The 121,896-nt window shown below is 35.5% G+C and overlaps 1 long non-coding RNA gene across 1 annotated transcript; it reads right to left on the reverse strand.

Moving 5' to 3' along the window:
* Positions 1-17,770: 17,770 nt before the first annotated feature.
* LOC128931510 (uncharacterized) lies at positions 17,771-121,075 on the reverse strand. Its single transcript, XR_008479905.2, has 3 exons — positions 120,957-121,075; positions 120,625-120,674; positions 17,771-17,894 (listed from the first exon to the last, which is right to left on the reverse strand). It is a non-coding gene; the product is annotated as an uncharacterized LOC128931510 (long non-coding RNA).
* Positions 121,076-121,896: the final 821 nt, after the last annotated feature.

The following is a 121,896-nucleotide window of genomic DNA, read 5'->3' on the forward strand; positions in this document are numbered from 1 at the left end:
GAGATTAAGAGTGTTGCCTTACCATGTGAATGTATGGTTCCAGATGCCTGAAGGGAGTCCCCATTACAGGACATAAAGGGATAATGAACTAAGCTCAGAAGCCATCCAATATAAGAAGAGATTGAACAAGTTTAGGGAAAAGAGCTCTTTGGGATTGTTTATTTCACATACAACTAGCTGGAAGCAGGTAGACCAGAGAGTATGGAATTTTGGAAGGAATAGTATTGGTCAATAAATTAGAAACCTAATGAGAGAAGCCTATGATCCAACTCCAAGCCGGCTCTGGATTGTCAAACATTCATATTCTTGAATTTCTCCATTATTCACTGAAAGAGTGACCATTAGTATAATGGTCAAGGAAGAACTTGTGAAGGCTCAAACAGGAGCCATGAAGGACTGTGAAAATGGAAGTTGCGTCTTGAGAGAATGATCAGGGTTGTTGGCATCACAGGTTTAACCAGCGAAGTTACTCTCTCTGGGGTAAGGAGTCTTCTGCCTAGTAAGATTTGATACCTGTGATGGACAACTTAGTGTTTTCAAACCTTCCTTTTCCAAACAAGAGTTTGCTTATTTATTTAAACTTTTAAATTCTTAATCTTCCCTGAATAGCATCGTGTTTTTCTCTGATAGTATCATTTGCCCAATCCCTAAAACTCATTCTTGGAATTAATGCAAAGAAAGGAGCTTTACCTACAGAGCAAAAGGTGAGTGGAACTTTGGATTAACTTTCTAAAAAGAGAGAGAGAGAGAGAAAGTCAGTGTGTGTGTATGTGTATGTGTGTGTGTGATTTTTTTTTAAATGAGGATCAGGATATATGTTTACAGACTTAGAAAGTCAGAGGTGCCTGGACAGAGACTGATAGGCATTTCTCAACTTGTATTCTCTCATTCTTCCTTTTAGTAAGCATGGCAATTTTCAAATACGACCCTAATTTTTTTGTATACTCTTCCATTAAAAGGTGCATTCTGTGCCTTCTCTTGAATCTGGTGGGCTTTTTCTGCATTGATGGGTAGAATATAATGGAAATGACACTAGGTGACTTCCATAAGCCTCCTTGTAGTACTATCTTAAGGCAATGAAGTTTATGTCTCATTCCTTGTAATGAACACAGCTCCATTCCTAAGATGTCAGTCAGTCCTCAGGAGTCTGAACTTGCTTTATAAGCAGTCCAGTTGCCCAGGAACTGCCCTGCAGAAAGAAAACACCAACTGGTCCATGTAAAGTTTAAGGATAACAAGAGAAATGGCCAGCCAGCCACCAGCTGCCCCACTACCCAACAGCTCTATGCCACCTCCAGAGACCTTCTAACCAAAACTGGAGAGAGGCTGAGCCAAAATTGCCCAGCAAGAATCCTTCCTATATCCCTGATTCTCTGAAAGAATGGAAATTAATAATATGATTGCTGATGTTTTCAGTCACTACGTTTTGAATTGATTTAATTTTAAACATGTTACCCTGTTTTTGAACAGCTACAGATTTCATTTCCTGGCTTCTTTGGCAGCCAGATGCGTCAATGTGACTAAGTTCCTGCCAATGAGATGTGTGCAAATTCTAATCCATCTCATTAAACATTTCTTGCCCTGGCCTCTTTATTTCCTTATTCTGGCTTACTAGGAAATTATAAAAACTATAGCAAATTTGGAAGATACGTGCTACAGTTAACAGAATCACTTTAACATCTCTGAGTCTCTCATCTCCCAACTGATAGACTAAGGAGAAATAAACTTTCTTACTCAAGTCACTAGATGTTGATATTTGTTAGATCACCTTAGTGTATACTGAAATAAATGTGATAATATTGCAATAAATGTGGAGATGTATGTTCAATATTAAAAAAAGTAATTAATACATATTTTCCCAGAAATGTATGAATCAACCTCTGTTTATTTAATGTAAATTTTCTTCTTCCATTAATATTTTATACTTTGCTTGTTCTTGTAGTTTTTATATATATCTTGGTCCATTTATTCTAGACTATTTTATATTTTGTGAGTGATTGAGTGAAACCTTTTTGTTTTTATAGTTACCTTGTTTTTATATAGTTTTTATGTATATCTTGGTATGTTTATCTTATTTTATGTTTTTGTGCTGTTGAGTAAAATTTTTTTTTTTTAATTTTCTAAGTTGTCATGGTATGTTATAAGAACACAACTGATTTTTAGATCTTGATGTTTAATTAATCGGTCCTATTATTCTATCTCATTTTTAAATTATTTCTTTTTATTTTTCATGCTTTTATCAATATAATGACATTGGTCACGCTTGCTCTCTGATGACAGTAACATTCAAATGCTAGCTCTCCCTTTGTTGTTTCACTTAGAATTTTCATGTATGCTTAGGTTTTCACTAAGATGTTACTGTGAAATTCTGCAATTTCATTCACAAATAGAGATATTTGTCTCTAGCAATTTCTTATATTTCTAATCTCATTTTGTTAGATTTTGTTCAAAGCCAGAGTGATTAGGCAAAGGGGATTTCTTTTTTTCTTTTTGAATGCCAGAACACTTCAATGACAAAACAAATGTCAGGTTTGCGGTGTTGAATGAGCACATCTATGAAATATTGTTATTTTTCTGTACCAGGTATAATTCCTAACAATTTGGATACTTTCTTCATGTCTTTAGTTATAGAGAGTTGTTATGGTTTTCTATATCCTCCTGAGTTATTTAAAGTTATGTATTTTTTTCAAAAATCCTCATCACTATAAAATTTTTCTCAAGAAAATTTGTTAAAAGAGAAAGTTATGGTCAATTATTAAAAAGCATTTATTCAGGAAACACCATAACAAATCATTTAGAAAATGACTTATCAAAATTTAGCAGGATAGAATGGACAAAGGTATAGTTAGAGTGGAATGCATAATTTTAAATGATTTTAATTGTTAAGCATTAAAGAATGAGGATAAATGCATTTAATTTAAAACAAAATCCAAATGTAAGTAAAATAAACTAGGCTGATAAAAATGAAAATATATTCCAAAACATAAAAATTAAAATAAAATATTTAATGCTAATATTTTTAGAAGGAATAGCAAAATAAAAAGCACCTTGCAATAGTAACAATAAGATTGAACACATGTATACCTTCAGAAATGAGAAAAATTATTTGAGAGAGAGAGAGAGAGAGAGTGCCTTTTTATAATTGTACATGGAATACTTTGATTTTAAGGAAATTTGGAGTTTACTTATTTTCTGCCTGCTACAGCCTCTGAATTCCTCAGTACCTGTGTGTCTTCAACTGGGTGTTAACTTTTTATACTATATAAATTTATCATAGTGTTTTATCAATATATTATATGTAAGCTAATCTACTGTGCTGCCTTCTGCAACGTTTCCGACGGATGGATGGCTAATGCTTTATACTTTGGTCACATAGTTTCTGAAGTAAATCAGACCATGAAATCATTCCAGATCAGAGAGTACACAGTGGCTACGAAGTTCATATGTGTAACTGCTTAAAGTTATCTGAGTGATACTTTTTATTCTAACCTCAAATTTAAATTCTCCATGTTTCTCTGTATATCTTCCTGCTAATGGTTATAAGTCATTAATGTTGCGCTTGTAACTATTTTACATTTTCAACCATTATTCGGGCCGGGCGCGGTGGCTCACACCTGTAATCCCAGCACTTTGGGAAGCCGAGGCAAGTGGATCACGAGGTCAAGTGATTGAGACCATCCTGGTGAACATGGTGAAACCCCGTCTCCACTAAAAATACAAAAATTAGCTGGGCATGGTGGTGCACGCCTGTAATTCCAGCTACTCAGAAGGCTGAGGCAGGAGAATTGCCTGAACCCAGGAGGCGGAAGTTGCGGTGAGCTGAGATCGTGCCATTGCACTACAGCCTGGGTAACGAGTGAAACTCTGTCTCAAAAAAAAAAAAAAAAAAAAAAAAAAAAAAGGATACAATAATGTAGGGGAACTTTTAATGCAGTTCTCGACATTATCCCTAACAATGTCAAACTATAAAAGATATTTCTGACTGGGCATGGTGGGTCACACTTATAATCCCAGCACTTTGGGAGGCAGAGGCCGGTGGATCGCTTGAGGTCAGCAGTTGGTGAAACAATCTTTTTGAGAGCTGATTTGTAGAATTTTTTAAAAGGAGAAGAAAGTAAGGGTCAAAGCAAAACTGGAGTTTGTTTTTAAATCTTATTGCACAGTTGAAATCAAGAACTGTGAGAACTTTTTGGTTGTGAGAGGTGAGGGTATGTTTCTCATTTAACTTGGTAATTACCCACTTAAAATAGTTTCCTCATTTTAGAGCCCAGTTATTTGAGCTGAAAGTTTTCTTTTTTTTTTTTAATTTTTTATTGGATTTTAGGTTTTGGGGTACATGAGCAGAGCATGCAAGACAGTTGCATAGGTACACACATGGCAGTGTGCTGAAAGTTTTCTATAGCAGAGGAGGGGGGCCCTGAAAAAATGCACTGTTTGCTTTTGTTATTTTTTTTTTTTACTTTAGATATACTGAAGGAAAGTTTACCTTAGTCTTCTAGAGTTGTTTTCAAGGGAACATTGCTTTACATAAGCAAAAGCATCATCTCCCTATAGCATTAATATGGCCTATTAATCTTCAAAGAAGCCATACTTTTTTATGAACTATAACAGATGAGTCTAAAAATGAAGGCTTTCAAGTTTGTTGACTCTAGAACTGTTTTTTCTCCCCACACTGCAATAAACACCCTTTTACTGATGTGACACTGAGATTTAAAAAAGCAAATTCTGTCAGCATAAGTCACCCAAGGAACAATATCTGTGCTTGTCTTGCTCATGGTTTTTCAGCACTGTAGATAATCAGAATAACTGAACTTCCTGTACCCCCACCAGGTTATCTATATCTGACGGCTGCTGTGCTGTAAATTCGTACTGAAAACTATTATATTCTCCTGAAATGCTGCAGCTCCTCAGATAAAAATGGTAACTTTTCTGCAGATCTTCCTGTCAACTGCAACCTGGAGGTAGGATTTAGGAAAGTCACATGCCTTTGTCCACTGACAGAGAGTGATTTCCTCACTGTCTTCAGAGCACCCTTCTTGAAGCCCAGCATGAAAAATAGCACACAAATATTCTAGTAATAAGGCTTTGCTATAACAGGTCCAGAAAGGTTGTCTTTAGGCACTTTCATTTTTAAAAGTCCTGATAAGTCAGCTCAGCAAGGAATCACAGTAGTTTCTTGTTAAGTAGCCTTCTAGCATGCTGTTGAGCAATTTGGCAGTTATCTTCTTGCAGATTCATTAGTTTGTGCTCGAAGTCACTCATTTGCAGATTGAAGTTTGAGTTTCTTAGGGTGAAAAATAGTTTCTACATTAAGCAGAGAAAGGCCAACAACTCTTTGAACTGATACTTCAAAGGGTCTTGGCAAATGGGGTATCACAGTGTACTCTGAACCCATGTTCAATGCAGAGGATCAAAAACAAAATTCAACTCAGTCACTTACTTATTGATTGATTAAAATAGATTGTGCTTTGGTTAGACTGTTATAAACTATGTAGAAGAAGGTAAAAATAGGGAAGAGAAAGGAAAGAAGGAATAAGTATCCCCATTTGTTTAGGACTGGGGTGGGACGGGGGTTCCATAAATGTGGGACTTTTAGTGATAAAACTAGTCAAGTACTAGAAAACCAAAATGAGCTTGTTACCCTAATTCTTAAGTGCCCTCCTAGTTATCTCTTTCCTTATAATGTAGCATCCACTTATAGAAAAAAATTATCATTTGACTCTAGCAAATAAACGCCCAAAATGAAATAAAATATTTATTTTGTCATTTCTGCTAATTGACACAGTTATACACTGCTTGTCCCTTTTTAACATTCAAGTAGTCTCAAAACAACCATTGCAAATAAAATAAGTATGTGAATATTCTAGTTGATATTGATTAAATTCTAACTCTTCCACCTGCCCTGGTATACCCATGTATCACAGCCCAGGCTGACCATCTCTGTCCACTCTATGAAGGTTCTAGCTTCATGGTGGAGAAGATATGGATTGAATGTCACTTCAAGAAACAAAAAAACTGGGTATTATATAGGCTATCAGTTTTGACAGTGAAAAGTAAAGATTTAACCCTCCCTGTTGCTGTTGCCTCAAGGTACACTTGCAGAAAATAAATAAAAAAAGTTTCCGCAGGTAAAGCTTAGGCAATAAAAAAGAAAGCAACATCTGTGTTAAGGGAGACTCTTAGAAAGTTAAGTCTGCATTGTTTGACCTAAAAACTACCACAGCTTGTTTGAATTACATGGCCACCTGGCACAACTGTGCTTAAGCTTCTTCTAAAACGGTAGGTGTTTGTCACATAAATGGAATGTGTAGGATTTAAATTATTGGAGACCCATGAAGCTACCCCAATAAATGTGAAAGTTTTAAAACAGAAATGACAGGGCTCAGGATCTCCTAAGGTCATGCCAAACTTCCTGTTGATAGCTGCCCAGAACTCCTGCAGTGATGCTGCACATTAAAAGAAAAATATCATTGAACTTCTAACAAAGTTAGCTTATCCTAGTTATTATGATTAAACTATTAAATATCCACTTTGTAGATACGTAGATCTATGAGTCATAGATGTTACATAAAAAGTAGTCAGTTTTGAAGGTAATTATAGGTGATTGAATAGATGATCCAGTTTAGCCATAACCACCAATGGAAACTAAAATTTCACAATATATGAAACTATCCCTTTGTTAAAGACTTCCCTTATCCTATGTTCCCCTTTCAAAACACATAGAAAAGTGTCAAAGTCACCCACATGCAAGAGTGAATTGGTTAAGGAACGTGTTTATTTTTTGGCTCCCCATTCTCTGTTTTGCCTTCCCAAATATCTCACGGTTTCTTCAGATGAAGAAACTAACAGCTAGGAGGTAGGGCATAAGCAAGAAGGAAAAACATTTTCAGCAGAAAACTCTGTCTGAAAATCTTTGTGAAACTTCTGGTCACATTCTCTATCCATAATGCAACTGCTTTTCAAAGACACACCGTAACTTTCTTATCAAGTGTCATCTGTGGCCCTTCCCACACTGGGCCTCTCACTTCTAAGTGTGTTTACACATTGAACTTCTTGACTTACCTTAAATGATACACATTTCACTCTTTATCCTGACCTAAGATTTTATTTCATAAAATGCTTCTTTATTTCTTTACCTCCAGTTTTTTTTCCAAGACCATGCTCAGTGTCACCTGTGGTAGTTACTCCCTTTCCAGGGTTCTCTTACCTCTTTCATTATACCTGTTGACTCCTGTTTTATTGTTAAAAGTAATTAATTTTCCATTCAGAATATTGAGAAACCCAACACGTCACATGTAATTTTTTATATACATCATCTGCATATGGAAACACAATTGGAAGTCACCTATAAATTCACCACACAGGGAGAGTCACTATTTAACTTTGAGTTATACCCTCACAACATATATATGATTCTGCCTTTACATTCGTTGACAGGCAGTGTTCAAGCTATTGTCAACACCCATTTAATCCATCTATGCTTTGAGATACTTCGTAGCTTACACAAGTTAGAGCTGTAAGGAGCCTGGGGAGTCAGATAATCCACTTACCTTCTTTTACAGAGGAATAAAGTGAGGACAAGAGATACTTACTGCCTAAGTCTAGACCATATAGCCTGTCTCAGAGTTGAAATTTGATTTAGATAAGGCCAATGTGTTCAGTTGCACAGATTGTACAATATGCAGGAGAGCCTGTATATGTATGAAGCTGTGCACCAAGGCTCAGTTATGCATCGTCTGGAGAAAAGGACAAGAGAGCACCATCCACTTACTGTGCATGTGCAGGGCTTCAAGTGCCAGTGGTGGTGTGGGGATTAAAAAGGGAAAAGTGTGAATATTGTTTCCAATTCAGTTGATAAAATGGAGTCCCTTGAACCTAGAAATGGGCCTGAATCCAGGTGAACTATTAACCAAGATGATGTTTTTTTCAAGGCTCTATATTGATTTGCCAATGCCCCTGTCTAACACAATATACTTTTAAAATTACTCCTTATTGGATATTCCAGTGTAATTTTGAGATATTTGATTCTTATACACATAAAAAAGAAATCATCTCAACAATTCCATGATCATTAATAATAATTAAATTCTCTAATGCCAGTCTGAAAACATGCTGGAAGCAATATGCAATGAATTAAACTGACTGAGTAGTGGAGTACATACTTGGAAATCAGGCCTGACAGCAAGTCAATAATGAGGTCTTAAATATTTGGCCATGACTTTAGTCTATATATTGCCTCTTGAATATTCAGCAAATTACCTCACATATAATAAGTGCTCTTGAAATATTTAAATTAATTCCCATATCACATAATGGGAAATACCTGTATTTAAGGTAAAAATATTATAATTAGTTATACCTCATAATAAGAATTTTGATTAGCCAAATTAGAATCTAAGTTAGAGAAAATGATGGTCTATGGTTCAAGATCATAGACCTGCTATTGACAATTCTCTGTCTATTTCCATATTCTGCTATTCATATTTACTAATTGTGTGATCCTGAGAAAATTTCTCATCTGTAAGATGGCAATGATAATAGTAACTCAGGCTGGGCACAGTGGCTCACACCTGTAATCCCAGCCCTTTGGGAGGCTGAGGGGGGTGGATCACCTGAGATCAGGAATTCAAGACCAGCTGGCCTACATGGTAAAACCCCATCTCTACTAAAAAACAAAAATTAGCTAGACTTAGTGGCGCATGCCTGGAATCCCAGCTACTCAGGAGTCTGAGGCAGGAGAATTGCTTGAATCCAGGAGGCTGAAGTTGCAGTGAGCCAAGATCATGCCATTGTACTCCAGCCTGGGTAACAGAGCAAGACATTGTCTCAAAATAATAATAATAATAATAATAGTAACTCATAGGGCTACTTTAAAGGTCACAAAAATCTATGCACAGTCTGGCATATCTCAAACATTCAATAAATGTTAGCTATGATTATTGAAGTTCTTTACATATTGATTTGCATTTTTCTTATAAAATGTAACTATTTAAATAATATCTAGGAGAATAGTTTAAGGAGATACTTATAAGTAACCAAAAAGCAATGGTTTCTCCCAAAGTCAAGTTATTTTTTAATCTTTCCATTTGCATAGGCAATTGATTTCATCTTTTATTTTTGGCAATTGTGAACTAGAGTATATCAGAAAATAGGAGAAATACATGTGTGTCTTCCAAATTAAAACTGGAATGCCTAATTTGAGATAGTTTTAAAATATAAATACCATCATGAAAATATCTCAATAACTTTTTGTATCTCAAAATGGAATCAGTTACTCATTTTTCAGAAAGGCTCTTTCGCCAGTTGAAACTGCATTTACTGTTCTGTAGGAAGAAAAAATTTTAATAATTCATGTGAGTAGGTTTCATTTGCATTTGGGGGAGCCTCAACAAACCATCTTAATGAGCTTAATTACTTTGTGAATAGGCAGAAAAAGTAATGTGTAATATGAGGAAAAATGTGCTATTCCTGAAGCAGTGAGTTTAGAGGAGGAAGCTTGGCATCCTCTCTCCTCCTCTAACCTAGCCTGGGGGAGTAGATGACCCCAGTTTGAGCATGGAACTGGGTTTCTAGGGCTGATCAGCAAATTTGTTTCACATCTGATTTTTTGAGGAGATGTGAGTTGAAAGACTAGAGTGAAAAATCAGAACTATTTCATTCATTTGACAAACAAAAATTATTGTACATTTATGAAGGGCATATGCTTCAGATTTCAAAGAGGAAACACTTCATGTAATATTGTGGAGTGATTTTTGCCCAGTGAAGAAAGCAAGGAGCAGAAGAGTATTATGAAATGCTACTATTTGTCTAAAATAGGGGGAATAAAAATTATGGGAGCATATTCGCTTATGTAAACAAAAATATTTCTAGACTAGCGCATAAGAAATTGGTAACCTTGGTTGCTTTCGCAGATGGGACTTGAGTGGTTTTGGGTCAAGTGTGGCTCAAAAGTTTTTCAATGCAATCTTTTGAATTTTGAGCCATGTGACAGCTCTGCTTATTTAAAACTAAATAAAATTAAAGTAAAACTGAAATATATTTTTATACTTTTTTTTCAATCATTATCTTTTTTGTTGCTGTTGTGGCTGCTGCCTCTTTTCTCAGTTTTCTTCCAAATACCTTAGTAAATGGCAATGTCTTACAGGATTTCTATACCAACTGTTGTATATAATAATTGCTCTTCCTAGTGAAAATGTCACATTTCATACTAAAGCCTCTGAAAGCTATATATAACTCAAGTATTAGACTTGCATCAACATTTTATATCAGATTTCTAATATTTACTTATACTTTCTGGTCTGATGTTTTATGAACAGTTTCCTTTTCTGAAGAAACAGAGCCAGGGTCTTCATAGACCTTGAACTGTTATTTATTTTCTTTATCCTAGTTTGACCCACTTCTGCATCTTGGAGACTGCTAACTCTATGTCCTTGAGAATGAGAAAAAAAATAAGTTCCTGTTGGCTCTCGGAATATAAATTATAAGAAAGTGAACAAGATAAGTGTGGTGTAGGAAATTGACTTCCCTTTTATGGATGCAAGCTTTCTGAAGTCTTCTCTTTGTTTATTCTAATTCAAGAATAAAAGAATTGAAAAATTATGGCAACTTCTTTACTGTATTAACAATTCATTTTATATATTTTAGATAATTATTTTAAGCTTTTATCACCAAAGTTATGTTTAGAACCAAAGAGAACAAATTCATATCTGAGAACATTTGGGAATATAAAAAAATTCCAGTTTTACACAAAAACACACACACATATATGAGATATATATTAAACATATAAAAATATATATTACAGGTATCTTTAAAGATAAACATATACAAATGAATATAAATATTATATATATGTATATTTGAAGTTTCATGCTTTAACTTAAACTCTTATGACAGTTTTGATATCTATATCACAAGAATGTGTACTGGGGTTTTCTGATGCTCTCCTTGGCCTGTGGCCTAATATATTAGTCACTTTAGTCACAAGAATTCATATATATTGGTTTTGAAATTGTGAATTTATATTAGAAAAACATATCTACTGGCATAATACTTAATTTGCAAAGTCCTTAGATGTAATTTTCTCATCAGATGTAACCACACTTGAGGTAAATAAAACTAACAGACATTAGTCATGGACTATTTACTTATTACCTAGTCTGTGTTAGTTATTTTCCATTTTCTAACTAATTTCTAAAGTGAATCTGATAAATCATTATTTGTGCTCTCATTTTATAAAGGAAGAAATTAAAGCCACAATAAGTAAGTCAGAATTACAATTTTCAGGACAGAAAACTTTATTGGTTTATTTGACCATCGTGGATAAGTAATCTACCCCTAGTCCAATTAAATGTAGGGATTTAGAGGCAAGCCCCTGTAATATGCAATTGCTGGTTGCCATGGATCAATTTGATAGGTAGTTTTCAGAAAAGGCAGGTGAGTGTGTGGGCTCAGGTAAGTACCACAAAATATGCCGTTATATCATATAGAGTTGCACAGCTGTGCCCTGAAATGTAAGTTCTATCATGGGCTTATGAAGGCCCTCTTCCTGGAGGCAGAAAAGAGTATGGAGAACATTGTTGAGGAACATTAAATTTACCCTGCCCCCATGGTTCCCTTGTGCAAGATACTTTTAGTTTGTAATTAGTGGTAGGCAGGTAACAGTTGCCTACTTGATATATTCTTGAGTTATGTGTATATGTAGAACACGTGTATTAATGAGACTCACCTGTCAAAGCGCAGATAAATATGTGGATGAAAATCTGCTTAGGGCCTTCAGTCTGGAGAGCTGTCAGCCCCAGAGACTCTCAGGATGTTGGTCCCTGGGATAAATCCACTCTGTTGTGCTATCTGGGTGTCTGCCTCTCAATGTCTTCAACCTCCCTGGGTGGGGGTCTCCCAACCGAACTGGTGTCTTGGTAGAACATATCAGTCAGACAAAAGGAACAGGACATGCCTCAGAACCAAGAGCATGTCAAATATATGGAGCTACTAGAGAATATGTTTAATAAGTGTTTGTTGAGTGAATGAATGCACTAAATAGAATGATAATATGGAAATACAAGTGTGATTCAAGGAAGGCCAGTGTGGAAAGTATATGGAAAATATAGAAAGGAGTTATTTGATTCAGAATTTTATATGGGTATACCACAGTGTTTGGGTGGAAGTTGACGGTGATGGGAGCCATCCTTGGACTCTCAGCATGGAGAATAAAAGTTCAGATATTTCTTTGGAAAGATTATTCTGAAATCAGTGTGGAAACTGGATTTCAGAGGGGGTAAGATCAATGCAGAAAGATTAGTTAAGAAGTTACTAGATTAATTCAGACAAGAAGAGTTGAAGATGAGCTAAGACAATCACAGCTGTAAAAAAGGAGAGTGGCATGGATATAAAAGCAGAGTTGGGAGGGCTTGACAATCATATCTTCAAGAATAGAAAGAGATTGGTTGACAACATAATAGATTATTTCCATCCCTCTTTGAACAGGGTAAAGATACACAATTATCCCTTTAACAGAATGTAAATTCCTGGTCCTACAAATGAATTGTCATTTGAGAAAGCTGTTTGCATTTTTCATATTCATAATGTATTTTTTATTAGAATTATGGGTTTATCAATTCTGATCAATTTTAAACATTATAGATCATTTTTTATTTGAGATGGTGTTTCCCTCTTATTACCCAGGTTGGAGTGCAATGGCGCGATCTTGGCTCACTGCAACCTCTGTCTCCCAGGTTCAAGCAATTCTCCTGCCGCAGCCTCCCAAGTAGCTGGGACTATAGGCATACGCCATCGTGCCCAGCTAATTTTTATATTTTTAGTAGAGACGGGGTTTCACCATGTTGACCAGGATGGTGTCGATCTCTTGACCTCGTGATCCACCTGCCTCGGCCTCCCAAAGTGCTGGGATCATAGGCGTGAGCCACCGCGCCTGGCCCTCTATAGAACATTTTTAATTTGTTCTTTCTAAAGGTTGAATTTATAGCTGTATCCATCTCCATTTATGTCAAGAGTAAATTTTTCTAAGTTTAATGTGGAAAAACACAGAATCAGCTCCTTTTGTTCCACAAGATAGATTTCAAAAGTGAGTTTCTTTCCTAAGGTTGTCTAAGAGAAAAACAACTTCACAAATTAAACCATGCCTTCATTTAGATCTAAGAGGAAAGTTATGATAATTTGTCTCCATGGAGGCAGAGCACATCTCTGGGACTTAGCTTTGTTAGCTTGTTTGCTGGACTTTTTTTTCCATCTGCTCATTTGCTTTCCTGATTTTATTTATCTGTGAATGGATAATTATCCCCCACTCTTTTTGTCTCCTTACTGTTGATGTTCTGTTTTTATCAGACTTGTTTTCCCTTGATTGTTTTCTTATAGCAATCATCATGCAAGAGGGTGATATATTTTTTCATTTAATTATATTCTTTATTATGCAAATTTTAAGATTAATAATGGCACAAGCAGATAAGAAAAAGTCTCTTCAAAGTTTCTGTAGTTTTACCACATAATGACAAATTATTTAGACCAAGTCACTCAATTCTCTTACAGACACATTTGAAATCATTAGAAAGAGTTGAATTATCATTTTGGCTAAAAAAAAATGAGTAGGAGCAAGCATTAATACCCAAGAGCCAAGTAGAAATAAAATTACTATTAAAATATTTACAATGGTTCAGTGAGATATATTTCTCTAGACAATTAAGACGAAAAAAGTTCATGTTTTTGTCTGAGAAAACACCTCTGTTGTCAAGTAATCAATTATCATTAAATCAATTAATACCTCTAAATCCTACATTTTCCTTTTAAATAGTTCAGATATTAAAATTGTGGCTTCCTGGAATTAATAGATCTTTAAACTTTTTTTCCCAAAAAACCTACTTTTGAGTGTCAATAATTTAAATAGAATAATTTAAATCTGGTGACAGAATGATCAATAAACATTTTTATTATATTTTACAGAAGACTATTTGGAAATCATTTGAAAGAACTAGTTTTAAACTATCAACGATAAGGACGTTGATTTTAAAAGCTGTTAATTTAGCTATGAAATGAAGCTGTCAATACAGCTTATCTATATGCCATACTGTTCATGTAGAGAATGTATGCTATCAGCCATGGAGATCTTCATGATGTAGACAAATATAAACACTGCAGACACAACCATAATGCTAGATTATATTGAATTAATTTTCTAATGCTAAAATAACAAATTGTCACAAATTGAGTAGCTTAAAACAAAATATATTATTTTACATTTCCATGGGATAGAAGTCCAAAAGGGACCTCAATGAACTAAAATCAAGGTGTCAGAAGGACTACATTTCTTTCTGGAGGCAATAAAAAAAGCATGTATTTTCTTCTTTTTCAAGTTGCTGGGGACTGTCCACTTTCCTTGGTTCCTGGCCTCCTCCTTTGTGTTCAAAGTCAGCAATAGCAGGTTGAGCTTTTCTTCTAGTGCCTCATTTTGACTCTGCCACCCTCTGCAGCTTTTACTGAACCTTGGGATTATGCTGGGCCTACCTGGATAATACAGGATATTCTTCCTACTTAATGTCAACTGATTCACAAACTTCCCCCTTTACCACATCACTAAACACATTACCAGGTTCCAGAGATTAGGCCATGGGCATCTTTGCGGAGCCATTATTCTGCTTGACACACATACATTGTATGTATTTGCCAATTTGTAATTACCTGTAAATTACATAAAAAGTCATTAAATTTCTTACCAAGTTACAAAGCATTTCCAATTTATATACATTTAGTTTTCTTTGAATAAGTAAATGTCATAGGATTAAATGCAAATTGCCTCTATTCATAAAATAGAAATAATAAATAGGTATAATATAGGGAGCAGAGACTTAAGGCAGCACAGAGCAGTGAATACTGAGGTCCATTAGATGCCCAAGGCCCCTCTTTTGAATCTGTCCTTCCCTCAAGACTCTAACACTGTGGGCCTGTGATAGCGAGCCTGCAAGATCATCAAATGCCTTCATGGTCAATCTCCCATTGTCTTGATCTAGCTTCTTTCTATCCATACTAACTTCCCTAACAAACGACCACTTGGCTAGGCCCTTGGTTTTCTCTCCTAAGTATGCCCTTTCTTCTCTCTGTTTCTTTCTTTTCTTTTTCTTTCTTTCTTTTTCTCTCCTTCCTTCCTTCCTTCCTTCCTTCCTTCCTTCCTTCCTTCCTTCCTTCCTTCCTTCCTTCTTTCCTTCCTCCTTCCTTCTTTCCTCTCTCTCTCTCTCTCTCTCTCTCTGTCTTTTCTTTTCTTTCTTTTCCTGAGACAGGGTCTCACTCTGTCACCCAGGCTATAGTGCAGTGGTATAACTGTACCTCACTGCAATCTTGACCTTCCAAATTCAAGTAATCCTCCCTTCTCAGCCTCCAGAGTAGCAGGGACTAGAAGTGCATTCCACCACACCTGGCTAATTTATTTATTATTATTATTTTATTTTTAGAAGACAGGTTGTCTGTGTTGCCCAGGCTGGTCTTAAACTCCTGGGCCCAAGCAAACCTTCTGCCTCATCCTCCCAAAGTTCTGGGATTACAAGTGTGAACAACCACACCCAGCCCTGAGCATGCTTTTTTATTCTTTTCATAATGAAGCTGAAAAATTTTAAAACCTTTATGTTTTGTTTCCCTTTTGATTATAAATTCTGTCTTGAAATCATTTATCTCATAGGTATTTACTGTTAAAAAGAAATCATGCAGAACCCTGAACCCTTTGCTAAGAGATTTCTGCCAAATATCCTAATTTATTGCTAAGGGTACTGTGGAATTCTCCCTTCCACAAAATAATAGGGTATAGATACAATTCAGCCACACTCCTTGCCACTTGATAACAAGGATGGCTTTCCCTCCAGTTTCCAATACCTTGTTTCTCATTTCTGTCTAAGACTACATCAGAAGTGCTTTTATTGTCCATATTTCTACCAGCATTCTTTCTGATCATGACCACTCGGATAGTCACTAAGACGACTGAGGCTTTCTCTACAGCTCTTCTGTTTTTCTGAGCCCTTCACAGAATAGCCTTTAATACTCTGTTCATGGCTATTTCAAACTCTTCTAGCCTCTACTCATTACCAAGTTACACAGCCACTTCCACATTTTCAGATATTTGTACAGCAACAATCCCACCTCTCTGGACAAAATTTTGTCTTTGTTCCTTTGTACTGCTGTATAACAAAACACTACAGACTGGATCATTTTTAAAAAATAGAAATGTATTTTTCATGATTCTGGAGAGTAGGAAGTCTAAGATCAAGGTATTAGTAGGATTGATTGGTGTCTGATCAGGACTGACTTCTTTTTCCACAGTGGTGCCTTCTTGCTAAATCCTTCAGGCAGGAGGAAATCTGTGTCCTCACATGATGAAGAAGACCCAGGGAAAGAGAGTTCTCTCTTTAGCCTAATATCATTTATAAGGGCAGAGCCCTCATATTTTAGTCATGTCCCAAAGGTCATACTACTTAATGCTGTTGCATTGATGATTATATTTAAACATGAATTTCAAAGGGGATATCATCATTCAAACCATAGCAGATGGAAAAAAAAAAAAAGATGCTGGGCTGGGCGCGGTGGCTCAAGCCTGTAATCCCAGCACTTTGGGAGGCCGAGGCGGGTGGATCATGAGGTCAAGAGATCGAGACCATCCTGGTCAACATGGTGAAACCCTGTCTCTACTAAAAATACAAAAAATTAGCTGGGCACGGTGGCGCATGCCTGTAATCCCAGCTACTCAGGAGGCTGAGGCGGGAGAATTGCCTGAACCCAGGAGGTGGAGGTTGCGGTGAGCCGAGATTGCGCCATTGCACTCCAACCTGGGTAACTAGCAAAACTCCGTCTCAAAAAAAATAAAAAGAAGATGCTTAGGAAAAAATAATCATTTGGGTTTCAAACTGTTTTTATCATTTTGCAGTTTTCTTCTAGTTTCCCAGTCATTTAGCAATTTAGTTTGCATCTGTGTCCACACCAAATCTCATGTCAAATAATAATGACAGGTGTTGGAGATGGGGCCTGGTGGGAGGTGACTGGATGAAGGCAGAGTTCTCGTGAAGGAGTTAGCACTATCCCCTTAGTGCTGTTCTCATGATAGTGAGTGAATTATGAGATCTGGTTGTTTAAAAGTATGTAGCACCTTCCTCTCTTTCTCTCTTCATCCTGGTCTGGCCATTTGAGTGGCTCACTCCCCCTTTGCCTTCTGCCATGATTGTAAGCTTCCTGAGCCCTCCCCAGAAACAGAAACCACAATGATTCCTGTACAGTCTGCAGAACCATGAGCCAATTAAACATATTTTCTTTATGTTACCCAGTCTCACATATTCTTTATAGCAGTGCAAGAATGGACTACTACATTAAATTTATGCAAGCTACATCACTGGAGAAGATTATATCATGAAGATTAATACCTTGTTAATAATCTCTTAATTTTAATCATTCTGGTTTTAATATAAATAATTTATTTGGATAAGTAGTTATACAAAAAAATAGATGATTTCTTCAAAAAAAATGGTTGAAATGACACTATCAATAAGTTATTTGCAAATATTGAGGGGCATTACTATACAACAGGATTATTATAAGCTGTATCTGCATGGCCAGTACAAGAAAACCAAGAAAAAATTGAGACATGCTATAATAGATTTGTAGTTTTATGGTTCTATTGATTTATAGAAATTTTGATGAGTATATTTTTGAGGCTATTCCCCAGAATAATCTTTATGAAAAGCCCTAGGCTTCATTCCTTTAATTCATAGTGCCAAATAAAGGTTTACCTCTCATGAGTCCCTGGCATATTTTTCTTTTACTGGCATAGAATCTTGTGGCTATTCAAGTTTTCTTCTTCCTTAGCTGCCAGGGATCAGAGAATCAAATTCGATGTTGACCTCTAGCAACTGAATAAAACATTGTGTTATGAATCTTTCTGTCCTATCTTATTCTAGTTTAGTTAACTCTCATTTTCTTCTTTTTTTATTTTTATGTCAGACCAAATTATACATATGTCTATATAAGTCACATCAAATTATTTGAAGAATAAATATATTAAGACAGTGTATAGAATTAAATATAGTGACAACTATAAGTTAATGCATTTAAAGTAAAAGTGAATTAAGTGTACAAATGTTAAAATGTCAAGGTTTTTGCCTCAATTAGCTGTGAAAATTTTCTAAACAATAAACTTAGGGGCAATTTTACATATCTGCAAGCAAAGTAAGAATGAGAAAGTATATAAATTCTCATTTTAGATTCACTACAGAATCTAAAAATGTGATGGTAATGATATTTTGACTTAATATAGTACATGTATAAAATTGATTACATTAAATAAATGCATTGGATAAAGGGATCTAATCATTTGTTTAATTGCTTTTATTTATTGTGATCATATAATTGTATTAATGGAATTGTTTACTACTTTTGTGAGCATGCATTTTATATTCTATTCCTAATTATATATTGGTATACTAGAAAATCATCCATCTTTTCAAATAACAAATAAGAAATTATAACAGAATTGGGTGGAAATGAAAGAAATAGGCAATCTAATGCATATATGTGGATTATCGCATTATTTGTCTTTATCACGTGAATATTCATCCTGGAGGATAAAATTTCAAAATACTGGTTAGTTGAGGATAATGATTAACCAAACAACAACAACAAAACACTTAGGGATACTCTGAGGTTTAGTTGTTAAAGCTTTTCCTATTGGTAGACCTATGTATTACTAATAACCACATTATTGGCTGGTGGATCCAGCATTAACAAAAAATCCTGAACAACAGCCTCACCAGACCTTTGTTGGGTACCCACAGAGAAATCATCTCCCTCACTGTGTCTTGGCTTTCCAAATCCCTAAATATGCATTAGCCATATACAAGGTTTTTAAAGAACTATGTTCAGCAGAGCAAAACAAGATGTAAAATATATGACCAGACATCAAAAAAATCTACTGATGCTAACATAAGGTGAAAATATATAATAGTTCTCAAACTCTCAAAGGAGGAGTTTGAATGCGTCATCAAGGTCAAAGAAAGCCAATACATTATCCCTTCAAAAACTAACAGGTGATCAGCTTTCTCCATCATTGAACAGGCATAAGACCAAAGTATATGCCTATTTTTCCTCTACTTTTTCACTTTAATTATATTGTATCAGAATTGGTTAAAAAGCTAAATTATTCCACATTTGTTTAGTAATATTCAAGGAGCTGTCTTATAGAACTTTACCGATTATTAACTCCTCCAAAAATTTCAATGCCTCAACACAATAAAACGTACAACAGAAAACCTTGCTTAGCATATTTTTCTCTTTTAATGTAAATTGAATGGGCCAAATTTTATGGCCTAATTTGATTTTTTCATGCTCTTATAGGCACAGTCACAGTCTCAAAAGAGTTTCATCACATTGAATTAGTGCAAACCAAAGTGCATTAAAAGACAGGCATAGCCGAAGTCTTACTTCAGATAAAAACATAGCATTTTCAATAAAAGGATATCTACTTTTCTGCCTAGTACGTTCACAGAGAGACAAATAGTAGGCTTTTGGCATTACACCTTAAGGTCTTAAAGTCAAAAGCTCTATTCTTGTTCAGTGATAGGTTTTCAAATGAAAGAAGAGGATTTTTGTTTTCAATGACAATTGTCAAGGGATATTAAAGGGCCTTGAAAATCCAGAGATAGGTACCCTTACCTGTCTTGTAACATAACACAACTAGCATTAGATCTAATAACTCAGGCTTTAGCTCAAGGCTTTGTGACTACTGTCACAAGGATCCCTATTGAAAATCTTTTAAGCGAGAACACCTACGTCCTGGTTAGCACCTGGTAAAATATTAAAATAGAAAATGTTAAAATAATAAAGCTGTGTTTGCAAGGGAAAGCCAGATACCAGGGTAACAGAAAGCTAAGTGGAGGGATAGCAGGGATGGATCTGGTGGACCCAGGTTAGATAACCACATACTTTTCACCATTTTTACTTTTCTATTTTTATATGGAACTTTTATCATGGTATGAGATCAAACATTAATTTTATTTTTTTCATACTGATAATTATGATTTAATCAGCATCTCTATTTTTCCAAATGTAAGAATCTTGACAGATTTTTATTACTTAAAACTATCCCTTTACACTCTTATTTTCTACTGATAATAATGTTATGAAATCAATATTTATATTCATGTATGTATAGCATAAATTTGCAAGTATGATCTATTGATTCTTGCATGAACTAATTTCTTCTAAGTTTTTTTTAAAGAAGTGTAGATTTTAGTGTTTTTTTCATCTAAATTCTATGGTTGGTAAAGCTTATAAGTCATTTTATGCCTGAGGGAATATTTATTCCACATTTACTTTTGAATAGTATTTGCGGCTCAAGAACTTCCAGCTAATTTTTTTTCCTTGATACTTTGGAGATATTATTTCATATGTCTTTTTGCATCTATTGTTTCTGATATCAATTTGTTTCTCGATTCTTTCTGGTAATTTACCTCCTTCTGATGCTTTTAAGCATGTTGTCTTTATCCTTGATGCATTAAAGTTTCATCAAGCTGTGGTTAGTGTGTGGGTTTTCTTTTATTGATCCTGCTTTTGAACGCAGGTTTTCCTTATATTCCTACAATTCTTTATACTTATTTTGTTACATATATTATTTTATCCTTTCTCTTTATTTCTTTGAATGTCTAGAAGATTTGGAACATTGGAAAGTATTCTCTATACTCTGTAGTTTTATATTTCGATCTTAGCTCCCGGACTGGAGAGTGAACTGAACAAATAGGAAAATCTTCTCTTCCACCACATGTGAGATGAAATATTTTAAGATATGGAAGAGGAAAAGAACTTCTCCCATTCCGGAAGCAAAGAGTAAACATTTAGATAACATTGTGGGCAGGAGTTATAGCCACACATCTCACAGGATTGACAAGGCTGCTATTATATATCCTACTTCTAAGATTTTAATGCCTATATAGAGTTGCAATTGCAAGAATAGTAGACAATTGAAAGTGGCTCCCTAAATAAACAAGCAGTCAGTAAAATACTATGTTAACCAAAAGTAGGTATTGAAAATTTTATTCCCAATAGTTTAAATTTAACATATATGTTAAAATCGGGAATATTTTAAATGTAAAACTGCACAGATTATTCATGGAATTTTAAAATATGTCATCTTCATGTTGCAAAACTTACAAACTGAGAAACAAATATAAAAACTGACATATAATCACTGAATAAACATTAAACCATTGACTCTATAAGGCTCTATAAGCTGAGACCTAAGACTCCCTGTAGAAAATGCCCACAGAGAGCTAAGAGACAAATGATAAATCATTTCAGAAAGTAAAATGCTAAGAAAGTATATAGATTTAACATATAGAATTTGAAACCGAGTGTATTTGTGAAGGTAAAGCCTGTTTCTATCCCAAAGAGAATTAAAAATTCAGTGTTTTGAGTTCCAAGGTGAGTCATCCACACTAGCAAAGCAATTCTTCCATATGCCTACTTTGAATTCCAGGTTCTGTACATTTTTTTACTCAGAGGCTGACACTGAATCACTCTTACTTGGGACTCTGTAGTTTTGAGAAGTTCTTTCTTACTAGAGCACACTTGAAGAACTAAGCATTTGGGGGGAAATAAGATAATCATAGGCTTTGATCACCCAGGCTTGATACTTCATTAACTGCACAATTCCATCTAGGGAATCGTACTGTTAAATTACTGTTGTATTTGCTCGGCTTACTCCTTCTTTCATCATTGCAGTGGTGGCTGTTTTCTGGCTCTGTAAAATAATAAGCTTATTTGGAACAATACCCTGAATCTGATATTTGCATGAGGGAGATCTTTTTATTTGGCTGAAAAAGTCTTAAAAGAAAGCCTTTGAGAAAAGTGCTGAATGTGACTTATTTGGGGAACAGAAGCAGTTGTATCTTTCAGCCTTGAAAGAGCCCAAAGATGTGGGTGGTTTTTCTAATTTCTGCATATAACCCCTTCAAGTTTTGACTGAGCTTATCTCTATTGTATAAATATCTGGCAGGAAAAGAAAGGTGCAACCAACCCATGCCAAAAATTCTGTTTCTGTTTGTTTGTTTCTAATCACTTTGCTTTAGAGCTACATAAAGGCTTTCTCCTTGGCATGCATTCTGCTTTCCACATTATGGGTGGCAACATTGTAATTGATTATTTCTATGGCATAACAAGAATTGGCAGCTTTCCAAACTGCTGATTTTTTTCTTACCATCCATTACTTGCCCTCTATGTCAACGTCATGTATTTTAGATCTTTACCATGGACCTTATTCAGGTTAAAAAAGTCCCATTTTAGTATAGTAAAAGTTACCAAAGCAAAAATGATACAAAATGCAAGAGCTTAAATGATATGAAAGTGTTTTTCTATGTCATATAACAGGAGAGTGCTACCATTTGTGGGGGTCCCTTTGTTTCATATGGTCATTCCCAGATTCAGGTTCCTTTAATCTTGTTTTCCACCATTTACTAAGATGTTTGCATGTAGCTGATTTTCCAAAACTGGGTTACCACTATATCAACATTCCAGACTATTTTAAAGGCAGCACCTATAAGTGTATACATATATAAAAATACATACATACAAATATCAGATAAGTATCAGATTCATGTTATGGGGCATGTGGGGTAGTTTAGATTTGGTGTGTATTTTTCTTACACTATAGACTGAAACTCAGCTACATGGCTGTACCTAACTGAAAAGAAAGCTAAAGTGTATAATCTCTAACTGGACATCATGTTCCTGCTTAAATTTGTGGCTCTGTGAATACAAGGAAAAAGCAGGGAATGGATATGACAGGATTGTTAGCTGTCTCCACCTAGGATCTAAAACCGTGGAACACTCTTAAATTGTATTTGGTATAAGCATATTTAAAATGTTGACATAAGTATATCACAAATAAACAAAACTAATATTGGGCTCCAAGTGACAAAGAACTTTAGCTCTACCTAAATGTGTTCAATTAGAAAAAAAAAGCCTGAAAGTTTAATGTCTTAAGACTAATTACCCAGTTAAAAATGTTAACCTGCAAAATGTCTACTGCCACTTACAAAAGTGGGATTAAAACTCAGGAATTGGCAGATTTAATTGTGGACATACCAGGAAACTGTATTTTATGAAGGTAATAAACACCTCATTGATAAAAAATTTTGGTACTAATTATATTTCTTCCCTCTCCATTCTATTTTTCTGACTCCTTTTCAAACTCCTGTGCCCTCTAAGGGAGTATTTACCAAGCATGATGCTCATTCTCTTTATTCTCTCCCTTGCCGATTTCAACTGCTTTTAATCTGTCAACTGTCATTCTAATGTAAATGATTGCCAAATATACATTCCTAGTCACAATTTCATTTGTGAGTTCCTGGTGTGTATTTCAAACTTTAAGAATTTTTTTGCATATTTACTATAAATAACATAAAATGCATTATGCTGTAAAACATACTAACCCTTTCTTTAAAAAATACATTCAGGCCGGGCGCGGTGGCTCACGCCTGTAATCCCAGCACTCTGGGAGGCCGAGGCGGGTGGATCACGAAGTCAAGGTATCGAGACCATCCTGGTCAACATGGTGAAACCCCGTCTCTACTAAAGACACAAAAAATTAGCTGGACATGGTGGCACGTGCCTGTAATCCCAGCTACTCAGGAGGCTGAGGCAGGAGAATTGCCTGAACCCAGGAGGCAGAGGTTGTGGTGAGCCGAGATCGTGCCATTGCACTCCAGCCTGGGTAACAAGAGTGAAACGCCGTCTCAAAAAAAAAAATACGTTCGATTGCTCAGTGTTTCATTTTTCCACTAAGGGCTGCACCATTTTTCTGTTGGTCAATCATAACATCATTCATTCATTCATTCATTCATTCATCAGATATATATTTAATAGCTACTCTATGATTGGCATTGACAATTAAATGTAAAATGAGGCCAGTAATATTTATGTATAGGAAACTTAATATTTATATTTGTTAGAACAATATATTACATAATTCCAGATTTTGTGTGTGGGGGACTCCTTGTGTGTGTACATGCTCTGTAGAAATAATGTGCTATGATGGGAATCTCCAGGGAGAACTGAAGGCTTTGTCAGTTGAAGTCTACTCTACAGAGACCATTTAAGCTAGTATTTAAAGATAGCCATAAAAGACCCCAACAAATGTGTTTGTGACAGAAGATAAACTAAGCATAACAATTCTGACATGAGAAAGTGCTTTTTATTCTGTTCTGGGAAGAGATAAAGGGTCAAAATAACTGGAATGAAATGAAGTAGAAAGCATGGCATGGCCTAGGAGATAAAAACCTTGAGGGTGGAATTTGGATTCAATTCTAAGTATGAAAAGCAGTCTTGCCTGGAGATGTAAATCTATGAATCACAATCACCTAAGTCCTGATAATAAGTGAAATTGTTTAGAGAGAGATTACAGATAGAGAAGAGCTTCTAGGGCAAAATTCTAGTTTTCTTCACTATTTAGTGGTCGATGTGTAAGATCTCCCATTAAAAAAAAAAAGGTTAAAAAATAATTTTAAGTAGGACAGGAAGATAATGGAGAGAATAAAGGTAAGAGCAATTCAAGGAGAAAGAGTCAGCTGAATTTTATGTTACTAAATGAGAAAGTTGGAATAAGCTAATGTCCACTGGATTGCCAAAATGGAAAGTCGCTGATGACTTTGTAAAACTAACTATACTTGGCAGAAACGGAAGATTATTTATTTAAGGTATACAAATTATTTTTTAGTAATTATTTGGAAATATTTCAAAATAATTTTTTATTGTTGTCTTAAATTTAGCCATCAGAATGATTTAATCTTTCCATAAAAGCACAGTCATCATTATGCACATTAACTCTTATATTATTTCATATTGCTGCAATTTGATGTTACGGGAGAAGGTGGGGTAGTTTAGCACCATCTATCTCTAGTTAGTGATGGGTGTGTGTGCATGTGTCTGTGTGATGTTTATTTGCTTGAAATGTATTTGCTTTTAAGCTTTTTCATTCCCTTCTCTTAATGTTAAGCTACATAGCATGACTTCTTGCTGTCTTTGTTGGCATAGTTAAATATATATGTGATTAAAAACATAAAAGAACTGGGCTCAAGTTTCAATTCATATATTTTGTTGAAGTAAGTTGTCTCACTAGTAAAACTCTCATGACATATTTTAACAAAATGGTTGTGAGAAGAAAATAAGGTCTGTAAAAGCATCAGTAAAACCATAAAGAAGTATATACTTCTAGACATTGGTATTCAGCTGAATATTACTTATTCTGTTAGGTTGGTACTGCAAAAGTAATTGCGGTTTTTGCCATTGAAACCAATGGCAAAACCACAATTTGTTTTTCAACAACCTAATAGAAACCCCATCTCATCTTAAATAATTTACTCTTTGTATTCTTGGAGCTAGAAATTTCAGTGATATTTATTACGATCAGTCTAAAACAGAGGCCAAAGGAATTCTTGCTTAGGGTTAGCTACAAAGATTATTTTGACGCACGAGTCTCCTTCCCTATCTTAACAGCGTTGTAGATTGTTATGATTGTCTCTTAGTGACCTCTGGAAGTGAAAGGTTGCTGTGCTCAGGCTTTGCCAAATATTATGTAACAGATTTCACAAAATATGAATGGCCTTTGTGCCTTTTATTGCACTGTTATGTCTTCTAATTTAATTCCCAAGATGATAGTGCAATAAAGAAGAAACAAGCTATACCAGTGGCAGCTATTGCTGAAATACTGGTTTTCTAATTCAAAATATCTGCCTCATGGACCCAGGAGCTTTGTAGTACAGTTTCTATTCCAGAAAATAATTGTTCAATATGCTAAAAAAGCAAAATCAAATTACCTAAACAATTGTCAGAGTGGTACATATAATGGTAGATTTTTTTCTCCTGTGTGTTTATTTCCATAAAACTTTATGTCAGGGCTCCTGTGAAATAGATACTTAAGGTGCAGAAATCTTATTATGAGTTAGCATTTAAATATAATTTTCAATTTTAATTAACTGGGGAGAATAAACACCTATTAAATGACCTCCTAAATCTGGAAATAATAAAGCAGACCAGAGTTAATTCAAGTTCAGAGTGTCACCAAGTCCATGTGCCTTCTTCCTCAGTTTGTATCATTTCTTATGTTTCCAGTGAAAAACTACCTTGAAGATTTAAAATCCAGATGAAAACAATCTAATGCTTTATGCAATCTAATGCTTTTTGAAGCCATTTGTTTACCTACAACAGTATTAGGGCTGCAGACAGACAGTAAACTCCAACTTATAGTCATAGTTTTGAAGTTATCATTATAAGTAGTATTTGGGGGAAAGAAATAGATATATGACATTTAGAACTTTTTCTTCATCTAGGCAAGTATGTCAACATGTTGGCATCACAAGGTACAAATGTAATGTTACCCACTATTGTTAAAGGCCAGATATGCCTAAAAGTGAGATTTTGCTTTTTGCCTGTTTTAGTTTTCCTTACATTATCAGAGAATTCAGTGAAAATTAAGTTTTGTAAATTTTTATGACAACTGAATGAACCTTTAGAAATAAGCTATAACCATATGGCAATCTATACAAGTTCACAAAATTTAAAGTTTGCGAAGAAAACCTGAATGGTGACCAGTCTAGCCCTAATGCCTTTCTAAAAGCATCACTGAGAAATGACTGTCATGTGTATAAAAATTTTTATTAAAGTTACTGCCTAGAAGGAACTGAACCCCTTATTCATCTGACTTTTGTTTGTTTGCTTCTGTTAAGCAAAAGCAAAATAATAATAATAATGGCTGAGGACCGGGTAGGGTTTTGAGAACATCTAGGTACCCCTGAGATCAGAAGTTAAGAATATGATACTTCAGAAACAAGGGGAGAAATATTATGAAGCAATGATAATAAATGTTAATTTTATCTTTCTAGTGTTAAGTACTGTGTTTATAATGTATTACGAATTCACATGACTTTCTGATACTCCTGCTCAGGTTTTGGCATGTTTTTCATCTTTAAAAAGTACGACATTGAAGCCACCAGCTTTCAGAAGATCTGGGAAAAGCACCCACAACAACTAATCCTTTTTACCTTTAATTCACTGAGAAAGCAGTCTACAGTATGTTAAAAAGTTTTATAAAATATCTGTCAAAGTTTTCTTGTCTTCCTTTCAAATCAAATATATTTAATTTGTAGATTGAATTAAATTACAAATTTAATTCAATCTACAAATTAAATATATTTGTAGATGTGGTTGTTAGGTTTCTATTTTTTAATAATCATCAGCTTTATATATTAATATATAGTCCATAGTGGTGTTTTCATAGAAATCAGAATATATATTTGTGTTCCCTTACAGTAAATAGAGTTTAATGACTCTTGTTGGTTTTGTCACTAATGTTCCTGTAAATTTTAAAAATTACCAAAATGAACACAGTCATTAATCTCATTGTTTAGAAGAAGAATTAAGTCACAAATAACAAAATGGTTATTTTTAGGAAATCAGAGTAGCAAGTAGAAAATATTTGAAGAAAATTTCCAACATTTTATATTATCCATAACTCTTTAGTTGCTATTGCACTTGAGTGAAAGTTTCCCTTAAGCTATATTTTTCCTCCAGGGGTGACATAAAGTATATTACTATAGCGAGGCATATTTGTATTTATTTCCCAGATGGAGAGTGAGGCCAATGTCTAATAAGGCAATTTAGGCTGAAAAAGGAGGGCAAATAGCAAATAATTCATAATACTTAGAATAATAAAAGAAAGAAACCTAATAGTAAATATATTTATTGTCTCAAAACTCTAAAATTCTACCAAATGCAGTCAGTGGTGGAATTAAAATTTAGTGAATAACCTCCAGGTAAACAGTATAAAATGCGTAGATATAAATTAATTTCCAGCCTTTAATTACTGAAAATATATTAAAACCAATATGTTCAAATTTGTAAGCTGCTTTGTAGATTGTAAATGCATTTGAAACTTCAGATAATTGCATTCTCTAATTCATACTTAATTTTTCAACTAACATCTTAGGTATCTATAATATTATTTACACAAGAAAACAGAGCCCTTAAATAGATTGCAATTTACTTGAGACTACAAATGTATGAATAACATAATGAGGGTAAGAATGGTCCAAGTTTTAACCCATTGGTCTTTCTAGTATGTCAGATTAATACTTCGTCCCATAATTTTTCTATTCAAATTTTTAATTCAAGATTGAAAGCAACTAAAGTGTGACTTTTGGATTTGATGGAATGGAAAGACTACTAAATTCTATCACCCCAAAATTAGTCTGAAACTGAACCAATTCTCAAAAACAGATATTTTGGGACCCTGGAAGTTGAAAAAATGTGCAAATGATAAATTGAGTAGGTGAGGTGAATCTGCAAAACTTCTCAGCACAAAATGACTCTGTTCAAGCCTCTAAACTAGGATCCTTGCATGGCTTCTTGAAACAGTGAGCTTGTCCCTAAGATAACTCCATCCCCCTTAAAATGCCTGCCTGAGAAAGCTTGCAATTATAACTCCTTTCTCTTCGCCTTGGAAAATTTGAACACATTGATTTTAATCTATTTTTCCCCTTGGAAGAGAAAGGAATTATACCACTCAAATATATCTCCTCAAGGACCTTGGAACCCACCCTTTGCAATAGAAACATCCAGGACGATGATGACACTTTCTCTCTTACCTCCCCATCCCTATGGACAGGTAAAGGCCCTACTGTATTGCGTGCTTTGCTACAACTTGCACAACTTCCTCTAGTTATAACTGTAGGAGAAGTTTTCCTCTTTTCTAGATAAAGCACCAATTATCAAACCCAAATGGCCTCATCACATGGATCAACCCCTTTGTCTTCTTCACACCCTTCCCTCTCTTTTCCTTAGCATATTTCAGTATTTAAAATTTCTCAGAGATCGAGACCATCCTGGACAACATGGTAAAACTCCGTCTCTACTTAAAAAAAAATTAGCTGGGCATGGTGGCGCGTGCCTGTAATCCCAGCTACTCGGGAGGCTGAGGCAGGAGAATTGCCTGAACCCAGGAGGCGGAGGTTGCGGTGAGCCGAGATCGCGCCATTGCACTCCAGCCTGGGTAACAAGAGCGAAATTCCATCTCAAAAAAAAAAAAATGCACCCACTGATTATTGAATGCAAGTTATTTACAAGCACACATGAAATATTCTGAAGGGTAACCTATACAATTTTTAAAATTTAATGAAAATTCAATGTCTCATAGGAGACAGCTAAAACACAACTTAAAATGGAAACTTAAAGCATTGAACAACTATATAAAAATGAAGAAAGTCCTCAAATCAATAACTAAGTTTTCATCTTAAGAAACTAGAAAGATAAGAGCAACTGAAACCCAAAGCAAGCAGAAGAAAACACTAAAATCAGTGAAGATCAATAACAGAAAATGTTTAAGAAGACAGAGAGAAAGAAATTGATAAAATCAGATGTTTTGTTTTTTTTGAGGAAAAAAATAGATAAAAATAAAAAGGACAAATATTTCCAAAACTAGTAAATAAAAAGAGGATATCACTGCCAATCTTAAATAAATGAAGAAGGTGCTATTATAAACAGCATTTTGGCAATAAATTAGACAACTTAGATAAAATTTTGGAAAAAGACATAAACTTTCAAAACTAATTTTAGGAAATTTTAATAGGCCTATAACAAGTAAAGACATAAAAGTGGCAATTTATTATATCTCATTTAACTGACTTTTAATTATTACGGGCACATAATTTTACATACTCGGGGAGTACATGTGATATGGTGAAACAGGCATAAAGTGTGTAATGATCAAATCAAGGTCATTGTGGTGTCCATGACCTCAAGCATTTATCACTGTTTATGTTAGAAATATTCCAATTTCACTCTTTTAGTTATTTTGAAATATATAATAAATTATTAACTCTAGTCGCTCTGTGGTGCTACTGAAAACTCAATCTTATTTATTTTAACCGTATTTTGCTCCATTAACAACCCCCTCTTAATCCTCTGTCCTCACAACCCTTTCCAACCTCTGAATACCATCATTCTGCTTTGTATATCTTAGTTATATATATATATATATATATATATATATATATATATATATATAATTTATATATAATAATAGAATATGTTATTCATATATAATAATAGAATATATTATTACTCATATATATGTATATATATATATTTTTAGCTTTCACATATTAGTAGGAATGTGTAAAGTTTGCCTTTCTGTGCCTGGCTTAGTTCATCTGATGTCTTCCAGTCCATCCATGTTGCTATAAATGACAGGATTTTGTTCTTTTTCATAGCTGAATACTATTTCATGCTGTATAGGTATTACTATTTTTTTATTGCATTCAGCCATTGATGGGAACTTAAGTTGATTTCATATCTTGGCTATTGCGGATATTGCTACAATAAACATGAGAGTGCATATATCTCTTTGATATACTGATTTTCTTTCTTTTGGATATGTACCCAGTAGTGGAATATCTGGATTATCAAGTAGTTCTATTTTTAGTTTTTAAAGAACCTTTCACATTGTTCTCCATAAGGGCTGTATTAATTTACATTCCCAAAAACAATATATGAGAGTTCCCCCATCGTTACATACTAACCAGCATGTTATTGCCTGTCTTTTGGCTAAAAGCCACTTTAACTGTTGTGAGATGATACCTTATTGTAGATTTTATTTTCATTTCTTCTGTTGATTAATGATGAGCATTTTTTCCTACACCTGTTGGCCATTTGTATAATTTTTTTGAGAAATGTATATTCAGATATTTTGTCCATTTCTTAAATCAGATTTTTTTCTCTATTTAGTTGTTCCAACTCCTTTTTAATTCTGGCTTTTAATATCTCGACAAATGGTAGCTAGCAGATATTTTCTGCCACTCCATGGGTTACCTGTTCATTCTGTTGATGCTTCTTTTTCTGTGGAGAAGCTTTTTGGCTTGGTATAATCTCATTTGTCCATTTTAGCTTTGGTTATCTTTGTTTTTGATGACTTATTCAAGAAATGCTCAGAGCAATGTCCTGAAGTGTTTCCCAAATGTTTTCTTCTAGTAGTCTCATAGTTCCCGATTTATGATTAAAGCCCTTAATCCATTTTGAGTTGATTTTGCTATATAGTAAGGGGAGTCTAGTTGCATTCTTCTTATATCTGGATATCCAGTTTTCCCAGCACTATTTATTGAAGAGACTTTTCTTTCCCCAGTGTATGTTCTTGGCACCTGTGTTAAAAATGATTTCACTGGAAATGCATGGATTTATTTCTGGGTTCCTTTTTTTTCTCTTCAGCTGGTCTATCTGTCTGTTTGTAATTATCAGTTTTTAAATTTCAATAGTTTGGGGGTACAGGTAGTTTTTGGTCATATGGGTGAGTTCTCTAATGGTGAATTCTGAGATGTTCAGGTGTCTATCACCTGAGCAGTGTACACTGTACCCAATATGTATAGTATTTTATCCTTTACCCCCTCCCAACCTTCCCCATCAAGTCCACAAAGTGCATTACATCACTCCATATGTCTTTGTATTCTCATTTCTTAACTGGAACTTGTGAGAACAAGTTGTTACATTACTGAGTTACTTCACTTAGAATAATTGCCTCTAGCTCCATTCAAGTTGTTGCAAAAGACATTATTCCTTTTTTTTAATGACTGACTAATATTCCATGGTGTATGTATACTGCAATTTCTTCATTCACTCGTCGGTCAATGGGCACTTAGGTTGGTTTCATATCTTTGCAATTACAAATTGTGCTGCTATAAACATGCTATACATGTGTCTTTTTCATATATTAACTTCTTTTCCTTTAGGTAGATACCCAGTAGTGGGATTGCTGCATCAAATGGTAGATATACTTTCAGTTCTTTGAGGAATCCGCATACTATTTTCTATTATCTAGAAATCTATAGTGATTGTGCTAACTTACATTTACACTAGCAGTGTAAAACTGTTCCCTTTTCACCACATCCACACCAACATCTATCGTTTTTTAACTTTTAAATTATGGCCACTCTTGCAAGAGTAGTTTTAATTTGCATTTCTTTGAGGGTAAGTGATACCGAGCATCATTTCATATGTTTGTTGGCTGTTTATATATCTTCTTTTGAAAAATGTCTATTCATGTCCTTTGTTCTCTTTTTGATGGGATCATTTGTTTTTCTCATGCTAATTTGTTTGAGTTTCTTGTAGATTCTGGATACTAAATCTTTTGTCAGATGCATGGTTTGCAGACATTTTCTCCTGCACTTTAGGTTGTCTGTTTACTCTGCTGATTATCTCTATTGCTGTACAGAAGCTTTTTAGTTTAATTGGGTCCTATTTATATATTTATTTACTTAGTTTTTTGCATTTGATTTTGGGGTCTTAGTCATGAATTCTTTGCCTAGACCAATGTATAGAAGAGTTTTTCCAATGTTATCTTCAAGCATTTTTATGGTTTCAGGTCTGAGATTTAAGTCTCGTACCCAACTTGAGTGAGACCACATCTAGTTTCATTCTTCTACGTATCTTGCCTCCTTCACAGACATCTTTTACCTCCTTAGTGAAGTATGTTCCTAGCTCTTTTATGATTTTTGCAGCTGTTGTAAAACAGATTGCATTCTTGATTTGATTTTCAGTTTGTTGTTGGTGTATAGCATTGTAATAATTTGTGTACCCTGATTTTGTAACCTGGGACTTTACCAAATTTGTTATCAGATCTAGGGACTTGTTGGATGAGTTTTTAGGGTTTTCTAGATGTACAAACATATCACTGGCTAACAACAACAGTTTGACTTCCTCCTTTCTAATGTGGATACCCTTCATTTCCTTCTATTGCCTAATTGCTCTGCCTAGGACTTTCAGAACTATGTTGAATAGCAGTGGTGAAAGTGGACATTTTTATCTTGCTCCAGTTCTCAGGGGGAATTCTTTCAACTTTTCCCAATTTTAAGTGATGTTGACTGTGGGTTTGACATACATGGCTTTTATTACTTTGAGATAAATCCCTTCTATGCCTCATTTGTTGAGGGTTTTTATATTAAAGGGCTGCTGAATTTTTTTAATGCTTTTTCAGCATTTATTGAGATGATCATATGGTTTTTGTTTTTAATTCTGCTTATGTGATCTATCACATTTATTGACTCACATATGTTAAACCACCCCCACATCACGGGATGAAACCCATTTGATCATTATATATTATCTTTTTGATGTACCATTGGATGCAGTTAGCTAGTATTTTGTTGAGGATTTTTCTATCTATGTTTATCAGGGATATTGGTCTGTAGTTTTCTTTTCTGTTTTTCTTTTTTTTTTTTTTATATTATGTCCTTGCCTGGTTTTGGTATTAAGGTGATATTGGCTTCACAGAATGATTTAAGGAGAAATTCCTCTTTATCTTTTGGAATAGTGGTGCCAATTCTTTTTTGGATGTCTGGTAGAATTAACCTATGAATCCATCTGGTACTGAACTTTTTTATTGGCAATTTTTAAACTTTCTGATTCAGTCTTACTGCTTGTTATTGGTCTGCTTAGGGATTTATGCTCCTTCTTGATCTAATCAAGGAGAGTTATGTGCTTCCAGGAATTTTTTATTTTATCTGTTTTCTCTAGATTTTCTAGTTTGTGCATGTAAAGATGTTCATAGAAGTTTTGAATGATCATTTATATTTTTGTGGTATTAGTTATAATTTCTCCAGTTTCATTTTTGAATCTTCTCTCTCTCTGTCTCTTTTTTTTTTTTCCTTAATCTTGTTAGTGGTCTATCAATTTTGTTTATCTTTTCAAAGAACCAGCTTTTTATTTCATTCATCTTTTGTATTTTTTGGTTTCAATTTCATTTAGCTCTGCTCTGATTTTTATTGTTTCCTTTTTCTGCTGGCTGTGCATTTAGTTTGATCCTGTTTCTCTAGTCCTTGAGGTGTGACATTAGGTTGTCTTTTCTGCTCTTTCAGATTTTTTCAATGTAGGCATTTAACACTATGACCCTTCCTCTTAACACTGCTTTTGCTATGTCCCAGAGGTTTTAATAAGGTGTGTCACTAGTATCATTCACTTTAAAGAATTTTTAAACTCCCATCTTGATTTCATTGTTAACCCCAAATCATTCAAGAGTAGATTATTTAATTTCCTTGTAATTGTATAGTTTGGAGCGTTCCTTTTGGAGTTGATTTCCACTTTTATTTCACTGTTGCCTAAGAAGATACTTGGTATAATTTTAATTTTCTTAAATTTATTGAGACTTGTTTTATGACCTATTTTATGGTCTATCTTGGAGAATGTTTTATGTGCCGATGAAAAGAATGCATAGTCTGCAGTTGTTGGAGAGAATGCTCTGTTAATATCTGTTAAATCCGTTTTTTCTAAAGTACAGCTTAAGTCCATTGTTTCTCTGTTGAATGTCTATCTTAATGATCTGTTTATTGCTGTCAGTGGAGTATTGAAGTTATCCCACTATTATTGTGTTGCTGTCTATCTCAATTCTTAGGCCTAGTAGTAATTGTTCTATAAATCTGAAAGCTACAGTATTAGGTGCATATAAATTTGGGATTACAATATCTTCTTGTTGGACTTACCTTTTATCATTATATAATATCATTCTGTCTTTTTTAAAGTATTGTTACGTTAAAGTCTTTTTTTTTTTTTTTGGTGATAGGAGAATAGCTACTCATTCTTGCTTTTGATTTCTGTTTGCATGGAATATATTTTTCATCCATGATATGGTTAGGTTTTGTGTCCCCACTCAAATCTCATCTTGAATTCTAATCCCCATTGTCCCCAGTCTCAAGGGAGAGACAAGGTGGAGGTATTGAAATCATGGGGTTGGTTTCCCCTATGCTGTTATCCTAATAGTGATTGAGTTCTCAAGAGATCTTACAGTGTTACAAGGAGTGCTTTTCCCTTCACTCAGCACTTCTCCTTCCTGCTGCCTTGGGAAGAAGAAGCCTGGCTTTCTTTTTGCTTTCTACCATAATTGTAAGTTTCCTGAGCCCATCCCAGCCCACCTGAACTGTGAGTCAGTTAAACCTATTTCCTTTATAAATTACCCCATCTTGGGTGGTTCTTTATAGCAGTATGAAAATGAACTAATACAACCCCTTTACTTTCAGTTTACATGAAATCTTTTGTGTCAGGTGAGTCTCTTCAAGACAGCAGATATTTATTTGTCTTATGGTTATTTATCCATTTTGCCATTCTGTATTTTTTAAGTGGGGCATTTAGACTATCAGCATTCAATATTAATATTGGGATGTGAGGTACTTTTATAGTCACCAAGTTAGTTGTTACCTACATTAGCTGTTTTATTTTTTAGTGTAGTTTTTTTTATAGGCCATGTGAGTTTTATGCTTCCAGAAAGTTTTATTTTGGAGCATACCAAGCCTTTATTTCAAGATATAGAACTCTTTTTTTTTTTTTTTTTTGCATTTCTTGTAGTGCTCGTTTGGTAGTGACAAATTCCATCAGCATTTGTTTGTATGAAAAATCTTAATTTTGCTGAATACAAAATTATTGGCTGACAAGTATTCTGTTTAAGGAGGCTAAAGATATTTTCCCAATTCCTTCTAGCTTATAAGATTTCTGCTGAGAAGTCTCCTGTTATTGTGATAGATTTTTCTTTATATGTTACCTGATGCTTTTGTCTCACATCTTATAGAATTCTTTCTTTTGTGTCAACTTTGGCTAGCCTGATAACTATGTGCTTTGGTGGTGATTTTTTATAATGAATTTTTTAGCCATTCTTTGAGCTTCTTGTATTTGGATATCTAAATCTCTAACAACATATAAGTTTTCCTCAATTATTTGCTTAACTTTTTCAAACATTTAGCATTCTCTTCTCTCTCAGAAACACCGATTATTGTTAGATTTGGCCATTTTATAATTCCATGTTTCTTGTGCACTTTATTCATTTCTTTTGATTTTTTACCTTATCTTTGTTCAATTAGGTTAATTCAGAAGCCTTGTCTTTGAGTTCCAGAATTCATTCTTCTACTTGTTTCAGTCTACTGTTGAAATTTTCTACTGCATTTTGTATTTTCCTACACATGTCTTTCACTTCCAGAAGTTCTGGTTGGTTTTTCTTTATGCTGTTAATCTCTGTGAACATTGTTTTATTTGTATCCTGAATTGGTTTTTAAATTTCTTTATGTTGGTTTTTACCTTTCTCTAGTATCTCCTTCAGTAGCTTAATAATCAACTTTCTAAATTCTTTTTCTGGTATTTCAAATATTACATCTTGGTTTGGACCAGTTGCTTAGAAGATAGTGTAACCTTCAATGTTATTATAGAACCTTATTTTGTCATGTTACAATAATTTCTTTCCTTCTTTCTTCTCATTTGGGTAGACTTTGTTCAAATTCTTCTTGAATTGAAGAATTCATTTGACTATGGTTTTTAAAATTTTTTCTCTCTTAAAGATATGATTTTAATGTTTATAGTTTATTATAGACTAATTTGGTTCTTGGTGCATTTACAGGTGAAGACTCTGTATAAGCTCCTTTGTTATAAAGAGTCTTTGTGTACTGGCTTTCTCAAATGCTGCTTGTAGTAGTTATGTACTTGGTATGTGGGCAAGATCACTGTCTCATGGGGTGGGGATGGCAAGAATCTCTTGATGCTACTTAATGAAATAAAATGAGAAGACAAGAATAGAGAAAAAAGGATAAAAAGGAATAAGCAAAGTCTCAAAGAAATATGGGACTATGTGAGAAGACCTAATTTATGTTTGATAGGTGTACCTAAATATGATGAAGAGAATGAATCCAAGCTGGAAAATACTCTTCAGGATATTATTCAGGAAAACTTTCCCAATCTAGCAAAGCAGGACAATATTCAACCCCTGGTAATACAGAGAACACCACAAAGATATTCCTCAAGAAGAGCAACCCCAAGGCACATAATTGTTAGATTCACCAGGGTTGAAATGAAGGAGAAAATACTAAGGGCAGCCAGAGAGAAAGGTCAGGTTACCCACAAAGGCAAGCCTATCAGACTTACAGCAGATCTCTCAGCAGAAACTCTACAAGCCAGAAGAGAGTGGGGGCCAATAGTCAACATCCTTAAAGAACAGAACTTTCAGCCCAGAATTTCATGTCCTGCCAAACTAAGCTTCACAATTGAAGGAAAAATAAAATCTTTTATGAACAAGCAAGTACTCAGATATTTTATTACCACCAGGCCTGCTTTACAAGAGCTTCTGAAAGAAGCATTATACATAGAAAGGAACAACCAGTATTAGCCTTTCTAAAAATATACCAAAAAGTGAAGAGCACCAACATAAAGAAGAATTTACATCAATGAATGGATAAAATAGCCAGTTAACATCAAATGGCAGTAACCCTAAATTTAAGTTGACTAAATCCCCCAATCAAAGATACAGCCAAAACCTAATGGTATGCTACATACAGACCCGTTTCACATCCAAAGATACACAAAGACTCAAAACAAAGGGATGGAGAAAGATTTACCAACCAAATAGAGAGCAAAAATAAATAAATAAATAAAAAGCAGGAGTTGCAATTCTCACCTCTGATAAAATAGATTTCAAAGCAACAAAGATATAGTGGTAAAAGGATCAATGCAACAATAAGAGCTAATGATCCTAACACCCAGATACATAAGACCCATAAAGAGATTTAGGCTCAACGAGACAGAAAATTAATAAGGATATCCAGGACTTGAACTCAGATCCAGTACAAGTAAGCTCAATAAATATTTATAGAGCACTACATTTTAAATACACAAAAGATATATTTTCCACTTTAAATACACAAAACATTGATCAGCCATTATTAATACCCATTTTTAGAATAAAGCAATATTCAGGTTCTCTCTCCCTCTTTTTCTTCCTCTTTCTTCCTCTCCCTCACACCTTTTTTTCTTTCATAAAAAAAAAGAATCTCTTGATGCTAATATCTTTCCCCTGTAGTGTATACTTTTTTAGATATTTAATTTTTCCCTATTATTTTATTTACTGCATTAATGGTTCAGGCTTCAGGCCAGTGGAGGTATTCCTGGGGAAAAACTGGTTGTAGCTGAAGCAGGTAGGTAGCTGCAATACCCAATGATAAAAAGAGGTCCCAGCCTTGAGAAATGACCAGAGGAACTCTCAATTAGATGCAATGAGGTTTTATCAGAGTGAAGGGTGGGAACTACCTCAGCTCCTTTGCCAGGCCAGCAGGAGTCCTATCCGTTTCCTAGCCTCGCTCCTATTCCAGTGTTCCAGCTATTCAGATCAGACAGGCACTTATTTTTATCTGTAGACATTTTGATGTTCCCAGTAGGGAAGAACTGTCACTCTGACTCTCATGTAAGTGTGAACCTGGGAGTACTCCTCTTTTGGGGACACAATCACCCTGAATTGTTCCAGGAAGCCTGTCTATAGTTGCATCCATGCTGAGTTTCTATGGGAGTATCCTCAGCTGTGTCTGCAGTGGTAGATAATGGATGAACAAGAACAAATTCTCAAAGACCATTATGAGTACGAAGTTCGCCTGACTGTTGGAGTAGAGGTGCAGACTTTTCCTGCTGTACCAAACATTGTAATGATATCTTTGCTGAAAGAAACTTCCCACCAGGAGCAAGATCTGTGACTCAAGGCCTTCCATCTGGATTCTTTAGTCCGATGAGGGTGTTTCCTTGATATGGTGCTCTCCCACTTCCCCTAGGAGTAAGAGTTTCTGAGAGCCAGCCTACAGTGGTTGTTATTCCTCTTCTGGGTCTAGCTCTCCAATGGGGCTGCTGTAGTCTGGGCTGGTGCTGGGGAATGTCTTCAAGAGATCCACTGATGTGACCTGTCTTCATGTTTTCTAAGTGCTGTGTTATTGTACCTAGACAGTGTAAAAGACTGTGTTGGTTGGCCTCCAGCTGGGAAGTGACACTTGAAAAAGAGCACCAGCTGCAGTAGTAGTGGTAGGATTTGAGTTTGCCCTCTGTTGCCCAGTGGAAGTATTCTATCTTCTCTGATGTTTAGTGATGATTAGTTGGGCTATAGAACTTCCAAGAGTTTAAGTCCTTTATGTTAAACTACCAGGGGAGGTAGAGGGGCACAACCAGGTGGGGGCAGGCTTGGGTGGGTCTGTGATCTGACTCTCCATAAGAGGGGCAAGCCACAGCCATTGTGAGGGTCAGTGGGTGGTTCTCAGGTCACTGGGATAATGTTCCAGAGGAGTGTATAATTGCCTCTGCTGAACAGAAGAATTCACAAAGTGAGTAGGAAGTTTCAGGAGGAAGTAAGTGTTACCTAGCTCCCAGGCAGTTGGCAAGGCAGATCTCTCTCCTGTAGTGTTCTACTTACAGCACTGGGTTAAGATCAGGTAGCCTGTAAACACATAGCTCTGACCTGCCACAAGCCATATGCTTCCCCATAGAGATAACAACTGCAGCTTTCAGGTCACATCTCCTCCCTGTCTGCCCACAAGGTTGGGCACCCAGCTCCTGTGCTTGTGTTTGCAGCACACTTTCTGCTCACCTCCTGGGTTCTGTTCAAGGAAATTCATTCCCACTCAAGATAATTTCACAAAATTCAGTTGGGAACTTTTACTTTGCAAACCCTCCCTGAGCTAGTTGGTGGATGTCTCTACTGTCCTCTTTGAATAATTAGGAATGGCTTTCATCAGTCCATGCTAGAAACTGGCAATGCCTACAAGGCACTTCCCACCATTGCTTCTGCTTTTATATTTCATGCCACTCCCTAAGTCAGTTCCAGCTCTTGGTAGAGTTAAATCCTTCTCTTGTGACCTGAATTTTTAGACTTTCTGGTGGGGATGTATATCCTGGTAGCAGTCTTTTTCTCTCTCATACTCTGGGGATTACAGTTTTTCACCTGTCTTACAGAATACTCTGCAGCCTGTCACTTCTTTGAAAGTGTTGTGGTTCTTTTGGTTTCTGTTAAGTTCCTGCATTTTTTCTTGGAACAAAGTTCACAGTGTTAATATGTATACACTATTCTGTCCTTCCAAGTGGGAGAGGCACCCTAACACTGCCTTGCATCTGCCATGTTGGAAGAAAAAAAAATTCTATATGTCTGTTTTTATGCCCATACCATACTGTTTTAGTTACTATAGCTTTATACTATAATTTGAAATCAAGCAATATAATATGTCTTGCTTTGTTCTGTTTTGTTCAGGATTGCTTTGATTATTCTGGGTGCTTTGCCATTCCATATAAATTTTAGGATTTTTTTTTTGTTTCTGTGAACAATGTTATTGGTGTTTTGATAGAAATTACATGGAATTTGTAGATTGCTTGTGTAGACTGGACATTTTAACAATATTAATTCTTTCAATCTATGAACATGAAACATTCATTTTTTGAGTCCTCTTCTGTTTCTTTTATTAATGTATTATGGTTTTCATTGTATATATCTTTTATTTCTTTGTTTAAGTTTATTCTTAAGTATTTCATTTTATTTGCAGCTATTGTATATGAGACTGCTTTCTTGTTTTCTTTTTCAGAGTATTCACTGCTTTCTACAGAAATGCTGTTGAGTTTTATAAGTTGACCGCATGTCCTGAAACTACTGAATTTGTGTATTAGTTCTATAATATTTTTGGTGGAGCCTTTAGGGTTTTTTAACAGAAGATTATATTGTCTATATACATGAACATTTTGACTTCTTCCAATTTGAATGCTTGTTCTATCTTTCTCTGGTGTAATTTCCTGGCTAGGACTTCCAATACCATCTTGAAAAAAAGTGGTGAACATGGGTGATATGGTTTGATTCTGTGTCCACATGAAAATCTCACAGTATATGTGATCCAAAATGTTTTGGTGGGATCTGGTAGGAAGTGATTGAATCATGGAGGTGGATACAAACATGTTTAGCACCATCCTTCTACTGTTGTGTCATGATAGAGTTCTCACAAGATCTGGTTGTTCAAAAGAGTGTAGCAGTTCCCCCTTTATTCTCTCTTCCTCCTGCTATCATCATGTAAGATGTTCTTGCTTCCCTTTTGCCTTTTGCCACAATTATAGGTTTTCTGAGCCCTCACTAGTCATGCTCCCTATACAGTCTGCAGAACCATGAGCTAATTAAACCTCTTCTTAAAATACCCAGTCTCAGGTAGTTCTTTATAGCAATGGACTAAAACAGAAATTTGGCACCAGAAAAATGGGGCATTGCTATAAAAATGCCTAAAAATATGGAAGTGACTTTGAAACTGCATAATAGGCAGAGGTTGGAACAGTGTGTAGGGCTCATAAAAAGACAGAAAGATAATGGAAAGTTTGAAACTTTCTGGAGATTTGTTGAATGGTAGTGATCAAAATGCTGATAGTGATATGGACAGCAAAGTCCAGACTAAAGTGGTCTCAGATGGAAAAGAGGAACTTACTGGGAACTGGAGTAAAGGTCACTCTTGTTATGCTTTAGCAGAAATTGTTGGCATTATGTCTCTGATCTTAGAATCTGTGGAACTTTGAACTTGAGAGAGATAACTTAAGGTATCGGACAGAAGAAATTTCTAAACTGCAAGGCATTCAAGATATGCCCCAGCTGCTTCTAACAGTGTATGTTCATATGTGTTGGCAAAGAGATGGTCTGAAATTGGAACTTATATTTAAAAGGGAAGCAGAGAATAAAAATTTCGAAAACTTGCAGCCTGACTGTGTGATAGAAAAGAAAAACCAATTATCTGGGAATGAATTCAAGGCTACACAAATTTGCATAAGTTAAGACCAGCCAAGACAATGGGAAAAATGCCTTCAGGGCATTTCAGAGACCTTCACGGCAGCCCATCCCATCACAGGCCTGGAATCCTAGAAGAAAAAATGGCTTCATGGGCCAGGCCTAGGGCCCCAACTGTTCTGTGCAGCCTCACAGAACCTCTATTAGGGCAGTCCAAAGGGAAAACGTAGACTTGAAGGCCCCACAGTGAGTTCCCACTCAGACACTGCCTAGTGAAGCTATGAGAAGAGGGCCACCATCCTCCAGACTCCAGAATGGTAGATCTACCAACAGGTTGAACTGTGAACAGAGAATGAATGAAAATGCCTGGATGTCCATGCAGAAGTCTGCTGCAGGGGTAGAACACTCATGAAGAACCTCTATTAGGGCAGTCCAAAGGGAAAATGTAGACTTGAAGGCCCCATAGTGAGTTCCCACTCAGACACTGCCTAGTGAAGCTATGAGCCCTCCATCATGGCTGCTGTCACTCCAGCTCCAGCCATGGCTAAAAGAGGATAAGGTATAGCTATGGCTATTGCTTCAGAGATTGTAATCTCCAAGCCTTGGTGGTTTCCAGGAGGTATTGGGCCTATGGGTGTGCAAAAGGCAAAAGTTGAGGCTTGGAAACCTTCACCTAGATTTCAGAGAATGAATGAAAATGCCTGGATGTCCATGCAGAAGTCTGCTGAAGGGGTAGAACACTCATGAAGAACCTCTATTAGGGCAGTCCAAAGGGAAAATGTAGACTTGAAGGCCCCACAGTGAGTTCCCACTCAGACACTGCCTAGTGAAGCTATGAGAAGAGGGCCACCATCCTCCAGACTCCAGAATGGTAGATCTACCAACAGGTTGAACTGTGAACCTGGAAAAGCTACAGGCACTTGATGCCAGCTAGAAAAAGCAGCTACAGGGACTATACCCTACAGAGCCACAGGGAGAGAGCTGCCCAAGGCCTTGGTAGCCTGTCCCTTGCATCATTGAGGCCTGACTATGGGACATAGAGTCAAAGGAAATTATTTCATAGCTTTAGGATTTAATGACTGCCCCACTGGGTTTCAGACTTGCATGGGGCCTGTAGCTCCCTGGTTTTAGTCAATTTCTTCCTTTTAGAATGGGAGCATTTATCTAATGCCAGTACCTGCTCTATATCTTGGAAGTAACTAACTTGTTTTTGATTTTACAGGCTTATAAGCAGAGGGGAATTGCCTTGTCTCAGATGACATTTTAGACTAGAGACTTTTGAGTTAACGCTGAAGTGTGTTAAGACTTGAGGGACTGTTTAGAAGGGATGATTGTATTTTGCAATGTGAGAAGGATATGAGATTTGGGATGGGCCAGGGGTAGAACGATATGGTTTGGGTCTGTGTCCCCACCCAAATCTCATATTGAATTATAATTCCAAATGTCAAGTGGGGCCTGGTGGGAGGTGAGTGGATTATGGGGTGGTTTCTAATGGTTTAGCACCATCCACCTAGTGCTGTCTTATGATAGAGTTCTCATGAAATCTGGCTGGTTAAAAGTATGTAGCACTTCCCCTTTGATTCTGTTTCTCCTGCTTCTAAAATGTAAGAGATTCTGGCTTTCCCATCCCCTCTACCATGATTGTAAGTTTCTTGATGCCTCCCTAGCCATGATTTTTGTATAGCCTGTGGAAATGTGAGCCAATTAAAACTCTTTTCATTATTAATTACTCAATCTTAGGTAGTTCTTTATAGCAATGTGGGAATGAACTAAAAAAGTCACAAACTTGTCTTATTTCAGAGCTAAGAAAAAAGGCTTTCAGACTTTGAATTTATCATATATGGCTTTTATCATGTTAAGTTATGTTCCTTCTATACTTAGTTTTCTTGAAAGTTTTTATTATGGGGCAATATTGAATATTCTGGGATACTTTTTTGGTATCTATTAAAATGGTTATTTTTTTGTCCTTCACTCTGCTAATATAATACATCACAATAATGTTTTCTGTATATTGAGCCATCCTTACATCTCTGGGATGAAACTGACTTGATAATAATGATTGATCTTTTTAATACGTCATTGAATTTGGTTTGTCTGTATTTTGTTAAGGATTTTTGCATCTATTTGTCAGGGATTTGGGCCTGTAGTTTTCTTGTTATATTGTGTCTTTGGTTTGGGCATCCCTGTGACAATGTCCATATAGAAAGCTTCGGAATTACTTCTTTATCTCCTTTGATATGTTGAAATAGTTTGAATAGATTTGGTATTTGTTTTTTAAATGTTAGGTAGAATTAAGCAGTGAAGCCATCAGGTACTGGGCTTTTCTGTGTTAGGAGATTTTTATTACTACCTTTATGTTGTTAATTGTTATTCATCCTTTCAGGTTTGGAGTTTTGATAATTCAATCTTGGTAGATTGCCTGTGCCTATAAATGTATCCATATTTTCTAGATTTTTAAAATTTGTAGATCTATAGTTGCTCATAAGAATCTCTTATGATTCTTCAAATTTCTGTGGTATCTGTTACAGAGTTACCTTTTTCATCTCTATGTTTATCTATTTTGAGTCTTGTTTTTTTTTCTTAGTCTGGCTAAAGTTTTGTCAATTTAGTTTGTCTTTTCAAAAATTACCTATTTTTAATTGATCTTTTTTATTTCTAAGGCTCTATTTTATTTATTTCTATTCTGATCTTTATTTTCTCTTCTACTAATTTTGAGTTTGATTTGTTCTTTCTTTTTTGTTCTTTAAGATTCATTATTATATTGTTTATTTAAGGGTTTTTTTGATGTAAGCATTCATTGCTGTAAACTTTTCTCTTTGCATTGTCTTTGCTGTATCCCATAGGCTTTGATATGTTGTGTTTTCATTTTCGTCTGTTTCAAGAATTTGTTTATTGTGATAAAAATGTCCTTTTTAATTTCTTTATGATCTAATCATCATTTGGGAGAATTTGGTTCAATCTCCAAGTGTTTGTATAGTTTTCAAAGTTCTGCTTTTATTGATTTGGATCATTCATATTGTCTATCTCTTAAAAACTTATAGTTATTATCTCTGATAGGTTTGTCTTTTAGTCTTCATACTGAAGATATGAAGATATAAGGTTTACATACTGCAATTATAGCATAAGAGTTTTCTTTATTTGTCTGTGTACTTACTAATATCAGTTAATTTTATATCTTTTGATGATTTCTTGTTGCTATTAATACCCTTTTATTTTAGGATGAAGAACTCCCTTTAATATTTCTTGTAAGATAGATTTGATGTTTAAAAAAATTACACAGCTTTTGTTTGTCTAGGAAAGTTTTTATTTCTCCTTCATGTTTGAAGACTAATTCTGCTGGATACAATATTTTAGGTTGAAAATTTCCTCCCCCTTTCAACGCTTTAACTGTGTCATTCTGATCTATGAGGCTTCTGCTTAAAGTCTGCTGCCATATGTGTCAGAGCTTCTTTATAAGTATTTGCTTCTTTTCTTTTGCTGTTTTTAGAATTTGTTTCTTTTTTTTTTTTTTTGACTTTTGAATTTGATTACTATATGCCTTGAGATAGCCTTATTATAGTTTACTCTTCTAGATGTCCTTTGCCTTCTTGTACCTGAATATTCATGTCTTCCCCTAGATTTGGAAAATACCTCATTATTATTTGTTTGAATAAACTTTCTACCCTAGTTTTCTCTCTGCATTCTCTCTAAGTTTATCTTAAATTTGCCCTTTTGAGGCTATTTTCTAAATCTCACAGATATGATTTATTTTTAAATTATTTTTTTCTCCTCTGGCTATGTAGTTTCATATAATGTCTTTGAGCTCACAAATTCTTTCTTCTGCTTTATTATTTCTGCTGTTGAAAGACTCAGGTGCATTTTTAGTTTGCATCAATTAAACTTTTTGGTTCTGGAATTTCTGCCTATTTTCTGTTATTATTTATATTTCTTATTATTGTTGAATTTCTCTGATAGAATTTCAAATTGATTTTCCATGTTACCTTGCAATTCATTCAGTTTCCTTGAGATAGCTATTTTGAATTTCCTGTTTGAAAGTACACATATCTCTGTCATTCCAGGATTGGTCATTGGTGTCTTATTTTGACTGTTTGATATTTCATGTTTTCCTGGGAGTTCTTGGTGCTGGTAGATGTTTGTCAATGTCTAGACATTAAAGGGTTATATTTATTACAATCTTTGCACTCTGGCCTTGTTTGTACATGTACTTCTTGAGAGGCTTTTCCATGAAATCAAAGAGGATGGAGTTTTGTGACCTAAGTGTCTCATCACTGCCACTGTTTAGCACTAGGGAAAGGAATGCTGTGAATCATGCAGACTCCTAGCTATATACCCTCAGTGGACTTGGGTAAGATAAGAAAAAATTCTCTGGGCAATTGCCAAGAACATTTTTTTTCCCTATCAAAATGAGTCTCTCTCTATGCTAGAGTTCTTGACATTTGAGTAGATGTTATGTGAGCGCTCATGCGGCCACCACAGATGACATGGTAAAGGGATGCTCTTGAAGCCTTACAGACCAGCATAATCCTATGGATTACGTAAGACCTGTAGCCAGTACTGCCAGGCTGCCAGTGGCATTTATTCAAGGCCCAAGACCCCTTTAATCAGTAGGTAGCAAATTCTGGTTCTGTCCACGATTGGATCTGTCCCCTTAGGGCTACAAATTTCCATCTAGCCTAGGTTGGGTCTAGAAACGCCATCCCTAGGAGCAAAAGCCTAGAAATTAGAACTTCAGGATTCTTCTCAGTGCTTTATTTTACTGTGGCTGAGCAGATATTTAAGTTGAAGAATAAAGTTCTCTGTACACTTCCCTCTTCTTCCCGCAAGCAGAAGGAGTCTCTCCTGGAATTGCACTGCTTGGAATTGGAAAAAAGGTGACATAGGCATGCCTTTGGCCACCACAGCTGATGTTGCGCTGGGTTGTGTGCACACCAAGTGCACTGCTTTTGAGTCCAGCACAATACCAGGGCTTGCCTAAGGACTGCAGTCACTGTGGTCTGCCACTCAAATATATTCTAGATCCCAGACAACTTAGCCAACGGGGACAAGGAATATTTCTCTGGCCCAGAGCATAGCTAAATGCTCTCTCCATGTATGTAAGTAGATTTATTCCCTATGTTATGTTCTGCTGTGAAAGAGCAGCACTGAATTCTAATTCCACATCCCACATTCACTTTTCTCTCCCTCACCAAAGCACACAGATTCTGTCTCTACACAGTGCTGCTGGAATTAAGGGAGTGGTGGTAGGCAATGTAAGCCGGTCCTTCCTGCTCTCTTTAGTGCCTTCTTTATTGATATTATGTTCAAATTAGGTACTGTGATTACTCATTGGACTTTCTGATTTTTATGAAAGTGCTTTGTTGCATGGATAGTTGTTTAATTTGGTGTCCCTGTGATAGGGGAACAATCACTGAAGGCAATCTTGCTCTCCTTCACCCCAGAACTGATAATTTTTAAATTCACCTGAAAGAAAATCCCAGCCCAGATGAGTTCACTAGTAAATTGTATCAAATATTTGAAGAAAAAATAAATAAATAGATAATAAATAAATAAATAATATAACTGCTATAGTTCGGATCTGTGTCCCTGCCCAAATGTCATGTGAAAATGTAATCCACGGTGTCAGAGGTAGGACCTGGTGGGAGGTGATTGAATCAGAGGGGGACATTTCTACCCTGGTATTTTGTCATAATCATGAGTGAGTTCTTGTAAGATCTAGTCGTTTAAAAGTGTGTGGCATCTACCCCCTCACCTTCCTCCTGCTCCAACTACATAAGACATGCCTGTTTCCCCTTCACTATCTGCCATAATTGTAAATTTCCTGAGGACTTTCCAAAATTAGAAGCTGCTATGCTTCCTGTACAGCCTGTAGAACCATGAGCCAATTTAACCTCTTTTCTTATAAATTACCCAGTCTCAGGCATTTCCTTAGATCAATGTGAGAATAAACTAATACAAAAACCACAAACAGATATCATCTCACCCCGCCATTAGAATGGCTATTACCAAAAAACAGAAGAATAACAAATGCTAGCAAGGATGTGAGGAAACAGGAACTCATACACTGTTGGTGGAAATGTAAATTAGTACAGGCATTGTGGATAACAGTATGAAGGTTTCTCTCAAGACTGAAAATAGAACTACCATGCAATCTTGCAGTCGCACAGCTAGGTATATATCCAAAAGAAAGACAATCAGTATTTTTAAGAGATATCTGCAGTCTGTTTATTGCAGAAATTCTAATAATAGCCATGATATAAACTCAGTCTATAAACAGACGAATGGATAAAGAAAATGTAGTATTTAAAATGTGTATCGAAATGTAAAGGATCTAAGGTTGCCAAACTTTACTCTCTAATTTCAATATAGGTTTGAAAACTCTAAGACTCCAGATCAAGCATTGCCAAAAGACTAAAAGGACCACATATAACACATTTTAGCTTTTTTGGATCACACGGTCTTTGTTACAGCTAATCAAATTTGTCATTTTGTTGTGAAAACAGTCATAGACAATACATAAATAAGTGTGTGTGACTATGTTCCAATAAAACATTATTTACAAAAACTTTCGGTGGGCTACATTTGTCCAGGGAGCCCTAGATCACTAACAACACATCTGGACAATATGTTCTTGGTGTAGGATAGATACATAGATCAATGTAATAGAATTGAGTCCTGAAATGTACCCTTGCAGTTATAATAAACTGATTTTTGACAAAGATGTCAAAGCAATTTAATAAGGAAAGCATAGTCTTTTCAACAAACTCTGCTGGGAAAACTGAATATTCATATACAAAAATATCCTTAACCCATATATTATTTCACATGCAGAAAATAACCCAAATGGATAACAGAATTAAAATAACCACAAAATTCCCAGAATAAATTATAGAAGAAAACCTTTGTGACATTGGATTAGGCAAATATTTTAAATATATGATTTTAAAAGTATTATCTTTTAAAAACTGATATATTTGACTTCATGGAAATTTAAAATATATAATTGTCAAAAGAAAGAAAGAAAAATAATGAAAGGAAGGAATGAGGGAAGGGTGGAGGGAGGAAGGGAAGGAAGGAGGGAAGGGGAGGGAAGGGAAGGGGAGGGAGAGTGGGAGAGGGAAGGAAGGAAGGAAAGGAGGGAGGAAGGAAAGAGAAAGAAGGAAGGAGGAAAGGAAGGAAGGAAGAAAGGAAGAAAGGTGATGGAGGAGGAGGGAAGAGAGAGTGGAAGGAAGGAAGGAAAAGAAAAGAGGGAAGGAGGGAAGAGGTAGGGGAGAGAAAACAAGCAAAGGCAAGTCACAAACTGGAAGAAAACATTTGAATTTATGCTGGGTCAGTCATTTATTTACAAAATATGAAAAAATCTCAAACTAAAGGAGACAAATGATACAATTAAAAATGAGAAAAATATATGAATATTTTATCAAAAATATAATAACAATAATAATAGCATATGTTCAACATTGTTAGCCATTAAGGACCTACAAATTAAAATCACAATAAGATAACACCATATACCCACTGGATGGTCTAATTAAAAACACTGATAACACTAAAGGTTGGTAAGGATGCAGATAAACTGGAACCCACTTACACTACTGCTGAGAATATAAAATAGTATAAGTACTCTCATTGTGCTGATATAACAAAAGACCACACACTGGGTAATTTATAATGAACAAAATTTATTGGCTCACAGTTCTGGAAGCTGGAATGTCCAATATCAAAGTGGTGTGGCAGGTTTGGTGTCTGGTGAGGGCCTGTTCTTCACTTTCAAGATGGGGCCTTGAACACTGCATCCTCCAGAGAAGAGGAATACTGCTCTGCTCATGTAAAAAATGTGGAAGAGCCAAGAGAGAGACCCCTCTCCTGAAAGCCCTCTTACTAAGGCATTAAGTCCACTCATGAGACTTGCTATGGTTTGAATATTTGCTGTCTCAAAAATTCGTGCCGAGATTTAATTGCCATTTTAATATTATTAAGAGATGGGGTCATTAAGAGGTGATTAGCCCACAAAGACTCTTATTACCTAATGATGTTATCAAAGAAGTGGGTTTTTTATGAACGAGTGAGCTCAAACACTTCCCTATTTCTCTTGCCCTCTCTTTGGCCTCTTGCCTTCTACCATGGGCTGATGCAGCAATAAGGCCCTCACCAGATGTTGATCCCTCAATCTTAAATGTCCCAGTCTCCAGACAAATATTATAAATTGCTTGTCTGTAGTGCTGTGTTAAAACAGTAGAAATGGACTAAGACAAAGTGAAATTTTCATGGCCTAATCACCTAAGGCCCCACCTCTTAAAACTATTACATTGGCAATTATATTTCAACATGAATTTTGGAGGGGACAAGCATTCAAACCAAAGAAGTTACCTTGGAAAACAGTCTATTAGTTTATCAAAGCATATTCTTACCCCCAAACTCAGTAATTCCATCACTAGTTATCTACCCAATAAATTAATATACCTTTTCACACAGACTTGTATGTGAATGTACGATATATAATATAGTAAATAATTCTTCCATTATTTATAATAATGTACTATTATTGATAATAGCCCCAAACTAAAAGCAATGGAAGAATAAACATAATGTGGTCTGCTAATACACTGGAACACAGCTCAACAATAAAACAGAACAATATGAATAAACTTCAAAGTCATCATGCTAAGGAAAAGAAGCCAGATATGATACACTACATCTTACCTAGTTTCATTTTTATCAAATTTCCAGAAAATAAAAATATTGAGACTAAAAGCAGATCATTGGTTTCCTGGGCCTGGGAGTGAGAGTAATGATTACTGTAAACAGTGTAATGAACGTTTCTACATGATAGAGGTGTTCTAAAATTGGATTTTAAAGATCTTTGCACAACTCTGTAAATTAACTAGAAAATAATTAATTGTATTCTTGTATAGTTGAATTTTATAATTAGTAAAATCTACCTCAATAAAGTTTAAAGAAAAAGAGATCAAAAGCACCAATTAACGCTTGGCTTACCATCAACCTTGGATACTATTTTAGATTTGAGTTTCTTTTTTGAGAAGTTTCAATCATTTGAAAGAATTGATAGTTTATGACTTAGTGGTCTTAAATGTCTTCCAAACAAGCAAGAGGTTATTACTTTAATAAAAATAGAATGAAACTCTTTTTGTCTTCCAATTACCCTAATGATCCTTTGAACCCTTTTCTAGATCTAACATACAGAATATCAGGCATGTTACTTTTCCTAAACTGAAATATTTTGCCATTTTATTATTCTAAGAATTATTTTATCATTTCTCACTAATTATTTGCATATTTAAAATATTAAAATAACAGTAAAATTGAACACTTCCACATACACATCTGTCTAGGCCTCCTCTTCACTGTGTCTCACAATCTAACATAACATATCCAGAATTTGGCTTGCTAACCAACATGGACCTGGTTCTTCCTAAGCATTCTGTATTTCATTGGGTGACACTATCTTCTGCCCAATTCCACGGCCTGGAAGTTAAGAGACTTCTTAGAATGCTCTTACGCCCTCATTTCTCCACATCTAATTGGTCAGCAAGTCCTGCGAAATCCATCTCTTAAGTAATGCTATTACCCCTTTTCCCCATTGGCCATTTCCTTTCTCGGAGCCACCATACCCTCTCCTCTGGATTACAGAAATAGCTCTGTGACTGAATTTTCAACGTGATCCTTTCTCAACACTGTAACTAGAATAATCTTCTAAAAATATGGACATAAACTGAGCGCAGTGGCTCACGCTTGTAATCCCAGCACTTTGGGAGGCCGAGGTGGGCAGATCACCCGAGGGCAGGAGTTCGAGACCAGATTGCCCAACATGGCAAAACTCTATCTCTACTAAAAATACAAAAATTAGCCAGGCGTGGTGGTGGGCACCTGTAATCCCAATTACTTGGGAGACTAAGGCAGGAGAATCACTTGAACCCGGGAGGTGATGATGCAGTGACCCGAGATTGCGCTACTGCTCTCCAGCCTGGATGACAAAAGCAAAATTTTGTCTGAAAAAAAAATAGAAGGGCACAATTATATCTCTCTGCTTATAAGCAATCAACTGCTTTCTAGTAAGCTTTGAATAAAATTCAAAAGTTTTAAAATAACATATGGCCTAAAGGATGATTTCCTAACTTAACGTGCTTCCTCTGTGGCCACTTTTTCCCTGACTCTGTGCTCCTGCCTTTTTAGTCACCTCTATGCTGTTTCCTACTGCAGGCTTTTGAATCTGCTGTTTCCTTGGCGTAGAAAGTTTGTCTCCACATCGACCTAACTACTTTCTTCCAGTCGCCCTTCAGATCTCAGGTGAAATGTCTCTTTCTCAGTCAAATTTTTCCAGGCTAATCTCTCATTTCTTCTATGCGATCTCTTATTACCACTCAACTCTTTTCTGAAGTGCTTTTTGCAATCATGCCTAAATAATTAATTGAATAATGTATTGTTTAATGTCTGTTTCTCCTACAAAAATATAAGCTTCAGGAAGCTTTAAAAATAACTTCCAACTTCCCATTCCTGTGTGCTAGTAATTCAGTGGTGCTTTTGGCTGTGATGAGAAGTTGACAAAAAAAGTTTTACTTCAAGTTGGATGTTAGTATTTGTCCTCAAGAGGTCCAGTTCAGTGGCATCTTTCCCTATGTACTACAGTTTAAGTTACAGACTACATATAAGTTTCTTATGTGTTTGATCAGAAAGAGAGCACAATATAAAAAATATTTCTCTCTATAGTTGAATGTTTAACATTTAGAGTGAATTTCATTGATACCAAATTAAAAATAACAAAAGTGTAACATTTTTATACAATAAATGCATATTGAAACTGACAGATCAGGAATTTTGAAACATTCTATGTCTATTATAGCTAAAAATGATTCGTTTCCCATAGTAAAAAACATATAGATTTGGAGACAGAAAACTTGTCTGTCACCTTCTTAGTATATCTCATCTGCAAAAGACGTTCCTTCCAGGTTGACAGTAACAATGAAATGAGATAATGTTTGAAATCACTTTTTAAACTCTAAAACACTATACAGATGTTGGTTATTGTGTATATGGCTGTTAAAAAGAAAACAAGGGAAAGAAATAAACTAATTATATGTTATGTTCCCAAAGGACAAAAATTTGAAATACACTTTTGAGACTGTCAATATCTTCCATGAGAGTTTTTTTCATAAAAGGACTGAATTAGAAATGCATTATTAATTTCAGAGAAAATATTGTATTCTTATACATCACAGGCAGGGAGCAAGTATAATTGAGCTTGACTTTCCAATGTACAAAGTGTGACTATACACATTCCCAATATCACATATTCAACTATTTTAATTACAAAATGCAAATAAACCTTTACATAACACATTAAAATTTTGCACACCCATATTTTTTCCCTCTTCAAGACAGAAAAAGGTGCTGATTGGCCTATAAACTTCAGGCTTCAGTTGCCCTGTGGAATATTTAAACTACGTGGTTAATGAGGGAGTAACACCTATTAGTGCAGAACCTAATGTCTCTAACCGTTAATATTGACTACTGCATCAGATTAGAGAATATAGACACAGCTAAATTAATCTCCTAAAGTATGTCCTTTGAGAGCCAGGAAAATATATTCTCCAGTCTGCCCCAGGAGTGTAGTCAGGTGATGTGAGGGGAGACATAAATTTAGAAGTGTTATGTCCTCCTCCTTGTAAAATGCCTGAACTACTTCATTTTTATGTAAGCAGTGATGCAAGACCAAGGCACTGGTCAGCTCCAATGCATATAAGATTGCTGCTAGAGAAATCTTTATTTTATATACCTGTACCCTGCCTCTGATTCTTTACTTAGGAGGCATCCAGCCATTTTTGTAAATGTTGATGATAAGCTAACCTTCAGCAGTTATTTTGGGGAAAGAAGATGAAGGTTTGAAATAGCCCAGATGAATTTAATGAATATCTAAACTTCTAGCAGGAATATAGGAGCTGACAGCAGCAAAATTACAGAATCAGAGAAGCCAGAAATATTAAAGTGGAACTGGATGAAATCCTCCGGACCAAGATTTTAAAGAGTGGTATGGAATCTTCTGCATATCAAATTAGTCATCAGGTCAAATTGCAAGTGAATTCAGCTCCGATGTAAAACTTCAGAATTCCCACAGAGAGGACTTGGAAGGCAAACGTATCCCTAGTTGAGCAGTCAGAGCACCTGATTCCTGTATAATTACATGGAATGAGAATTTGATACATGACAGTAATTACCTAGCTGAAGGTGCAATTAGCCATTTGTGACCTCATTCTGAGTGGCAACTAATTAACCCTTAATGTCAAAAATGTCAACCTTCATCAAGACACCAAAGAAAAGTACTACATGATCAGCTAATACTTGCTCCAACCTATTAATGGTTGAATCTGTCATTAGAAATGTGAATATTTCATTTTTACATCAGCATTTATGTTAAGATGTGGAGTATGCTCCATTTCTTTGCTTTTGAGGCTGCATTTTCCTTCCATATATTTGTATGCATAAAAATCCTTTTATAACATAGGAATATGCTTTCATATGCATAAATAGTAATTATCTCTCAGTGAGATGAAATAAAATCAAGGAAGTATATAGAGAACTATAACTTGTAAGTGACATGTGATTGCTTATGGCTACAAAAATGCCACAGAATCTGAAAAGATTTGTAACTACACTATTATTATCATCATCAACACTTCTCAATTATTAGCCTCATTGGAAATTGATTCTGGTAACTTGTTCTTTAAGTATTGAATACACATGAAACTTACTCTGAGATTACACCAAAAGGCATAACATTATCATCTTTTTAAACCACTAAATAATGGCCCACAATTATTATTAGTCTATTCTTTTTTTCTTACTACTTTTAGCACTAAAAGAAGATATGAAAAATTACTGATGTATATGAGTTTGCTTCAAAGAAGGGAAAGTGCTGTACTTTTCTTCACAATCCTAGGGTTAGTAAGAGTTACCTTAAAGACAGCCTCACAATTAGCATGGACCTACAGCCATTTGTTCCTAAATTAATCCACTTATTAAATAAGACCACTATGACAAATATTTGTTTTAAAGATTGAAAGCAAAATCTAGTGCTTTCATTGTTTTGAATTCATCACTAAAGAAGTATTAAATGTGCTGCTGACATTTTTGTAGGGTTTTGATTCTTCTGCTTACTTGTCAATGTTGTTTCAAGGAAATAAAGTTAATATAGGTAACTTTTCTTTTTCTTTTATATTTTTTATTTTTTTTTAACAAGGACCAAGCTATTCTTTCAAGCACTTCACAATCTTTTCTTTCTGGAACAGCAGGTGCAAAACAAAGAAAAAGTGCATAGTGAGTGTTACATCATATTCTTAACTCCTAAGTGTGGCACCTCAGAGTTCTGATCATTTCACCTATGAGTTACTAATAGATAACTGTAACTTGTTCAAAATAATACTGACACTTTAAGCTGTTTAAAATTACTCTAAAAATCCATTTGATACTTATAAATAAATATAAAAAAGCAGTTAACTTCAATTTTATTTTGTAAAATCTAAAGTAAAGTATTTCTTTGTACTTAGTTTATTGAGAATGGTATTTTATAGCATTGCTTTTCTCTGAAGCAACCAGAGGAAGCCATGCACACATGCTCTGTGTTCAGTTCAAGATGAGAAATGCCTCTATCAATTCAATAATTTTTCAAACTAAAAAGAAGCAAAGTAACACTAATATATCTTCAAGATCCTGATTTCAGTTATTTGAATAAATACCCAAAAATGAAATTCCTGGATAATATAGTAATTCTATTTAAAAATTTTAAGGAGCTTCCACAATGTTTTCTGTAGTGACTACATCATTCTGCACTTACAGAAATAACAGCTCATGAGTTCCAATTTCTCCACATCCTCACTTCTGGACAGACTTCACAGATTTTACTTAGTGTAATTAAATCAAAAACCCCAAATCAACTGCTTAGATACGTGCCTGATGTGTGAATTTCTCTGTTGGCGCTAGAGAGAAATTTCTGTTGCTGTTTTGTTACGATGGCCATCCTGACAAATGTGAGGGTATATTGCACGATTTTTGTTTGCATTTCCCCGATGATTCAGGATGTTGAACATTTCCTCATATACCTATTTGCCATTCACATGTTTTCTCTGGAAAAATGTCTATTCAGCTCCTTGAATCATTGTGCAATTGGATTATCAGTTGGTTTTTGGCTATTGATTTGTGTGACTTCTTTATATATTTCATATATTAACCCATTGCCAGATATATGATTTGTAGACATTTCTTTCATTTCATAGATTTCCTTCTCACTCTGTTAATTGTTTGCCTTGCTGTGTAGAAGCTTTTGTGGTTTCACATAAATTATAATTTTTGATATCTTTCTGAATAGTCATGTATTGCAGCACTATTCCTAACAGCCAAGAGGAAGAAACAACCTAACTGCCCAACAAGAGATAAATGGATAAAGAAAATATGGTATATACATATAATGAAATACTATTTAGAATTAAAAACAAGAAAATTCTGCCATAAGCATCAACAGGAATGAAACTTGAGGACATTATGCTAAATGAAATCAACCAAAGAAAGACAAATGCTGCATAATTCCATTTATATAAGGTATCTAAAATAGCTATATACATAGACTCAAAAAGGCAGAATGGTGATTGCCAGTGGATGGTGGGAGGGGGAAATAGGGAGTTACTAACAAATGGGCATACATTTCAGTGACACAAGAGGAATAAGTTTTGACATTCTGGTGTACAATGTTATACCTATCGTCAACTATACCGTATTGTGTGCTTAAAAATTAGTTAAGAGGGTAGACTTATGTGTGTTCATACCATGATAAAATATAAACTTTAAGAAAAGAAATAAGGTAAAGCTTCTTGTGTAGATAATAAAGCAAGGAGGGAAAACAAAAACAAACTACAACTTTCTGACTAATTAAAAACAAAACTTTTGCTTGTTAATGAAATACAAAATCAGGTGATTAGAGGAGATGATCTACTTCCAAGGGGTTATCACATTTGCTCTGATTTCCCATTAGTTTAGATTAAAAGTCAAAAACTATGCAACACAGATGGTAAGCTTAGCAAACAAAGCAGCACATTAATCCAGCTACTTGCAAAGCCTATTTTAGTTTTCGCATCCATACTTCCAAGGCCCATATCAAGCAGGTCTGCTGCTGAGCCTCTTACTCTTTCAGCTCCTTTTCACTGGTGATAGGCTGCTCTGGGCTTTCTGAATGAGGGCCAGGCACCACACTCAAGGGAAATACAGCAGCTTGGCTCTTATTCAAAATTACAGTTGTTTATTCAAAGCCTTGTACTTCCATGTAACAGTTTGTTGGACAAGAGAGAAATTCACACATCAAACATGTATCTAAGAAGTTGACTTTGGCTTTCTGATTGAATTGCACTAAATAAAATCTGTGAAGTCTGTCCAGAGTCACACATTTTATGTGTGTGAATATAAGTCATTATTTCATCCTCAAGGTTTTTGATGTTAGTGCAATCTATCTGGGTGCTTTTAGTAATTGTTCACTGAATAAATATTTTAAGAATAAAATATTTCTAAATATCTGATTCAATACTCAAAAACACTAGCTTTACATTTTTATTATAGCTAAAATACTTCAATTAGAAAAGGCAAAACTTTGTCACTGTTCAATTTTCCAGATATGTATTAACATTTTTAAGTTAGCAACCTCTACTCTCTCTTTTAAAAATAATGTTCATTTGTCTTCATGAGATTAAACTTTCAAATTCTGAAAGCATAATTTACACTAGTATCACATGTATTTTAGTAATCAAGGGAGTGGGTTTTTAAATGCAGGTAGTTGCAATTATTTTGTCTACAAATAATAATAGCTATGTTTTTTAAATTTTCAAAATGTAATAAATAAGAGTGATCACTCCTATAATTAAAATGCAGACTTTGTCATATTGTTTTCCTCATGTGGAAAATTTCACAGCAATCTAGGTTTGTTTAACTTGTAAGACAAAAATCAAAGTATCATAAAGCCATTTATATTCAAAAATCGTAAAAATGCATGTGGATACATATATATCCATTGCTCTCTAAGACTTTCTCATCTCTTCTTTCCATATAATTGTTGTTATTCAGAAGGGTGAGAATGTTTTCTAATTGTCTTTCAGACTGTCCCTGAGAAAGCTTCAAGGAATACGTTAGTTTGGGGACAGTAGAGAAAGGGGAAAGATATTTCTAAAGAAAAAATGGTGTGTGTGTGTGTGTGTGTGTGTGTGTGTCCTTGTGTGCATGCGTTTGTGTGCATGTTGGCATGAAAATTGAAATACAGAAAGGGAGACAAGTTTAAGAGAAACAGTGTGTTTTTCTCAAACCAAGAATATATACAATGTTGGTTTAAATAGGAAACGGTAGTTGGTTTATTTGGTATTTGTTTTGAAAGAATATGAGGATCATATTAAATTCCTGGGTCATGAAAAATGAAGTAAAACTTATTTCTACTTTAGGATTTTCAAGTCATTATTGATTTATACACTTAGTATCTGTTTCCTCTACCAAATTATGAGCTTTTTTCTAAGTAACTATGAATGTTGATTGTTATTTTCCACCCATTGCATAGTACAAAGATACATAAGTTTAGTGGAGAACTATTGCAAGACAGAAGTAAAGGATATCAATGTAGAAAATTAATTCTATCTCATTTTTAACTTCTATTTTTGAAATAATCTCATATTTATAGAAAAGTTGCTGTAAATATACAAAGAATTCTCATGTACTCTTTCCCAGCTTCTGCAAATGTTGGCATCCTATTAAACCACATTACAATAATAAAAACCAAGAGATTAACAATGATACAATACCACCAAATCTAAAACAATGTTCAAAATTTGTTGAGTGTTCCATTAATGCCCTTTCTCTAGCTCAGGATCCAATGCAGAATCATGCATCACATTTAATTATCAAGACTCCTTACTCTCTTTTACTGCAGGGAAATTGTTGAGCCTTGTTTTATCTTATCGTCTTAACACACTTCAAGAATAATGGCCAGTAATTTTGTGGAGTGTTCCTCAATCTGAGGTGGCATAGAAAATCCTAAAGAATTCACAAACAAAATCTAGAGCTAATAAGCAAGTTAAGCAAGGTTGCAGAATATACATAAATAGACAAAAATCAATTTTATTTTCATACACTGGTAATGAATAATCCAAACCTGGAATTTAGAAAACAATTCTATTTATACTAACATCAAGAAGAATAACATAATTATAAATAAATTTTAATAAAGAAGTATAAGACTTGTACACAGAAAACAGGAAAAAATCGTTGAAAGAAAGCTCAATAATAGACCAACAAAGACATAATCCCATGTTCATGACTTGAAAACTACATTATTGTTAAAGTGGCATATTCAATTACTATTGATGATGTAAAAATGTTCCATAAATTAAGGAGGTTAGAAGTCCAAAATGATTCTCATCAGGCTAACATTAAGATGCAAACAGGGCAGTATTCTTTTGAAGACTCCAAGAGATCATTTGTTTTTCCTTCTTTTCAAGCTTCTAGAGACCGCCTTCAGTCCTTGGCTTATGGACCTGTCCATCTTCAAATCCAGCAACGTCTGGTCGAATCTTTCTCTTATAACATTGCTCTGACACTGACTCTTCTGACTCCCTTTCTATGTTTAGGATCACTCCTGCTTACAGTGGCCCACCTCAATAATCCAGATAAATCTTCCTATTTAATGCCAGCTGATTAGCAATCTTAATTTCCCTTTGCTATATAACATAATATATCCATAGTTTCTAGGGACCAGGATATGTAAATATTTGGGGAACTATTATTGCCTACCACAGATGGCAATACTCTCTAAATTTATTTAGAGATTTAACATAATCCCCATTAAGATCTCAGTTGGCTTTTACCAAATTGACAAGCTTATCTTAAAATTCTTATGAAAATAAAAGGGACTCATGATTGCCACAACAATCTTGAAAAGAAAAAACAAAATTGGAAGACTCATGCTTACTTATTTAAAAAGTTACTACAAGGCTGGGAATGGTGGGTCACATCTGTAATCCCAGCACTTTGGGAGGCCAAGGTGGGCATATCACCTGAGGTCAGGAACTCAAGAGCAGCCTATGCATTCTGTCTTCTGTCTCACAGCAGAAGCCTCCATTGTAGCCTGCTTTTCTAGTCACTCATTCTCCAGCAAAATTTGCTATATTTCCTACCCTTGTGATATTGCTCAGACATTCTTCCTTTAATGCCCACTCCTTTATCTCCTCAATCATTTTTACAATATAGCAAATATATTCCTACCATCTCCTGAAATCATTATCTAAAAATACCAAATAGCAATCGTCTCTTTGTTGATTTTCTATAAAAACAAAGTGTAGTTTTAATTATATAGTTAATAATACCTTGTACATTTATTTAATTTAAAAGGTATTTATCTTATATCTGAAAAGAATTTTAGACCTTCAAGAACAGTGAGTGTGCCTTAATTTTATTTTTCATACCCCAATCAAGAGATACACTAATTAAAGCACAAGAATTTGCAAAATGCATAGATGGCTGGAAGAATGAATGACTACCAGTGGTATAAGTGTGGAAATAATGCCATTTGAAAGCTGATTTATTTATTTGATGCTACATTGAAGAGTGACTAATTCTTTACCAAATGATGACGAGGAATAACCAGCAGAAATCTGATTGAGACTTAATGTTTTACATGATCTCCTGTTGCATATCAGTGTATCAGATAATCTGATAACCTTAGGCAGAGTGTAACACGTGGCATTGCTATAAACCATAAAAAGTGAGTTTTCAGGGCTACTACTCATAATTTATTAAGGAAGCTGACTTTTATTATAAATTATATTTCAGGACTGCATTGGTCTTAATGTTCAAATATTTATCTTGAACATGCAACCATCATCTATAATGTCACAGAAGTTAGTTGTGATCAATTCAACATCTCTCCAATTGTGCTAAGTCATATATGGGTGCACTGACCCCCATCATCAAATACAGTGTAGGCAATAAAGTTACTACAGCTTTTAGTCATGTGATGCTTTCTCAGTTATTGGTAGTTCTGTATTGGGAGTGAGAGAATGGAAAATTAGCACTATGTCAGATGGTTTTATTGCTAGTATATTCAACAGTCTATAAGAAAATGTAAATGTTGAATAATAACACATTATAAGGAAGAACTCTAGCCTACTTAGTCTCTTGTATCTATTATACATTTAACAAACTTCAAATTGCAACAATGCAGTTTTAAAAATAAAGTGTTTGAAAGGCTAAAGAAACCTAATTTTACATGTCAACAAAATAAGGAAACCTAAGCTATCATAAGATACTTATTTTAAATATAGATATATAAGATCTATATATAGAGATGTAACATATAAAATCTAAATAGATACAGATATAATAGATACTTATAAATATTAAAGATATTGATATAGATATCTATCTCTGTTTATATCTATTAGATTTTCAAAGGAATAAAGAAGTACCAATCATCTCCTAAAATTCTTGGAAAAAAGTTTATGTGACCAAACTGGAGCAACTGGTACATTTAAGAAAAAAGACAGGATTTTTTGGAAAAATTATTTTGTGTATAATATATTTAAAATCTTTATTGTAGGCAACATTACATGGTGATGAAGACCACAATCTCTGAAACCACACTACCTTGAATTAATCCTGGCTCTACCACTAAACTTACCTGTGGTAAAAATCTCCTGTTTTAAAATATCCATGTTCCCTTTCTTCCTTACAGTATCAGAAACTTGTGAGTTTTAAAGAGTCATGTGGACATCCTGCGGAGTTGAATTCTCAGCCTCTCTTGCAAACAAGTGTGGCCATGTGTCTGAATTCCCATCAGTAGCATATGAGAATCAATGGGTGTTATTTCTAGATTTCCCCCTTAAAGAAACATTGCTTTGCTCCTCTCTGCGTTTGCCCCTTATCTTTAGTTAGTAATTGGCAATAACTGATGCAGCTGCACTGGAGCCAGAGGTGGAAGCTTCCTGTTGAGAATGGCAGAATCATTATACTAGTCCTCCTCCCTGGGTGAAGACGGAGTGGAGCTTATACCCCTACCATGAACTATGAAACAAGTGGAAAATACACTTCTATATTCTCTAGAAACTACACTTTTGTTCTCTTTCTGCCAGCAGCTTAACTATGCTTGCACCATAACTAGCATACTATTTCATAGTAATGTGAGGAGAATTAAATTACACATCTGATATGTGTAAAGCACATAGAAGAGTGCCTGGCAGATACTATAGAATTGTATAGTGCCTGGCAAAGTCTATAGAATTATTTGCTATTACTACCAATTCTTTTAAACACCAAACAAGCAGAAAAACACTCTATTAGGATCTCAGAATGATTTACCTTATTAAATAGAATCCCAATATCATTCATTAAGTTTACTCATATGAGATTTTCAACAGATCCATTTTATTCCTCACCAAAACATAAAAGACAGGGAAAATAAGGTACAATACCTGGAAAAACAACACTGTATTTAATTTATTTATATTTCTTTTTTTTCTGATTAACACATAAAGTAAGAGAAAATTAAAAGAAAGAATTACTAATAGTGTAGTCTTGATTAATAGTGTAGTCTTTGAAGGCAATCTTAGTTTCATGTCTCAGCACTGAAACTTACTGCCTTGGCAAATCATCTGAATTTGCTGGATTTCCTATTCTCATCAGTAAAATCATATAATAGTAGTTCCTTGCACAGCTGGCATTTTATTGCTTCCTCTCATATTTTTAGTTCTTTCCTCAGTTTTAGCAGCCACACAGTGTGGATTAGATTGACCCTCTCTGTTCCCAACAGTGAGACTGATTGGTCTAATCCAATGTTGTCAATCACTACTCTCTTTCCACAGTGATTAGTATATGTAATCTAAGCCACTAAGCATATGGCATCTTTTGGCCACTTGTGCATATGTATGCATGCCATGCGTTCACGAAGGGTCACATCGGCATGAAGCCCAGTATGATGCTGCAGAGTACCAGTGTCTCCTCTTTCCCAAGTGGCTAAGGAGATGAGAGTGCTAGCTGTTGCTTGAAGATATCTCATAAAGCTAGTGCTAAGTTACAATCTGCACAAAAATGGAGTCTAGAGAATCTTATAAAAACAAGCCTAGCATTCTTTTTGACCCAACTGGACTTTTCGGTAAAGGTAATTGTAAATTACCTTTACAATTTGATCCAGTTTGATCTGGACTTCTTGGTTAGTTTAAAATCAGAGGCATCTTAACTATTTTATTTTTGTGTGTGTATATATAAAATGTTGGAAACAGTGATTTGCATGTTGTAAAAACCCAATTACTACTAGATTATACAATGAAAAACAAGAGTAGTAACATTTATATGTCCTAAGATATTTCTGGAATACTGTTATCTTTCAAAGACTGCTCATCAAGTATTTACATAGAAATAAGCTGTTCTATGCTTCTTTAAAAATTAGCATATGTGCTTTCTAAAATACAATATATTATATTAGTCCCATTATATGACTTCTAGAAGATGTCACATACTGACAAGTACCTAGGAAGGGGCTCACTTGAATAGTATTTTTCTGTTTTATACATTAAACACTACTGAATCTTAAATTAACTCTAATTTTAGCTCACCCATTTTTAGCTGTTGCTGGCAATTACACGTATCTCAGAAAACACTCTGCCTAAACGTGAAAGGCTTGAAAATGGCCAGTTATGAAATTTGATTCTGAAATTATTAAAAAATAATTCAAACTGGGTAAGCGAAGCACAGGATAATATTGAATGCATTCCATAAAATAGTGAAATACAGATGGAGAGCAGAGGAATACTGGGAGAAAGGAAGCATGGCTTTAATTAAAATGGAGCCTCGGGAGTTAAAATGTAGCCATTTCTGCAAAGACAAATCCAGTGGGTGAAGTTTCAATGAGGTATAATCACAACCTTTGGCCAAACAGCACACTAGGCGAATGCTTGAGTAGGCACATATTTGTGACTTGCAGTTCTCCCTCACACACAAAGTACATCAGCATCACATGAATTCCTGGCATCACTGAAGTAGTCCCTTAAAAAAATGCACAAACTGTATTGACTGTGCTATTGTTTCCTTTTCTTCTTCGATGAATCAGCCAACTCTGTTGACCATCACAAGCTACTGTGTTAAATCATTGTTGCTTATAGGTAAGAAATGTCACTATTAGGATTGTTTCAGGTGGAAGGAATCCAAGAGTTATACATGAAAATGGGGATATTAGTTTGCTTAATAAGTTAAAAATTATAAATTAAGTAAATGTTGTGAAAGTCAATCATGCAGAAAAATATCAGTATGAGTAAATGACACATTATACAGAAATAAAATGGTACAAGACACTGATACTTTAAAAAAAATTAAAAAATGGAATTTATTTCACTTTCAATTTGAATGTACTCTTTTCTTCCACAATCAACCACAGCTATGTTTGTTCAGAGCAGTACTAAAAGCATCATGGATTCTGAATTCTCAATTCACCTCTAGGTCTGCCATTTTCTTGTCCTCAATAAAAGCTCTCTTAGTTTCAGTATATTCAATGCAAAACAGAGATCTTCCTCTGTTAGACTTGCTATGAAGATTAAGTAAGAAAATGTGAGTAAAATTGTTTGAAATAAAAAGTCACTTATTTATATGTAAAGTCCTCATATACCACATAGAAAAATAGTCATTAGAGGTATATTGGTTAAGTGAGGGCTGGCTCTAGGCATGTCATTTAAATATTGCCAAAGTTTAACATAATAGTTCATTTCTTACTCATATATTAGTCAAATGTGGGTGCATGAGCTAACAGAACAGCTCCCTACATGCAAGTATTCAGGATCCATACTCACAGTAGCTCTACTGTGTTCAATTCCTGCTTCCCCAGAATTCAGACAAAAGTGGAAGGAGTTCAAAAGCACAAAAATGCTATTTTGAGAGATATTTAATGCACGAAGTGCTCCTACCCATTGTAAAGTGAGATACCTGTCATATACACCTGGGAGTCAGCTGGATGCCCAGAGAAAAGAGAACTATGATCTTGATGAACAGCTAGTTGTCTGCCACTGACAGTCTTTCCAGAGGCCAAGTATCTATGTGAAACTTTCTGTCCATAAAATGAACAGAATCAGTTCTTTCCCAAAGGAGACTAGCCGAAGTTCCATCTAGTACCTGTGTCCATATTAAATTCTAGAGTCGCTGAGTTATTCAGAATCTTCTTCATCAGATCTGCTCATGGTTCCTCTTTGCTTCCTCACCATGTGTAACTGATATGGTTTGGCTGTGTTCCCACCCAAATCTCATCCTGAATTGTAGCTCACATATTGCTGGCAGGACCCAGTGGGAGATAACTGAATCATTGGGGTGGTTTCACCCATACTGTTCTCATGGTGGTGAATAAGTCTCATGAGATCTGATGGTTTTATAAGCAGAAACCTATTGCTTGCTTCTCATTCTCTCTTGCCACCACCATGTAAGATGTGCCTTTCACCTTCTGCCATGATTGTGAGGCCTCCCAGCCACATGGAACTGTGAGTCCATTAAACCTCTTTTTCTTTATAAATAACCCAGTTTTGGGTATGTCTTTATAAGCAGCATGAAAATGGGCTAATACTGTGACATATGGAAAACAAAGGGTGAAATAAGGATAAGAGCAGTAAATACTCTCATTCTGATAGAGGACAATCAGAAAAACTTAATAATTACTGGACTTTTACCACAAACAGAGACTCCTACAGGGTTCACTGTCCTGAAACCTTTGCCTGGTAACAGGGCAGATTCCTTGTTTAGAATCAGTTCTACATTTTCATCCATAGGTCTTTTTGCTTTCTCTCTTTTTCTCATTCTTTCTCAATTTATTCAACTATGACTACCTTGAAGTTGTCTGATATTCGAGCATGAAAGCAACATTTTTATTTTTACTTATTCCTATGCTTGCTACAGAATTCAGTTCCCATTTTAAACTAAGAGTTCTTAAGTCACCTTTGTTGCTTAAAGCATTTTCTACTTTTCTCTCTTAGCATTTGGTGTCTATTAGTCAATGACTTTCCCAATGACTTAAGACTCTTTAGTCTCAAGAATATTTCATTCTCTTGAATCTCTTAATGAAAGCCAGCCAATTCTTGCCCATATCTATCTTTTTAACAACACCCTGCCAAAAGTTACAGGTTGCCAATATGTAATATGCATAATAACCTCCTGAGTTTTTCCAACCTCCTTCCGAGAGTTACACTCTTGAGGAAAAGACTGACTTCCTAGTTATTTCTGGCACAATTTTGCCAATATTATATTTTGTCATAGCATGATATGAGTCATATAATTTTAGCCTTATCTATCTATCTATCTATCTATCTATCTATCTATCATCTATCTATCTACAATTAGAACTGTACCTTATTTTAAGTTGTCAATATCATTATAATAATTATAGCTTGCTAACTTCTAACCTTCAGAAAACTCCAAGATTTTAGTGTCTTAGTAAGATTAGAAGTTTATATCTTTTTACTTAACAGTCATGGTGAGATTGGAGGCAATAAGAAACCTTCCTGGCAGTAGGGAGTGAGACAGAAGCAGTCTGGACTCAACTTCTCTGAAATAAGCAGTGTTTTAAGAATTGGGACAAGGGAAAGATCACAGGCTATCTGCTTTTGCTAGATGGCTTTACTCAAAGGAAAAGTGAACTTTCTCTTATCTTCATAACAGGAGATAGTTTTACAACTTGGAGCAAGGTACCCAACCATTTCTCTGGAAGGATTGGAGTTAAGTTCCTCTTCTCTCATAGAAACTGAGAGAAAGTGACTTTATCTATTTTGATCGTTGCATTTCAAGGGGATGCTCCCCAGGTCCCTGAGAAAAACTGCTAAAAGTTATTAAAAAGATTTATATCTCAAAGGGACAGAGAAATAATCTATAAGTTTTCTAAAATAAATGCTTTAAGAAAAGAGAGACCAGGGGCCTTAAGTTAAGAAAAAGCCTGTATAAAATTTAGTCAGTCTGCGGGTAACTTTAAGGCCCTAATAGATGGCCAGCGAAGCAGAGTAACAGGCATTCTACCATTTTTAATGTAAGACTTTTAAGGTTACCCTGGAAGATCAACAGAAAAAAGAAACAGCCTTGTGACAAACAAAAAAGACAAACAGCTCACATGAGAGTGTTTCATCGTTTCCATTCACACGTAATTGAATACATATATACCTACTTTTTTTCTGCTTTTTTTTTTTTCAACTTTAAAGTCCAGGGGTAAATGTGCAGATCTGTTACATGGGTAAATTGTAAGTCACAGAGGTTTTGTGTACAGCTCATTTTTTACCTAAGTTAAAGCATAGTACCTGATAGGTACTTTTTCAAACCTCACCCTCCACCCTTAAGTAGCCTCTGGTATCTATTGTATCTTCCTTTGTGTCCATATATATTTAATGTTTAGCTCCCACTTACATGTGAGAACATGCAGCATTTGGTTTTTGGTTCCTGCATTAACTTGCATAGGAAAATGGCCTCCAGCTCCATCCATGTTGCTGCAAAGAACATGATTTCATTATATGCATATTTAATTAGAGAGAATTTAGGAACTTCTCACACCTAACTGCAGAAGAGGCTGAAAATGTAACTGTGTGCACAAAAAGCAATAAAATGGGATTTTGATAGCTTTCTCTGCCACCATAAAGAAAATAATAGAACAGTTAAAATGTAGACATATTTTAAAATCTTTCCTCCCTCACATGGAGCAGCAGCCAAGCAGAGGGGGGTAATGAGAATTTAAACCAGTAAAGACTATTGAGTGAGAGTAAATTTAACCACAATCAATAGGGCATATCAAGACAGCATGAAGCCTTTATAGGCACTAGACTTCAGGAGGATATTGGAGAAAATCATACATATTTTAGATTACGTATTCAGGAAAAGAAACCGAGTTTAGGTAATTTATATAGAACAGGATACTATTTTAAACGTATTAGGTAACTGTTTCCATTTATAAAATGTCTTGGTGAATACCCAGTTAGGGACAATTCACTAAATCAAAACAAATGTGGTTTTGGGAAGAAAACTCTTTCATAGCCAGTGGGCAGAGGACACAGGTTTCTGCTGCTTCTGCCAACACTGGACACAGGAGGCTACTACTAGAGCTAATGCCACAACTAACTGGGGATGCTGGAGATAGTTGCTGCCACGTCACCCAAACAAAAATTTCATGTTTGCTTCTTTATGTCACTACTTCCCAATTCAAAATATGGAGTGGATGTACCTAATTGATGGAGAGGATCACAGTTTCATATCTTAGTTGCAAAGGAGTCTAGAGAAATGATTATCTGGCAATTTTAAATTTCACGGAAGATGAATTCTGCCTGAATGTAAAGGATTTCACAAATATGACAGATGTGTCCAGGGGCTGACTTGTCAAGAAAAAATTAAAAGAAAGACAGAATGGCAGTATCAGCACCAGCCCATTAGTCTGGTTACATGAGTTAAAGATGGAAAAGCAATCTGTTAAGAGAAAATAATTTGTATTTGATAAAATGTTTAAGGAAACTGATAGTAATTTACTTTTTTAAAAAAATACAGTTATTTTATTTAAAAGGCAAAACTAACTTGACCATCAAATTGACAGTTGCCAAGATTAGTCTTAGATTGTTGAACAAATATGATATAGACACCATTTAGGAAAATCCAAGATGATTTATTTATCTGTAAAATGCAGAAAAACATCAGCATAATCAAATCAACAACCTTCTTTGAGTAAGAGAAGGTATAAGCATCAGGACTCTTGGTGTCTCTGGAGAGCGCATACAGGAGCACGGGATGCCATCTGTGTCATTGAATATCATCTTAGACTTTCTGGAAGCTCAAATGATACTTTTCAGGGGTGTCTCCTATCCATAAAGATGGGTCAATTCTGGTCACAGACTTGCCTGAATAATTGCCGAACACCTCAGTCCTGTGTAGACGTACTTCATCAGTCTCAGGGTTATGTAATGTTTGATATAATTATTAGGTACTGTAAACAGAAAATCTAGTCCTGAATAAGTCATTTCTGTCCATGACTTTCAAGCCCTGTGTAAAAATCAGGAGGGTGAGCTATTCAGAACTCCCTGAGCATCATCATGTTACGGGCATTATTTCAACTATTTAGGCAGTGGAGGGGCAAGGGAGGTGGTAGACAAATGAGCAGTTTTGATAAAGTAAGCATTTTAAATAACAAGATAAAGCAGGGTAAGTCATGTACAAACTGGTAATAAACATCTAAACACTAATAAAATTAAGAATACTGTGCTTTTAGGCAGTGATGTATGTTTTTCAAAAAGCTTTGCATAGAAAATTCCTACATAAAGCATTTAGTTAAATTGTAGTGCAGATTGAGCCTAGAGAGATAAATTGACTTGTTCAAGTTGAAAAAATAAAGATATTATCAGAACTAATACCAGAAATTGGGTCTTCTAGTTCCTAACATGGTACAGAATGCACTGTAATGCATGGCACTTGACATACATTATGAAAATATTAGAATCACAAATCTCAGAAGAGTCATTAAAGTTACATTTAATGTATTTACTTTATGGTACAAAAAGTGGAAATCTTATGGCCTCCATCTGTTAATTAGGACAGTGTTAGTACTGTATCATCCCAAAATAACATTTGTTATTAAGTGGGTGGCATATTTAGGTTCAAAAAATGTCATTCATCTGAACAGAATAGATAGAAAACATCTGCTTGGATGATTTTTAAAATTATATCAATTTGGATAGTTTTTAGGAAAGATTAGAAATCCTGATGAAAATTCTTTCTTGGTCAAACCACTATCTGAAAATTGATTAAAAAGTAAACCTCCCCCAGACAATTTCTAAGCAATTTTTCAAATATCAAAGAAATGATACTATAAAAAATGTTATTTTTCCACAGCTCGTGATAATCAAGTTTATCTTGGGGACCTCCCACTTTTCCATTAAGCACCCTTTCCCCTGCCTCCTAAACTGTAAATATTCTCAAGTAGCACTAAACTAATCCAGTTCGGTATTATTAACCCTAAAACATAAAAGTTGAAAACATTACCACTCCAGTATTATTTACATTTTAATAACTGGTGGCTATATAGTAACTACACAATGATTTTCTAAATTTGCAATTTGAGACATTTCCATGCAAATGTCATGGAAAATATTTTTGCTTACTAGGTCATATCTTGCGTCTTTTAACTTATGCAGTCTAACAGCCACCTGCCACACATAAAGCTGCTTCAAATTTGGGAAAGCTGCTTCAAACAGAGAAAGAGTGAGCACAGGGCAGAAATAGAAAAAGAAGGCTTTAAGCAATAAAATACATTTTAATATTTTTCATTTGGATAGACTTTTACATCTTTATTAAATACTTTTGCAAAAAGAATACTATTTGATCCTTGGGAAAGGAATAAGAAAAAAAAGAAAACATATAATGCTAAGCAGGGGTATGTGGTGGCATCAGGTAAGATGAGTTTGTGTTGTTTGTAGGGACATGTATGAATCTGGAGAACATCATTCTCAGCAAACTGACACAAGAACAGAAATTGAAACACCACATATTCTCACTCATAAGCGGGTGATAAAAAATGAGAACACATGAACACAGAAAGGGGAGTACTAAATACTGGGGTCTATAGGGGGGAAAAGGGGAGGGCCAGTGGGAGGGGGAGGAGGGGAGGGATAGCCTGGGGAGAAATGCCAAATGTGGGTGAAGGGGAAAAGGAAAGCAAAGCACACTGCCATGTGTGTACCTACGCAACTGTCTTGCATGCTCTGCTCATGTACCCCAAAACCTAAAATCCAATAAAAAATTTAAAAAAATTAAAAAAAAAAAAAAAGAATCACTTTATCTTATTAGATAGCTGATGATACTGAGACTCAAAATAATATTCAAGAAGTCCCTACTGGAAATGTATTACATATTTTATATTGAGTACTTTCGCATATTTCATCAGGGTAAACCTTCAGGAGAATCTTTAATTTAGGACTTCGTTTCCCTATTTTATAGAGGCAACAATTGAGGCAAAGGGACAAAGGACTTGATTTAAGAACATACCTGGAGTATTTTTTATTCATTTTCTGTAATCCTCTAGACACCTTCAGATACCATTTCATGGACCTAGAATCATGCAGTTTGCAAGTGAATCAATGAGGATTTTCAAATCTGACACTATGACCAGTGCTCTTTCTACTACACTTTGCCAAAACAGTGATAAACATCCCAGTGAAAAAGAGAGATTTAATTAGGCCGCTTGTCTGCAAGAGGCCAAACATCTGGACATTTTAAACCAACTGGATGGCTTAATGATTTTTAAAAATCTTTACCTCAAGTATGGAAAGCAAGTTTATATCTATTATATATAGAACTGTAACAACAAAACATGTATAACCAGAATAAACAGCAAGGAGCCATTTTTATGTTGTTTTAGCTGAGTGCTGAAAAAGATTACATGACTAGGATCTAATATATTATAATTTTAGCCAATGTGTTTAATATGTAAATATACAAACTAAAGGCTACATAAACATCTATTAAGCAAAATTAGAATTAGTAAATAATAATATAACCTCTAAGTCCTACATCATTTGTCTACAATGTAATTTCCTCCAAGACTAAAAGAGAAGCCCCTCTCTGTGGACTGAGCCACAAGGACAAAGATGAATAAACAAGGGAAATAAGCAGACGTCAATAAGTAAGCCTTCTTAGTTCTCTCAAGGATTGTTTTCTCATTTTATTTTAATGACTACTTAATCAAGATATATTAATTTTCCCTGAAATGGTCCAAAAAGTCAAGATTGAAATTAAAGCAATATGAGATCAACTGGGGAATATCTTTAAGGGTAGGGAATCTTAATAAATATGATTGATGAAACGACAAATGCTGTAGCAATTGAGGTAAAGCAGGATTTGAGACCAAGTTAAACAAAATATGCATTTAGGGCTTCCAAACAACAAAGCCTCCACACATGCTGAAGTGTAATTGTCAACGCTTGGGTTTATGAAGCCTACTCACTGGGACTCCAGAAAGCCGTGAATTTTCCCAAGGGATGCAATGAAACTCTCAAAGCATTCTTAAGGTTAAATTAATGTTAATTGTTACATATTAATGATGTTAATTGTTACATATAATTGTTGCAATTATATAAAATCACACAAAAAATTAGTAATAGAATACAAATTCTATTACTTTGGAACAATACTAAATATATAACTGTGTCAATATAAATTATTATTGATGACAAACACTGAAATTCCAAAAACTCTTGGTACATCTAGCCAATATCAGAAATAATATTTTCCATTTCATGTAGTATTTATAAAAAACTGTATCGACTATTTAAAAATTATTTGTACAACAATCTGTTTGCAATATATTATTATGTCAGAGGAAGTAGCTCCATTTTTAGGAAACACACTGCTTGAGAGTGCTAAGCTGCTGGGAAATGAAAGCTCTATTGAACATCAGAGTTAGGCAGAGTAGCCTGGCAGGAAACACACCATAGACATCCTGGACCATGCCATCCAATAGGCCAGTTGAAAATCCTGGATATATCTCAAGTCCATAACTTCTTATCTAAAATTTTCCCAATAAAAAATACAATTTGTTTTTCCAAAATCCATTTGGTGATGCAATCTAATCTGAACTGATGTGAGATTATGTACAGTTCTTATGTACCCCATATACTATAATCATTTATTGATGTATTTAAATACAGAGTGTATCTAGACTATACTGGGGGTGTTCTATATTATAAAGCATACAAATCACATTAGCTTTTCAAAAGCTGAACCATTCTGATGTGCTAAACATATTGATCTATAAGGTTTTGTAGTAAAGTCCTTTGAAATAAAGCCCTTTCTCAGTGTTTTTGTATTTGTGAACTCTCTGGCTTTAGATAAGCAGCTTTACTTGCATTTGGCCCAGTTTCCCCACTGTATAATTGGGCCAATATGGGATATTGTAAGACAGGATGTCAGGGGGTGGGGTAAAAGAGATTGTATTAAGTGCATGGGACACACTATGTATTCATTACATGGTAACAATTACTACTGAGTTCTAGACAGTCTAGAGGGCAAGAATCTTATTTTTCTCCAAAGACAGAACTTATTTTCTTGATTGAGACAAACTGTATTTCTTGAACATCTGAGTAGTTCTTGAACTAGTTTAGTTGAACATACAGGCAAGAGGCAAATAAACATTTATACTTTTATTGCCATAATTAAATAAGAGAGACCAAGCTAACATCTTTCTTGGAGCATTACAGGAGGAAATCTGAAACAAACCTGCATAGACCTGACAGGGGCAGGAGACTAGAGTGGAAGAAGTGCTACTGATTACAGACCTACAGAAAAGGGGTGAGACAAATATTTTGCCTTAAAACAATAACTATTATATATCAGTAAAAAAGGGAAATACATTACCAGTCACAGCTTGCCTACATCCCTGGACCTCTTATTTAAAATGAAGGAGTTCTAAAATGACACCATGCTATCCTTTTCTTTTCTTTCTTTTTATTTTTTAAGGCTCATTTGGTCTATAGGTTTCTGTGCAGTATAAGTTATTATATGTTAAATACTTTATATATTATTTTAAAGTATGCTATATGGAAATTTAATTGCTAACACAATGAGCACATAAGAACTATACATATTTAGAAATATTTAAGGGATCAGAATTAGAGAATACACTAAGTATTCCATGCTATAGCTGAAGAGTCAGCTGGGCTCCTCAGAGATACGACAGATTTTGTCTTATGGAAAAAGCTTCAATGTCAAATCACAAAATTAGAGGTGAGCCTTATAGGTTTCTGGAAGTGTACTTACAAGATTTAACCTGCAATATCTCTGGTATTACATATATTCAATGTTACTAGGTAGAAATTATAATGAAAAATACTGTTATTCTCTACCGATTAAAGTAAAATGAGGTGGTGGTGTGAAAGTGGTAAAGTGAGGCAGAACCTCTACATAGACTTGCTTCGTCCTCCTTCTTCCTATGCTTGGGAAAAATCTATTCTGCCTATATGGTTTAAATTAAAAAATTCTTAGATTACATTTTCCCGCATGATACCCAGTAATGTTTCTTATGCTAATTCCCATGCAGAGGCTAGACAGAATATAGACAAGAAAACAAACAAAAACAAGAAACTCAGTGTGTCATGTTGGGTGACATGAATAGTGAAATATTCAGTTAATGAGAAAGATTGGCTGCAAGTTATTATACTAAGGACTGTTACCAAGCTCAAGCATATAGATTTTTCTCATCTGAAATGGGAAATCAACTAAGGATTTAAAGCAAAGCCATAATGAGTTAGTGCAGTAGAAGTGAAAAAGAGAAAGGCAAAGATTAATTTGGAAGACATTAGGAAAACAGAATCAATAGAAGCAAGGGGCTGCCTGCATGCAGAGGAAAGCTAAGGCTTGTTCTAGATTATAAGGTTGGATGCCTAGAAGAATGTGTATCTTCTTTGAAAAGAATGTAGAAATGAAGAGTAGGCTTATTTAAAAATATATTGTTAGGCTGGTTTTTTTTCCTTGTTGGATTTTAAATCATTATAAATAACTGAACTTCATTTAGTGGACTTAAAAAAAATCACAAAAAATAATGGTTTTTAAAGGACAGTGGGTAAATCAGAAATCTCTAGGGACTAGGTAACAAAAATACAGAGTCCTATGCCCCAACTTCTGAAATTCTAGTTTAGACATTTTATGGGGGCCCTGGAAACTTGTATCAAAAACAAAACACAACAAAACAAGTTTTACAATGATTCTGATACTCAGCCAGATGTGAGAAACACAGTTAGAATGCCCCGCCTTTGATTGGTTAAGGATCTTAAATTTTAGAGAAACTTTTTGATGAATAAGGATGCTGAATGACATGAACTAAAACTAAAAGCAAAGCTTTCAATGTCAGTAAAAGTTCAGAATGAGAGTATAATTTTGAGAGAAAAATAAATAGATTAATCTTGACACACAGAGGTCTAATTTAATTTTAAATCATTTTTTATTTTTAATTTGGAAAAAGAATAATTTACTTTTTCATCTTAACTTTTTGTACTCATAGACGCTCTGTAAATCAACCTAGACTTTTTATTTAAGATTGTGCCCAATAGCTGGAGGTAATTTTTCTGCCTTTCTTTTTTCTTTCTCTTTATTTTTGCTGCTCCACGAACATATTGAATCATTAAATTGCCATTTTAGTACATTCTATTATTTAACATTTACTGAGTACAGTTTGTTAGGTGCCGACACTGTAGTCATTTCATAGCAGGTATAATATGGTTCTTTCATTCCTTATCCATTCTCCAATTAAATTGTCCTCATCCCTACCTTAGTAAACTAACCAATCCTTCTGTATGTGTTTATTCTAATTATTTTCAGACCTTGCATTTTATTTATTTTTGCCATAAAAGCTTTATAATTAAAAACTTTACAATTAAAAATGATATAAAATTGAACAAAACACCCTTTTAATTTCTTGGAACATAGGTAAAATGTTAGAGAAAAGAGGGCAATTAGAAAAGGCATTACGAACAAATTATATCCCTTAAATCCCCTGGCACTATTCCAAATGGAAATTCTTTTGATAAGAGAAATCAATGTGATTATTATCCAAGAATAAAGACTAGTAGCATTTATCCAAAGGTAGTATTAAGCATCACAATGAGTTTGTGCAGAAAGAGCATTAAGATGAAGAATTATTTCTTATGCCCACTGGCTGCATCCATTTAGATATCCAAAGTTTACCAATGTCTTTGTTCTGGAAATTAACCAAGATCCTACTAGGCACCATCATCATGGGCTAATGCATAAGAATCTATGGTACAGGGAACTTGAAAAGGCTCTCAGTTTGCAGTAGAAACTCTGACAGGATCATGACAGAGCAGTTAAGTGCATGAAAGTAGAAAATGACCCATACTCACCTCAGAGCTATTTCAAGCTTCCCAAGTATACATCCAAAATTACATCTATTGATCTTTATTTTCAGGGATAGAAGACACTGGTATTCAGGAACTCTTTAGAATGTCTACAGTAACTGTAAACAACATCTAGACAGAATTTTTTTTTTTCCAAATGGAGTTCTTAAAATGGACCACAAGGTCTTTTCACCTCTGACAATATGGACAAGCAGACAGACACTGTATTACATGGTTGCCACTGGTCATTAGTTTTCACAGTCAGGATGACCAAGAGGACTGAGTCCAGTCTGAAGGCCAAGTCACAGTCAGGTCTAAATTTAGCATTCTCCATAGCATTCCTATTAACCTCAGATCTGTAAGTTAACCCATAGCAGAGTGCCCAACTGAGCATATAAAGCAGAAACCATGGCTATTCCCAGCCTTGAAGTGAAGGCTTGGAGCCTTTTTTTTTTTTCCTGAGGGAAGGTCAAGAGTATCCCAAATTGAATCAGGAGAACAGAATAGTATCGGTTCACTAGTTAGACTACAGAATCAGATCTGATACCCGGCAGAGAAGAAAGGGCAAAAGTTCCAGATGAGGGGAGCTTTTTTATGGTGAGGTGACAGAACTGCAGGAGTGAGTGAGAGGAACATTCTTTTCAATACTGCGAGGAGTTAGCCCCAGTTATCAGTGAGGTCTCTAAAAACAAGCCTTCTCCCAGGAGATGCATCAGAGACAGTGGTAAAGGCAAGGGAACTCATTTTAAAAGTGTGAGGACAGCAGACCTGTAAAACCACCATAATGGAAAACATGAAGATTGTGTGTGATCACTTATAGATCACTCCTAACGATCTCTAGACAACAGCTAGTTTTAATGGGGTAAAGCGGTCTTACATGGCAAGACCATGTGGGCATGAAAAATTACTGACATATTTCATTATTACCTACAGCAAATGAGGCCCAGGATCATTCAGATTACAGAATTTTACATCTGATAGCATAATAATAAAAATAATAAACAATTTTCTTGATAATTTTTAAAAACACATTTTATTTTGAAGTAGTTTTGGTTTACAGAGATCGTGAAAGGCAGTACAGAGTTCCCACATACTTGTCATGTGGTTTTCCCTGTTGTTAAAATCTTACTTAATGGTTATATTTCTTGAAATGAAGACAGTGACAGCGTTAATATTAACTAAACTGCACACTTTCTCCAGATTTCATCAGTTTTCCACCAATGTCCTTTTATTGTTCCGGGAACCAATCTACAATAGCATAGTATTTAGCAGGATTTTTTAATTTTAATTTTATTATTATTATACTTTAAGTTCTGGGGTATGTGTGCAGAACGTGCAGGCTTATTACATAGGTATACACGTGCCATGGTGGTTTGCTGCATCCATCACACCATCATCTACATTAGGTATTTCTCCTAATGCTATCCCTCTCCTAACCCCCATCCTCCACTATCCCTCCCCTAGCCCTCCAGCCCCCAATAGGCCCCCAGTGTGTGCTGTTCCCCTCCCTGTGTCCATAAGTTCTCACTGCTCAACAGCCACTTATGAGTGAGAACATGTGGTGTTTGGTTTGCTGTTCTTGTGTCAGTTTGCTGAGAATGATGGTTTCCAGTGTTATCCATGTCCCTGCAAAGGACATGAACTTTTATCCTTTTTTATGACTGCATAGCGTTCCATGGTATATATGTGCCACATTTTCTTTATCTCATCTATCATTGATGGGCATTTGGGTTGGTTCCAAGTGTTTGCTATTGTGCACGGGTCTTTATAATAGAATGAGTTATAATCCTTTGGGTATATACCCAGTAATGGCATTACTGGGTCAAATGGTACTTCTGTTTCTAGATCCTTGAGGAATTGCCACACTGTCTTCCACAATGGTTGAATTAATTTACACTCCCACCAACAGTGTAAACACATTGCTATTTCTCCACATCTTCTCCAGTATCTGTTGTCTCCTGATTTTTTAATGATCACCATTCTAACTGGTAGGTTTTGATTTGCATTTCTTTAATGACCAGTGATGATGAGCTTTTTTTCATATGTTTATTGGCCACTTAAATGTCTTCGTTTGGGAAATGTCTGTCATATCCTTTGCCCACTTTTGGATGGGGTTGTTTGTTTATTTCTTGCAAATTTAAGTTCTCCATAGATTCTGGATGTTAGCCCTTTGTCAGATGGGTAGATTGCAATTTTTTTCCCATTTTATTGGTTGCCAGTTCACTTTATTGATAGTTTTTTGTTTGTTTGTTTTTTGCTGTGCAGAAGCTCTTTAGTTTAATTAGATCCCATTTGTTTATTTTGTCTAGTCATGATTTTTTTTAATTACAAAGTAATTCATTCTAAAATACATATTTTATATCTAAATAGTGTGAAAGACATAACCTGAATCTTTAAAGATATTTCAGTTTAGTAGGAAAAATAAGCAAAAAAAAAAAGTGACTGGAGTATCTTATGATAAATGCTATAAGAGCAGGCACAGTGGACTGTGGAAGCACACAGGTAAAGCTAGGATAAATTATGGAAGTGACATTTACTCTGAGCTCCCTAGAAGGGGATAGGAGTTAGAAGGAAGTTGACTGAAGGTGGAAGAAGCTGCTCCAGGCAAAGAAAACATATTTTAGGTAAATAAGTCTCTTTAAAATTATCTAACTGTATATACATACAGTTTTAGAAACCTGCTTTTTAATTTTTTTCATGAAACATCTTCAACTTATTCTAATTATGAAACAATCATTAAATGTGGCATTGGTGGGTCTTCATAAATTTATAGGCTTTGACATTTTCTAGCGTAATTTATCTTATCCATTCTTGGTGCTGATGCAACCCTGTAGTACTGATTGTTAGCTTCCAACTTTAATATATGTTTGTCTATTCTTTTAATGTTACATTTTATTACAGCCATTTAGAGCTGTAATGGTAAACTCCAAAGAGGCAACAACTTATTAATGTATATGTCTCCAACTGACTAATTTAATCCCATATACTGATGATTCTTTAATAAATACTAAGCTATTTCTCCCTTGTTAGATTTGGGAAACAGGTGATTATTATGTTTGTGTGTATGGTTAAAGTTTATTTTCCTGGAATAGTGGAGTGAATGGTAGAGTTGGAGAGAAAGAAAAAAAATTGTTTCTTCTTTTTCTTTTGAAGAAGTACTGGGCTGATAATAATAAAATGGAAAAAGATAGAATCTCAGTTCCTGGAACTATAATTGAATGTTAAATAGAATCACGAAAATTTTAGTTTAGTAAGGTGGAAGACTAATACCTTAATTTCTTCTAACTTCCCATTAAAATATCAAGGAAGTTACTCATGTAATGTTTGTAACGCTGTAAGCTAAATTAGACCGAGAATGATGTAGGTGAACAAAAACACAGATGTGTAAACATAGGCATATACTTCATGTCTTCAAGTGTAGCCTCAAAATAAGTAAAATTCTTTATATGTATTTATTGAAGACTGCTAAGTAAACAGAGAGCATGACATTTTTCATTTCTCTTTCCCTTTGTCTTCACATCCTACAACTGTTCTATTACTTTAATAAATTAACTTTCTTAACCTAAAGAATTTCATTCAACTATTTTCTGTAAAGCATCTGGTATTTTATCCTACTTGCAAGCTAAGATGTTAGCTTTCACAGTTTCATAGATGCTGGCAGAGGATGTGAAACTTCCTCTGGATCAAAGATGAAGAATATTTCATTACTCACAGAAGTAACAATAGCCAGAGTATCAACATATTGTGCCAGTTTCCTAAGTTCCAATTCCAAAGAATTGAAGCAAAGAATTTGAGATTAAAGAAAGAAAACTGGATTGTGTCATAAGAGAGGGACAGTTAACCTAGGGAACTAAAATATTTTATAAAGCAGATCTATTCTTGCTCTAGATACAGACATTTATCTTTATTGTACTGGACACTAAGCAAACCTTCCTTTTGCTCTGGAGAGAGAGACACTATCTTTATCTACAAAGGCTAATCACTAAGTGTTATTTCAAAGGTAATCTAAAGCAAAAAAAAAAAAAATACAATCAGCGACTAATTCACACAAAGTGTAAAAACATGAGATGCATGGAGAATGGTCTTCCTAACACATTAATCTTTGCTCTGTGTGCCTCTTGCTGTTCTCCCCTTCCTTTTTCCTATTAAATCTTAAGCACAGAAGCTCAGTCAGTACACTATCTGGCAAGCCCATGTTGTCTATGAAGATGAAAATGTGTGAAATGTTCAAAGATACTTCCCTTTGTGAATGTTTATGTGTATGTATTCAGAAATATAAATTCTGTGTATATTTGTGTCTTGGAACTCAACAATCGTAGAACATTTATGCCTGGAAAGCATCAAATCTATTAAAAGAATAATATAATTGTGGATTTTAAAACAATATAACCATCTTTAACCAAAAGCGTAACGTAATTGTTTTTACTTAGAACCTCAATTCCATTTTCTCAGCAATTTAAAAGTTATATTTCATAATTTTCTTTAAGCTTTTTAAGGTAGAAAATTTTAATTATAAAGGAAACTACAGTCAGTGATACAATGAACCTACATGCAGCTTGGACAACTATCAGTAGGACCAAACGTGCTTCAGCTGTATTCCAAGCTACTTCTTACAACCCAGATTACTTTGTAAGAAACTGCAGATATCCTAATCATTTCTTCTCTATATATTTAAACTTGAGAATCACATGTCTATCTCGATTAATCTCTTTTTTGAATCGATACACACTCTCTTACGTCTCTAGCAAGGCATTCAGTACTTAGAAATCTTTTATTTCAAAAATACGGCTTTTGATGTGTTATTTATGCATTTCATATTCTCTCTTATATGTTTTCCTTCTAAAATCTTTATTTTTGCCAAATATAGATCTCAGGAAAACAGTAAAATACACAGAAATATGTAAGAATGGCATTGCTATTAACACATAGTGCAATGAACATACCTTAGAAGAACATGTAGAACTACCTATTGATGATATAAACACTGTATTTTCCCTACTGATGAAAGTACATTTTAGCAAAAATATGGTCACAGGAAGAATATATGAAAAATGACAAAATTTAAATAACCTAAGGAGAGTTATGAGTATAGAGTAATAAGGATATTTTGGCCTTGATTTGAGAATGGTTCTGTAGAAAAAAAGCCATTTAGAAAATGATGCAGTGGGTACTGAGAGAAATAGTCTTCCGCATTCTCTCCTATGAACAAAGGAAAAATAGATTTCACCTATGCTACTGTAGTGAAAACAGAGAATTTGACATGCAAAAAAGGAAATTCTCAGAAGAATGGAACTAAATAAGCATCTGAGAAGTTCAAGGAATTAGGCTCTGTACCAAACACATCTATTCTTGGGGAGAGTAATCTGTCAGAATCCAGGTGTATAGTTGCAGGAGTTAGGTAAAAATGGAACTAAAAAAAAATGTACTTGCAAATGCCAACCAGAACACATGGCTTCATTTTGAATAATTAAAAAATACTCAGATCTTTTTAAGCTATCACACACATACCCATAAACCAATAATTATTCTATTTTGGGGAGGGGTGTTATTTTTATAGAATACAATAGAATACGTTAGGAATCTGTTGACGTCATCAGATGTATGCAGTTAAGTATGATTCCTGGGAGTGAGAGCAGGAAGGCATATTGAACAAATTCACTGGTGAAAAGATAAAACAAAAGAGAGAACTGCATGAAATGAAAGAAGGAAATAAACCATCAATGAAATAACCTACATTTCTCTCATCTGAAAGAAGATGAGATATTACAAAACCCAACTCCAGTGATGGGTGGTACACAATTGGGCAGCTCATCTAGAAGGCAGTAGAAGAGATGAAGGAATGAAACCCATGAAGAAAAAAAAGGACAGTTCTGGTGGACATGTAATGGTGTGACTACAAAATATGTGTGTTTCCAAAGGAAAAATAAGAGGAAATAGAATGTAAACAGTTATCAATTATACAATTTAAAAAGGAATGAAATGGTCTCTTAATGTGAAATAATTCAAGTTTAAAAGATAAGAAACATATAAAAGATTTTTATATGTTGAAGGAACACAGCAAAAATAGACCATGACTACAGTCCCAGCTACTTGGGAGGCTGATTCTGGGAGATCCCTTGAGCCCAGGAGCTGGAGACCAGCATGGGCAAGACAGTTAAAGTAACCTGGTAAAATATGTCCTTGAATAGAGACACCAAAAGCAATAGCAAGAAAAGCAAAAAATGGCAAATGGGATCTAATTAAACTTAAGAGCTTCTGCATAGCAATAGAAACTATCAACAGAGTAAACAGACAACTCACAGAATGGGCAAAAATTACTGCAAACCATGCATCTGACGAAGGCCTAATATCCAGCTTCTCTAAGGAACTTAAACAAATTTACAAGAAAAAAATATAACCCTATTAAAAAGTTGGCAAAGGATATGTGGGACACTTTTCAAAAGACATACATTTGGTCAAGAAGCCTAGAAAAAAAAAGCTCAATATCACTGATCATTACAGAAATGCAAATCAAAACTACAATGAGATACCATCTCACACCAGTCAGAATGGCTGCTATTAAAAAGTTGAAATATAACAGATGCCGGTGAGGTTGCAGAGAAAAGGGAACATTTATAACTATTGGTAGGAGTGTAAATTAGTTCAGCCATTGTGGAAAGTAGTATGGCAATTTCTCTAAGAGCTAAAAGCAGAACTACCATTCAACCCAGCGATCTCATTACTGGGGATATATGCAGAGAAATGTAAATCATCCTACCATAAAGACACATGCATGTGAATGTTTATGTAGCACTGTTCACAATATCAAAGACATGCAATCAACTCAAATGCCCATCAATGACAGATGAAATAAAATGTGGTCCATATACGCCAGGGAATACCATGAAGTTATAAAAAGGAATGAGATAATGTCCTTTGCATGGACAAGGATGGAGCTGGAAGCCGTTATCCTTATCAAACTAATGCAAGGACAGAAATATATATGCCACATATTCTCACTTATAAGTGGGAGCTAAATGGTGAGAACTCATGAACACACAGAATGGCACAACAGACACTGGGGTCTACTTGAGGCTGGAGAGTGTATGGAGAGAGAAGAGCAGAAGAGATAACTATTGGATATTGGGCTTCATACCTGAGTTGAAATAATCTGTACAGCAAGCCCCCATGACACAAGTTCACCTATGTAACAAATCTTTACATATTCCCTGAAACTAAAATGAAGGTTTAAAAAAATAATAATAAAAACTCAAAAGTTGGAAAAATATGTACAGGTAAAAAAAGGAACAGAAAAATTAATATGGGGAGAACTAAAATAGTTTGCTCTACAATTATTTCCTATAATTTTTAAAAAATTGATTTTTTTACATTTTTAAAAATATCAATGTAAGTCATATAAACATATGTTAAAATTTACAGTATGTATTAAGGGATAAAATGAAAAGTTAATTTTCTACATGACTACCTGGTCCCCTTATCCTTGACCTAAAGGTAATCAATAACCAATAGGTAGTCGTGTATCCCTCATCAAAAACGGTACATACCTCTGTATAAGATGATTAGACAGAACTCATACTTTAATAAATTGTAACATAGCAATTATGATGCACCAAGTGCTGTTCTAAACAATTTAAAATGCTCTCGGAAGCTATTATTCTGTAAGCACTATTTAACATCTTTTAAAATTAAATTTACAAATTATATGTTAGTAGTTTTCTTCACTGTATTAGACCATGTAGAGTCACATCATTATTTCAACAGTTGAATAGTATTTCAGGCTCTCAGATTTTTCTCATCAATATTGTAACACAAAATGCTATTTCTACAGCACAGTTTGACTTCCTCTTTACTGATTTGGATGACCTTTATTTCCTTCTCTTGTCTGGTTGCTCTGGCTAGGAATTCCAGTACTATGTTGAATAGAAGGCGTAAGAGTAGGTACCCTTGTTTTCTTCCAGTTCTCAGAGGGAATGCTTTCCTCACTCAGTATTATGTTGGCTGTGTGTTTGTCATAGATGGATTTTATTACATTGATGTATGCCCCTTGTATGCCGATTTTGCTGAGGGTTTTAATCATAAAGGTATGCCAGATTTTGTCAAATGCTTTTTCTGCATCTATTGAGATGATCATGACCAATAACCCAAAAACAAATGCAACAAAAACAATGATAAATTGGTGGGACTTAATTAAACTAAAAAGCTTCTGCACAGCAAAAGAAACAATCAGCAGAGTAAACAGACAGCTCACAGAGTGGGAGAAGATCTTTGCAATCTATACACCAGACAAAGGAGTATTATCAAGAATCTACAAGGAACTCAAACAAATTAGTGAGAAAAAAAAACAAACAATCTCATCAAAAAGTGGACTAAGGGCATGAATGGACAATTCTCAACAGAAGATATACAAATAGCCAGCAAACATATAAAAAAATGCTTGAAGTTAAAAATGAAGAGAATTAAAAAATAAATAAATAAAACATGTAACACAAAACCAGAAGCATGTGTTAAACAGAAAACAAATGCAGAAGACAGGTGTTTCAAAGAAGATGACAATACTAATGTTAAAATATTTTTAAATGTATAAAAGCTACAATATGAAAGTGTAAAATTTCTGTATTAAAAATTTGATCCTCTGAATTAAGCAGAAAAATCTCTGTATATATCATAAGACATGTACATGATACAAAATAATACAAAAACCATAAAAACTAAAGTATGTACAAACCTACATCAGCCTACTACAAGTAAAAAAAAAGTGAGAGTAACAATATAATAAATTATGAAGTAGAATTTAAAATAAAAGTAAATATAAAAAAATTTTCTTAAATATATAACTCAAAGTGAAAATGAAATAATCCTAAAATTGTGTGACCTGAAAAACACAAAGTCAAAATGTATATTTAAAAACTCTTCAAGCATATTGACTATAGTTACTAATAACATATATACTTTAAAAATTGCTTAGAGTGTAATTCTTAAATATTCTCACCATAAGCACAGGAAGGAAAACCATGTGAGGTAATGAACATATTAACTAGCTTGATTGTGGTAATCATTTCATAACATATGCATGTATCAATATATTACATTGCATGCCATAAGTATATACAATATTTATCAATTATACCTCAATAAAACTGGAGAAAATAAAATACATAAAAATTTCAACTGTATATAATGCCCAAAAGTTCATAAATTGAAAGGACAAAAGACTAGAATAATATTTATAATATATGGCAAGACTTCAGTCCTCTAATAATAAAGGGTTCCTGTGCATCAATAATAAAATATTTAATTTTTTTGATGGTCAAGAACATATAAAAAACATACTAAAGGGTTTGTATTTTTGGTGGTATATAAAAGAAACACAAATTCAAATAACAATGCAATTTATTTATTTTCTGTCATACAGAGGTTAAAAACTGAGAAAAGCCCAATTGTAGCAATAATTCGGTGAAACCGGTGTTAATTCATCACCAATGGATGTTTAAGTTGTTAGAACTTCTCTGAAAGGCAATTTAGCAATGTGTATAAAGAGACATTATCATGTTTGTGATTTTAATGAGTAATTCTGCATCTGGAAATTTACCTTTAAAAATAATCATTCACATGCTCAAGAATATATGTACATGAATATTCATCGAAGAGTTATTTATAAGAGCAAAATACAAGGAAAGAAACTAATTAAAGATTGAGGATGTAAAAATCCATTACATCTATACAATGAAATTTTATATTACCATTAATCCACATATGAATAGACATTTATTGGTAAGAAAATGTTTTATCATAATTTGTTAGGGGAAAAAGCAGGTTATAAAATAGCAATGCATGAACTAATTGTTATGACTACATAAATATATCTGTGTTTGTGAACCAAAAATGCTAGAAAAATATATGTAAAATCTTAGGCATAATGAAGAGAAAGAGAATCTGATGAAATATTTAACAATTATTGATAGCTCATCTAAGATATATATATATATGAGCGGTCAATAATTTATAAATATTTTTCTTAAACTTTGCAGAGAAGAAATACATTTCCCATGTCTTGGAAGCATACATATTATGACATATAGATAAATATTTAAGAACTGTAGAGCACACATTTTCTGAATGCAATGCAGTAAAACTATGATATATAATAAACAGCTTACTTAACTAAATGCTTATTACCATATGTGTTCAGTAGTTGTTCTTGGGATACTTTACAAAACAGACAAACTTATTTTGATTATGATGGCAGTGGCAGGCCATCCAGAGCTGCCACTGTCATCGTGCTGGCTGCCATGGGGAGATGCAAGTGGTGGTGGCAAGAGCAACTGTGGGAGTGACTGTGGCAGTGGTGGGACCCCTGTGCCCGCATCCCCTGTGCTCTGCATCCCTGAGTGGCTAGCTGCACTGCTCCCATCCCTGCAAGTCCAGGTGGGACTGGGTCCCAGGCCCAGAGCCTCCATCACTGAGAACCCTGGCCACATGTTGCCACTGTCACCTGCTACTGCTGCTCCTGTGGGGAGGGCATGGAGAGGCAGCAGACAGACCCAGAGCCCAACCCTGGGAGTCCCCTGGAGCCTGCCACGCTGGGGGCCTCTGCAGTGGGGCCAGGCTGAGTCGCTTTTTGGCAGGGGAGCAGCATGGTTGGGCAGAGAGGAGTCCTCAGGGCTGGGCTCTGGGCTGAACAGTGCTTGCACAGGGAGTGCAGGGGCCAGACCTAGGGCATGGAGTGGGTAACATGCTTCAGGGTCCCAGGGCAGGAAGTGGGAGTGGTGTATACTTTGGGGAGCCGGCCAGAATGCAGCCACCAAACCCACCAGACCAAGGGCACCAGGTCCCTGCACCTTGAAAGTAGGCTCTGCATGGGGATACCAGTCCCAGGGGCAGCTTCCCCTGGGTCTGCCCTGCATGGGGGGTGACTACCAAGCCTGACACTCCTGACAGCTGGGCCTGAGGTTCATAATCCGCTCCTGAAGCCACCCCAAAATGCAGGGCCACAGGCCGGGTGAGGGGGAGCCCCAGACTGCCCCTGAGCACCAGGGACACAGCAGGAGCTCGTGACTCTGTCGCCCCTCCCTTGGATGCCAGCCCAGGCCCAGTAAGATGTGGGGTCCTGCTCCATGCTATCCAGGGGTGAGGTCAGGGCTGCCGCCCTGCTCTTTCAGAGTTGGTGGGGCAGGAGCTTCTTGAGTGCAGCTGCAGTCACCCTGCAACAGCTATAGATCCAGGCATCTCTGCACTCTTGGGGGTCCCAGAAGGCCTACCTGTGGGCTTAAGGGTGCCTGCTCCCACTGCCTGGCTTTTCCGCACTGTAAGTGCCTGCTCCAATCTCAGAACAAGGTCAGGGTGTAAAGGTGCTGCTACAGCCTGGCTGAGTGTGCACATGCTCAGGGCAGTGCTCACATGCCAGCCCCCTAAGCTTTGGCCTCCTCCAGACCTTGGGCACCAAGAAGCACAGGAGGAAAGCTGAGGGGTGATTGAGGACAGCTTTAGTGCTGGCCTGCAAGCACCCCTTGGCATGAACAGCCTGGGCACCATGAACAACAGCAGGAGGAAGACAGGCTCTTGGGCAACAGAAGGTGAGTCACTAGTGAAGCCCCACCTTCAAGCCAGGGTGGGGCCGGAAGCCTGAGGGCTGGGCCTCCCAGCCCTAAGGACCAGACAGGGAACTTGTAATGTTATTCCCTGGGCTCCCCCATGGCTTCCCATGGAACAATCCGCACACATATTATCCCCTCTGAAGTCCATAAAAACCTCAGACTTAGCCAGACTTAAAGGGAGGGACTACGAGAGATGATGAGATGACCTCTCTGCAGAGAAGAGCCACCCACTCAAGGACTTCCTTATGCTGAGAGCTGCAGAGACAACAGAGGACCTATTTGCAGAGAGGAGCTTTCCACTCCGGGGTCTCCTCTGTTAGGACCTGAACATTTGGGACACCCTGGCTGCAGAAAGGAGCTACCCACTGTGGGTCTCTTCTGAGCTGCTATGTCACTCAATATAGCTCCCCTTCATCTTGCTCACCCTACAATTGTCTGCCTCATTCTTCCTGGTCACAGAGCAAAAGCTCAGGACTTGCTGAATGGGGCCGAAACATGCCCCTTGCTTGCCACATTGTGGGCCAAGAGTAGAGAAAAGCTGTGGCCCTCTGGGGATCCTGGACCCGGGAGGCTCCTGACCCAGGGTTGTGAATCCCTCTTTGGGACCCTGCAGTTCCTGGTGTCTCCACCTTCCAGACATCACTGCATTCTCCAGTGCCTGCCAGGGAAGCTCTTTGAGGTGCACCTGGTCTAGCTGCAGCCTTGCAAAGAGCTGCCACCCATGCAGGCACCTGAAGCTGCCCACCCCACAACAGCAGCCATTCTGTCTGACTGTGAGTGGCCAGACACCATGCTCACTTACACACACCTTACCACTCCACACCTGCCTCACAGTCTCCCTTTGAGGCATGGGATCCAGGCTGGTAGTGTGAGCCAAGTGCAGCCTTCCAGGCTGTATGAGTGGAACCAGCCCAGTAGGCCTGAGAAAAACTTGGGCAAAGGCATCGCCGGCCATGCATCACCCTAAGGATTCCATAACAGTTAGATGCTAGTCTAGCATACTAGTAGGGTAAAAATAGACAATGAAGAAAATAAGAAAAATACATAGTTTGTTAGATGGAGATTAGAACTGCAAAGAAAAATAAAACAGAAAAGTTGAGCAGGAAGGTACAGTTCTAAATAGGAAAATCAGAGAAGTTTTCACTGAGAAGATATTTGAATAAGCATATATCTGAAGGAGGTGGTTGGTCATTTTAGGCAGCAAGAATGATACATATATCATGCTTGGAAAAATGCAAATGACCAAAAGTAATTCAAGCATACTAAGAAAAATGGGATAAAACACTGATTATGGTAAAATCTGAGAGATCTCAAGAAATTAGGATTTTAAAAGATCTAAGTTCGGACAACTAACAGTTAAAAGAAAGCGCCAGCATCATATCATTATTAGATGTTATTGTTAACTCCCAAGGAGCACTCTATACATGACAAAGTATATATGTTGTTAAAATGTAAGTATTATAATAAAGGAGGAGTTATATCTCAGAAATATTTCATGTTGGCTTCTAGAAAAAAAGTAATATTATAGCCAAGACATAAAGTGTGGATAAAAGTTTCCGAAGCAGATAAGGTAGTAACATCTATTCAGACAGAGGATGTTGAAATGTGTGAAGACAGAGCGATATGAGAAAGCATGTATGTATCTAAAGTCACATGGCAGAATGTAAATATGGTGGATGTCAGGTGGATGTTATTCTACATAACTTAAAATCTACTTAACAATGGTAAAGGAGGGTTTTAAGCAAATAATCCTATTCGTGTCAACTATCAGTTAATAGTTTAGGAATATCTGATACTTGACTGATGAGGAGAGAAGATAAGGAAAAAGAGTGTGAAAGAGGCTTTATAAGAGGCTATATAAGTGGCTTTGGTGAGGGATGATGATGATATGACCCGAAGTAGCAACAAAATGAGTATCTTAGAAAAGGAAACTCTTATATGTGAAAATGTAAATAAGTACAGCCATTATAGAAAATCATATAGTGGTTTCTCAAAAAGCTAAAATTAGAACTGTCATGTGATTCAGCAATCCTGATACTGGGTCTTTATTCAAAGGAAAGAAATCAGTATATCAAACAGATAACTGCACCCCCATATTTATTGTGGCACAATTCACAATAGCTAAGATATGGAATTGACGTAAGTGGCCATGAACAGATGAATAGAAAAAGAAAATTAACAACAGAGTAAGCATTTTCAGGTGGGCCTTGTGTTATTAGATATTACTCATGGTTAATCTTTTCACTCACACTTACCATTGAATGGTCAATTCTTCCAAGAAGAACCAAGGCACTGCCTTTGAGTACTTATCATGTTGTTCACATTCTCTTCGATCCTGAGCAATCTTGGCCCAGGATGTTCTTACACAGTTGCTGGGAGAATATATTTAAGATGTGTGGAAGCATTCTTCTCCAAATAGGGTTATTGTGCAAGAAATGCAAGAATCTCACAAAGAGTAGAAATAGATAAACTCTAATGTCTCTTCCAACTCTCTGATTATAGGATAAGCTATCTGTCTTGTAAAACAATAAAAATTTTACTCTTGGGCATGGTTTAAAATATATCTACATATATTACTGCCATGATTTTACAGGAAATAGCAACTGCACAAGCTGTGACCGCCTCAACATGCCAAGGGATTTAATATGATATATGACCCGACTCATTGGACTAGACCTCTCTATTACATTCCCCAATATCAACAGGCTGGTTGTCAAGAGCTGAGAGTATGTAAAACTACTTTAAGCAGAAAGATGTTAAATATTTTTCTTGAAATGCCCTTTTCCGTGTTTTCTTCCTATCTGCCCTCTGACATATGCCCGCATTTCCTGTGCTTCCCGCCATTACAGGCCTTATTTATTTCACCTTAATTTGAATACTTGCTAACACTTCTTTTAACTTTTCTTTGTTGTAGACATTTTCACTCGTACTATGCAAGGCTGTTTTTTTCTTAATTTTAATGCAATTTTTGTATTTATCAATGATATTCATACATGGTTTTAGGAAGTCAAATGCAATACATGAATTTTACAATAAAATGTAGCAGTTTCTCTATTCCCAAGATGATCCACATTTCCAAAGTGTAACCACTTTCAGCTCCTTTGGCTGTTTCTTCTGGGATCTCCTTTTATGTTTCTAAATAGCGTGTTTACTGAGCTGTTTCTCATCTTTTCCATTTTAGGTATTATCTATTGACTTCCTACGATGGAAAATGATGACATTGCCATCTTTCCCTTCCTCTTCTCCACATACAAATTTTCTATAGTTTATCCTTCAAAATATTTATATCTGTGCTTATGATAGCAGTATTAGTAATTACTGCTGACTTTCTTTTGTAGTTTCTTGCTTGCTTTGGAAGTACTATTTTTTTCATTATTGCATGTAAATTTTTTTTTTTTTTTTTTTGAGACGGAGTTTCGCTCTTGTTACCCAGGCTGGAGTGCAATGGTGCGATCTCGGCTCACTGCAACCTCTGCCTCCTGGGTTCAGGCACTTCTCCTGCCTCAGCCTCCTGAGTAGCTGGGATTACAGGCACATGCCACCATGCCCAGCTAGTTTTTGTTTTGTTTTGTTTTGTTTTTTGTATTTTTAGTAGAGACAGGGTTTCACCATGTTGACCAGGATGGTCTCGATCTCTTGACCTCGTGATCTACCCGCATCAGCCTCCCAAGGTGCTGGGATTACAGGTGTGAGCCACCGCATCTGGCCGCATGTAATTTTTTTATATTAATCCCAAACTCTCAGACATAGGTATAAATCTTGTCTGAATATATAGTAAAACACATTAAGTATCTCTAAGATTACTTCCAAATAGCTGTTTTCAGTTCTCTGCACCCTCACTTTCAAAAATTATTGGTGCTTCTGATTCATGTGTTTTCTGACATTTAGTAGTGTGACCAAGCTTGCTTTTAAGTCTCCCCTACTTCTGACCCCATCTTCCACTTATGCCTACTGACTGGCTTCGTTTCTGGCTTCCACAGTTTTGTTGTTGTCATCCCTCCTTTCCTTTTTCCAAGCTCTTTTTGATTTAAGCCTTTTAAAAATCCTATTTAAGTGAAAATCTTAAGATTTATGCTTTTTGAGTTTTTATTTTTGGGGGGTTGTTTATTGTACCTTAGGTTCTGGGGTACATGTGCATAACACGCAGGATTGTTGCATAGAAACATACATGGCAATGTGGTTTGTTGCCTCCATCCCCCCATCACCTCTATCTGGCATTTCTCCCCATATTATCCTGCCCCAACCTCCCCATCTCCCCACTGTGCCTCCCCTGGACCCCCCAACAGACCCCAGTGTGTGATGCTCCCCTCCCTGTGTCCATGTGTTCTCATTGTTCAACACCCACCTATGAGTGAGAACATGCAGTGTTTGATTTTCTGTTCTTGTGTCAGTTGGCTGAGAATGATGGTTTCCAGATTCATCCACGTCCCTACAAAGGACACAAACTCATTGTTTTTTATGGCTCCATAGTATTCCATGTTATATATGTACCACATTATCCTTGTCCATTCTATCATCGATGGGCATTTGGTTGGCTCCAGGTCTTTGCTAAACAGTGCCACAATGAACATATGTGTGCATGTGTCTTTATAATGGAATGAATTATGATTTTTTGGGTATATACCCAGTAATGGAATTGCTTGGTCAAGTGGAATTTCTATATCTAGGTCCTTGAGGAATTGTCACATTGTCTTCTACAAGGGTTGAACTGATTTACACTCCCACCAACAGTGTAAAAATGTTCTTATTTCTCCACATCCTCTCCAGCATCTGTTGTCTCCAGATTTCTTAATGATCGCCATTCTAACTGACATGAGAGGTTATCTCAATATAGTTTTGATTTTCATTTCTCTAATGACCAGTGATGATGAGCATTTTTTCATATGTTTGTTGGCCTCATAAATGTCCTTTATGGAAAAGTGCCTGTTCATATCCTTTGCCCACTTCTGGATGGGTGTGTTTGTTTTTTTCTTGTAAATCTGTTTTAGTTCTTTTTAGATTCTGGATATTAGCCCTTTGTCAGATGGGTAGATTGCAAAAATTTTTCCAACTCCGTTGGTTGCCAGTTCACTCTCATGATTGTGATTGTTTCTTTTGCTGTACAGAAGCTCTGGAGTTTAATTAGGTCCCATTTGTCTATTTTGGCTTTGTTGCCAATTCTTTTGGTGTTTCAGTCATGAAGTCTTTGCCTATGCCTATGTCCTGAATGGTTTTTCCTAGGTTTTCTTCCAGGGTTTTTAGGTGTTAGGTCTTATGTTTAAGTTTTTAATCTATCTGGAGTTAATTTTAGTGTAAGGTGTCATGAAGCGGTCCAGTTCCCACTTTTTGCACATGGCTAGCCAGTTTTTCCAACATCATTTATTAAATAGGGAATCCTTTCCTCATTGCTTGTTTTGGTCCAGTTTGTCAAAGATAAGATGATTGTAGATGTGTGGTGTTGCCTCCAAGGCCTCTGTTGTGTTCCATCAGTCTATATCTCTGTTTTGGTACCAGTACCATGCTGTTTTGATTACTGTAGCCTTGTAGTATAGTATAAAGACTGGCAGCATGATGCCACCAGCTTTGTTCTTTTTGCTTAGGATTGTCTTGGCTATACGGGCTCTTCTTTGGTTCCATATGAAGTTTAAGGTGGTTTTTTCTAGTTCTGTGAAGGTCATTGGTAGCTCGATGGGGATAGCATTGAATCTTTAGATTACTTTGGGCAGTATGGCCATTTTCACAATATTGATTCTCCCTAACCATGAGCATGGAATGTTTCTCCATCTGTTTGTATCCTCTTTAATTTCCTTAAGCAGTGGTTTGTAGTTCTCCTCGAAGAGGTCCTTTACATCCTTTGTTAGTTGTATTTCTAGGTATTTTACTCTCTTTGTAGCAATTGTGAATGGGAGTTCACTCATGATTTGGCTCTCTGTTAGTCTGATATTGGTGTATAGGAATGCCTGTGATTTCTGCACATTGATTTTGTATCCTGAGACCCTTTATTTTTTATTAAGTTGCTTATCAGTTTAAGGAGATTTGGGGCTGAGATGATAGGATCTTCTAAATATGCAATCATGCCATCTACAAATAGAGACAATTTGACTTCCTCCTTTGCTAATTGAATACACATTATGCTTTTTTCTTGCCTTATTGCTCTGGCTAGAACTTCCAATACTATATTGAATAGGAGTGGTGAGAGAGGGCATCCTTGTCTAGTGCCAGATTTCAAAGAGAATGCTTCCAGTTTTTGCCTGTTCAGTATGATATTGGCTGTGGGTTTGTTGTAAATAGCTTTTATTATTTTGAGATATGTCCCTTTGATACCTCATTTATTGAGAGTTTTTAGCATAAAGGGCTGTTGACTTTTGTTGAAGGCCTTCTCTGCATCTATTGAGATAATCATGTGGTTTTTGTCTTTGTTTCTGTTTTTGTGGGAATTATGTTTATAGACTTGTGTATGTTGAACCAGTCTTGCATTCCCAGGATGAAGTCTACTTGATAGTGGTAGATAAGCTTTTTGATGTGCTGTTGCAATTGGTTTGCCAGTATTTTATTGAAGATTGTTCATCATGGATATTGGCCTGAAGTTTTCTTTTTTTGTTGAGTTTCTGACAGGTTTTGCTATCAGGATGATGTTGGTATCATAAAATGATTTTGGAAGGATTCTTTCTTTTTGTATTGTTTGGAATCATTTCAGAAGGAATGGTACCAGCTCCTCTTTGTACATCTGGTAGAATTCAGCTGTGAACCCGTCTGGACCTGGACTTTTTTTGGTTGGTAGGCTATTAATTGCTGCCTCAAATTCAGCCCTTGTTATTGGTCTGTTCAAGGTTTCAATTTCTTCCTGGTTTAGGCTTGGGAGGGTGCAAGTGTCCAGAAATTTATCCATTTCTTTCAGGAGTACTGGCTTATGTGCATAGAGTTGTTTGTAGTAATTTCTGATGATAGTTTGTATTTCTGTGGTATCAGTGGTGATGTCCCCTTTATTGTTTTTTATTGCATCTATTTGATTCTTCTCTCTTTTCTTTTTTATTAATCTGGCTAGTGGTCTGTCTATTTTGTTGATTTTAAAAAAAAACAGCTCCTGGATTTATTGATTTTTTGAAGTTTTTTTGTGTGTCTCTATCTCCTTCAGTTCTGCTTTGATCTCAGTTATTTCTTGTCTTCTGCTAGCTTTTGAGATTTTTTGATCTTGGTCCCCTAGCTCTTTCAATTTTGATGATAGGGTGTCAATTTTAAATCTTTCCTCCCTTTTCATGTGGAATTTATTGTTGTAAATTTCCCTCTAAACACTGCTTTAAATGTGTCCCAGAGATTCTGGTACATTGTGTCTTCATTCTTGTTGGTTTGAAAGAACATTTTTATTTCTGCCTTCATTTCATAGTTTATCCAGTCGACATTCAGGAGCCAGTTGTTCAGTTTCCATGAAGCTGTGCCGGTCTGAGTTAATTTCTTAATCCTGAGTTCTAATTTGATTGCCCTGTGGTCTGAAAACCATTAGTTATGATTTCTGTTCTTTTGCATTGGCTGGGGAGTGATTTACTTCCAATTATGTGGTCAATTTTGGAGTAGGTGCAATGTGGTGCTGGGAAGAATGTATATTCTGTGGATTTGGGGAGGAGAGTTCTGTAGATGTCTATTAGGTCTGCTTGGTTCAGATCTGAGTTTAAGTCCAGGATATCCTTGTTCATTTTCTGTCTAGTTGTTCTGTCTAATATTGACAGTGGAGTGTTAAAGTCTCCCACTATTATTGTGTGGGAGTCTAAGTCTCTTTGTAGGTTATTAAGAACTTGCTTTATGTATCTGGGTGCTCCTGTATTGAGTGCGTATATATTTAGGATCATTAGCTCTTCTTGAAGCATTGATCTTTTTATCATTGTGTAATGCCCTTCTTTGTCTTTTTTCATCTTTGGTGGTTTAAAGTCCATTTTATTAGAGACTAGGATTGCAACTCCTGTTTTTTTTGTTCTCCATTTGCTTGATGAATCTTCCTTCATCCCTTTATTTTTAGCCTGTGTGTAGCCTTGCAAGTGAGATGGGTTTCCTGAATACAGCACACTGATGGATCTTGACTTTTTATCCAATTTGCCAGTCTGTGTCTTTTGATTGGAGCATTTAGCCAAATTACATTTGGGGTTAATATTGTTATGTGAATTTGATCCTGCCATTTTGATGCTAGCTGGATGTTTGACCAGTTGGTTGACACATTTTCTTCATTGTGTCAGTGGTCTTTACCATGTGGTACATTTTTGGAGTGGCTGGTACTGGTTGTTCCTTTCCTTGTTTAGTCTCCTTTCAGGAGCTCTTGTAAGGCAGACCTGGTGGTGACAAAATCTCTCAGCAAATTGCTTGTTTGTAAAAGATTTTATTTCTCCTTCACTTATGAAGCTTAGTTTGGCTGGATATGAAATTCTAGGTTGAAAATTCTTTTCTTTAAGGATGTTGAATATTGGCCCCCACTCTCTTCTGGCTTGTAGGGTTTCTGCTGAGAGATCCACTTTGAGTCTGATGGGCTTCCCTTTGTGGGTAACCCAACCTTTCTCTCTGGCTGCCCTTAGCATTTTTTCCTTCATTTCAACCCTGGTGAATCTGACAATTATGTACCTTTAGGATTGTTAGCTCGTCTTGATGCATTGATCTTCAAGATATTCTTCTTGAAGAATATCTTTGTGGTGTTCTCTGTATTTCCTGGACTTGAATGTTGGCCTGCCTTGCTAGGTTGGAGAAGTTCTCCTGGATAATATCCTGAAGAGTGTTTTCCAGCTTGGATTCATTCTCTCTGTCACATTCAGGTACACCCATCAAACATAGATTAGGTCTTTTCACATAAGTCCATATTTTTGGAGGCTTTTCATTTCTTTTCACTCTTTTTTCTCTAATCTTGCCTTCTCATTTTATTTCGTTGATTTGATCTTCAATCTCTGATATCCTTTCTTCTGCTTGGTTGTTTCAGCTTTTGAAACTTGTGTACGCTTCATGAAGTTCTTGTGCTGTGTTTTTCAGCTCCAAGTCATTTATATTCTTCTCTAAGCTGTTTATTCTAGTTAGCATTTCATCTAACCTTTCTTCAGGGTTCTTAGTTTCTTTGCATTGGGTTAGCACGTGTTCTTTTAGCTCTAAGAAGGTTGTTATTACCCACCTTCTGAAGCCTGTTTCTGTGAATTCATCAGATCCATCCAGCTTTGTTCCTTATCTGGTGTGGAGTTGTGATCCCTCAGAGGAGGGTAGGCATTCTGGTTTTTGGTGTTTTCATCCTTTTTGCACTGGTTTCTTCCCATCTTCATGGCTTTATCTACCTGTGGTCTTTGTAGTTGGTGACTTTTGGATTGGGTCTCTGAGTGGGCATCCTTTTCGTTGATATTGAAGCTATTTCTTTCTGTTTCTTAGTTTTCCTTCTAACAGTCAGGCACCTCTGCTGCAGGACTGCTGGAGGTCCACTCCAGATCCTGCTTGCCTGGGGATCATTTGTGGTGACTGCAGAACAGTAAGGGTTGCTGCCGGTTTTGTCTTCTTTTATCTTCATCCCAGAAGGATACCTGCCAGCTGTTGGCTTGAGCTCTCCTGTATGAGGTGTCTCTTTGTATATATGGGGATTAGGGAGCTGCTTGAGGAGACAGTCTGTCCCTTACAGAAGCTCTAGTGCTGTGCTGGGAGCTCCATTGTTCCTTGCAGAGTTTCTGGGCAGGTACATTTATGTCTGCTGTAGCGGAACTCATAACCATCTCTATTCCCAGGTACTCTGTCCTAGGAAGATCGGGCTTTATTTATAAGTTCCTGACATGCTGCAGCCTTTTTCATAGTAGCTCTGCTCCACACAGAGATAGTCTAGTCACAGTCTGCCAGCAGAGGTGTTGCTAAGCTGCCACGGGCTCTACCCAGCTGCTGTGTGAACTTCCTTGAGGCAGTTAGAATTGCCTTGGTATTGGCAGACTGCCTTGGTAGTGGTGAACAGCTTTCCCCCCACAGAGCTGAACTGTCCCAGGTCCAGCTGCTCTTGCTGCAAAACTCTCAGTCCAGAGTGTTTCAGGTTGCTGGTTTTGTGGGGCTGGTACTCACGGAGCCAGATCGCTTGGCTCCCTGTATTAGCCCCCTCCCTTTCAGTTGAATGGGTAGCTCTGTGTCCCAGGCGTTCCAGGTGCCAGTTGAAACAGCCGCCCAGATTTGTGAGTTTCTGGCGCCAACCCATGGCATCAGCTGAAGCAGCCATGCTGGAAATTCATGGCGCTTTTCAGCCCAGGAAACTCCTGGTCTGTGGGCAGTGAAAACTCGTTGGGAAATGCAGTGATCACTCACCCTCTGCATTGTTCTTTCTGGGAACTGCACTCCAGAGCTGTTCCTATTCAGCCATCTTGAATTCCTCCAAGTTTTCTTTAATTGCAAATTTTGTACCCAGTACCAGGCATGCTTGGTTCATGCAATAATTGGCCATTTTTCTCTGACAAGACTATTATTTGGCATATTTTGATAACCCCCATTTTCTTACAGCAAAATTTCATTTATTGTTTCTTGATTTTTCATGAGCATAGGCTAGTAGAATAGGTGAAAACAAAAGTGAATTTGCTTTAGTCCCATAATGATTAAAAGTTCTATTTTCAAGAAGATGGATGAAATTCAGCATCATAAAAGTATAATAGCAGGTAATATCCTATGGCACTCACTCTATTTCATGTACTGCTTTATATGTATTAATTAATTCACTTGATCTTTATAGGAATGCTAAGACCTTAATGTTTTCATTCACTTATTTTTTTTTCTGTGTCAATAAAAAAAGGTGATTGTTTAATGTCATTAATAATAGAACTCCAACATAGTATTCACAGTTTTACATTTAATTTCCAACATTCACAATTTTCCTTCCCCTTAGAAGCTGTGGATCTGATTTTTTCCTGTTTTTGTCAACTTCATCCTCTACCCTGAACCATTAACTAGAGCACCCTAACACTCCACCCTTATCCATCATTGAAAGATTTGGTAGCTAATTTTATTTGCTAACTTGTCTCAAGAGATGAATATGTTAAAATGTCTGATTATCCAATAAATACATAGCTTATTTAAAATACATTAGTTTTTTTAAAATGCACAAACTAATGGTATAGATATTGAGTATCTTGGATGAGAAATAGTATGTTATCTTTGCTATTTTAATTATTACTTTTCTCTTCTGTGCCAGCAACAGTAGAGTGAGGTGGTTCAAGTCTTGGCACTACAATGTTTTATAATCTAGAGCAATTTCTGTAGGCTCTCTCTTTCAGTTTGCTCATCTGTAATAGAGGGTTAGTAACTCCTCCCTCATAGTGTTGTAGTAGGGATACCAGAAGCTAATCTCACATGTCTAGCATTTGGAACAGTATTTTCCATACATAGAAAGTGTTGGTCATTATGCTACCTATTGACAAGCCTCACAGTAACTCTGAAAGGAAGATATTATTTTGCATTTGTTGCAGATAGACACTGGGCCTGAAGGAGAGCGCACCATTCCCCAGCTCAATGGTTCCTAGAGTAAAAGTCTTTGGAATGCTCCCAAAGTATCAGAGGAATTGAATAAGACATCATTTGCAAGAGAAAAGTATTTTCTCATAATGATCCGAGCTGAGGAAGGTGCAAGAAAATTATGGGCTTTAATGTTTAGCAGCTTTCTAGTTTTTATGTTTTCAGCAGATATTCTGAAAAACATATAGCTTTAGAGAGTAAGAATGATTGATATAAAATTGTATTATTAAAAATTATTTTGCAACACGATGCACAATAGCCAAGATGTGAGAACAACCTAAATATCTATAAACAGATGAGTGCATAAAGCAAATGTGATGTATACATACAATGAAATATTATTCAGCCTTAAAAAAGAAAGAAATTCTGCCATATGGGACAACATATTCTAGCCTTGAGGATATCATGTTAAGCAAAATGAGTCAGTCATAGAAAGATAAATACTAGATGATTTTACTTAAATCAGGCATCTAAAATAGTCAAATTTATAGAATCAAAGAATGGAATGGTGATTGATAAGGTCTGGTGGAGGGAGAAATGAGAAGTTACTAATCAAAGGGGATTAGTTTAACTTAAACAAGATGAATAAATCCTAGTGATCTAGAGTTTATTTATTGTCAGCAGTATAGTCAACAATAGTGTTGACTTGTTATATACGATTGTACACTAAAACATTTATTAATAGGATAGTTCTCATGTTAAGCATTCTTACAAGAACAAAATAATTTTCCACAATAAATGCATAAGAGTATTTTCTAAAATTTAAATACTATTTTTTTTTAGTCATAGCAAGACATGCTTAAATATATATTATGTGACTACAGGTCATGTCTGAATTCATCTAGTTTCTCTGGTCTCTTTTCACCTCACATTTTGCTAGTCATTCTTGTACTTGTATTCTAGCCACCTAGAACTTTACATGTTCTGCTAGCTTCTACAGAGCTTTAACACATACTGCTCTCTAAACTGGGATGTGTCCCCTCCCATTCTTAATTTACCAAATATCTGAAGATCTTACAGATCCTTCAGGTCTGAAGTTTTTTTCTGATTTGCTTTGGAAGTTTGAACTCTCAGATTTAGTTAAGCCCCCATCATAAACTCTTATGTTACCTATATGTCTGCTTTATAATACACTGCCTGTTTGGTACCAGTTATCTGATCATGTATAGAAATTTGCCTTTTTCTGCCAATCTATAATTTCTGAGACTATAGCAAATAACTCTCTGTCCTTTCCCCTCTATAATTCTACTTTCATCCCCGCTGCTTAATGTTGTACCTTTTCCCTAAGTAGATACCAAAAGTGTTTGTTAACTAATGACCAATCACTTTATAAAATTTGCTCCTTCTAGTGCCTAGCCATTTTCCAAATATGGAAGACTCCCTGCTTTTTTTTTTTTTTTAAAGATAATAGGCATGGTGAAGTGAGAGTAATTCAGCAAAAGAAAATTGTCTACCTCTACCTGCTCTCCAATATATTTTAATAAGTCTCCTGGAAAATTTGCCTGTCATAAATCTAGGTAAAGAAGTCAATGTGTTCTTTCTGAAATTATTTTGATCTGCTCTCTAAGATTCTTGAAGTAAAGGAAGAGTAGAGAGGAAAAGAAATCACATTTTTATATTAACATGGCTGAGAAGAGAGTTGTACCCTGAAAAACTTCTTCAAAGTTCCAAGTAGTTCTTTTATAACAAAAACCCACTAGGCAAATGACCTCTTTTGCTGTGTGCCGATCTGACTGTATAAGAACAATTTTTTTACTTACTAATGCTTAAGGGAAAAAGTCATCCTTACTTGGCTTTCATGGTTAACCAGTTGTCACTGTTCTACAGTCTTGTAAACAAGCAGATGAGACAACTGGGATTCATTTGAGAGATCATTAGAAAAGAGCTGAGATGGACTTGGTGAAATTTTAAAAGTCAATACTTAATCAAGACAACACATGCCAAAAGATAGACCAGTATTTTCATCTGACAAACAAAACATCAGCTCCAGGATCATTATTGTAAAACAGAGTTGATGCTACAATTCCCAGCACACTCAGATGAAAATTTGCCACTAAAGTCTAATTTGATTTCCTTATCAGACAATTAGTATATTATTAAAAATTCACGGCAGGGTCAATCTCCTGTTGATTTGCATAATTAAGTTACCTTCTCCGTTAAATTAAGCAAGTGTTGTACTTATTTCTAGGACAGATTTTTTAGGATGAAAAAGACTTTTTTTCATATCATAAACCAAAGTATCCATGGCTATATTCTTTTCTTTTTCCCTTTTAATCTTTCATAAAGTTCAAGCTGTCAGATTCTGGCAAGAGATACCCAGTTCTTTCTATTCCCTTTTCTGTTCTCTCACTCTCTTGTGCTCTCTCAGAAATATCTGTAATAAAGTTTTTTTTTTAATACATGCTAAAAGCATACTTAGTGCTTTCCCAAACCACAATTACTTTTTCACCAACCTAATACTGGGCTGCTTGTCACCAAGGGAAATGAATAAATGTTGATAAAACTTCATGAGGTTTATAAGGCTGGTTTAGATAAGAGGGCAAAAAGTGTTTTCCAATTGTATTTAAAACCCTTGAGTCCATAATGTTTGGCCAAAGCCGCCTTCTTTCAGTTTTTTGTTAATACTTTCATAAGTAAAAAACAGTTTCTTGTGGGAATCTGACACTTCTTATTTGGATTTTAGCCAAACACAGGTAATTCAAAACTATAAACCAATTTTTTCAAAGTTAAATTTAGTGATTATAGAATAGTTTGTTTTAGTTTATTATTTATACTTATTATTCAGTATCTATGGAGAGCCGGGCAATATGAAAGATGATGAAGTCAATGCATTTACTGCCTAGTGAGTGAATCAGATTATATATTTAATACCTAGAAGCTCAGATGTGCACCTCTTGGGGACAGTAAGATGAGATGGCACATTGCAGGGAATGACTGTTAGTTCTGTGTTACTAGGTAGACCATTTTATTTTGACATCTGAATTGTCCAAACCACCTTCAATTCACCTCCAGTAAAGAAAATGATACAAGGAAAATAATTAACAACAGTATTCTATGTTTAACATAATTTCTATTTACATCTATAGCTCTGCTAAACTATAAGAAGTCACATATTTTCAACACTCAGCACAGAGTAGTCATGCAATTAGTTTTGCGTAAGGAAAAAAGAAGGGAATGGAGGGAGATAATATGTTTTTGATTTCAAAATTAGTCACCTTTTGGAAACTCAAAGTTCTCATATAAATTACTTTTAATATTTGAAGTGAAAAATATTTGTTTAATGTTAGTCAATTAACAAATAAGGACTAGAGTAAAATTACATTTGTTTGTTTTTCAATATAATATGCTTCATTTGTTTGTAACTATTTGATTCATCTCCAGAAATAATATTCTAAAATTAACACATACTTTCCCAATCAAAGTCTAGTCCCCAATAGCCATCACTAACGTGTCTTGTTAGAATGACTGTAAATGATTATGGCTGATGGTTCTCTAGTTTTTTTTTGTTTTTTTTTCAGAATCCCTGTGAACCAAACATTTTTTCAGGGTTGCTAAGAAGACACATAGCAAACTTCTGCTTATTTCAGTTCTTTATATATGTGCTTCCACTTTTAACTTAAAAGCTGAAAGTTGCTCAATTTGATATAGACTCTCAATGTAAATCAGTAATAACAGACCAAAAATATTAAGACAAAGTCCAATAATTATCCAATGTTTACAAAATATTAAGAAAAAAGTACATATGGAAGAAATAGCAGAGAATTAAAAGGGAGGTGACAAGCAACCATGATAGGAATAAATAAGAAAGAATTCTGGACATTATTGTTAAAAATGCTTCATTATTACTTAAAATTGGTCATTTCTGTCCTTTCACATTTTCATTACATGAAAGATTTTCCACAAGATAAAACAAGGACAAAAAGAATTTTTGATAAAAAGTCAGGGCACACACACCTTAAAGGTGCTCTTGGAAGAAGGCTCATTTGAAAAGGCAGAAAGTAAATGATTGACACTCTGCATAAGGGCTTTGAAAGTCAAGGCTTTGACATGTCATTTGTTAGAAACCCTATTATAATAACTGACAGCCATACCCAGCAGATGCACCATAGAGATGTTGTGCCAATTTCTTTTCTACAAAACATTAAATATTGTGAATTTTAATATGAAATATTCCGCAGTACTGCTGCTTCTTGTTGACAAGGTAAGGACTAAGCATCATGAACAAAATTTTAAAAGGTATAAAGGTTATAAGTGATGAAAATCATATCAAAGAGTTACAAGAGCTCCACAAAGCGAGATGATTTGAAAAGTGGACAGAATGAAAGATTGAAAAGCACAGAGGCTCCTTTAATGTATAAGAACTTCTTTTTGAGGGACAAACCCTGAAACCAGCATTTAGAATTTACATAAGACTACTAACTAATGCAAAACATTTTTTGACACAAGATCAGGGATGTCTAAGGAATGGACACACGTTAAATATTTCCAATTCACTGCTTAAAATCAGGGATTTGCTTATTATTCAAACTCAAGGAGCTAGCAGCTGAGAAAACGTATTTAATCTCTCCCCTACTTACTGAGGTAAGAAAAATGACCCATGAAGATATAAGACTACACTAAATTTTTGGAAAGAAGAATTGGGCAGCCACATTGATCAGCTCTCACATTCCTAAAACTCTATACTTACATAATTTGCATAGCTTTGAACAGGAAAGATTTGAGAAAACAGTATTTAAATATTGCTGAGCTTTTGTGTGGGCACATGTAGGGCCTTGAGCAGATGAGTCAGATGAGGGCTGCTATTCTCCCACATGTTCTAGGCACAGCTATAATGTTAATCCTGTTAGCAAATGCCTGTTGTTCTCTTCCTTGATCTGGGTAGAGCACAAAGAACAGCATTTGGCACCCTATAAGTGCTTAATAAATTTGTATTAAATGAATATAGTACTTTGTTCAGAAATGATATTACTGCCTTCTATGGCATAATTCAGTGATACTTTCATCAGTTTGGAAACTGAGTCACATCGTGACTGGGTGGGTGCTGGAATGCATCAGTATAATGCATCCTGTAGAACTTTCCATATACAATCTCTTTTTCTGTATCTGAAAGGCTTCCCCATCTTATATCTTGGCTTACATATTGGAACATAGACATCTTATTTAATATTATTCTCTATTTGCTAATATCAATGCATGGAATGAGTATTTGTCAGGTCAGTCCATTTTTGTTTCCTAAGACCACACCAACGTCTAAAGGTAGAAAGAATTCTTGTCCATATAAGAGAAGCCAGCAATCTAAATTGATCCCATGGATATTAGGAGGAGGGAGTTTTCTAACGATGACAGCTAGCCTCTGATCTAACTGCAAAGCCTTTTTAAATGTCTCATTGTGGTTTTCAGTGAATGGCTTATGGAAGCCATTACGCTCAGTATGAGAATCCGATGGCATTGGCATCTGAAATGCAAGCCTAGAAGGCATGTCTGCTATTGATTAATGAATGAATTAATTAATTCAAAGAGCCTGTGTTCTTTACCAAAGATGTATGTGTCTTGGGCTCAAAGGTGGGGTGAGGGAACAGAGTATAAATGTTTAAAACAATAAGAATTTGCAATAAAATCCAACCTTATTTTTTTCTGCAGAATCTAACCTATAAAGACAAAAGATAACCTCTTTGCTTTTAGAAGTGTTAGAGGTGATTTTGAGAACTTTATTAGTAGTCCTTGCGCTCCTCCCATCTGCATGTAACTCCCCGATTAGGGAATTGCCTTACAATATCCCTAATTAATGTTAATTTATGCCCGTTTAGTGACCATAAAAATGTGTCACCAAATTTTAATTGCATGGGGAGGGTAGATAGATGAAAGTACTAAAGAATTAGTGTGTCATTTACTAAAGAGACCTTTAGGAACAATAAAGACCATCTGCCCTGTCAATCTTCGTACCCTAGAGACAACACTATACCTTAAAATCCAATGATAAATAAAATTTTCCACCATAGCTATGAGGGTAAATGTTGCCCTTCTTCATTATTTGTGTCAAACCAGCATAGGGGGAACTTTAAGAGAGACAGCTTGTTGCAAATGCTGACTGTTCATTTTAAAATTAAGTTTTACTGGTAGCAAAGCATTTTTATAGAACAAAGGTGACATCTATTATCCACTTAGGTCTCAAGAGTATATTTTTCATAGGTTGTTAATTAAATAGTTCAGAAGGCAGTTTTTGAAATGTATCAGGTGAATTCTTTATTTATGTATGCCCCAGATTCCCAATATTCATGTACTTAAATGAGAATTTCGTGTCAGTAGGATTTTGCAGACTGCAGCAATGCTATTTCTAGATATAACCTAAACTTTCCTTCAACACTGCTGCCTTCACTAGCAACTGACTCCAATATATAACAAAATACACCTGCTGTGCCAAATTTTAAGGAGACTTAGCAGGCAACAAAATGCATGTTTGTTGATTCCTTAGAGCCTGATATAGGATATGGGTTCAATAAATCTTTGTTGAGTGAGTGAATGAATGAATGAGTTCAACCGTTTGCCAACATGGTCTCTATTCTTCTAAGTGTGGCATATTTTTCCCTCCCATTTACCACTATATGCAAGAAGAAAAATCAATGTATATGTTCAAAATAATGATAACCATGCCCAAGACTTTGGCACAAAATCCTACTGGCTTATCTCAGGTTAATAATGTAATTGCAAATATCTTTGGTACTGTCACCCCCAAAGCTTCCCACTCCCCCATTTTAGAAGGATTCCAGGAGATTCAGAGTCTCATCTGACAACAGTTGTACAAAAGAAACCACCTATGGTCCATAGCCTACTTTGGCCAGGTAGACTTTTCCTAAAGCACACTTTCTCATGCCTCTCAGACCATGGTAACAAGCTGCAGAGACTCCTCAGGGGCCTAGGTTATGGCAGTGAGGCAGTGATCCTTTCCTGAGTAATATCAAAAACAAACATCAAACATCTCTGTCCCCATCCAGGATGACTATAGCCACTATTAGCAAACCCTTGAGCCCCTAGATCTTGTGATTTAGCCTTGAGATGCAGAAGAGTCCTTCCAATGAACAGGAAAGCACAGCTCTGAAGCAGTTCTTGTTTGGTTACATCAAGGTCTGGTTACAGTCTCAGAGCAGCTGGTCAGGAAAGAGACACTCATAGACCCTCGACCAGGCATGAAGACCCAGAGAAAGAGCACAGGGGCCAGGGCAGCAAGGAGACCAAATTTTTCCAATGAGGAATTCTGCAAAGAGTGTTACAGAATGATGTAACATTAAAAACATCAGGTTGAAAGGATATGCATGATATCAGCACGATTTTGTTAAAAGTAATATATATGTTATACTCAAGCGAGTTAGAAGGAAAGCGTCACACTCTGAGTTCCATTTGAGAGTCCTTTATTTCTAGCACTCAAAATCTCTCGGCCCCAAGGAAGGGGCTTGATTCCTTTTCATATCTTGCTTAAGAAAGGGGAGGGGGAGCCTAGCTGAAGCAGAATTTACAGAAGCAGAACAAGCAAGTTAGATAGGGAGGCTGGTAACCAGGAGGCAGGAGGTTCCCATGATTGTTGAATACTAAGGAGAGTATACACAAGAGGTTCCCATGGTTGCTGGTTACCAAGGTGGATATTCAGTACTTGCCATACAATCAATCAAGGGGGTATTCACAATAGCAAGTGCACTTGCCAGGTAGGACATGGTTACAATGGTTGTAGGCCTTGATAGTTCTAAGCACAGCATGACCCAGCACAGGAGCATGACCCAGATATGGACTCAAAGGAGAGATGGCGAGACGGATGAGGCGGAGGTTAAGATGGAGTTTATCTGGCTCTCAGGAAGATGGAGTCTGTCAGCCTAACACAGGGTAGGTTATCATATATATATTTTTTATTTAAATTACCTGTTTATATAGATAAATAACACAATTCTATAATTGAATATAAATTTATTTATATAAACATAAATCTATCTAAATTTCATCAAATACAAGTATATGAAAAATATTCTTTCTATATGGGTATGTCATATTTGTCAGAAAAGGAAAAGGAAATCACCTAATCATGTTTTCCTAGTAGTGTTAAGTTTCAGAAAATACAAATATTTTAAATGATACCACTAGGGAAAAGGATACTAAATTTTACTGTATAGTTGTTTTATATCATTTCCTTTGGATACACCAAAATTTATCACATCGACATCTATATGTATTTACATTTATATTATTGAATTCTAACCTAGTTTGGAAGACTTTCTTGAAACTTCAAGCAGTGCCTGTGTAAGCCTGTTATTTGGAATGCTATTCACACTGATAACACTACTCAAATGGGAGCACATTTGTTATGAAGACTAAGGGCAAATTCTGCTATTTTCCTCAAGTCTTCAACATCCAGTGTCACTTACTTGAACTGTTTGACATCTGGTCATTCATAAAATGTGCTCTTTTCCAACCACTACATTCTATAGGCTGGCACCATTAAATTTGTATAGAAATGTGATTAGAAGTATTCTCCTTAATTTATAAGGAGAAGTTATAAATTACAAAATAGTATATTTTCTTTTTCTTGACAGTTAAAATTACAAAATAGTATAACACCCCCAGGAAGTTTAAGGCCATTAGTCCAATGTGTTGACTCCCAGGCGGTAATAGGGCTGAAATGGAATGACAGAGGCAGAAAATGAAAACGTTGAAACAAAAAAAAAAAACCCAAGGTAATCTCAAAAAATAGAAAAGGAAAAGAAAACGAAAGAAAGATTTGCTTCCATTTTTTAACCAAATTCCCTCGGGTAGATAGAGTCTTTAATGCTTTAGAAGGTCTTAGGAAGGAAGAAAGGTTATCTTGCTAGCATCAGGAATGCTATCCTGGGGATCCTATTACAGAGGGAGTGAAAAGGAAGCCTAGATTATCTATCCATCCAGCTCAGGGTCACCTCTGCCTGATATTTCTTATGACAGGGATGAAAGCTAAATATATGGCACTTCAGACTGTTTTCTTTAGTTAAGAGCACAAATGAACTTTGGAGTTAAATCAACTTCATACTTACCTGAGCATCAGGAATATTAGGGGATATTTCATTGACTGTCTTCTTTCCTAAAACATATTCTCTTTTTGTCCATAAAGAAATGTTTATTTGTATTCCATATGCTTACTTCCATTCATTTTTCCCCCCAGCACAAGGTCAAGCAACATATTGTTTCTCATGAAAATGAAATGGTCCTTTTTCATACATGCAGGGCATAATTAAAATATATCAAGATACGTGGCAGTGAACTTTAAGACACTCAAACACTGACTGCCAAGTAACAGCTCTAATCAACCTGTGAAGAGACTGACAAGCAGAATTTCACAGTTGCCGGCATACAGAGATTGTGCCAAGATACATGTGTGAATATATGCAGTAAAGGAGAAATAGGGAATCTGAACTGTGGAGCTGAGATATCCAGCCAAGTCTGTTACTTCACTCAAATTTTATATGGCTGATAAAGGATTATTTAGGCACTTCGTGGCTAACAATAACATTGTTTACCACATAGAATCATTAAGGACATGTTGATAAAATTATTGCACAAAATGGCTGGATAAGCACTAAAGATATTTTATTAATAGCTATAAAATCTCTGGAATGTACTTTTTGGTTGCTTGGAATGAAAGGAGATACCACTAAGCATATGATGCTGGGGAAATTTGACCTGAGATAAGAAAATGTAAGAAAAATAAAATGAAAGGACCTATTCAAGTGTGAGAAATAAAATAAAGGTATACCTATATAAACACAGGTTTTCACCTAGTCGTGTATTTCATTCTTTATGGAGCAAAAAATGGATGAAGGAAAATAGGAGGCAGTGCAATAGAAAACCTTAATTGATTAGAATGCCAACAGCAAAAAGAGACAAGTGGAAGAATCAGTTAAAGATTAGAGATATGCTATTGCAAGCAAAACAATCTTAAATGATGCGGCACCAGCAGATATTAGAAAATAAAATAGGAACAGCTGAGAGCCTGTTGTTAAGGGACGTTTATTTGGCAAGCTGTTCTGCACTTTCTGATTGATCTGTTTACTGAGAAACTGATTCTGATTTACCCACCAAATCATGATGCTAGAACCCTCAATGTCTCTCTCTCTCTTTCTCTCTCTCTCTCTCTTTCTCTCTCTCTCTCTCACACACACACACACACACACTCTTACATACATACAAAACCTAGTCAGAATTAAATATTATTTTGCCCTTCAAGGTATTGTTAGGGAGTGGGAAATATTATCTCCAGAAAATAAAAATGAGAAATCAGTAAGGTAATAAAAATGTACAAGGTCTCTATCATAGGTATTTATAAATAAAACTTTTGAAAGTGTTAGCAAATTCATTTAAATTACCATAATAATTTCAATTCTTGAGCATGTATATGGTGGACATATGAGATTGCCCCAAATGGTAATTTTATCAGTAGATTTTAGCATGCATTTGCCTTTATGTGTGAAAAAGAAGAGGTTTCCTGATAATGAACAAATTCCAATAACACAAAGCACTTGATGTAGAAGGAGCATGGAAAGCTTTTATTGTTCTTGCCAACCTTATAGCAATTTAATGTATATAAGAAAACAAAATATCACCCCTTCTATTACTGTCAAACATCAGCCTAAGAAGCCTGTTTTTCTTTTTGTATTTTTTTTCTTTTACTAACTCTTTCTGGAAAAAGTGCTAATATGTTTACATTTCAAAGATTTTTTTTTTCTCACTGGGAGTCAGGCCAGTAAAAGGAAAGCAAAACAGTGAGAGAAACAAGTGGCAATTTAGGCAGAATCAATGACTTTGCTAGGAATCAAACTTTATTTCTTGTATGCCTACTAAGTACCATCAGAAGAGATACAATTAATAAAAACACTGTCTAGGTTCTCAAAAACCTAAAGTTCAGTAAAGGGAGGAGAAAAGTATATAAAGGTATATATGTTAAAAATGTAAAATAAAGTAAACGATAGATACAGAATGTGTTTTGAAAGGTAAAATTGATTTCAATATGTAGAGATTTGAAGAAGAAAATTATAAGCACAAAGAAAGAATAGGCTGTATGAAGCATGAAAAATTATTGGGTAAAAGCTGGCAGTCTAATTGACTAAAAAATTGGAAAATATACATATATTTATATGTATGGAAGAGGGAAAAGAAGATAGAAAGACAGGTTGGAAATTCCTACAGAAAACCCGATCATATTGAGGACTCTCATAATACACATAATTTTTTAGTTTTTCATACTCCTCTGACTAACTCTTTTTAATCTTCTTATTGAGTTGTTCTTCTGACATTTCCTCAGTTTTATCCTTCACCCTACATTCAAGATGTTCTCTGTGCCACATAGACTATTTTCTTCATGTGTGGTGTCATCAACATACATCCTGGTAACTCTCAAATGTGTTTCTCCAGTTTGAATGACTAAACTCCACTCTTAAGATCTAAATCCATGTTTCCAAGTACTAACAGGCAAGTCATCTCAAATACCGCCCCCCAAATACTGCAAAATTAACATGTTCTTTCTTATCTTGATTTAATAAGCGATACTATCACTTTTCTGTTATGAAAGTGGGTACCTTATTAAACATACTCTTTGCACAATGAAGGAAATTGAGCTACTAAAAAATTTATTAAGAGAATTCAATAAACGTAGGTGACCATCTTCTAAGCTTTGGAACACCCTTTTCTTTTCACAGGGGATGAAACTAACAGCACTTGACCCAAGGGCAGCTGGTCTATGTGCTAAGCAGCAGTCTGCAAGGAAGGCAGGTGCAAAGCTCTGAACAAGAGGGAAAAAGAGTGACCAGGCCAGAGAGATAATCTCAGCAAATAAAACTTGAAATGTTAAAAAAGTGTTGAGAAAATGACTCAGAAGTCAGAGAGAAGTACATTAGCAGAAGTCATTAGCAGAAGTACAAAGGGACAAAGAGTCAAAGGAGAGTGGTTGACTGGCATAGAGGAGCAGTCCAGTGCATCTCTATGCAATTCCTGTGGCCCGCTATATATCTCTAAACCTAGCAAATGCCTGGTGTTCAGTAGGTACTCCATGGATTTTGAGTGAACTTTCTCATTTAGAAATAGATTATGTGGCCCCTATCTGACTTTTCAAGCCTAAGACTGAGAAAAGAAGGAAGCATAGAAGGGATGGATACTGGATAAGACCTTAGAAGTAACTGGGTCTAAATTAGTGTGAAAATTAAAAGGATAAATATAAGAGAAAAATTTGGAGATAGATTCTTCAATACCTACTCGATACAGATAAAGGCAACATAAAAGACGGCTTCAAGTGACTGGACTTGAATATTCTGAGATAATGCTAAATCTTCAGTAACATGAAGTTTGGAGGAGGAGCTGGTTGGAGATGATATGGATGAGTCTGGTTTTATAAACTGGGGTTGGAGACAAGATAGGGAATATTTCTCATGAAGGAATGAAGTATTAGTTAAGTATATTAATAGTATTCTTCATGATATTTCATATTAAATACAATATAGAGTATGCTAATGGATACTATCAAGAATATTTATTTTTTATTTAATGATGTGTTAAAACTATTCATTTCTTTTCAGATCATTTTCTGTAAGCTGCCAAACAGAGAATCTGGTATTATTATTTGTGGCACAAATTGAAATATTGCTATAAATTACATCTCGTGGTTTTATTTTATCTGGTAAATGTTGCAGTTTTCTGATTGACTCCTATATGCCCTATCATTTAGCTGTAATTTCTTTTTGAGAAGATATTATCAATCCTAAGTTCTTTCATCTTAGTCAGTCACCAAAATTAGTAGTGCTTATTTTCTGAAATGAATCATAGAAGTCATTTTATAATCTGCTAAAATAAATACATTAATTTTTAACTGATTTGTTATTATATTAGAAATGTTTTCTGTAATCATGATTACTAATCATTCTATCAAGAATTTTCTTTTCTTACATGTAACCAAGGGCTTCCAAATTTGACTGCCATTTTTATTATTGTCTGTAAGTACTATTACTTGTTGTGATCATCAGTATATAATACATGATTACATGCTTTCCATTTCTGAGATTTACTATAATAGATAATAATTCTGTCAGGCCATTGTTCTTTGGTATCCCACACATTTCTGAAATTAGACTATTTCCATCACATTTGCAAATTCTTCTTGGTTAGAAATTATGCCATAAGTTTCCCCTTGGGCCTCAGTTTTGTTGTCTATGTAATGAGGCAGCGGGGCTAGGTGATCTTTAGGATTTCTTCAGAACTAATGTTAGTTAATTCTTGACTCTTTTCTAAGAGATATAGTGTGCTTTGTCTAATGCCAAGGTTGCATAATTACTGTATATTCCTGGCTCATTGTGTCATGTTTTAGTATTAATATATTAAGTATCAAGGCAGCTTGAGTAAATGACATAGCACTGTGACCTACAGCACATGTTCAAAAACATTTTTCTTATAGTTATTTTTATTTCTTTTTTTCTCATCTCTGATTTTGACACATATTGAAGGAAATGCAAATAATAAAAAGGGTAGGTAGAAAAGAGCAGGAGTAGCCGCACTACTTTCGCCGAATAGTGCTGTTCCTTATGAAAATGTCATAGACAGACAATAATTCTATTTTTTTCTTGGATTTTCATCTATTATTGATTGAAGAGCAAATCATTTAATTTTGCTGTCAACTCTTGCCCTATTGAATGATTAATGTAGAAAGAATGGCCTGCTCTTCAAGGATGCTTGGTATATTTGCTGTATTTTTCTTTATGCGCCATTGTTAAATAGCTGATTTATACTAGTTGAAATGTCATTATTCACCATCAGAAAATGATGCTTCAACTCTTGTATAAGGTTATTGGGTGTTATATTAATAATCCAACTGAAAAAACAACTAACTCAACTCTTTATTTTCAATCAACATGATAGAATGCTTTTAGATTTATTTAAAAGTCATTGCATAGCCAACCTTTATTTTGTTTCCCTTCTGTTTTTCAAAATAATATATTTTTCATTGGTGCTATATCCCACCTTTGGGCAAAATAATAGCATGTTGAAATTTCTATTTAGTAGTGACCACTCTTCTGGATTATGGGGTGAGACTAGAATGAAGGGAAAAAGAGAAAGAAGAGCAAGGTGAGAGAGGATATTAGAGGTAAGATAAAACTAAGGTGAGGCAGCAATATTTAACCAGATTTAAAATGATTTAGATGCTATATCAACAGAGTGAGGTGAAAAAAAAATCAATTGAAAGGTAATTCCAGATTTCTGGTTTAAGTAGCTGGATGGTGGTGTCATTCATTCAGATTGACAATATCAGAGGAGAAATAAATGATGGCAGTTTTGATACAGTATAGAGTTTAAGTGGGTTTGTTTATACTCACTGAGTTTGGTGAACCTATAAGGAAATTGAAGGAACATAGGCAGCATAGTGTTTGGGTCCTGTGTTAACCAGCCTCCAAAATGGCCCTCAATAATGCCTTCCTCCTGATATCTATACACTTTTGTAATCTACTCCCATATGGCATCAACATTGGTCTGTGTGACCAATAAGAAATGGCAGAAATTATTACATGCCACCTCAGAGGCTGGATGTAAATAACATCACAGTTTCTTCTCTTGCTCCATTTTGGATTACTCACCAAAAGAAACTACAGCGGTGTTTTAAGGACATGCAGGCAGCACTGAGGACAGGTCCGCATGGCAGGAAACTGAGGCCTTCTGTTTACACCCATTGGAGCCATCATGGAAGCAGATCCTCCAGCCTTAACCAAGTCTTCAGATAACTGAAGCCCCCTTCAAAATATTGTTATGTTTTGAGAGATATTGAGCCGTAACATCTAGTTAAAGTGCTCCCATATTTCTGACTTTCAAAACTGTATGAGATTATGAACTTCTGCTGTATTAAGCTGCTAATATTGGGGCAATGTATCATGCAATAGATAATGAATACAGACCTTAACAAAGAGAACTAGCAGGGCACTGTGGCTCCCGCCTGTAATTGCAACACTTTGGAAGGCCAGGCAGGTGGCTTATTTGAGGTCCGGAGTTTGAGGCCAGCCTGGCCAACATAGTGAGACCCCATCTCTACAAAAATAACAAAAATTATCTTGGCATGGTGGCATGCACCTGTAATCCCAGCTACTTAGGAAGCTGAGGCTGGAGAATCATTTGTACCTGGGAGACAAAGTTGCAATGAGCTGAGATTGCAACACTGCACTCCAGCCTGGGCAACAGTGAGAGACTCTGCCTCAAAATAAATGAATAAACAATACATACGTAAATACATACATACATAAATGGAACTAGACTAGAAATAAAGTTGGGAATCTTTGGCCCCAATTTCACAATTTTGATGACTTTAACTTTTATATTGTATAGAGGAAGGAATCTGAAATACAGCAATATTCAAGGGGGAGGATTTAGAAGGAAAAAGCTCAGAAGACTAATAAGGCCTGTGAAAAATAAAAACAGAGCAATGTCATAGAAACCAAGGGAACAAAATATTTTGTGAAAATATTTGGGGAAAGGGGTTAGAGAACTAACAAATGCTGTTAAGAGGTCAAGCCAAATAAAGATAAATATAGAGATAGGAGGTCATCTGTATTGAAAGCAGTTTCAGAGAAGGGTTGAAAATAGAAACAAACAAAAAAGGTGAACTGAAAATAGACCTTAGATTGTTCCGAGAGTAAATGCTTATTATGTTCATGAGCACAACTTAATACTTAAGTTTGGTATAGCAGCAAGTTTTAATTCTGGAAATGAATTAAAACTTAGACAGAGTGCATCTGAGGTGCACTCCGCACTCACAGAGGCAACCTAATCACCTAAAGACAATTGTTCCCTATTGAATTTCTCAGATTTCCAAGGGAAGGATGTATCAAATATGAGTGCAAGTGAATGGATCAGCAAAGGATACAAATCACCATGAGTGAGCATCAACAGAAAAAAACTTTCTGAAAACTTCAAAGATTGACATTTTCCAAAAAGAATATAAAATGGCTATGTATAAATATGTAAAAATTAAAATATGGAATTACAAAATGATCAAATGTCACAAGAATTCCAAAAGCAAATAGCTCGAATTGGAAAAAAAGAATCAGAACTCTAAAAATATAATGGAGGCTCACACCTATAATTCCAGCACTTTGGGAGGCCCAGGCAGGAGGATGACATGAGGCCAGAAGTTTGAGACAAGCCTGGGCACCATGGTCAAACACTGTTACTAAAAAAATACAAAAAATTAACCAGGCATGGTGGCATGTGCTGGTAGTCTCAGCTACTCAGGAGGCTGACATAGGAGGATAACCTGATTTTGGGAGGTCAAGGCTCCAGTGAGCCATGATTGTGATTGCACCGCTGCACTCCAGCTTGAGAGATATAGTGAGACCTTGTCTCAAATTAAAGAAAGACAAAAAGAAAAAAGAAAGAGTAAAAAAAAGAGATGAGAGGAGTGAATGAGACTGTGAAACAGAATGAAAAACATCCCAACCTATACATGAAGGAAAATAATACATGGTACAGGTGATTTGCAGACCTCATATGATACTTTTATGAATGATACTAGGACAAATTATATTCCCATAAGGAAAAATTAAAATTATATTGCTACTTCAAAACTATACCAGATGCATTCAACAATATCTTCTTGAGCAATTACCATGTGCTAGGCACTGCATTTATTATTAGGCATTCAGTAAAGAGAGGTAGAGCCTTCTGAAAGCAGTATTCTCCTCCTTTCAGCTCTCTGAACCCAGTGTTCTCTTACTGTCTCACACTTCTATGCATTTGTCTATGCCACTTTATTTCCCAGAGATGTAACACTACATCTAGCTTTGTCCTTCTACAGAAATGTTTTCTCAATTTTAGTTGAAGTATTGTCTCTTCTGTGAGTTAAGCAGAGACAACTTCTCCCTTTTTTTTTTTTAATTTCCAACTTTTATTTTAAGTTCAGGGGTACATTTGTGGAATGTGCAGAGTTCTTGCATAAGTAAGCATGTACCATGGTGGTTTGCTGTACAGATCATGTCATCTCCAGGGTATTAAGCCCAGCATCCATTAGCTATTCTTCCTGAGGCAGTCTCTCCTTCCTCTGCCCCACCCTCCAACAGGCCCCAGTGTGTGTTGTTTCCTCCCATGTGTCCTTGTGTTCTCATTATTCAGCTCCTACTTGTAAGGGAGAACATACAGAATTTGGTTTTCTGTTTCTGTGTTAGTTTACTAAGGATAATGGCCTCCAGCTTTATCCATGTCCCTGCAAAGACATGATCTCATTCCCTTTTATGGCTGCACAGTATTCCATGGTATATACAGAATACATAGTATTCCGTGGTATATACGTGATATATATGGTATCAGTACCACATTTTCTCTATCTAGTCTATCATTTATGAGCATTTAGGTTGAGTCCATGTCTTTGCTGCTATAATAGCACTACAATGAACATACAAAAACATGTATTTTTGAAGAAAACACCGAGCCCAGTAAGATATTCCACAAGAAGATCATCCCTAAGACATTATTCTGATTGCCACATGGCACTTACTCCTCTCCCTTTCTATACAGCTCTCTTAAAATATTGATTAACAGCTTTTGCTAAAAATGTTGATTAACAGCTTTTGCTAACTTTGCTATGTCATTGCTAAAATATAGTTTTATTGAGGCTAGAGAAATTTATACTTCCCTAAGATTTGGAATGATTTTACATTATCGAATGGAATAAAATTAAAAAAGCAACCCTCAAAACCAAACACAAACTTAATGTATTGATTCTCTTTGAAATTATTCTAAATTATAGGTAGTTTTGGTTTATAAAGTAACATTGCATTAGAGAAAATTTTTTAATACATGAATAGGAAAGTCCTAAATGCCAGAATAGTAATATGAAAAAAATGATGATAACAAAAGGCTTTGACTTTGGTTTTGGTCATATATTTGCTTTGGCCAGTAGGATATCAGCAGACAAACCTCAAGCAAGGAGTTGAAACATACTAGGATGTTTCTTCCATAAACATTAGCATAAAATGGCCTGGTGAGCTCACTTGTGTGTGTGTGTGTGTGTTTCTTTGCTTGTTTTTGTCCTTTGAAAATTCAGGTTTATACATATTAAGTTCTTGCAGGTAATAGGATTCTGATTAAAAGGCTCTATTGAACTGTGACTTATCTTTCTGCTTGGAATTTGCAAATGCTAATGAACTTACACATTTGTCTTATGTGCCTCACAGACATCCAGTTCTTTGCTCCCACCTGATTTCCAAAAGCAAAACAAAACAGAAACAAAACTTCTAGATCCCATGACTGGCCTGAAGTAGGGCTTATTTACTTAGCCAAAAATGTTCACCTCTGACAGTCACACATAAGTCCCAAAGCAAAGCTATGCCAGTCAAGATTCTAACACAGGAGTAGCCTCCGCCTCTGAACTTGGCACCAGATTTGCCTTTATTATTAAACACAGTTCTGTAGCTTGGCAGAGCACTCACTGAAGCCACCAGAATCAGTCTGCAAAAAATTGAAGAAGTTTTGTCTGAATCGTAGGTGAAACACAAAAAGACAGCCCTGGGTGAAAAAAACAAAATGAGGTCACAGCAAGAAAGGAAGTTTCCTCAAGTTACTAAAAAATCTCAAATACAATAAAAAAGTAAATCAAAGAGCTATAAAAGGATTTCTGAAGACATCAGTGCTTTAGTGACATGGCAGTTCAGTTTATTAGAACAGAGTGATAATGAGGCCAAGCTTTAGAGTCCTGATTGTCTTTCTTACTTTGGCTGTGCTTCAAGACCATGGACTTCACCCTTACCCCAAATCAGTAGCCATGAAATATTTGGTGTCAGTTACAATGGAACCAGCTGAAAGACTACTGATGGAATAGTGAAAATTCATCACTGACCACTGAAAAATGAGGTCAAGGTACAGGTCCTATTGGCAGAGCCTGTGAGAGGTTGAATAAACTCATTTCAGGAAAAGAACACAATGTTACAGAGCTGTGAAGATTTATCAGTTTGTCAGTTTTTTTTCCTCACTCTTCTTTGTTAATGTTGTTTCTTTAATAATTTATTTGCTAATAGTGAATATTTCATTATAGACTTCCCTGTGACCTTGTAATTAGGTTTCCTAAGGATAGGGAGTCATTCATATTCTATATGCAAGAATTTAAAAATGGCTGCTTAGTAGGAAAGACTTCATTTTTTATTTTTATTTTTTTCTAGTTTTATTTTTAATTGACAAATAATGATTGTATATACTTATGGTGTAAAATGTGATGTTTTGGTACATGTTTACAGTGTGGAATGATTAAATCAGGGTAATTAACACATCTATTATCTCACATGCTTACCATATTTTAATGATCAAAACTTTTAAATCTGTTGTTTTAGCAATTTCAAAATATAAAATGCCTTATTTATTACATCACCATTCTGTGCAATAATTTGCTAAAGCTTATTCCTTCTGTCTAAATGAAACTTTGTGCCCTTTGACTAACATCTCCCCTTTTGTCGTCTACCCTCTTCCCCCAGTCTCTGGCAACTGTTATTCTACTCTCTACTTTATGAGTTCAACTTCTTTAGATTACACTTATACATGAGATCATGCAATATTTGCCTTTCTGTGCCTGACTTATTTCACTAATATCCTCAGGTTCACTCATGTTGTCACAAATGACAGGATTTCCCACTCCATTTTAAGGCTCAACTATATTCTTATATGAATATATACCACATTTTCTTTATCCATTCATTTGATGATGGACACGTAAGTTGCTCCCATAACTTAGTTATTGTGAACAATTCTGCAATAAACATGGGAGTGCAAACATCTCTTTGACATACTGGTTTCCTTTATTTTGGGTAAGTACCCAGAAGTAAGATTGTTGGATCATACAATAATTCTATTTTTAGTTTTCTGAGGAAACTCCATAGTGTTTTCTATATGGTTGTCTTAATTTGCATTCCCAGCATCAGTGCATAAGAGTTCCCATTTCTCCACAACATCATCAACATTTGTTATCTTTCATCCTTTTGACAACTGTCATTTAACAGGTGTAAGGTAATGGATATCTCATTGTGGCTTTAATTTGTATTTTCATCATAATTAATGATTGTGAGCATTTAAAATATATATATCCCTTGGCCACTTGTATGTCTTCTTTTGAGAATTGTCTACTTTTGTTCCTTGCCCTTTTTTTTGATTAGGTTAATTGCATTCTTGCTATTTAGTTGTAGAAAATACTTTATTATTGGGGATGATATAGTGATAAGTTTTTATACTAATGAGATATACTTATTTCATATGTCAATTAAATATTTAAACACAAATTCTAAGTTATTTTTAACTTTGCTAATTGTACACATAGTTCTATACATAAAGGCTATTACCTGGATAAAAATATAACCCTTTATTCTAACATATGGGGTACCACAAAGTGTGAAATAAAACATGATGTAGCAAAGGTAATATATGTCAGTAATTTTTAAATATGTTACTTGCTCCTTACAAAACCGGTAATCCTATAATTGAGACTACGGTGGACAAAATAAAGTTACTTTAGGCATTCATAATTCTCTATAGAACCAAAAATTTTTTTTTTTTTTTTTTTTTTTTTTTTTTTGAGACGGAGTTTCGCTCTTGTTACCCAGGCTGGAGTGCAGTGGCGCAATCTCGGCTCACTGCAACCTCCGCCCCCTGGGTTCAGGCAATTCTCCTGCCTCAGCCTCCCGAGTAGCTGGGACTACAGGCACGCGCCACCGTGCCCAGCTAATTTTTTGTAATTTTTAGTAGAGACGGGGTTTCACCATGTTGACCAGGATGGTCTCGATCTGTTGACCTCGTGATCCACCCACCTCGGCCTCCCAAAGAACTAAAAAATTTTTAAAAGGACCGAGCAAAATACTACTACAATGCAGAGAGTGGGGGGAGAGAGAAATAATGATTTAAATAGCTGTGATCATAAGAAACTCAAATTGTTTTCTCAAATAGTCTTCCTCCAAAGTGGCACTGGCCTGACCGTCCCCCAAATCTGGAATAAAACCCCATACCAGGGGCGTATACACACACAATCAAGTGGTCAACACACAGTTTTAAGCATTGAATAAGCTAAATGCCTCCAATAAACATGTGCCATCAAGGGGGAAATATAACTGATATAAATTATCATTATCAAGTTTCCTCATTATGTGCAGTTATTAAATAAAAAATCAACACATGATTATAAAATAGAAAATGAAGATGGATTCTAGAATGATACAGAAACAAAAAATAACTATTAAAGAATGAAGAAAAATTATCTTGAACAACAAATATTTCCGATCATTTAAACTGTTGTAAGAAAATTCTCATGGACATATTAAGGTCTAAGAAACCTAAGAGGAAAATATACAAAATGGAATATTAGAAACATATTTAAGTTTCTAATATTTTCTATTTGGAATTTGCCTCATGTTTAGTTAACCATCTTTATTTGCTTGATTTAGGTGAGAGCAAACTGTTGAAAAAAGAACACATAAGTGAAGAAACATTTTCATCATTCTGAAAATGATGATTTCCAGGTACCAGTGTTGACATTTAATAAGTGCTGGTTAGAATATATATATGAGATTAGAAGTATTTTTTAAAGTTACTTTTAAAAGTCAGTAATTATAGAAAAGACATTAAAACTTCTACTCAAGGTATAAATATAATAAATGATCAAGTAGACTGAATCATGTAATTGTTTAGGTAATCACTCTCAATAAACTGATAACTTTCATGAAAATGAGTTAGTGAAAATGCCTCAACAAAAGTAAGAACACATTCAAAATGATTAGAGAAAGACAATGAACCAAATATAAGAAAAGTGACTTTTCAGTCAATAAGCAATCGTGGTAGAGTTTTAATGGTAAAACATATACAGTAAAGTATTTATACTGCCAAATAAAAATAATTAGAAATTCAAGAAAAGTGGTTTTCAAGTTAGCAACATAACAATAGAAATATAGAATAACTATCTGAAAGGGAAATATGTAGAATAGAATTACAATGTAAATGTCTATGCATATCTTATTGGAAACATTTTACTCACATTTGGAGAACATATTTTCATAAGACTGTAAGAACAGTTCATTAGAAATCCTGTGAAAGATTTGACAAAGTAAAACTCTTAAAATCGCTTAGCACCTAGTTAGTAGAAAGTAACAATAAGAGTAAGAATAATAAAAAGGAATGATTTTCAGTATTGTTCTAGTCTCTTAGTGACTCATGAGACCAAATAATGACTTGGACAGATTTCTACAATCTTCTTTACCATATTTTTCTCATTTCTATAGAAAGAGTTATAGTATGTTCTGTTAGTCCATTTACTTTACTATAAAGGAATATTGAGACTGGGTCATTTAAAAAAACAGGTTTAATTACCTCTTGGAATTGCATGTTGTACAAGAAGCATGGTGCTGGCATCTGCTCCTGGTGAGACCTCAGGAAGCTTCCAGTCATGGTGGGAAGCAAACAGGGAGCTGGTGTGCATGAGAGGAACAAGGTGCCAGGTTCCTTTAAACAGCCAGATCTTACATGAACTAATAGTGTGAGAACTCACTCATTGTGAGGACAGCACTAAGCCATTCATGAGGGAATCTGTCACCATGACTCAAATACCTCCCACCAGGCTCCATATCCACCATTGGTGATTACTTTTCAACATGAGATTTGAAGGGGACAAACACCCAAGTTGAAAGCATCATTTGTTCTAATTGTGCTCAAAGTTTCTAACAGCACAGTCAGCCCCACACTGTCTCTATGCCCCCTGCCAGGCCTGCTGTGAATGCATAGAAACCCTGACTTAGCATTTCACCCAGAAGTATCACCCTGCAGCTGCACTCACAAAAGAGGATTCCGCACCTCAGAGAGTGTTATGAACCTAGCCACACATTGCTCCATGTATGGTCTGAACAAGCCCATTACAAAACAGAAAGTTATTCTGGAAGCACTGAAGCTTCAGTCATGGCCAGGCCCTCTGTTGACAGAGATCCCCTCACTAAGACTGAAAAGAAGGGTTAAAACCAGACAGCTGCTGCTGAAATCACGTGTGCAAGAGGCGATGCCCATTCAGCAGTTCTAGGATAAAACTTAATCTGCCCAGGGTTGTCATAGCAGCATTTTTAGAATAACATATAGGGGTATCATAGTGTTATTTTTAGAATAACATATCTACATAAATATAACAAAAACTAAATTGTCTGTATTTATTCTATATGATTTCTCTGCAAACCGAGTGAAAGCAGCCACTTTGCTTTATTCCACATTTTATAATTCTCCTATTCACTTTGTCCTTTTTGAGAATATTAAAACACGATCCACT

The sequence above is a fragment of the Callithrix jacchus genome, chromosome 1, assembly GCF_049354715.1.
Source record: "Callithrix jacchus isolate 240 chromosome 1, calJac240_pri, whole genome shotgun sequence".
In the NCBI taxonomy this organism is placed as follows: Eukaryota; Metazoa; Chordata; class Mammalia; order Primates; family Cebidae; genus Callithrix; species Callithrix jacchus.